The sequence below is a fragment of the Wyeomyia smithii genome, chromosome 2 (genome assembly GCF_029784165.1).
Source record: "Wyeomyia smithii strain HCP4-BCI-WySm-NY-G18 chromosome 2, ASM2978416v1, whole genome shotgun sequence".
NCBI classification, from domain to species: domain Eukaryota; kingdom Metazoa; phylum Arthropoda; class Insecta; order Diptera; family Culicidae; genus Wyeomyia; species Wyeomyia smithii.
In genome coordinates, this window is record NC_073695.1 from 170,374,500 (window position 1) to 170,518,678 (window position 144,179).

Consider the following 144,179-nt stretch of genomic DNA (forward strand, 5'->3'; position numbering starts at 1 on the left):
AAAACGGTACTGTCCCGTTCAAAACGGTACATCTGGTCAGCCTATACTTAGAGCGTATGAAATTTATTAATACACGTAAAAACAAACCAAAATGATTTGTAAAACGACAATGAATACAAAAACTATTTGCGATGAATATTTTTTCGAGCAACCTTTCGATACCTTTCAGTTATAACAATACTCATCGCAAAAAACTGCTTTTTTCCTTGGTTCATATTGACAGTCAATGACAGCTCATTCTGATTCATTTTGAAACTCCCAGGTGAAAACCATAGCTATATCCGACACTTTTCCCAGGCCATCTTCGTATGATTTATTTGCTGTTCACAGGAATCCTACAAAATTACGATTAAAAATTCGACATAACGTACACTTGATATAACGTGCATTTCAACCCGATGAACATATTTTAAATAGGCTACCAATCTCTTCGCAACAGAATTTAAAGGTCCCTTGGGCGGCATTTCGAATATCTCTTAAGCAAGACAAGTTTATATTACTCACATTGTTGTCTTGAAATGGTTTCCTGAGTTCCAGTCAAGCTATAGAGAGCCGAGTATATTTTGTCAATCTGATTATTATCTACTAAAATGTGTTATGATGTCTATAGTCAAATTTACCATTACACTTGCAGGGAATACATGTCTTTATTGTTGATTTTTTTTACTTGGAATTTCTGCCAGAAAAGTTTTCACACAGTTTTTAGTTGATTTTAGTTTTAGATGCTGAAAAAATGTAACTGATTATTATAAACCCAATTTTCAACTGTTTGAAATGAATGATCTTTTGCATTCATTTAAGGTTATGTTTGTATACGAGACAGGAAATAACGATAAAAAAAAACAAAATGGCGGATATAGTAATAGGCATATTATAGTACACCGGATTCTCTTTTTGCACGATCTTTTTTACCCGGATGGTTTTTACATGCCTTTTTTGCACGGTTTCTCGAAATAACACGTTTTTTTGCACGTTTTTTTTTTTAACACGCGACACATTCCCCGTGCAGAAAAAGAATCGGATGTAATTAAGAGGTTGTTGAAAAAAACGGTCAAGTAACAATTTCTTCAAATGATTTTTGATTTTCATAAAACCATATAGTAGACCAGAATCTGTTTTCTGTTGTGGAAAGTTTGAGAAATTTATGAAAGCCTAAAAAATGTCTTATTTTGATACCATACATCAATAAACATAACCGTGCGTAGGGTTTTGGATGGCTCACGAGACTGGCAGTTCAAAATATTGTGAAAAAGACCCCACATACTCTGAGTGGTACTGGAAGTGGTCTGGCATTTGGAAAATTATGCAATTATTTTTAACATAGATCTAATTTAAGCTGCAGAAACTTGTCGTCTCGTGAACAGAGCCATGCGGTACTATAACTGAATTTGTTAAATTCGCTTTAGGGATTTGTGATACCGTTCGTAGAGTTCTCGTCCGAGATGGTGAGAGAATAAATTAGTTGTTTTTATTTTGTGGAATGTCATTGTTTAGATCCAAAAATGCTTAACCGTTAACAACTTAGCTCAGTAAAATCACGCACTCTCAAAATGAAGGTAATCAGAAACGGAAATTATTTACAAACAATAAGGAAAATAAAAACTTCAACAACTGTCTCGCATTGTCTTTAATCGCTGTCCTATGCTATGGCCTAGCCCCTAGAGTACAGTGCAGTGGCGCGGAAAGCGGCTTCCTGCGAAGCAAGGAGACTTTCGAAATGATCCCAGCAGCGAGTAGTTCAGTTGGTGGCGATTGCTTTTTTTGCTGATGCTACTCTATTTTGCTTCCAATCGCCAGCCACGATGTCACGCTGCGTTGATGTGCATCCTATCTCAGCTGTCGGATTCATCCTCAGTGGGTTGGGGAGCCGTCTTCTTGCACTGTAAGCAGCCCCGGACACACTTCTTCAGTGACCGAATCTTGTATATAACTTGTTCCTGAAAATGGCGAGAAATGGATTGAGAAAAAAAAAACGAATGAAAATGGTCAACACGAGGCAAGTGGAAATAAAATTAGGTTGCACCTTCTATAATGGTGCCGTCTGGTGGGAAGAAATGAACCCGCAAGCCGGTGGAGTCTTGACTAACGATGCCAGATACACATTTACTGTGCATGAAAAAACGTGTTGTTTTATTCAATTAGTTATGACCGGTTTTACAATAAAACTAATGAAATTTATCCTGAACCCCTGTAACTCAAATAGCAAGTTACTAAATTACTAATAAAAACTGCATGAAATTTTCAACGGGCACCAAAATTAGGCTTGCACAGTTATCTTGCTCCGGATAGAAGCATCGTCAAGCATCGTCAAACGTCAAGCAGTCATACTTAACACTCGTATCGTATGCTAGCAAATCGTGTGTGATTTTGTCAGTTTGGTGTTTTTGCACATAATGCAATTCAATGCGGGAGATTTTCGTTACAAAAATTTGATGAAAATATATCTTTCACTTTGGTTTGATGTAAAAGGGTTACTAATATACAGGAAGCTTTTTTTCTGAAAATGTGATCGAAACTGAGGTTTTTGCGAGTCAGCTCAAAATTTCACGTTAACGCTAACAAATTAGCATCGCATATTAGCGGAATTGCACTCTCCGTTGATTTCCGCTATTACCGACAGCTTTGCTGATTCCATTGAGTAGTTCATTATTACAACGTTTGAAGCCACTTGAAAAATCATTAATTTTATTTGTTCCGCGCCTGCTTGACAAGCATTTAGTACGGTTCTGCTTAACATTATGACCCTGGCATGCCACAACACTTTGAAACATTTGCATAGTTTGCGGTTTAATAATATGCAATGTGATGTTTTATTGATTGCTTCAATTCAGGTTTCCTGAGGAAAAAAATGAATAATCATTCACCATTCTACTGGTGTCCCTAAACAAGCAAGCTAACTTCTGGAGCCGGCAGAATAGAAATCATGCATCATCAAATTGTGTCTTAGTCACGTTTCAACGATTGAATGTGATGGAACAACGAAACAAAAACGCTGGAATTTTATTCAGCATAAACGAGCATGCCGGCGATTGGTGCTGGTTTTTGACCGTAGAATCTTTCGTATTTTTTTATATCGTTCGGTATTATGGGTTTTGTTCACGATAGAAAGAGTTATTCTAATGATTGTTTTCCTCTAGAGCATAGTAGATTCTTGGACTTAAGATAAGTTCTTTTTTAAATATTTGCCTTATTTTAGAGACGATAGCTTTTGTGTGTCGACTAAGTGCTTTTTTAGAGTTTGAAATTGCTTTTACTTTTAGTTCCAATTGGTGCCTAAAATGTTTCTGTGTGAGCATTTTATTAGCATATTTCTCGATTAGTTGCTATTGGTAGCACCTACCGAAACAGAGGAATCCTAGTTACAAAAGCTCGTCTCAAGTTCAATGACTAAACCTTTTATCACACTGTCAGCTTAGGGGTGAACTATTGCTGCTCTCCCACAAAAGATCGGATCGAATTCCAAACTCTGCTATTCCGGCTATACTCGATACTGAATTCGATAAATACACACACAGAGTAGTATTTCAGTTGCTCAAACAATGTTACTGTCACCGCTAAACCTCTATAGCGGTGACAGTAACACTGTTATCCTATCCTATGTCTATGAGGAATGGCACGATCTAATCTTGGCACTCGTTTCATATTCAGTGCTTTGAAGCGCTTCGCAAAAGTCGTCATTTCAGCAGATTTCATCATCTCAAGTTTCACTTCCGCATGGAGCTTTATTGTTCTATTGGCCGCTTTTTATACGAGTTTGCTTTTCGGCGGGCGTCAATGATACAAGGTGTCGCCTGAAGGTTCGGTAAAGAAAGGTTTACCGGGGAAACACGAATAGAAGTATGGTTGGTTTCGCCATGTTGAAACACACATAGGCAAATTTAGGGTGCGATACCTTTAGACGAAAAGATGAATTGATAGAAGAAGAATCTATCCAGCCCAGCATAACTGGTGGTGATTCCGAACGTTATATATGCTATGTTGATTGCAGGGTAAATATTTCCAGCGCGTGAGTAGTTTGCTTATGGGATATGGACAGGGCATATTCATCAGAACAGCGCCAATGGTCACCAGTGTCCTTGTATTTTATTTCATATTATGATGATGATAGCAATCACAGCGAGTATCCATGGTCATCAGATCAATTTGGCTCATTTTCCCCGTGGTTAGATAATGCAGCGTATATCATTTTTACGACTGCGGTGAGAGGTTTGGGATTGGGGATAATAACTTCAGCCAAGCCTGCATTGTAGTATGTTTCAATAAGCGAAATGAATTGAGCCATAATTGAATTATTTTGCAAGCAAAACCAAAATATCATGTTGCTACAGGTAGTACTAAGAGCTAGTTGCAAATTTAGTCTTATTATCAGACGGATATTGTTTTGACGTTTTTCTGTAGGTCGTGTGGTAAAATTTATTCTTGTGTGGCTGAATTTGAATATTCGGAATGATTTATTTTAAGTGGAGGTATTCTATTTTTATGGCCAAAAAGAGTACGCTTTCGTGACTATGCTCAATTTTTGTGTTGTATACCTTTCACTGTAAATTAATTAATTTCGATGTAATTAATGTTCTGAAAAAAATCACGTATTAAGTTTATGCTTGAGCAATTCTCGCTAAAATCAGGCCACAAGTCACACAAAGTCTTGAAAAATTTATTTTTTAGTGTTAGTTTAAACAATAAGAAAAATAATAGTTACACATAAATTAGTTCCAGTTGGTGAACCCTTCACTCTCCACAGGTCAACAAGGTTTTAGAAAAGTAAAAATTTAATATTTGTAACAAGCTATAGAGCAAGATCGCGTCAAATGACCTATGGTCGAATATCGACCATTTTTGATTCGAATGAAACTTTGCACACGTATTTGGCTTAGCAAACTGAGCATTTTTCACAGATGGAGAATTTTTTTACACCCATGAGTTACATTCTAAAAGGGCGTATGCCTTTTGGCATAGGTTTTATTCGAAGCATTGTAACCCAGAAACCGTTGGTTGAATGAAAAAACTGTCTGAGAATGAGTTGTAGGGAATTAAAAATGCACCATAAAAAAATACAATGTACATAAAAAAATTTTTTGACCAAAAAAAATTAAAAATAAACATTAAATTTCAATTAAGAAAAAAGATTCGATTTTTTTTTTAAGAAACTTGACGTTAATACCCAACTTTTAAAAAAAAGTCCAGGATGGAGAAATGAAAAATATTTTTTTATGGTAGATTATTTTTTTTATAAAAATTCTAATTTAAACATTTTTTAAAATATTTGTATTCTGATGATTTTAAAAAATGCAGAGAGTCATTTTGAATCAAAAAGCTCTTGCTTGTAAACATTCTAAAGGCATCGGTTTTCGAGTTATTTTTAATTTAAGCTCGAAAAATTATAATTATTTAGGAAAATACACGTTTTTCTTAATTTGTCCATGGTTCTCCAGCAAAATCCATACGTTCATTGGAATGCTTGATCGAAAATATACAATTCATTCTTTGACAACAAAACGATTGGATAAATAACTCAAGCGCTAAACCTTAGCCTACCTACACGTTCCCCCTTGCCGAATGTTTTATAAAAAATATGTTTGTCGTGCAACACTACCTACTTGTTTACTAATTATAACTGTTTGTAAAGTACGCAACCAATAACTACTGGGTTACCTATAATATCTGTTTTCGTATATAAATACGATTGCACTACTCCAGATGTGTTAGTAACAGTTTGCATTTTGTGAAATTGAATAAAGTGAAAATGGAATACACCAAGCCCAAATGCTGTAAACCCCTTCCTGATCATCGGTACTCATCAAGCTTACGCAAATTAAACCAAAACGTTATTGCAAAATTAAAAATATTGAACCCGCACGTGCAGATGGCTTGCCAAACCAGGAATTTCTTCGCAAATTTGGACATCTTCTGTGTGCGGACATGCTCCGGAACGCTGAACTTATCCTTGGCCGTGAAAAACAGGTTGCCGGGGATCTGTTTGAAGTCGGCTTTCACATATGTTTCGTCGTCCATGATGCAGCATTCAACTTTCATCAGCATGTTGAGGTACAACTTCCTGGCACGGGTTTTGGCGGACTTGTTCTGCTTCTCGTCGCGATTAGGGGCTTTTTGTGCCTTGAACGTTCGAAGCCCAGCCTTAGTTTTGGCCTTCTGGACAAAACGTCGGCTTAGGTGCAGCTTCTTAGCCACATCCCGAACGGAGGCGTTCGGGTTTCGGTTGAAGGCCCCAACTACGCGGTTGTGATTTTTGGTGTTGTACGGAATACTTTTTCCTTCACTTCTGGGCTTTCGATCGGTGGTCAATCGTTCCTCTAACCGCTTAATCACTCGCGACACCGTGGAAATCGCGATCCCCAACGTTTTAGCGATGGAACGATGCGAGAGATCCTTGTTCTTGTGATGAATGTGCAAGATTTTATCACGCACGAGTTGTTCTTTCGACTCCATTTCCGCGAGTTTTGATCACAGGACTTTAAAACTTGCAGGATGTAAATAATGCACTATGAACTAAATCCACCCAAATTTTCATCAAATTCTACCCAACGGTTAAAAAGTTAGAGCTATTTCATGGTGTGGCAATTTCATCGTGGACACCCTTTAATATCGGAAGTACTTCATCATGATACTGTTGCGGTTCAGGTGTTCATTGCCAAATTAATGAGTTTTTTGAAAACAACAATAGAGTTGAAAAAAGCGATATTATTGTTTGATGGAGCTGCCTCACAATATAAAAATAGACAAAACTTTGCAAGTCTTTGCAAGTTCTAAACAAAATATAACGTCGATGCAGAGTGGCATTTTTTTGCGACTTCTCATGTTAAAGGCCCTTGCGATGCAATTGGTGGCATATTAAAACGAATTACGAATTAATATTAAACGAATTACAAGAATTGTATGATTGGTCTACTCAGAAAAGTAATAAAAATTCATCAAAAATGTCATTTAGTTGGGTATCATATGAAGAATATTAACAAGGAGCAACAGAATGGAGCAATATTTTCAAAAAATCTATAATAATAGCTACCACACAAACACCACACTTTTGTTCCGATTCCAGAAAATAAGATACAAACGAAGCTGTTTTCAAAAGATGACGAATCATTTACTTATGATGTATATAAAATAAAAGGTGAAACTAGTTCTGTAAAGTATCTATGTCATAAAAAATATGTTCCTAAGATAATAAAACTCGAAAATAAATGTTTGATTCTTATATATATTTATATCACTTAGAACATTTAACTCTTTTCTTGAGAACCGTTCGCCCTATCGTTTTGTTGTCAAAGAATGAATTGTATATTTTTGATCAAGCATTCCAATGAACGTATGATTTTTGCTGGAGAACCATGGACAAATTAAGAAAAACGTGTATTTTCCTAAATAATTATAATTTTTCGAGCTTTAATTGGAGATAACTCGAAAACCAATGCCTTTAGAATGTTTACTAGCAAGAGCTTTTTGATTCAAAATGACTTTCTGCATCTTTTAAAATCATCAGAATACAAAAATTTTGGAAAATATTTGAATTAGAATTTTCATAAAAAAATTAATCTACCATAAAAAATTATTTTTCATTTCTCCATCCTGGACTTTTTTTTTTAAAGTTGCGTATTAACGTCAAGTTTCTTTAAAAAAATAAAAAAAAAAATTAAACTCTTTTTTTTTAAATTGAAATTTAATGTATATTTTTAATTTTTTTTGTAAAAAAAAATTTTTTTTGTACAGTGTATTTTTTTTATGATGCAATTTCGATTCGCTACAACTTATTCTCAGACAGTTTTTCTATACAACCAACGGTTTCTGGGCTACAATGCTTCAAATAAAACCTATGCCAAAAGGCATACGCCCTCCACAAACTGTACGTCATTATGCAGAAAACATCTTGGGCTTTCATATAAGTGTTCAAAATTTTGGCCGCCATCTTGAACTCAACCAGTAAAACGCGAGTTTGAACAAGTTGGCATCATTATCAATTTTCATTTTAAAACAGGTATTCAAAGGCTGAGAAAGCATCATACAAAATAGATTCATAAAATTAGGTTTATAGTGTAAGAAACACGCGAACCAAGAGAGTTTGTTCTAGGTTATCATTCTAAATCCTAAACATCAGTAAAATGACAAAAATGATTCCTTCACTTGGATTACAACCGTTTCCTTGGTCGCATTTGCTTAATTGGTTCTCGAGCTGTGCGAAATTTGTGTTTCATTTGTTTCCAGAAGAAGGAGGGGTGTCGAACTAATATGGACATATTTGTTACCGGTGAAAACATTCAAATGCCAAATTTGGTCCCATTTACTTGGTTAGTTTCCGAGATGTGCAGAAATTTGTGCTTCATTTGTATGAGACCCATCCCTTCCAGAAGAGAGAGGGGTCTCGAACTATCTTAGTTACCTTTTTAGGTCCCTAGAACCCTTATACACAAAATTTCACGCCGATCGGTTCAGTAGTTTTCAAGCCTATATGAATCAGACAGACAGACAGACAGAGCTGCATTTCTATATGTTAAGATTCCTCCTTAGTTTTCAGACAAAATTGTTGAAATAGATCTTACGCTTCAGGTTTACCCAGAAATCCTCGATAAGGCGCAACTTGGGGACGTTGGGCGTGTTCGCCAACTTGGGTACAACATCGATATTCAACCGCTCCATTTCCTCCAACGATCGCTTCGAAAAGTGGGCCGACACCAGATCTGGCCAGAACACCGCTTCTTCGCCCTAAAGGTATTCTTGATGAACGACGTAACTTCCGGCACTTTGTACTATAAATTTCCTTATTCACGGCCAGTCCGGAGCGAATCCCCTTCTCGCTGATTGTCAGCCACAACAGCTCCTTCTTGGGGAATTTGGTTTGTGAAATGAACTTCACCTCGGTGCTCACTTCCTTCGTGCGGGAAGCAAATTACGAAATACCCTGCCAGTCGTTGCTATCCAGGGTGCAATAGGTTTCATCACCATCACCATCGCCACGTCGTGGTTCGCCTGGAAAATCGACTTGACCATCTTAATCAGGCGCTGTCGCTGCGTCATTGCCTGCAGCCCTAAAACTACTGGACGGGACTGCTGCTGCCTGGCATGTATGCACATCTGTTCAACTGAAGAACCAAAAACGAGACAAAATCTCTTTATTTTAAGTATCGACATCTAGCGGTGGAGAGCATGCATTTTACACTCGAAATTTCATTACGCTTATATTCCATTCATTCAACAAAAGGACTGTATGAGCTCTCGCCGCTTTTTCATCGAGAGAATCCTTTGTTCTCCCCGGTACTGGTATGGCGAGGGTGCCTTTTCATGACAAACGTACAGTACCACCCGCATGCGTGCAACGGTTTTCATGTAGATATACTTTTAATGAATTTCATTGTTGCCCAAGTTGAAAACTGAATATCTTGACTAACGACAATCAATTTTTACATTGTACCTAATGAAGTAAGCAGTGTTTGTACAGCGCGTCTGATATGCATTTCTAGCAATGTTAGGTATAAAAAACGGTACGAGAAATACATATTGTCGTTGATCGAGAAATTCGGTTTCCAAGTCCAGAAGGAAAATATTCAACTAACAGGTTAAAATAGTTTTAGCAGTCGTGAGGTGTACGATCCAACAAAATTTGTTAGACAATGTTTGAATGGTTGAAAGATTTTTAGTGTAATTTGTTTCATTGTCGTTGATTGTGAATTGTTACTGAATTTCCACTTTAAAGATCTCTTGAATGCGATCCTGTCTTAGCTTGATTTTGATAGATTCAACTATTCAAGATCACCTTTTTGCCTGGACATTAAAGCAAAAAAAAAGTATTTTGGTACATGTTCAAACTATTAGAGCGAACTGTACGAACGATGCACTGTGAAATCAATGTAGGATGGAACAGCAAAAAATGAATGCGAAAGCTTGGGCACCGATTTGCTGCAGAGTTTTGTTCGAAGTTGCATATCTGTTCTGTGAAATAGTGGATGTGATGAAAAAGAATAAGAGTTATTAGAGAACTTTGAAGAGCTGCTAGAGGTCTTGCGGGACGAAGGGGTTTACAATAAACTTACGAAAGAGCCACTTTTTTTTAAAAAAATCTGTGCGTTTCCTGGGGCTCGAAGTTAGTGCTGAGGGGACGCGTCCGAGCGAGCTGAAAACGAAGGCCGTTGCAGAATTTCCGATCCTAACCTCGGTTTATTCTATGCATCAATTTCTGGGTTTATCTGGAATTTTCGGCGGTTTGTGCAGGGATACATCATAATCGCGCTACCAATGTTTCGTCTACCGAAAAAAGTTGTATGGCAAAACAAGCAAGAAGAAGCATTTCGAAGAATTGAAAGATTGTTAGTGAAGCGACCTTTGCTAGTGTCGTTTGACCCCAAGGCATTGAGCTACATACAGATGCGTCTAGTATTAGTCTGGCAGGAATACTTCTGCAGAAATTTGAAGATGTGTGGAAGCCTGTCGGGTACTTCAGTCGAAAGACATCTGATGCTGAGCCTGTCTACCACAGTTAAAAACTGGAATTGTTGGCGGTGGGGGCAAGCGTGGAGAGATTTAGGTAGTATTTGCTAGGACGGTGTTGTAGTGTCGTCATTACTTTTTGTAACTATCAGTTTATATAAATCTTGTCTTGCTCATCCCTAATTAGTTCTACATCTTGGACACCCCTTCTCGAACGAACAAGATTATTTGTTGCGCAAAAAAAGAGCAATAAAAGGCATTGTTAGTTCTGTTTTAAGCGAGATCAGTCGTTTGGGTACCCAAAATGCGGAAATATATGAGTGCCTACATTGGTCCGTGCCCAAAATATGCAACTCCAAAGTGAAGGGGAGACCGGAGGGTTTACCTAATCCAATTCCGAACATACCGATACCGTTTCATACTGTTTACATTGACCATTTCCTCGGTCTTCTAAAGCGAATGAATATATCCTGTCTATTATCTGCGGATTTTCAAAGTTCTTGTTGGTGAAGCATGTTAAATCCACGAATGCGCCGCTTGTGATTACTATGTTGAAGGATCTGTTCAGTGTTTTCGGTTTGCCATCCCATGTCATCACTGACTGCATTCAATTCGAGAGTGTTAAAGCAAGATGGCGACGATTATGGTATTGATTATGTGCTAGTGGAGGTAGGAACACCGCGTGGGAATGGACAGATTAAGAGAAGTAACCGTACCATTCCTACAAATCTTCGTACGATGTTGGACTAGGCGGATAAACGGTGGGACGAACAGTTGAAAATCGTACAGAATGCCATCAATGCAGCCCAAAATTTTACGACCAAAGTATCTTCCACTACACTAGTGTTGTCGTACAAACCAAAAGACGTCGTGCAGAACGAGAGCATCTCCGTCATGGCGACCGAGAACGCATTAGTGTCCGATTCGTTAGGAAAGCGTCGTGATCGAGTGATGAGAACCTCTTGAGATAACCAGTTGTAGTAGAAAAAATATTACGACGAGCGACGTCGACCAGTCACCAGCTACAAAGTAGTACCGGGTGTTAGTGGTCGTCCTTTTACGACTGTATACTCGGCGGACCACATGAAGAAATGGTGTGAGGCACAGGCAGTTGATTTGGAGGCAATAGGTTTTGAGGGCGATGATCGTGTGAGCAGCGGAGATGAACACTGAATAGCAGCATTTGTGTTGGAATGAATTTAAGCGATAGAAACAAACTTCGATGGGGACATCGTGAATATCTGGTTGTCCGATTGTAACAATATTGATACAATAAATGAATTCCATTACAATGTATTTATGTGTTTCATGAATGTATTTTGTTTTCTCAAATTCAAATGGCGGTCTCTGAGTTCCTGTTCACAACCGCGTATCATTGATTAAAATCAAGATGGCAGACTAAATGTATATGAAGCTTCAGATGTTTCCTGCATTATGATGTACTGTTTGTGGAGAGTTTTGGAGCAAAATTTGGAGATATTTCTCGATAAGCCGATGAGTTTTATGATTTGAAATTATAATTAAAGTCTTATTGCATCATTGTTATTTGATTATTTATTTAAAAGTTGAAGTTCAAAATAAAATCCTTGAAGCTTAACTGTCAAGTTAAAATTTGTTTTATATTTCTCCATCTTTAATTTTTAACCTTAAGTTTTGGAATAATGTCAAGTTTCAATGAAAAATAAATTTCAAAAGAAATCAATTTTTTTTGTATTGATGGCAAAAAAAAACCGTTGACTTTTCATTTTTTCAAACCTAAATTCGAAATAACTTAAAAATAAATAGATGCATTTTAGAAGTTAATTATTATAGGTTTTTCGATTGGAAATGTCTATCCAAATTATTAAAAATCATTAGAACACGAACATTTTGAAAAATGTTGAAACTGATCTTTTTTCCAAAACTATACCCTTAATAATGAAAAATATATATCGTTTCTCCATTCTTTTTACAAAAAGTTTGGTTATAATTTCAGGTTTCTTTGAAAAAAAAAATTAGAAAAAAATCAGCTTTTCTTTTTGTAAATTATGTATTTTTTTATATATTTTGGCCAAAAAAGATTTATGCAGAATATTTTTGTAAAGCATTATTAGTTCATTACAATTCATAATCAGACTGTTTTTCGGTACAACCAAAAATTTCTGAGTTACAAGGCTATGTGTGAAACCTATGCCAGAATGCGTACGCTTTTTTAAAACTTTACTCTTGGATCTGAAAAATTTGTGAATTAGTTTGTTAGGTCGAATACGTGTGCAAGTTTTCAATAAAATCAAAAATGGTCGATTATTTTAGGATTACAAAACGTTAGCTCTCAAACGAAATCACAAGCAACCATAGTTTTATTCAACCCAAATTAGACTGTAAAATATGCAGCAGACTAATTGTTGTTATAAAATTCACAATTAGCGCAACATAAAGAGAAAAATGGAACGGATAAATCAGCGGGACAGTGTTGATAACGGCGTTAAACGGCGTCAACTGACGTCAAAGTGTTGCATAGTAATTGATCGCTGCACAGTGGGGAATCGCTGGCCATCAGCCAAAAAAATTTTTTTTCGTTAGCTGTTTCATAATATTTTTCCTTTATTGCTATAACATTCAAGTGTCTAAATCCAAAATTTGGGCGCAATATCATAAAATCTGAATTTTTTATGACTTTTTAAAGCTTGGCGAACTGACGGTTTTTCGACTTCAAAGGGAAAGTTGTTGTAAATATTGTGCAAAACAAACCCTTTTCATTAGATATTGTAAAAGTTGATCATAGTAGGCCTGACACTAGAAAAAATAAAAAAAAACGTGATTTTTTGGAGAAAAGTAGCTTAAAAGTTTAGTTGCCGCAGTTTGCCACGGTTGTGACTACATTCAAAATTTAGGTAAAAACGTAAGCTTTCAAATGCATACTGTCCGCTGCTGCGCAAAACTGCGCAAATTGTCACTTTAGTGAAAAAAGCGATAGCGGATATTTTTAGTTATTATTTTTGAAGTTGAAATTTCATCCAGGATTAATTTTAATCATAACCATGATACCCCATTAATGAAAATTTGTAATATCGTACTCAATCCGTAAGGATAAAATATAAATTTGGGCAAAAATCACAAAATTTATCAATGAAAAGTTATAAAATAAGTGTTAAACAAGAAAACAGTAAACAAATCTGAAATTTTAATTATCTCAATCTTTATCACTTTCTGCAAGTTTAAAACAATACTAAAAACATTCAGCCCTTTTCAATTTATGATCATGAAATTCGTTAAACTGATTGGAGTGTCAAATATTAGCAGCAAATTCATACCATCAAACTCCGGCCAACAATAGCCCGTTTGAAGATTGCTTTTGCTTCGCACTCGTTTCCATACAAAAGTAAAACACACATTTTGCTTACGAGAAAAAAACAAAGAACAGTCGTCGCCCTCCGCATCTTTTCGTATTCATTTAGAACGTTGTGTCATTCCAGTGTCTTAGTTTTCAAATTCATAAATTCGTTGAATTTTATTATGAAGCCTTCAACTTTAGCGGCACCACCTAATTCAATGTCTAGTAAGCTGTCAGTTCATGGTGTTATACATGTATTTAAATGTCCTCTTTCAACCATAAAAACCGGATTAGGAAGATAACATATATATGAAACAATGAAACATCGAAAATTACAAAAAGAAATGAAAATTGCAGCGAAAGACATTTTTCCTGCTGATAAGTATAATGAACTTCAATTTTTCTGGAAACAATTCAACACGAAATTTAAGCGATCACAACGGAAGATGATAATGCTGATGATGATTTTTTCAATTTGTAATTAGTTTGTATTAGTTATATTGTTTTAGTTTATTAAAAAATATATATATTTAGGCAAAATTTGTTTCCATTTTTCCAGTTCGAGCTTTAGGGCCACACCAGTGTTGACCAGTGTAATGCTTGTGTTTCCCACGGATCATAAAGTAAGTTCAATATTTTTGAACGCGAGAATAGAACATTATTGAATAGAAGCCGTTCTTACAACATGGCACAACCGATTTGCAAGCATGACATTATAGGTAGTGTGCGGCAACCGACTGCAGCTCGAGGCATTGGCGCTTCTTTCAATAAAATTGTGGATGATAGAAAAATGTGTGAGAGAGAGCAACATAATGCTACCTAGGGAAAAAAGTTTAGCGAAAGAGGCACTCTTTTCGTTTGCTTTGAGTGAACTTTTTAAAACAGATTCACTATCTAGCCATGCCTTTTAACCAACTTGTTCATTGATCGCACTGCATATTTTTTCGTCGTCATAATAGATATTCCAGTATAACGTTTTGTGCATGCTTCACTCGACATAACGAAGATTTTATACTACAAAGTCCGAAGACTAAATTCATAATTGAATAGCTCTAACTATATAGATCTGGCATCTATTTTCTGATGCACAATCTTAATCAGCCAGTTGGTATCTAAAATAGTGCATAAATAGCACGGTCGAATCCGAGAAGAGTTATCGGAGTGGATTATACTGAAAAGTTAATGACAGTTTGCGTCTTGCTCATGGAAGGAATCAAATTTAAAGTAGCGGAGTACATAGCTACTAGCTTTTATGCTGCAACTATGTATATGCAACAATTTTTGTATGAAGTAATGTTTTTACTTATGCCCAAAATATTCAGTAAAACAAATAGGTACCTACTTGTAATTTAGAAATCCAAAACAACAAAACTTCCAAATATTTTATTTTTTGAATTGATTAAGTTTGTGGATGTATTTTAGACAAGCTGAAAAAAAGTCTTGATAAGACTATTTATTTTGTATATGAATCAGTTAGACAATACATTGAAGGGGGCCATAAAATAAGCTGTAGATTAACATCAAGATTTATTGATGATAGATAAAATCTGAAATTTATCTCACTTTTGTTGACTTAAAATCCCTATAGATATTATTTCGCTACATCTACTTTGTTGAAACACTTTAATGTTAGATTATATGCGGTTTTGAAAATGTGATTTTGAGTGGGAAAAATATCGAAATTTCCACTCAATTCTTGAAAAGAATTTGATATCTAATACTATATAACACCTGAAAAACAAGTATGATTATTTTGCTCAAATGACATTTTGCCGATACGAATTGACCTTTTACAACAATCAGTACCAACTGCGAGAAGTATAATCTGCGGAATTACAGAGATAAATCCGTGTTTTTGACATAGCTGAAGTGTTCCCCCGCGTATCAAGGAAGCAAAAGGTGAAAGGGATGGACAAACCTAGCAAACAGGATCATATATTTTGCCAGATTGGTACGGAAAGTCAATTCCCCGCCACCTACTACTGGGTCGGTAGGGCTGGTATGATGAAAAGAACGATTGAACTCACCTGCATCAGATTAAAGCACATGGCTATCAATGCCATACCTAGCAGTAGATAGATGGCGCATAGAATGAAGCTGATTTCCATCTTTGTGTCACCTTTCGTTTGCAGCTGCAGAGTCGGATGATCGGGCAACCGTGAGCGTGGGTGTAATAAAACGGTGCGGAAATGAAAAAAGTGAGAAAAGAAAAGAGTTAGTGACGAAATAAAAGCGGGAAATTCATGGATTGCTCTGCGAATGACGTGGAACACTGTCAAGAGCGCATGGAATGGTAAATTCATTTTGCATTTTAAACTTGTTTGATCTGTTCAAATATTTAACAATGTGGCGCTCAATGTTTTTCGAATGCGACTGATATCAAATGGAAACTTTGATTAGAAAACGTAATTACAGTGGCTCTTTTTCAATACATTATATGATTATCTATTTAAAACTATGAAAATATTATTTTGTAATAACGCAATCCTACATAAATAGTGAAGGTAACAGTGTTTGAATAAAAGGAACTCATTAATTCAATTCACTGCGAGAAACTTACTTAGAAATATCCATAAAATATGCAAGTACCGTCTGCCGGGGTGAGATTGTGCCAAAAAAAGATGCGTTTTTGTTCCTCAGCTTGTAATGCACGAATTTAGGCAATGAGTTTAATCCAAATCACCTCAACGCACACTTAAATGTTCAGTTAACGACTGCCGCAAATATGGTTAAGTTACAATAAACTATAATTTTGCTAAAATTAAATGAACTTTGGCCTAATCTCACCCCTTCTATGGGGTGACATTGTGCCAAAAACAAAAAGTTGAGTTTAATACCTGAAAAAGGACCGTAGTGTATCTACGAATAATTCACATGAATAACATTATATAACAATAAGTATAAGGAAGATCATAAACAACGTGGGTTGTAGGGGTTGACCAGAAACTACGCTTCATACGAATCATAAAAAAATGTATAACTGGATCAAATCGATATCTGGAATAACAAGTTATGAGAACGTGGTTTATAGACAGTTTATACACATAGTAGCGTCTCCAGGTAGCTTAGAAAGGGAAAACGTTAGGACATAAAGTCTCAGTAGACTTTTCGTTCCAATTTTTATTTGTCATTGGCCACTGCATATTTCATTGGAAATCTCAAAGCCGCTGGACATGTATCCACAACCCTCCTTCTTTACTTTAAAAGTCATCAGCTTATATAGAATATGTGTACAAAGTTTTGTTACATTCCATAAGTAATATCAGTCATTGTAATTTTACATCAAACAGTTGCTAGCCTGTTGTTCTCAAGCTATTAGTCTTTATTTCAAATAATACCATAGCTGGAAAACATACCCTATGTAAACAATGTAAATATTTTGGTGTATACTGATATAATTTTGTCGTGAATGTGAATTCCGCACACTGCACCGTTCATTATAGCATGGCACAATCTCACCCCAAAATAGCTCGAAAAGTGTACAGTTTGGAAAAACATTATTTTCCGAGCCAACACTTTATTGCATAATATTTCCTCAACACGACAAACGACATCCTAGCGTACCAACTGAGCAGTAAGTTGATGTGATTTCTTGATCGGGTTGGTTTGCATGGGACATTTTTTAGTAACGTTATTTGCGCGTGTTTTTCACCCTGTACTTCGAAACATTTTTTGAGTAGAACAGTTTATCAATATTATCTGTATTCCATTTGAATTTGGAAATAAATATGTTTTGTTTCATATAGTATTGAACCTGTGGCATTAGGTTCTAGAAATCTCAAGTAATTTCACATACCAACATTTCCCATTTTGACTCAATCTCACTCCCGTGACCTAATTTCACCCCGGCAGACGGTAGTGTTTCCTTCTAAATACCTGAATGAGTTTCATTATCTGAATTCCAATTCAATTCTGAGCTCACGCATTTTAACAATGCAAATCCTTGGGATAATTTTTGAAAGCGAGGCTTCGTTTCAGTACCGACTGCACTACTTTATTATGTAAGAACAAAGAGAAATTCTATCACAAATGCCAGGGCTTGATACCATGATTATGTATCTACTCATCATACTTGTTACCATTGTCAAATGCCATTCATGGCTTACCATAATGACATAACCCCATTCATGAACAAGTTTGCCGAAAAATGTAAATTTAGTTTTTAAATACAAAAATAATCTATCTAGCAACACTTCCGGTCAAAAATTATATTTTTTCTGGATTCCTTAGTTCATTTTCTTTAAAAATCATCTATCAGTATTTTGCGGACATCTTACGTATAAGATTTGTAAGAAACAGAATATAGAGATTTTGAACAAAAAATGCCAGACTTTGCAACACGGAGCGGGGGTATCCCAATCGATACCAAAATTAGGATTTTTCAAAAGTGAACCTAGATGAATAATTCCCCCAACTTTGAACCAAATCCGTGATGGTCGTGTCCAAGTGGTATGAACACTTCGTATGGAACAACCCATATGCTATCGACTAAGGAATTGTATTCTTGGGTGTTTTACAAATGCATTTTCACAATATGAACATTTCTGGATAGCTAGCACACACCAGGGGTGGTGTGAAACCATTAATAACCATTGAATATCTTATAAGAATAGTATCATAATAGGTTTGAACTTACACATGTACCTAGACGTGCAGAAGCACAAAATTAATATTCATTTAAGCCATTTTGATATTTAAGATGGCGTAAGAAGATTGTCGCAGGCATTTTAGAAAATGGTGGATGTCGGTTGAGCATAATTCATTAAAATCTCATGTGGGTAATTCCATCTCAAATGTGCAGAAAAAGTATAAACTTGTCAACGACCTATTAAAATTTGACTCAAAGATTAGGGAATTGTTCATCTGAGGTCAATATGAAAAAGTCGCAGCTTTGGTGTCGATTGAACCACTCCTCGTTTCGTCGATAGTCCGCATTTTTGATAAAAGTGCCAATTTTGCTTTGAAACCCTTACATTCTTTTAATGATGGCTACAAATACATAATGTCTGATAAATGATGAATGAATTTTGAAGAAAATCAGCGAAGGAATCAAAAAACAATATCAATTTTTGAGGACAGTGTTGCTAGATATGTAATTTCTACATTCAAAATTTGTGTTTTTGGCAAATAAGTATACCTAGATTTCAATAAAACAATTTTGGGATGTTTCTGAGAAAATTTTACATGAAAAACATTCATCACTCAGAAGTATTATGAACAGAACTTAAGTTACAGCTTTTTAAAGAAATAAATTCAAAATTACTCTGATTTGGTCACAATTTCTCTTTTATTTTGCTAATATTTCTGAAAGTCTTTTGGTTGTGGGCATTGTGGATGATGCTATTTACACAAATAGTCCGATAATCTAGAACACATCCTTGAATATACATAAAAACTGTTTTTTCAATTTAGAATTTTACACCTCTTACTCAAACAACTCAAACAAAAGTTTTTTTTATTGATGAAACTCTCTCTAGGAATAGATTTTCAAACCTCCTTGTTATTAATTCCCCAATAGGGGTGGGTTCTCACCTCTTAATTAGTTTTTCACTTGATGCAGCATTGTCAGCAAACAATTCAAAGTTTCTTAGTTTTAATGAAATTCATCGTTTCCAAATATAAGGAAGAACAACATAAATTAAGATATATTTCCTAAAATTATATCACTTATTTTCCAAAACAGTGTCGTTGTTTTATGCTTGATGAATAATAATTTTCTATACAATATTTTATTCTCTCAGATGGTCTCGAGGTACGATGCTGGTCTAACAAACCAGTCGTCGTAGGTTCGAGTCTCGGCTTGGGAAATACTGTTAGTGTCAGTAAAAACGTAGCGCTAGCCCCGCAATTGTCCTGTACACTAAACAGTTTGCTTTTTACAATATTTTATTACAATTCATGGTAGAATAAAGAAAAACATTCATTTTATCGTAGAGAATTTGTTCCTAAAAAAAATTCATCAATCAAAAAACGTTTCCCAAAAATACCAAATTATTAAAAAAATACTGTTTTTCCATGGCTACTCAAGCAACTGGTAACGTTTTCTGTCAAAATGAATGTTTTCTGAATCCTTTGGCTAACGCTGAAAAACATAACAACGAAAGTGTCGAAATATCATGTTCTTCTTCTTGTGTAAATTCTAACAAATTGGTATGGACCGTGGACATTGCACATACCCCCCCCCCCCCCCCCCCTTCCAAAGCTGTGGCCCCTTATGACCACTGCTACCATTAACTATATATATCGTGGTGCAAAATATTTTTTTGTTACAAAATACTAAAAAATCATATCCGGCAAAACTGCCGCTCGAAATTAATTTTTTAATTCCTTGACTAATTTTCTTCAAAATGCTACTTTTAGAAAGTCCATTGATATACTATCCGAAGATATGAATAACTTAGAAATGGAGATTTTGGTCATCGCATCCGCTTACTTTCCTGGTGACCTGGACGATATTGCGCCTTCTGAGGTCTGCGCACTCATGCGATACTGCAAAGCAGTCAATAAGCTAACAGGGGTGGGTACCTTTTTGAATATCTTACTTCCAACGAGGTCAATATATGCAACATAGGGAACAGCCCCACTTTTACTAACACCATAAGAAACGAATTCCTCGATCTCACTCGTTTTAGCGTAAACATTGCCTTGAAAGCAGGATCACTGATGCCTACATGGTCAGTCGTTGCCCGTTTTCCATGAAACCGGCTTTTATAACTTTCCACAAATCTGCTGGCTAATATTGACAGGCGTTGGAAGATGATCTGGGAAAACACCTTGTAGTTGGCATTCAGGACTGTGATCGCTCGATAATTTTCGCAGTCTAGTTTGTCGCCCTTCTTGTAGATGGGGCAGTAACCCCTTCTTTCCACTTTTCCGATAGCTGTTCTATCTCGCAGATCTCGACGATCAGCCGATGCAGCGAGCTGGTCAATTTGTCGGGGATCATTTATACAACCTCCGCTCCGATGCCGTTCTCTCCGGCAAATTTGTTGTTCTTGAGCTACCGGATCATATCCTTAAAATCGCTTATTGCTGGGGATGGCACATCTTCGTCGTTTGTTATACCGACCACGTCTCTTCCGCTCCTGTTACAGTTTTTTGTTTTCACGCCGTTCAGGTGTTAATCGTAGTGCTACTTCGTAGTGATCATCTCACGATCATCCTTAAAATGGCTCTATCCTTATCCCTACACACTTTGACTCGTAGCCTCTGCGGGATGCGTCGTGTTTTTGGTAGATTTTCGTATTTCATGTGTGCGGTGCAGCTGCTCGAGTTCTTTGCATTTCTCCTCTTCCTGGTGGTGCATTTTTGAAGAGTTGGACTTGCTGCCTCTGTATCACTCCACATTCTGAGGAGTGGCTCTAGGCAGCATTGTTGCTCGCACTGTGTTCTTCTCTAGTCTAGTCTAATCTAGTCTACACTAACGCAGCCAGTACTTGAAAGGATCCTGGAAAATGATATCCACCATTTAAAAAAAAAAAGATTTCCATACATTTTTCTTGTCAACGGCTAGGCCTACTGTGTAGCGCAATATAATACAATATAATCTAAGAACGGGGACAATCCGTACCAACCGATCCGTATGTAAGAAGTAATATAATTCGTTGGGAGTAACATAGCTAAGAAAGTACACTCCTTTGTTGACTAATCTCCTGGGATGGAACATAGGTATTTCCTCCTTATGTTCGGGTTTTGAAATCGAGGATGCAGCGCCTTTACTCGCTTCAACTGTGACGGTTGGATCTTGAGTACTAACTCTAGTCTTAGCATTTTTTAGCTTGTAACAGGGGGTCACCCTGTACACTCTTAAATTTGCCTGGCGAAAACCTTACAGGGCGGGCAGATACCTCTAACGGACTTTTGCTAGAACACAGAAGAAAAAAAAAAACAAAATAAAAACTCATCCGTTTATTTCGGTTCCTCTAGCTGACAGTAGCGGTAAAGGTCGCCGATGGTGGCCGTCCGAGGCTGCTTTCTGCTGGTCCTGCAGCTCGAAGTATCCTCTGATCGCTTCTGCTGCAATGGTCCTCGGCGGAGCGGTGTTTTTTTCTGCTCCTTGGCACCTAGCCGGGGGTAGCCAATAGCGCAACTTACCCTATCCGGCGAGCAAAACACGAGGAAACTAGTTTTGACCATTACAGACGAAATTATAGACAAAAAACTGATTTTAAGGAGGGGTGTTTCATAAAAAACTCTATTTTGTCGTGTCCGACGTACAGATAAGACATCGCAGTACTCAGCAATTGTTTTTCTTTTATACTTTTCCACAACTTTGCTGAAGGAAGCAATCTGGTATATTGAAGATTAGAAAAAATAATATTTTTATCTAACTGTTAGGTGGATTGATAGAAAAACCGAAACCGCCGAATGTAAGGCCTTGCTCCATGAAACAATTTTGCTGAAGACATTGAGTACATAAAATCAATTTTTCACAGTCAAATCTAAAGCGATCAAGATTTTTCGAATTTAGACCACTGTGCACTGTGGGATTTTCAAATAAATCTTTTCACCAATTGTAAATGTTTTAAAATATAATACTTGGAATGTGTAGAAACTATTTTGGAAGTTATTTCATTAAATAATGGTTTAAAAACGTGCTTTACAACACATATTTCATCGTTTTATATCACTTTTTTATACTTCACTACCTTCAAAAGGGCATTACTCAAAAACGTACCGTACGATGATTTTGAAATTTTGACCAGAGATTCTGGACGTCATAAAGAATCGAATGGTGTATTCAGATTCTATGGTGCTTTTTTTATAACAACGGTCTATGGGAGCACCGTGGATAGTTTGTTTCTTTTCACGTAGAACTACGGCTCTCAGGAAATTCGGCTACATAAAGATGTAAAATGAAAATCTAAAAATGGAAAAAGTTAAAAATATGTCCAATTTCAAATGTTCATAAATCGGTTAGTTTTCGATGGATTTCCTTCGTTCTTGCAGCAATCGTTTGGAAAATCTTCTATATATGCATCCTCTCAAATGCAGAAAATTGTTATTTGATTATTCGAACTACTGTACTATTGAAAATTGTCAAGCCTTGTTAAAACGTAAAATTAGATCTGTGATTGGTCGTTGTATGATTGCTTTCCCAAGCACGATCGAACAGTTATTCGGAATGTACTATTTGGCCTATATAAGAGCCTGTTTCAGTCGAAACTGCTTATAATAGGACTCGACAGCGACTACAACAATCATTACTTAGCAGCAGCAGTGGCAGCGGATGGCAGCAGCAGCGTATAGCAACAGCTGACGCAGCGGCACTTCCTCTAGTTAATTGCTGCCTTTGTGCAGTAGCGAGCAGCAACAGTAGTAGGTACATAAGCCGGCACTTTTTCTAATGAAAAGATGCCGTATTTGACAACACACAAACGTTTTGAGATGCTGGCACTCAAAATATATGGGTAGTAGAGATGGTCGGGTTTCGGGTTTTCAAACCCGAAACCCAAGCACGACCCGTACCCGTCGGGTTCGGGTTTGAAAACGTCGAGTTTAGGTCTGAAAACCCGAAACCCGATTATATAAAACAAGTATTTTTATTAGATTATGTTGTCTATTTCATGCAACAGTAAAAAATCACTAACATCCCAATACCATTCAATGCTTAAAGCTTCAGGGCAGCCTCAAATTTGTACAAAAAATCAACCCCCCAAAAAAATCTCGGGTTCGGGTTTCAGCGTTTCGGTTTCTGGTTCCACACAAATAAAATTTTTGGGTTCGGGTCGGGTTCGGGTTTGGTCGAAGAAAAAAGTTTCGAGTTCAGGTCGGGCTCGGGTTTCAACCAAAAAAAAATTCGGGTACGGGTCGGGTACGGGTTCGAAAAAGCCAAACCCAACCATCTCTAATGGGTGGTCAAATTTCCAGTGTGAAAACAGTTCTCAACTGTGTTATTAGATGCTCAATCAGCTATCGAAATGCCATAATCCCTTCTATCGGGGTTGCACACAGATGCGATCAAATAGTATCTGATTTGGAATTGAACAACAATTGTCCTTATAAGGACAACAAACAAATTATTGAAGATTTAATATTTTCTCGATTTGCGCTAGTAAAAAAAGTAAGTAGTAAGTAGTAAGTAAAATGTAGTAAGTAAAATGTTATAAAAGTAAGACGTTATTTTAACCTGCATAAACTCTGGCTGTTGAAATTTGTTTGCGTTGTATAGTGTATGTTCTATTTCTGTTCAGTGATGTATGTGCAAACTGAAATTTGTTAGCACTTCAACTCCACTTTTGCACAAAATTCTAACATATTCACTACAAGTAATGTAACAAACAACCTTGTGTGGTTCTACGTCAACCTTGCGGTCGTGGCTTTGAATACAACTCTTGTGGTTTTTTCATTAGACGAGATAAGAGGTTGCTCTGGTTTGTTTTGAGGACGATGATGGCCCTACCATGCGATAGACGACTTATCTATAAGATAATTATTATAAACTTATTCAATGTAACAAACTTTGATTCTAAGTTTATTGACACTCCTGATTTTTGACAATCACCAAATCATATATCGAACATGAACAAATAAAACATTTTTATACCACATCAAAATAAACAAAGTGTTATACTATACTTTAAACCAACATTTCCTGAGGTTTTTTCAACAAGGTTTGAAACTATGCAATTATCAGACGAACATGTGTCATTGCATCCAAATTCGTTTAACTATTACCCGATTTTTGTTTCGTAAAAAACAGCTGCAAATATCAAATTCCACCATCGATAGCGCACTTACACATGATGATAATTGCATGATTGCAATGGCTATCCCATTCTCGGTGTCCGGTTCGAATGAACTCTCGGCAGGTGATTGATTGAAAAACAAGTAAAAGCTTTTAACCATATCCCCGTGCAATCGATGTAAATTTGCTTCGAAAAACCACTTACCCTTTCGCGTGCGCATTGATGGTACTAAATAATTTAAAGCATGGGATGTTATTATTTTTAATACATTTTCATACGTTTACTTTTAAGTATCATTCACACGGAGTTCTCGAAATATCAACCTGTTATCGCCAGTAGATCTAATGGAAACCAAGCGCTTGATCTTACGTCACCATGATAATAAAAATAATTGTATGCCTTACGTATGTACTGAAATGAGGTTGCAACTAAGTTTGACATCGTTTATATGAATTGACCTTTATGTACAAGGTAGCTATTTATTTGCGATAATAAAAAAAACGATTTCATTTTTGCATGTTTCGGAGATCCTTCTTTGTTGATGGTACGTGTCGATGTGCGGAGTTACAACCGTTTTTGGAGTACGGATACCGTTTTATCGTATGATAGGTTCGCCCAACACCACTGTGCAATGTGCCCGCTGATCTTCGCACAGTTTATGTTTATGTAAAATGGTGACCATCACTTTGCTTAAGTGCGCGCTCTCGGTAACTGTGATTGCTTTTCCGTCTGCACCGGTTGTCGTGGTTTGTTGAAGAAGCACCGATGCTCCAGTTTGCTAGGAAGCAAGTACACTTCTAAAAGTGAATTACTTTGTTTGACGTGCTCTTTTATCATTTTGTGCGGTGGCACTTAGCAGAGAACCTTTCCGCGCTCGACAGTATTTTATTTCACTGTCCTCCTCATTGCCAGCCGAGCGCAGACTTGACAAGATCATTAAAAAGCGTTCATAAAGTACGCGAAGCTTAAAAACGTCTTTATCTGTTGTGTTTTTGCGGTGCTTGTGTTTTATGGTGATTTTCCTGCTTGGACGCTGCATGTGCGCTAGCTTCGGTCTTGCACGATCCGCCGCGATGAAACGGTACGAGCGGAGGAAAAACAACAACCAAGTCAACAATTTTTGTGATTGTTGCCAGTTTAGATCAATTTGGTTAGAGGTAATTTTTATGTATGCTAATTTAATTATAGATTCAAGCAGGCGACAGGCATCGCGTTGAAAACCACTGTCAGCTATGTAAAATAAGATTCGAGATTGCGTGGTAAAGTTGGATTGTTTGCTTTTCTCTGGCTGCCAGCATCTTGCTTGGCATTTCGTTCCATATAATTTACTTTATTTTCAAGCATAACCGTTTGCAGTGACTTCAGCATTATTTGAATTATATTATATTCTTCAGCAGGAAAGTGCAAAGAGGCTTTCATTGCAGGGAGGATCGAATTATAGTGAAATTAAATTTTTCCATAGGTGTTAACTTCAACCCTTAATATCAATTACTAAAAATACTTGTTTCGTAGAAATGAACTAGCACTCTAGTCAGAAGAATTCAATAGCAATGATAAAAAGAAAGGATGGAATTTTAATTAACAGAGAGCTAAACAACAGTGAAATGAGTATTATTACCGGAGAGAATCGGTATCGGTACTGGTTAGAACAGACACACAGAATACAACATGGTATTAACGCGAATGGGAATTTATACGGGTTAACCAGTTGTAGATTATGCGACTATTATGAGACAATTATCGAACCCGACCATTATGAGACAACTCGGGCATCTTTTTAATTTTCTACTGTTGTTAAGTGATCTCCATTGTTTGGTTTACGTTGTTAAGGAATTAAAAAGCTTTCAATAAACAAATAGAGTTGGTATTTTTTCAATCCTTTTTACTCTGAGCGAAATTTTATTTCGTATTGCCAATTTAACACCGTGAAAAGATTCAAAATCACAACTGGAGTCGGGAATAGCGGAAAAATTTCTCCACCTAAAATTGGAAATGCCGCCGCTGCACCAACTGCTGCTACCCGCTGCTGCTACCCACTGCCGCTCTAGCTGTTGTTATGTACTTGTTGCTGCTGAATTATGACGGTTGAACTATTCAAAAATAAAATGATTTGTTTGAGCGGAAGCAGGCTCTTATATAGCTCATGTTTATGTCGTACGAGGCCACGCCTGTGTTGTAACTAGCTCTTCCATTTTATTAGGATTTGTCTTCTTCCGTTTTCGGTCAACTAAAAGTACAATGAATCTCATTTAATGTTGGTTCCGAAGCGCGTAGGCTATAGAGTATAGGCGCTATTGAACGCGTTTTTCACGTCTAGCGTGACAATTGCGCAATAGCGAATGCCCCTTCGATGAACATCACGTCGACGATCGATTCCGCAACGTTTCTGCTGTAGGTACTTTTAGTACCGACATCCGCCAGATCCAAGTTGAGCTTCGCCGAAGCTTCTTACAAAATCTGGCCCATCTGGTTAGTACAGCGACTCCCTCATTCAACAGCCCAAGTGTTGAAGTCACCCGCCACCACCAACTGCTTTAAACCCGTTAGTTCCACGGTTACACGATTGAGCGAACCTCTCTGTAGAACAACGCAGTGGAGCATTGCAACTGCAGTAGAATACTCTGTCCACCATGACAACCACATAACCTACATCCGAGTTCGACACAATCTACTGAACCGGGAACCCGCCTGTCGTCCATACGGCCGCCACCGGACTTATCCGCTACCCAGTTACCGTTTCCGGTAGGGGTCCGATACGATGACTATGTCCGACAATGACTCAGTGGCTGCTCACTCTTGCGGTTTAGTAGCCGGCTTGCTAGTCGGGCACTTGGGGCCTCCCGTGACGTGCTTATAGTCCTGCTAATCGGTGCATACCAAGCACTTGGGTGGCGCCCCACAGTCGCGCGCCGACATAAACTTGACCTTGTGGCCCTTTACAAGACCACGACTTATGTCCCCGCTCGAAGCACCTGAAGCAAACCTCGGGCTCCTGGAGGATGCCCAGTGGCCATAGCAACCAACCGTCCTTAAGATTGGTTTCTTCAGGCTTTACGGTGGCAACTATTACGATTTGAGCACAGAAAGTTGCTATAAGCCACGGGTTACAAATAATACACATTGGGTCGTCGAAACAACCCTGCCAACCTTGCGACATGAGGCAATACTAGAACACTTTCTCTTTTACGCTCTCTGAGAAGAGCGATTGAACATCCGTCATCACGGCGATCTAGCAAGAAAGCTCCATAAGAACCGCATTCTTTTCCGAATTTGCCGCCGTTGAAGGTGGACGCTGATTACTGTCACGTAAAGGCCGGTTAAAATCATAGCTCTTATCAGTGAGCATCTTAAACTCAAACCGTCCCGCGGCGGATTCATCAACGTGAAATTCCCACAAAGCCACGCGGTATTGCAATCAGGTATCCGTCAACGTGATCGCACACAGAAGTACACCAGAATTCGAGTGGGAAAAGGATCTCCACCAAACGACAGGATTAAACCATCTCGCATACTAAACACCCAAGGCCGGCACAAAGCAGCAGCCGATCGACGATCGCACCCCCACTAAAAGGCTCTCTACGGAGGGCCTTTTTATTACGTCATCTGTATCTATTAATAAGCATTAAGCAGCTGATCATACGGGTAGGTAAAAGGCCATCGGCGACAAGGTCAAATGAGAAATGATTGTGACGCAGTCAAAAGTAGGGGAGAAAGAGGCATGAGAATCAACTCCCAAGTGATCGGAGCCTCGATCAATATTACGATGAATGCGAGCCAGGTTAAGTTAAGATAATTTATAGGGTTGTTTCGAGAATGATTTTTATATACAAAATTTCAAATGCATGAGTCAGTGTTATTCGAGCAATTAAGACTCCGCATCGCAGTTCCTTAACGATAAGCACATAGTTGAAGCGAGTGAAGAGGCTAGATCAATTTTGAACTTTTTCCTTATACGAGGTGAGCACCACTTTGAGCAAGAAATACTAATGCAGTCCCATTGAGTTAGAGTTAATGGCTACACAACCTGGGTCCCAGAAGGACCCTTTCGGAGGCGAATTGCCTCTATGGCCTAGCTCCTCTTCCCCTGCGTCGCTGCGTAGTTCTAGGATCATTTCGTCGGCACGAGATTGACAAATTGTCCGATCATCCTCACCCAATTCCTTTAACTGAGAGTCGCCTAGCATAGCCAGAAGAGACCTCCGAGTACTTAGACCCGTGAGCGCAACGTAGTCAACCCTCGCGCTGTTGATGCAGATGCGTAGCAGTAGAAGACTCTGTTTCAAGTGCGTCGAGATATTACTACGGCAACGAGCAGTGCTGACAACGCCACCACTCTAAGTAGCGTTTTCATCTCCGCTCGAACTGCCGCTACCAGCAGATCGCCGAAACCACGTTCGTTGTTGGGGGTAGCTCTAGGCGTACCTGCCTTACATCCCCTCTTACATACCCCCTTCGACAGCCTCCGATGGCCTTGGAGGAGACTGCTGGATCCCCCCTGTGACTTTCTGCCACCCTTAACCGCATCCGTTGGTCCCGGCGGAGACCGCTGGATTTGGTGGTCCATCCGCTCCCGCATTCACATGCATAAACTTATCAATATTTATTTAATTGTGTCCCCCTCCCAGTCGCTATCCTTGTTCATGTGGAGTAGTTGCCTATTTGGTCCCATGGTGAGCTATGCCGAGGCAGTGAGGGCATTGCTAGGGTAGGTCGCCCATTGCGCCTTATGAGCAACTATGTCGCCCCGACCGACTCAAGTCAAAAAAGGGAATCTGGACCTCAGACCAATTCCCACCATCTAATCCTCCTCCTGCTCGATTCCCATCAGGCAATGAGCGCGGAACGTACTGGGAGAGCTGCCAGGTTTCACGGGACGGAGACCCCTTCTGCCGCTTGCTACCTCGACGTTTCAAGCCGTTGTTAAACTACTTTACTTAGAGGGCTCGGTGCAGGTGCCAGCCCTAAACGCAGTGGGGCGACTTCATACAAAGGTTGGCCAAGTAAACAAAGTGTCGATGACTGCGACAAAAATATGATATTTAGATAATTTTTAAGTGCTGAACACGAATCTGGCATCCATTTTTTATTCGGATTTGTCCATGAAGCACGTGATATAATTTTTGATGAGTATTTGACGCTTTCTACGTTTTTTTAATAAAATTAGATGATATTTGACCACAATTGACGACACTGGGCTTCGTCCCAATTGAAAAAGATTGCGTAGATTATAGACGACCCCTCAAATCAAACAAACTTTAATGAAGTATGAACGATTTTTTCAATAAAACTAAACTACATAAATAATAGAAACTAATCACAAATCAAAGCAATCATCACCATCATCTTCTTCATCATCATAATCTGCTTCTTCTTCTTCATAACTGTGATCAGATTCATCATCATCTCTCCCTGATTCAATAATTGTTTTCTTTAAAAGAAATATTGCTTCACTGCCTATAATCGCATATGAAACAGCTGACAAACAAAAATTTTAGGCTGATGGCCAGCGATTCCCCCTCGGTGCTACATCGTGGTATAGAACGTGTACTGACTCATATCCTCAAAACTGCGACCAGTTGCCAGAATTGGAGCCTCACTGGTTTCGGTCCCAATAGGCGGGTTAGTGCTTTTGGGTGATGAGAGCGCTCCGTCGAAGCTGCTTGCGGATATCGAGGCTTTTGCGGGGAGTCGACGGCTCAAAGCACGATACCACACCACACCCTAGGTACGCTCCCGCCTGTGTCCCACCATCTGTTTAATGAGTGTTATGATTTGTTTGAGACGAAAACAAACTCGGTAAGTCTGCTGCTATCAGCTGTTGCTAAGTTGAGACTGTCCTTCCCGCAAACCAACTAGTAAAATGATTGCTTTGAGCAGAAGCAAGCTCTTATATAGGCTCTTGAATAGCCGGCATAATACTCTGTCGCTCGTGTTAAGGAAAGCATGCAATAAGCGACTAATTAAAGGTCGAAATTTGAGCTTCAACAAGGCTTGACAATTTTCAATAGTACAAAAGTTCGAATAATCGAATTTCGATTTTCTGCATTTGGGTTTTCTAATCGATTGCTGCGAAGAAAATCCGTTGAAATCGAACTGACTCATAAGCATTTTAAATTAGACATATTTGTTCCTGTTTCGTTTTAGATTTTAACTCGACACCTCTGTGTTTTTACACGTGAGAGACGTAGTTCTACGCCAAAAGATTGATTGAGTATTCCTTCTTAATATTCATTTTTTGTTGTTAATTCAAATATTTAAAATTAACTTACTTTTTCCTGTCTTCTACGTACTTTTTCATATTGGTTTTTTACGCTAAGTTAAGGTTTTTGGATCAAAGTGTTACCGATCGATATATAAAAAGCTTCAAAAATTGACGTGAGCCCTAGAATTAAGATTATAATCATCTATACTAAGGTGAAAATGCTGTAGATCATCCCGAAGCAAGTGGTGATGTCACATCGATGCGTTTAATCGTTGGAATTTAAAAACTACACAGTAAAAAAAAATTATTTACATTTCTTTAAATGCACATAAATGGAGCATTGGAAACCATGTAATATTCCGTGTGGCATTATATTCCCACGCAATGTAATTGAATATATTGTTAATTTGCATGCATGTTTAAATTCAAAGCGTTGGGTTTATATCACTTAACGTACAAATTTACATGGTTCAAAACGATTCTGTATTGTGCATTATTAACGGTGTGAAATTATATATGTTTTTCACTCTATGTGCTAGAAACCGTTACGTGCCTTCATTTGTATTAGTTGTAAATTTCATTTTTAGGTACTGTGTAGATGTTCGATGTCTCAAATTAAAATGAGCTCGTTTTTAAATTATAATAGTATATTAGAAAAAACGAGCTTTTGAAATCTGTGTTACCGAAAACTGAAAATTTTAGAATGTACAAATTATTTTGTTCTAAATTATTTTTGTTGTTATATTCCAACTACTGTTGCAGAAAGTATAGTTTGAAAGTTATTTCATATAGAGTATCGCTACTAGTTCATGTACTAAACTAAACTGTACAGTAAAAAATGTCAAGAAATAGGATAAAATGCTGATTTATAATTCATATAACAATTTTAGGAAGAAGAGGATGAAAAGTTAATAACATAATTTTAACCATAAAAGATAGATATCGATTGGTAGTTACTCTAGTTAACCACATTTATTTAGTGCCACCGCAGTTTGCAAGATATCATCGTATAGATTGTAATGTATTGCAATTGTGTTGAAACCAACCGAATCGAAACGAAAATTGGTTGAAGCATGAGATAGATGTAAGCAGCACTGTTGTTGTAACACAATATACCGGAAATTCAGCGAAATAACGTGCTGGTCTAATGCACCAGTTTTGGTTTGTCTGCAGTCGAACCTGAAACGCTTCACAACGGATGTAAATCGGTCGAAACAAAAGCTCAAGCCCCATTGATTGTGGCACCAAGGTTTTCATTTTGCTCAAAACATAAACTGTGTGTTAGTATAGGTAACCTGTAAAATGTAAATGTTTTGTAAGCCATCGGTTTTTAGCGCTGGTCAAAAATCGGAATCAAACTTGTTTTTCTCAAGTCAGGTAATCTTTTGTTACTAATTCAACGATATATAGGTCATCTTACCGAAGCGCCTGGCACAATATCACCGAATCCGATACTGCTAAGTGAAATGAAGCAGAAATAGCTGCCATCTAGGATATCCCAGTTTTCCCAGTCTGCGAACAATCGAGCACCGAAAAATATGTACCTAAAAAGAAATCATGAAATCAAAATATTTGTACGAGAGCAACAAAAACAAGAAAATTTTAGCTAACTTACCCAATCATGATCATTATACAAATAGTAATTGGAACGGTCACAGTTTGCGGCTCGGCAGTGATTTCCTCGTCGATGTCGTCGTCTGGGTTGGAGGTGGTAATAGTAGCCGTGTCGAATCCATTTTCACCGAATTCCGACTGCAACATGGCGAATGGTCAGTCGGTGGTGAGAAGCCACACCAAGATATTGTGGGAGTAGGGCACGGCAGAGCAGAACATAAAATTAACAAGAGAGGAAATTTCGTGAATAATGGCTCAAGCGAAATAAATAAAAAATACCGTCGTGCGGTATGGGCCGTGTCGGTCGTTGCGGTGGTGTCCTAGTGGCAGACGCATTTCTCTTGCCATTGTTACTGTTCACAACATAAATTAAAATGTGAGACCGCTTTCATTCATCGCATGCAAACGAAGCAGGATGTTGGGATAAAGCGGAGCAACTGAGTTTTTCGGCCTCCGATGTAACCACCAAATCTGCGATAATTTAATGATAGGTGTATGTAACAGTTTCGCTACTTTTGACAGTGGTATATTTCACTCCAGCATACCACCTGAAGGAAATGAAGCAGCAGCGAACGTAAAGGAGCGTAGAAATTCCTGAGAACATCATGCTCCATCGCCGAATGGAGAGTGAATCAGCAAAATTGGCAGAGAAATGAATTGTAATTCTTCTGGACACCTTTGTTGGACATTTTATTTTGTAATTTAAATTCAACTCAGGATTCTGCAGTCCCTTTTGCCGTCGTTGTACCGGAAGTGTATGAATCCAAGAGACTAATGGGTACTGTGACACGACGATACTCTAGGGCCGGCAAGAGAATAGTTAGCTTCGTTCATACAAGCCGAGGTAGCTGAAGGGATTGAAAAGGTAACAATCGGTAGACCGGCAATGAGCCCTTACTTCGAAAGATGTAAATAAGAATGTTTGTAATTTACTGCCCTGATGTATTAATCCACAGTTAAGAAAATGCTCGTTGGTTGAATGCTGAAACAATTCAGCAAATATTACGAAATGTGACAATTCTATTGTATCGAATCTGAAGTAGTCTTTATATTAAAAGTTCATAATTGGCGATGAATAAAATATATCTTTTTTTAGACCAGAAGTAGTAGATAAATTCGTGCACCTTGGTATATATTGGTAGAACTTTAGTGTTTCACAGGGGCGTTCATACCTTTCTAGGAGAAAGGTAAAAATGTCATCAAATCGCAAAAATACAATAAATATAAAGTACTTGCTAAGGAATGCAAACCTGGAAATGTGTTTTGTAGGGTTTACAACTGCACGAAATGGTGTCATAGGACCAGGGTTGATATTTGTTGACACTCTTGAGTGAAAGTGAAAAAAGCATCCATAAACGTTATTTTTTTACAATCCTTTCAGAGTTCTCCCTCCCCGCTTTTTGCATGGAAGTGAACTGTCAAACACCTCACTATATTTCATGCGATGGAAGCAAGACAACAAAATCAGTTTATCAGTTAACGAAGATTGTCAAGGCATCGGTCAGTGTCAGTGAAAAAGTGTTTCGGTGAGGTTCATTTTGCTTGAGTGGATTGTTTGTTTTTCTTTTTCGCTTTGAAGTGAAGATCATTTGGTTGGATTTTTCGTCAAATTTTATTCCGTAACCGTGAACGATGCCCGCGATCTATTTCATCTGAGTATAACAGCACGTTACTAAGACGAAAATCTAGTGTATCTGAAAGAGTGCTGCGATCATTGGAAGTGAAAATTGAAAATGATTGGCTGTAATTTTCGAAGAATTTAGCTGGGGAAAATAAATTTTATCAGCACTGCATAGGACTAATTAGTAATCTATTGATTACCAATTTAAGCAATCTTTTGGCAAAAATTTATGATCTCTGTTAGCAATAGAGTAGTGAGGGGCAAAAATACGCATTGGCTTTTTCGAAACATGCGAGCAAAACAAACTGGCAACACTGTATGAACTTGCAGCATTATAACGTCAGTTTGTCTCGAGGTACGGTGCTGCCTTTCTTTTCTAAAAACCAATATATTTGAAGAATGACGAGGAATAGAGAATGGTTGTCAATGGATAACTTCTAGAAAATTATCTGAGCTTTCGTTTAAAAACATTACAAAAATTGAATGTAATTGCACAAAAATCTTCAGAACAAATCACAGTGGGTACTCTTATGGAAAAAAATCTAACAAAAACTTTTTTATGGACCATGTACCCAACACAAAAAAACTGTGAAAATATACTTAAATATTTCATATCGCGATGATTGTTTGACTGAATTTCGATCTTTGTGTACCAATACACTCGGAAAGAATTCTAGTTAATTAGAAACACATGAACTTAAAAAAAACAAGGTGTCAGAATAAGTTCTACGCATTGCAAAAATGTACATTATGACAAACTTCCAAAATCTGGAACATTTCCGGTGTAGGTTAGTCACGCAAAGTACTCAAGTAAGAAACTAGGATAGGTTTCCAGTAAAGTGAAACCTGTTTCATCAAAATTAATTCATTTTTCGTGAAGTTCTGGCCATTTGGAAAATTAGAAAAATTTTGCCTGTCTCAATAATTTTGTATACCTGTATATATTTATACCACATATATGTATATATGTATACCTGTATGTTAAATAAATGGTCGGTGGGGCACTTTTACAAAACGATATAAAATCTGCATTTTTTCAACGAATGAGTTAATTGATTCAAAAAGGCAGGTTGTTTGGAAATAAATTGATAAGGCTCTCCTGTGACCTGTCACCTCTAGCGAGGACGTCCCTATTTTAACCTCCTCCGGTTGCTAACAGAGATACGAGTATCCATAATGATGATCGGGTCCCAAAACCCGGTGAGAATCTTGTTCGTATGCTAACTGAGAAGAGTTTTCGTAATCGTTTCTTTTCGCATATTGGGCGGCGTATAGCTGCGTCTGATTCGGAGCGACTGTGCTGCTGAATGCGGTGTCTCGTTAGCTATCTATCCAATATGGCGGACCCTCCGCGAGACTAGGCATTGTGGCCCTAGTAAGGCAGTATGCCGAAAGCACCTTACTATGAACAACTCAGAAGTAAATACAAATTGAAACAATTGGTATCGACCCAGGCTAACAAAGAGCCGGCAAACGACAAACTCGCGAAAGAGAAGTTCAGAGAGCCTCTCAAAAACATGCGGATAGTGCTCAGAACCGATACGCACCGAACAGGCTCGGTCTTTCGGAGAAAGAAGCGCCGGCAGGAAGATCGTGATTGAGTGGCGATGGAGGAACTATACCGTGCATATGACACACTAAAGTTCTACGAGAAGCTACACATTTTTCGCAAAGGCTATGTACAACAACCCGACACGTGCAGGGACCTGAACGGCAGTCTTCTCACCAATAAGTGCGAGGTGATTGAAAGGAGGAAACAGTACTACGACGAGCATCTTAACGGTGGTGTAGGACGACGATGAAGTGATAATAGATCTTGGTTTACGTGAGGATGACGACCGAATTCCCGCCCCTCACCTACAAAAGATTGAAGAGGAGATCGATCGTCTTAAAAACATAAAGCTGTAGCTGACCAACTCTTCAGCAAGCTGTTCTAACAAGGTTGCAAAGCACTAGATAAGGCGCTACTGTGGGTTCTTGTCAAGATTTGCGAGGAGGAAGTAGTACTGGAGGATTGGATGAAAGAATACCGTGTGCCCCATCTGAACGCCACCCACAAGGTGTTCTCTTATGTTGTATGTTGTCGTCTATTTCTGTTTGCGAGGGAGTTGCCAAAAATACAACTTTCCCACACTCAATCTGCGTACAACACAATAGACCTAGACCAGCTAAGGCAAATTATGCACAATTACGGATTCTCGGATAAATTGACACGGTTGGTCAAGTTGACAATGGATCGGATGATGTGCATAGTTCGAGTTTCGGGGATACTTTCGAGTCCCAACGAGGGCTACGACAAGGTGATGGACTATCGTGCTTGCTATTCAACATTGCTTGTGGAAGTGTGACACGCAGGGGGGATATCGACAGGAGTGGCACGATATTAAGGAGCTCTGTTCAGCTCTTTGGCCTCGCCGATAACATTGATATCGTAGCACAAGCCCTTGAGAAGACGTATATCAGACTGAAAACTGAAGCCTGGCGGATTGGCCTGGCCAACAACTTGTCGAAGACTACTTACATGAGACGACAGAGTCAGTCTCTCACTACAAATTCAGATTAGCGGTGATGAAATCGAGGTAGTAGTTGAGTTCGTGGGCTCACTGGTGACTGCTGCAGGACCAAAGCACCGGGATCTTTGAACGGAAAGTGTTGCGTGTCGATAACAACTCGACTGGAACGAGGTGACGAGGTGTGCAGCGAGCAAGGTGGCTCGATCAAGTGGAACACGACCTGCGATGCTTCCACAGACGACATGGCAGGCGAGTTGCAGCCATGGACCGAATTGAATGGAGACGACTTCTTCGAACAGCATGGGACAGTTCGGCCCGAAGATGACTGGTACAGGTACGGTGTTCAAAATATTATGGAAAGATTTTAACTGGTGAGGGAAGGCAAACTCATAACATGGACAGGAATCATTCACATTGAAATTATTGGTAGAAACAGCCTCCATGGAATTAATGGTTATTATATGGCAATCTGAGTCTGTCATATTTTGCATATATTCTGGTTGAAGGTCGGTATTTATCAGATTTCATCGATGTGCGGCCCTTCCGAGGTCCAAATATCAAGTCAGGTCACCATCTCGTAGATAGATCGATTCGGGCCCAGCTGGCGATCGAATACAAGTAGAGCTCTTCGAGAAGGACACGACTGGACATTCAGCGGTTGTCAACTGACGAAGTTGCTGCTCAGAAGGGTGACGAATGGACTAGTGAACCGGTTGAAGACCTGACCGAGCAGTGGAGGCACGTCCGCAATACGGTCACCAATACAGCGCGGGATTCTATAATATTATATGTCAACGACAAACTCTGCTACTGGAATGAAGCAATTCAAACCAAAAACGTAGTTGTCCATATAACGAATAAAATTACTATTCTCTCGATTTTCTATATTGTATTGGTGAAACAAGTTTAAACTAATCAACGTAGACGAAAACGATGCATTGATAAACGTACAAGAGCATTATCCACATAAGTTGGTGTTAATTCGGAAACTCCTTCCTTCGCTGATGGTTGCTGTTATAAATAAATGATCAGGTGAGACTCAAGCCACGCAAGCTTGCGCGTACTTTCCCCCAAAGCAATGCGACATTGCGGCATCGAGTTGAGAGGACCGGAGCATTTGCTCCGTTACCTCCCTCCCTGACATACTGGCCTTACTGCAGATTGAAGTAAGCCTCAATTGCCCTGATAAGAGCACGGAGCATACTACCGGAATTTACCAAAAATAAATCAACACAACGTAGGGTCGGTATTTACGTCAAAAGTTGGTAATAATGAGTTGACCAATTCTAGAAATTTAATTTTAATAACGTTGTTTGTTTGAAAAATTCTTGGGGAGAAAATTGAGTGCAATTACCGATGATAGTACAGAAAAATAGTGGATGATAAAATATACAATTTATTTGGTTTCAAAAAAAATCTCACTAAAAATGTTCTAGACATTTTCAACAAAACGTAATATGTAGATTTCATTTCATTGTATAACATCGATAGTAAGCCAGTATTTTAAATCTTTCATATGGTAAAATAAACATGCTAGATTTCAGCAAAACCGATGTGCTCAAATATATAAAAGCTCTGCGATTTTATCAGTTTATGGACACTAGAATTTAGGGGGCTTCTCCACCCCACTAATGCCTTTTTCCAAAAACTTCAGATTATAAAAAATTATTACATTAATTGCTTAGATGAACATAACCTGGAAATTTCATCCCGATTGGAGAACAACGGTACAAAACGGAAAACATGTGCTGACTAGCTTAGACCAACATCATACTTTGAAGTCAACTACGAGGTCAAAATCAAGATTGTAGTTTATTTTTGAATTCTTCATGTAAAAGATGGAACTTCGAAGGACCAACATCAACATTGCACAGGATATCACTCTTTCTTACAGTTATGGTTGCGGTGCACAGCGTTACGCAAATGCAAAGAGAAAGAAAGATGGACTGTGCATTAGGATTGGTTTTCATGTCAAATCTATAAGAACAAGCTATTCGTTATATAAAACACAGCGGCGGTGGTTGAAAATTTCTGCATCTTCGTAATCAACAGCAGTGAACGCAATTTCCTGGGCCACAAACGAGCGAGCAATCTTTGCGGAAAAACACGTGCACAGTGAATGCTCCATCATTGTCAATGGAGACGGTACAAAACTTTTGCGCAAAAAATACTTCCGAACAGCAGTGTATCAGCTCGTAACAGCTCGTATCAGAGGTGGCACGGCGATTGCAATGTGTTCTCGCTATTGTTTCGTATCAAAATAATAATAAAAACAACAACACTTCAAATACATCCAGGAAGCACGGTCCGTTTCAGTTTTCCAAAAGCTGCCATGGCTCCGAGCATTGAGCCGTGTCTGCTGTAATGCTTAGTGTAAAACGAGACGAAGCAGCAAATATGCTAACCTAGCCGTCATACCATCAGACAGGGACAGGTGCATGCGGTTTAAGTGAAATTAATAAAATTGTTTATTTGGCATTACATTACACGACGGACTACTATTTGGTTTCGGTTCAGTGCAAGCTAGTTTCGTTGCATCGAATCCCCCCCTCCTTGTTCTGCACCACTCACCTGATAGTCCCGTTCCTCAGTCCTCGCTCTGCGTTTGGCACGGAGCGCGCGCCGTCGGGCCACGCCTGGACACACCTGGCAAAGGCAGAATTTGGCGTAGATCCATTTAAATGACTTGGCCAAAATATCACCTGGGATGGTTTTCGTTGTCACATTCAGCGGTCGTTTGGAAACAGGTACAACAAGAGGAGAAAAAAAACAAAACCAAAATTGAGCATTAGCATTCCGGTTGCTGGGAACAGTTGCACAAGTGTCACACCAATCTACATTTGAACGCTTGGAGAATTTTTTTTAAAGCTTGAATCCTGCATGTGTTGCATTCAGTCAATGTCGTTGAATCAGAATATTTTAGATCAAGAGAACTTTCTGTAATTTCTGACGAAGTGATTCCAAAGTGGCGTTATATATTTTTTCTTTAGAAAAAAGCTTAAGATGATACTCACCAATGTTGGAAAGGTAGAGAAGAAACAGTGGCATTCCTATGATCGCATAAAATATCGTTGCAATTTTCCCCCATTCCGTTCGGGGTACGATATTTCCGTAACCTGTTGGAACAGAAACAGAAACGTAAGCAAAGCTGAATTTCAAGTTTTTCTTAGCTTTCAATATAAAGAGGAGTATGAAAGATGGAGCATGGAGGTTGCCTAATGTATAAATTCAAAGCTCAAGGGCGAAACAGTAATATTGTGAAAGTTTATCTAGCAAAAACAAACTTGCAGTTTTCTGCAAAATATACCTGCTTTATGGTGCAAATTCAACAGCGTTGCAGTGGAGTAGAAGTTGTAAACTTACGTAAAGAATCTGGGCAAAATAGTAATCATGTTTCAGTCCAGCTTGCTTTAATCTTCGCCGGAAATTCAACGTGATGTTTTGCTCAGTACTGAGAAATGAAATGCAATAAACGGACGCAATTATCTTGAAAATTTCATCTTTGCCGGTATGCAGATGGGGTTTTCTCACCAATGTTTTGTGTGCGATATTCTGCATACTATTTACATGTATCAGTATATTTCAATTCTATGTGCTGCATGACACGAGTCAGTTCGTGTGGCTATCTTTTAAGTTCAGTCGATTATCAGCAATGGCTGATTCGACATGAGTTATAGTTTGTTATTGGTCGTAGACGGTTAAATATAGTTTGATTCCTTGAGTTTGATTTCAAACCAATTGATTTTATAGCTTACAAAAAAAAGTGAGGTTTTTGACGCAGTTATTTGACTGTAAACAATAAAACTCAAAATAATGAAATAAACGAAACCCTTTTTTCTAAACTTTCTTAACTAACCCATATTTGTGTCAAGGATTTCATAATGAACTTAAAGGTAAATTGTTTTCATAGAATTAAGAGACATAAAACTCTATTTGAGGATCAGACTCCAGTTCAGGGCTATAACTTAGAGAAGCTCAGGTACTCCACCTTTGATTGCTAGTTGTTTAACCAAAAAAAAAATGCAAACCCGAGATTCATTTTCCGATTATATAGCATACCAATCAATGTGATCCATCCCATCAAGAAGATTTGTCAAATTAATAATTAGCTACACAAATGCCGTTGTTAATGTTAATATCCCTGCTATCCATCGATCGAGGTAAAAATACATCTAGTAGAAGAGTTTATAAACATATGTAGTATAAACATATGTACTATGAATAATGATCAAGTTTCCTGTTTGATTTATAAATGCATGTCATGCTTTTTGTACAACCACAGTCTATCCAAAAATCGTCTACAAAACTATTTGTCGCCGGTTAAGATACACGGTAGAGTGGAAAGGCACGGAAAACCGATTCAAAATATATCGTATTTTGATATTATACTTTTTTTGGTTTTTTGCCAAACACAAACGGAAATAAATATTCAATGATGTTGAATAAAAATTAATCACATTTGTTAAATACCCAGTATTTAATGAATTTTTTTTTTCAATGGCAAATTAAAATAAATGAATGGCAAATTAAAATTATCCTCGCTGAGGTGGAGGTCTAGCGTGGTTGGTAACGTCTCCGCCAACCACGCTCGACGCCTGAGTTCAAATCCCAACACCGACAGAGGTGTCGATGGTTGTGGGGTGGCGTGATCCACTCACAACCAACCCAATTGGACTAGATTTAACCCTAGCCGACACCGGGAGATTTTCTGAGCCGAAAAATCTCTAGGATCACGCCTTCCATCGCATGAGGAAGTAAAGCCGTTGACGCCGGTCCGTTAATCAACGGGTCGTAAGTTAGGGTTCTGGGTGGAGTCCCCTCCTTGGGCGTCGGTGATTGGCACAACAACAGTGGCGAAGCTAGACCGACGGAAAATAAGTGTAACTTCAACATTTAATCAGTCATTAAACATACTTTTTTGTGAATCACGTCATCCCACATAGTAGAAGAATGTTTGAATTTTTGTAAAAAAAATTACACCGTTAAAATATAAAGGTGGTTCAAATGTTTTTTTTTTCCAGTATAATAATGAACGACTTGTTTAAAATTACCATCACACTTGCGGTTGTCATGTGTTGCAGCTGCAAATAATAGACGAAAGGGAAATGGCAAGGAACAAATTTCTGACGGAGCACATAATGTCAGCCCGGGAAAATACTTTCTGCTTCCGGTACACGAAGAGTCTTCACACAATGACACTTCTACAGGAGTTGCTGAAGACTGAATAAAACAATCTTCACATCTATGGTGTCGTCTGTTGCGGTTGCGGATTCACAAATGAGACGCAATGAGGCTCATTCCATGATACTTCACTAGCAGCGTCAAGCAAGCTTATAATATTCGATATTTTTGTCTTTCTATAACCACATTCCAAACCGTTTTTTATTCCTTTGACTCGCGAAAGCTGGATGATACGAAATCACATCAATATTGTGCGAAATCAGTGCAACTTATGATTAAATTTGAAAACGGGATATTGAATGTGTCTAAGTTATGAAGCATCACATATAAGAAAAAAAATACTGAGACAACAAAATGTTTATCGGTAATTGTGTCGTTTTTGTTCATATATTGGTGAAAGACTTAGGAAAACTGTCACATCTGCATCGGGATAGTTTATTGTATTCTACTTCTCGCATAATAGTTATGATCAACCCTTGTGCCAATTAGAAGAACATGTCGAGTAGAACTAACTGTTGATTAAATTTCTATGGGATGGGATTCTCCGATCGAAAACTGAGTGAATACACTGTTGCCACGTGTTGATGCGCTTCGGCAATAATGAATGAATACGAATGCAATAAAGTGATATTCAGCAGCTCTGTTTGTAACTATAATTAATGAGATGCTAACAGAAAATATATCTATTTCATTATTTTAAAGTTTAGTTTGTTTTACCATTCATGAAAAATTGTAGACTTCCAGGCTCTTTTTCGATAAATGGAAGAATCTCGATTAGCAGCGGTTGACCATCAACTATAATCGTAGATTTGCCATTACCATTAACGTTCACTAACAGGAGAGCTTGATAATTTATTACAAACGGCAATCTATTTTGGAAAAATGGCTACCCCAGAGACATATATCTAAAATGGAACAACTTTTCAGCAGATGTTGACATCGCTGAAAAACTCTTCAACTAAGCAGCAAAGACATGTTGCTCCTAGAAAGGTGGTAAAACTGTCAGAAAATCCCGTTGGGTGCCTTTATGAATAAATAGCATCTGGTAGTGAAGCGCCGCAGCGGTGTCAAACAGAACGCAACATTTGAGGAGCCTAATTTTTCCATAGATTCTTACATACCATACCATAGATTTCGACTTGAATATGCTGTGATATCTAAAGTTGTTTATGTGTATGCGACTTGAATATGCTGTGATGATTTGACATGTTATTAGTATACTAATCGTCTTCAATACATTAATGTATGTATTGCAAAATATTTAGGTATTTATTTTATATTTGAGTATATTTAAGATGTGACCATATCAGATACAATCGTTTATTTTTTTTTTCAATTCAACTCCTCAGTTGCTGTAACAAGAAAGCACTATATCTAATGCACCTGTGCATCCGGTGAACAGACTGGAATATGCGAAATCGCTGAGCAGAATACAATGTACACCATCATATTGAAAAAAACAAAACACTTGTATCCCGTGTTCGTTGAACGTTCCTCTGATGCATATGTTTATAGAGGAAAGGTTTGTGATGCGTATGTTTCACAACACGAGAAGTTGCGTAATGATGATCCAGGTTCTTTGCAATAGCACACACTGCACTGCACCGGGCGGTGGTTCGCAGGGGGTAAACATTTTTCATACTTTGCACCGGTGGAGAAAATGTTTACCCACCGGCTAATGCTAGTCATACATCAAGGCTAAGTAAGGATGTTTCTGGGAAAGGGATACATGTGCAGTAAGTACTTCAAAGTTATTCCCGCAGAAACATATAAACAGTCAATATGAATTTCTCGTAGTTTGCGTAATCATTAAAAAAGTAGATGTTTTGTGTATGATGAACATCTGATAAGTTGGATTTTTTTCGCGGGTCTACAAGGGAGAACAGGTCTGTTTGTAAGCATGTGTTCATTTTCACAAATATTCATGAAACTGCATCTATATTCGAATACTGAATTTTCTTTTAAATTAAAATTTTCGTTTCATTGAATAAAATTGATAAATGATGCTTTTATGCCGCACAGAAGTTTAGAACATTTCGGTAAAGTGGAAAGTTGCCTGAAACTAAGAAAAATATTGATTTGAGCTGATAACTCCGAAGTTTGTTGGTAAAACGTTGGTATCAACTTTAAAGAAAACATTTAATAACAGTTTTCGTTTTGACCGCTACTCAGTTTATTTTAAAAATACATTAGAAATATGCTTGTTGCGTTTTAGGACGGCAGGGTCTTCAAACATGGTTGTGTTGAAGAAATTCACATTCTAGTGAAGTCGAACACCGTGCAGGGAAATGTTTAAAGTTATCCAATCTGCACGTGACTTATAATGCAACACGGTTAGATGTGAGTTGAATATATACTATGTAGTGCGGCTGGTTAAGTATCGATATCAGCGTGACGGCATTTGGCTTTCGTTCCGTTCGTGTTGTTAGCGAATCTCCTATTTCGCATTTGGATTTCTGTCCAACACGAAAAATATACAAAACTTTTCTGCAAGGTTATTTCATTTAAAAATTTTTCTAACTGGCAGAAAAACGTGAATGTGTGTAGTATATCTATCTTTCGGGATAAAAAAATGCAGAATTTAGTCACAGACTTCTATCACGTCGCTTATATCTGGTTCACCCAGCAGATTATTTTACTCTATTATTAAATCTTAACCAACTGAAGTATTTATCCCTAGTTCGTGAAATAGTTGCACAGTACTTGATTAATTAGTAAGCAATTAATAATTCATCAATCAATCAAACCATGAAATAACTTCGCAACTCCATAGTCTGCATATTTGTTAGAATTTTACATTATTCGATAGACTGTTTGAAGTAAAGCTTCAAAGATATAAGTAGTAAAAGATTGCTGAGCAAAGAAAAACAAATTCCAAAAAGTATAAGAGTGGCAATCAATTTTTAATAACTTCGTGGAGCACTGCGTTTCACGTGAACAGCCCATCGTTAGTGTTGAATCATTTGGTGCAAAGCTGATTCTTGGGATGCACATAACTCCTCACAGAGGCTCAAATATAATCTCACACTTGATGTATGACGCAAGGAGAGTATTAACTACTATATCATCGCGTTCTCTTTTGTAGGGCGAGTGTTAAAACAAAACACATGCGGTGGAACTCCTACTTTGAATCGACTTTATGCTGTAATACGCTTTGGCAGCTTCCTCCCGTTCAGCATTTTCATTAGTATGATAACAACCGGTAGAGGAGAATCTTATCACAAATCATTTCTTTTTTTTCTTTTAAAGAAACAAAGCTTTAATTGTTACCAACATTTTAAATAGGTAACTTTCATTTGCTGTTAGCAGTAGACAGACAACTTAGCTGTTTGCCCATAAAAATTATAACGAATGTTATGGTGTGTCAATTTTCAACATTGTGTAGGGTGAATGAAACTGATAGCGTTAGTCTGTGGAACAATATCTCTGTAACACTTGAATTGTCGAAAAAAAAATTATAGCGTCTGTCAACTCTTTTTTCCAGTAGATATTTTGCATAAAATGAAAGCTTTGTAGGTATAGCTATCTAAAACATTAGAAACGTTCTATTGAATCGAACATATTTTCTTGAAAATCCTAAGCGCACGTGGGTTCTGCGACGCTCAGGTACTGGGTTTCAAAAGGTTTTCTATGAACCGGAACAAATTAAGGTCGATATAATAGAATAGTTTTGGGTGTGAGGATAAACTGTGGGTGCCAGTACGTGAGAAAAATAACTGATGCGTCACAAAGTCTCCTACCCTTAACCTACTGAATAACCCGTGCGTTTTACGCATCAAATAAAGAAACAAACAGTTTAATAAGTACGTTTTAGTGAGGTCAGAGTCAGAAACAAGAAATGATAAGGAAGATTACCATTAATTGCATTATTTATACACATTTTTCTGAAATTAACGCTGTTTACATGAAAACTCATCACGTTGTTGTTTCAAACAATCTTGGAAACGTCACGCATAAATACCTATTTTGAATTATATATGGTGTCTCCATTGACTCTCTGGAAAAGGAAACGCATGGTTATATTTAATTTTGTTCGAAATTTCAAAAATTATTACCAGGGAAAGATTAAACTTGTATAGAGTTTATAGTCAAGTGGCTTATGCATGCATTAAACTGCTTAGTCATCTAAATCTTAGATTGTGTTTAATTGGTCTTCTAACGTAAAATTAAAACAATAAATTATGCCATAAACAAAAGTGTAATTCCACAAATAACGGGCAACCAATTTAATCGACCATTTCTGATTTGGCTGAAATTTTGCATAAATGTTTCTAGATGCCATTTGGTGCTATTGGTTTAATTTTTTGAAACACGACTTATTTTTGAGAAGCTATTTAAAAATATTATTTTTGGAAGGTATTTATGATTACAAATATTTTTGGAGCCAAAACGGTTTGTTTGATCGGTGTGACGTCTTCGGAAAAATTGTAGATAATAATCTAGTCTTTCCAGAAAAAAATTCACTCTAAATTTTTTTTGAGCATAAGTTGACAGAAACAGTGAAAATTATTTTCTAAAAAAGTTCATTTTTTATGAAAACTATAATAGATTACCTTAACATTGAAAACTTGTTGGTCAAAAAGAAATTAAGAAAAAAGTTATAATTTAAAAAAAAAAAATTTTTTTTTACGTGGTACCCATTTATTTTGCAACTTTTCCATAAACGCTATGCCAATGAACCTAATCGTTTCAGCTGTGAAAATATTTTTATTCGCCAATAGAGCACTCTTTTGAAGATTAAAAATATTTTTACAGGTAAAACGGTATGTTTGATTGGAAAAGTGTGTTTCGCAAAGATGAAGATAATATTTTTATCCTTCCAAAAGAATTTTACTCGGTGAGCAAAATATAATAACTTTTTCAAAACTTTTCCTAAATCGAACAGTTTTTTTGAAATTTATTTTTAAATTTTTCTTTTACATAAAAAAAGTTTTCAGAGTGTATATATTTTTCGGAAAGACAAAATTATAATCTACAACTTAGCCGAAGACGTCACACTTGACCGTTTCGGCTCTGTAAATATTTGTAATCATCAATACCTTCCCAAAATAGCATTTTAAATAGCTTCTCAAAACACGTAGTGTTTCAAAAAAAAATTAAACCAATAGCACAAAACGACCTCTTTTGCTAATAGAAACATCTATGCAAAGTTTCAGCCAAATTAAAAATTACAAACATGAAAATATCAAAACCTGAACATATTTTATGGAACTTCTTTTCAGCAAGCTGCAAGTTTTCTTAGAAATAGGCCGTATCACCGAAGGAGCTCACTCTTCTTCTCCTATAGGATTTGCACAATATATGTAAAGCAAATACTTTTATTTTTGAGCAATTACTTCATTACAGTCTGTTGTACACAAGTTGTATACAAGTTGTTCACAAAAGCGAAAAGCGAACGCATTATATTGCAATGCTTAAAAATACGTTGCGACACCAACTTTGAGGGCCCAGAATAAAAATAACAATAACTCTTGCAATGCTCCAGAACGTCATTATTCAACATATTGTTTCATAAAATAACTAACATTTGAATTGAATATAACATCATGAAAATTTCACTCTTATCTCTTTTAGTTTGTTGAATAGAAAGAACATGAAAACTCAATCAATTATAGTAGAATGTAGAAAATCAAGTTGTTCAGCGAAAATCTTAAAGTTTTCTACTCTTACTTTACTGTTACATTTGTGTTGTAGCTATGATTATCAGCTCATCATGACAAAGTCATCAATTGAAATATAATTAAATATGAGTAGTATTGGCCGACCGTGCAACCCAACAAGTGACGCTGAATCGTAACACCCAATTACGCCGCATGGGCACTAGCTTGCGTAGAAAACCGACCAACAAATTAAATTGCCGATCGCCTTCCGCCGCGCGAGAACACGCACACGAATAAACAGCCAGCCAGACAGAATTAGCAGAAGAGCCTTACATTCAGCAAGTGAAGTTGCCATCAGACCATCCCAGGAGAAGGTGCGTTCTGCGTCAGTGGCAGACAGTGAAAAAAACTCGTGCGAAGCTTGGATCAACTCGGGAAAAAGAAGGCGATTAATCTGGTGATATTTTGGTGCAAACTTCGCGAAAACATCACTGTTCATACGAGCGGTAAGCAATTTTCTATGTGATTTGATCACCAGCGCAATCATCCAGCTATTCGATCGCGAACAGATAGCGAGGCCGCCATTGCGAACTGGTGGATCTCGTGGCAGGGAATTGCAACTAAAACCAATTTGGGAAGCGCACAGAGAACGCAATCAGCACCCCTTGGACTCGCGAAGCATCGGTGGTCCCAGGATTCGTTTGCGAAAAGCGTGCCTTGGTGACGGATAACACGCGCCATCATCAGCCTCGCACATGAACTTTGACGCACTGGAAACACCTTTAGACTGCACCGAAGGCAAGACGGAGTCTGCTTTCCAACTAGAGCGCAATCTTGTACATTTAATTCACAGTGCTAAACTCGTCGACACAGAACCGGTGCGGTTCTAGGAACCACCGCTTGGCAGAAGATCGCCTAGCGAGTCTGAGAGACACGCTGGTCTGAGTGAACGGGAACGGAAGCTACGGAGATCGCATCGGGTCGCGGATTCAGCGATCTTGAACACCGTTCTTCAATTAGGCCGTGAGCGGAAGGCTCAGTGGCAGATAGCACAACCGTGCGGAAGGATCGAGGGCGAAGAAGAACCTTGCAACGGTGTCCACTGCGGCACTTCGGGAATTACGTGCGCAGCTATGTTCGGGGTCTAGTAGCCACGGTACCGTGAGTAATATGAATAAGTAGGTTAGGGAAGCAACTGTAGGAGCTAGAATACACCGCATGTAACGAATATTTATGTAAGGCAACATGAAAGGTTAATACTACACTCATTGTCGTACTTCATTCATTTTTGGGCATTTCGATCTGCTAGTCGGACGCGTGTAGGGTCTTCGCTTGCACACCCACACTCGAAACCGAAACATTACTTTACTTTTAAAGTGACAGGTCGTTAATGACCCATTGCCTAATCTAGACTACTTCTCTTCGTCACTCGATCTTGGGCAAATCTTCTTTAATTGGTCTAACACCTGCTTATCGCGCGTTCTCATCGACATCACACATCCAATGAGTACGAAGTCTACCACGGAGTTGCCGCATTCTGTTGAGCTCTTGTAAATACTATCTTTGCTGGTCGCTCCTTCGTAAACCTCATGAGCCTGCACCACACTCCATTTTCCAGTTTTCCGCAAAGTATTGAACGTAGGATCCTACCCTCGAAGGCTTTAAAAACTCGCCGGTCAGCCTATTTCATCGACCAACAATCATGGCTGTAGAGTACAACCCGGAGAATCAGCGTAGAGTGCAAATTTCGTGCGGACCAGCAGGCTGCGAGATCTAAGGGTGAACAGGTATAATACTATATCCGCCGAGTTGTACACCTGGTACACTTCATGGTTCATGCGTCTGCGCCAAACACCATGTTCTAGTTTGCGCCAAGGATTGAACGCAAAACCCTACGCTCAAAAACACCAAGAGCTCGCCGATCGGCCTCTTTTGACGTCCATGCTTCATGGCCGTAGAGGGCCACGAGAAGAATTAGTGTTTTGTAGAGTGCAAGTTTCGTACGGGTTTGTAGACTACGGGTTACGCGATCCGTAGAAGGCCCTGTTTGCAGGTGCTATCCGCCCTTTTATCTCACGGCTAACCTCGTTGTCACATGTCACTCGTGTACCCAGGTAAATAAATTCGTCGACTACTTCAAAAGTTTCCCCATCTAACACCACCTCAACACCAACATCCATCGCACTACCACGCTCTCTACCAGTCTCCATGTATTTCGTTTTGGCAGAGTTAATGATGAGCCCTACTTTCGCAGGTTAAACATTTGGTCCGTAGTGGAGCGTCCCCCTCGAAAACCACATTGGTAATCGCTAACAAAGGTCTCCGACAACAGCCTCAGTCTATGGAACAGAATACGGGAGAGAATTTTGTAAATGGTGTTGAGAAGGGTTATGCCCCGATAATTACTACAGTCCAGGCGGTGGGCTTTCTTGTAGATTGGACATATGAAACCCTCCATCCAGTCCGGAGGCAATTCTTCATCGTACCACACTCTCAGCATGATACTTCGGTGTAAAGCCCGATACAGCTCCCGACTTTAAAACGTTCGGCTGGAATGCCGTCCTTACCAGTTGCCTTGCAGTTCCTCAACTCTTTCACCGCTTTCTTAATCTCGTACATGGTGGGTCCACAGCTCTGCCATCATCCTCAATCACCATCCTGCTCCTTTCGACAACGCTGTTCTCTTCACCATTCAACAGCACACTAAAGTGTTCCTTCCAACGCCTGGCCACTTCCATTTTATCGGTAATCTGGTTCCCCGCCCTATCGATGCACATGACAGGGGCTGACACATTCCGGTTCCTGATTCCAATTATCTTCTTGTAGAAGCTTCTCGCATCGTGCTAGAGAAGCAACCTCCTGCCTCCGCAAGATTCCACCCCCCAATGCTGTCGTTTCTTCCGGCGATGGAGTCTTTTTTCAATAGCTCTAGCTTCCAGGTATCTTCCTAGCTCTGACGAGTCACAGCCGTGGCTAACATGTGAACTCTGGCGCCGGTGCTTATAGGTTCATTTGAGATAGCATTCCGCAGCGACTGGTCCACTCCAGTTCGTCTTACCGGAATAGCTGGAAGTAACCCAAAGTATTCTTTATGTAAACGCGTTGGCTGTCGTTTTATACATGTTTACCCTAGCTGGCTACGTAAACCGTAAAAGGTCTAATTTGTCAACTACTTCATATAAGCCCTAATCTATCACAATCTCAGAACTAAGGCTCCACACTTTCTACCAGCCACCATGTAGTTTGTTTTGGTAGAGTTGATATTAAGTCCAATTTTCGCTGCTTTTCTCTTAAAAGGCACGAATGCCTGTTCTACTACTTTGTGATTAACCCCGATTTTCAAGGCAATGTTAAACAACAGTCTCGAGAGCTCGTGGCCTTGCTTCAGATCGTCCGATGTTACGAAATGGTCCGAAATTACGTTTGCTATTCTGATGCATGATGAAAACCCGTCAAGAGTGGCACGAATCAGTTTAATAAGTTCTGTTGGACAAACCGTGCTCAAGCATAATCTCAGCTTGACTGCGTGATATACCAACTTAAAGTTCATAAACAGATGTTGAGTCTGCAAGTTTACTTCTCTGAATTTTCATAGGATTCAACGCAAGGTGAACATTTGGTCTGTTGTAAATCGCCCTTACCGGAAGCCGTCCTCAAACAAATGCTTCCTGCAACGGGCTCAGTATATCAAACAGGATTCGGTAGAGAATCTTATAAGCAGAATTGAGAGTGTTATACCTCAATAATTCTGTCGATAGCCCCTTTAATACCTTATTTTACCAAACAGTCCCAAGCTGTGGTATGGCCCTTGCTGTTTGTAAGAGTCGTCTCCATTTCACTCGGTCCATGGCTGCAGTTCGCCAGCTCTGCAGTCTGCGTAGAATCCGTAGGTCGTCTTCCATCTGATAAATCCACCTTGCCCGCTGTGCACCTCTCCGTCACGTCCCTGACGGATTGGTTTCAAGAACCATCTTTACCGGGCTGGCGACCGACATCCTTACGGCATGCCCAGTCCACCGCAACCTGCTAATCTTAGCGGTGTGGATGATAGATGGCTCCCCATGCAGCTCCTGCAGCTCGTGGTACATTCACCTTCTCCACGTTCCGTTGTCCATCTGCAGTCCACTGAAGATGGTACGCAACACCTTCCGCTCGAAGACCGCTAGGGCGCGTTGGCTCTCCACAAGCATAGTCCATGTCTCATGCCCGTAGAGGACTACTGGTCTGATCAGCGTCTTGAAGATGGTTAACTTGCTGCGGATCAGTCGCTGTTTGAGTCGCCCTTATCGTGGGGAACAGACGCTCAGACAGGCTGCCCTTCAAGGAGAGTAGCTCCCTCTTCCCTGTCAACATCCGACCAAGTTCCCACCGATTCACCAATCTTTCCTTGGCTGCTTGTATCCCAGTTGGTGCCACGTGGAGGTAGGCCCTAGTAACAATGTTGGTTTTATCATAGTTTTAAAGTGCTTATTACAGCCAAAGCAACGCTATAAAACTTTGATAAAACCAGTTTTGTTACCTGGGAGGGATAACAGTAACAAAAGTAAAGTAAAGAGTAACAAAAGTTATTCAGCTTGCATCAAAAATAAATACCGTACTGCATCAAATTTCGAACACTTGAGCTATGATTGAACTTCTTCCACTAAATAAGCAACGAAAAATTGAATTTTCTCATCGATCTTAAAGGTTTAACATGTTGGTTATTTTATAGTGATATTTATATAGATTCAAACATGTTTTGTTTATGAAATTAACGAGAATCCAGAACTCGGCTTTGATTCAAATTCCGAACACTTCAATGTAATCGCTAATGTCGTTTTCGTTATGGCGGTGTAGCGGACTACACTTTGTCCCATAACTGTTTTTTTTTCATTTTTCGGACTATCCCGGACTACCCTTTTTCTGTCCCGGACAGTCCGCGAAAGAAACAAAGAGCAGTTTTGAAGACACCAACATATTCGCGCGTAAAATGAAAAAAAAAATGTGTCAAAATCGGTTTGCTTTTTTATTATTGCTTTTTAGACCGTACCATCATCGTTCACTACCAATGCATATTCTTGCAAATTAATATTAAGTTCCGTCATTTTTCAGTAAAATGGCAAATTTTTCGTACGGCAGCATAAACGCGACAAAAAGACAATGGCGAGAATGACCAAAACAAAACAAAATGACAGCTACCTCTGGTATTACGCACACCATTGCAACTGCTCGGAAAGTATTTTTTTTTCAGCTGCAAAGTGTAGTCCAGGGCGGTATAATCCTGCCGTAAAAACGAATTCGACATAAGAGATAGGCAGGCAAACCGTCTCAACACTGACTGTCACTTTTTTCAACGCCTACTGGTTCACTGGAAGTGGTCCTACAGTAAAGAGCTATACATCACTGGGAACATTCCAAGGAACGAAATGGTATAGAGTAATCATACTTTTGATTGCTCTAGCCATAATAATGTGATTTTTATTCTCAAGTGTTCGAAGTTTTAATCAAAACGGTACTTTTGGGAATGTTTTCATAAAAAAACAATTATTATCTGAATCGAAAAAGTAAACCAAAGTTGTCATAATTTCAAGCGCATTGCAACTTAAAAAGGTTTTGGTGTGCCAAGAATTCAATCTAGACCTTGAGCTTGTTCTTCAAAATGCTCCTGTGGCTTGTACGATAACTGGAACTCCATTCTAGGGTAAAAAGACTGACTTGCACTTGTGCCGTAACGAGAGGAACTCTAGACAGTTAAGACAATTGAACGTTGTTTGAATGAAACATACGTTCCTAAAAACTCGAAAGAAACTTTTATGTTAATAAACACTTCAGTGAAGTTATATTCAAATGCGATATAGTCGCGTTCAATCTATATGTGAACATTGAACATCATACATTCCTTTCATGACCAATTATATGATTAGCCGTTTTGTCGAAGCAATCAATTGTGCATCCCCATATTTTCACGTTCATAGAACCATTTGCCAGTTTTGTACATAACATTACCGCAGCAGCAATTTGTTTTCGATAAACCAAAATAATATTGCTCTGAGTCCATCAATACATTTGATGCTGTTAATTCTACCCACGTTGCCAAAAATAACGTCTAGAGCTCCATCATACCCACTGTTGAGTATGTCAACAACCGATCTGAAGTCCGTCCAGTTTGCCCTTTTTGTTGTCGATTTGTATCATTTCTCGTCACGGTTGGACGGACAGAAGATGCAGATAGAATTTCAATTATCTACAACTTATATGGCCACGAAAAAAGGCTCTATTACAATTGACTTTGTCCAGCGGGCCATTGTGCCGAACTGAACCGTGGCCCATTCCGGGAATAATCTATTCGCTGATTGGAATTCGAAAACTGACGTTTATACATATTTTATTGGCCGTGATACGTTCGGTTGCGAACCAGATTTACTATGATGGAGGCTCCCCAACCGCTGTTAGCACGTGGAATGTAAAGGGATTAGATGGGAGCAGAGAAAAGCAAAAGCACTTACCGATCGTGGTGATGACTGTTAGAGAGTACAGGAAACCCCCGGAGAAGGACCACTGCGTTTCGCTTTCCAGTGTGATGTCGCTTCCTTGCCAGCCGCGGCGTGCCCACAGCACAATCTTATTCTGATAGTCACGTATTTCTTCTCCTACTCTAGAAGGAAAGAAGACAGCCGGCGAGAAAACAAAATGTACGGAAATAAATTTCTTAAGAAAAGAATTCGATAATTGAAATGAGGTTTGTCGCTTTATTGGAGCTGCTGGGAAAGTTGCTGGTGAACAATGTGAAAGATACAGATGAAAGTTGAACTTGGCAAGGCGGATGCCAATCGACGAAATGATGGAGGCGAAATAGATGAGGTTGAGTTTTTTATTTAAAACAGAAGTGAAATCGATTTTCAATGTCAAACGCCAAAGTTTATACTGCCGCCAGAAGCGGATTAGGTTTTATAATCCTGATTGCCATTGGCCGCATTGCAATCAGAGCCGGGCAGCGTTCGTACATTGTTCATTGTTGCGGTGGAACGATCGTTGCAGGGGTTGTTCTCGTGCTCTTCGTTGATAGTAGAAACGTCATGAGAATTGTTTGGTGAGTATTTCTTCATTCCGTGGGATTATGGCTATGCTATTAGTATGAGGTTTGTATTGTGCTGAATGTAATGGCTCTTTTAAATGCTTATCAGCTAAAGGAGTATATGAAAAAAAGCCTTATGTGCAAGTGGTGTTGGAAATCATTTTTTGTACATTTTTCGGGTTGTGCTAACTGTTTCCAAGGCTGCATAAAATATTTTGATTCGAAAAAAATGATTTTTGAGCCGTAGCCGTAGTCGTCATCAATTCACCTAAAAGTGAGAAATGAACTAAACTTTCCTTATTTTTGCATATAAAAATCAACTTTGTTCGGCAAAGTTGTGACATATTTTTCCAATTTAGATTTTTGTAGTGATCTCATAAAAAATTCTATTAATTTTATGATTTTATAAAAAATACTATAAAAAAATAAAATTTTACCAAAGAAAGTTTATTTATTACTATTAGCAATGTTCTTGAATGCAAGGGACAGCGAGCGACAAATACCTATTTCTGAATTGAATGATGTCATACTTATACTTTAATATAGGAATGGTTTTTCGGTGGATATTAGCGGTTTTTGTAGTTTTCTGTTGGTTACCTAGTGAGTTAATTTATTAAAAATATTCAAATATTCAAGAAATAAAAGAGATAGAAATAATTGATTTCCTCGGTGAAATTAGGTGTTTCATTATATCAAACAACATTGTAGAACATTGAAAAACTATAGGAAATCATCATAAAATTTTCTTCGAAAGTATTTATTTAAAAAGGCAGATAAGAAAACACCAATAAAGTCCCTTGAAATTGGCTGATGAAAGTATGGTGTCTTTGGCAATATTTATGAATATTGCCACAATTTGGAATATGCAAATATGAGAAAAATAAAATTAATTTCTCACTTTTAGGTGAATAAATCACAAAATTGCAACTTCGATGAATTGGAGAATTATTTGAGGACCCTTTGGCTTTAAAATCATTTTATTTTTGGTTAAAATAATGCGTGGCTAATCCAAGAACGCGTGCTTCTGGTTGGTGGATGACAGAGAGAGAGAGAGAGAGAGAGAGAGAGAGAGAGATCAGGAGAACAAAATTATTTTACATTTCTATTTTCCAGTTCTGACCTTGGTTTTTAGCATAAACCTGCAGGTTTTGAACAATTCTTCACAAATGCAGACTAGACCATAAATTCTTTTTTCATATTAACAGGCGACTTGCGTTGCAGCGCCTCCTTGACGACAACGACCGCGTGTCGTTGAAATTTTATGTTATTTCTTGTCATTATAAATTACGACTATAAGTTCAAAAAGAATAGGCAAGTCCACATTCTTACGAAGCTTGGACAGTTCAAAACAAAAAAATGCCGTTTTCCATTCGAATATTTATGATGGAAAATATGTCGATAAGTTGAGTATCACTTGAGTTTTCTTTTTTTTCATAATATTCTAGAAAAGCGTGATTATAAATGAGATTTTTCAGAATTTTGTCGCCAACATGCACCTTTTTTCAAAAAAAAAAAAAAAAAGATAGCTCGAATTATGCTCTAGTAGAGTAAATTAACCTATAGTGGACCACTCATCTGAATAACTCAATTTTTCATAATAAAAATTGCAAATGTTTCTGGTGATTCTGATTGGCTGGATAAGATCTCAAGTTTTCGCAGAAATTGAATTAAACTGACGAGTTGTCCTTTATAGGAAAGGGGTCCACTATAGGTTAATTTACCCTAAATTCTGATTTACGTTAAAAGAAATTTCAGTCAGCAATAGGAAAGCAGAAATTGAGTGGTCCACAATAGGAAAAGGATTCTTGCCTTACCTTACCTAGCAGGCTAGAGCCGGGGTGGCTCGTACTGTATCAAGAAGTCGTCTGATTCCACTTGGTTCTGGGCTATATGGCGCTATGCTCCCAGGCGTAGGTCATTTTTAATCTGATCAAGCCATCGTGTACGCTGTGCTCCTCTGTTTCTGGTGCCAGAGGGGTTACTGGAAAGAATCGTTTCGACGTGTCCGGCCTATCGCAATCTGTTAACTTTAACTAGCTGTGCTCTCTACTAGCAACGCGAGCAGCTCATCTCCATCTCCGCCATTCTCCTTCTTTAGTCTGTACTCCACTGTAGATAGTTCGCAGCACTTATTTTTTGAAAACTCCAAGGGCGCTGAAGGTCTCTGAGCGCAGTGTCGTCGTATCTAGCCCATAGAGGACCACCGGTGTAATTTGTGTTTTGTACAGTTTCAGCTTCGTACGGCGCACTCGATTGGATCTCAGTGTCTTACGAAGAACAAAGTGGGCACGATTTCCCGCTTGAATGTGTCTCCGGATCTCTTTGCTGTGCTTTGCTTTGGTGTTGTTATCAGCAGTCACCAGCGATCCTAAATACACGAGCTCGTTTACCACCTCGAGCTAATCGCCGTCTACGATGATCCGGTGTGGGGAGCTAACATTGTTCTTCTTGGAGCCTCTTCTCTTCATATACTTTTTTTGGCGCATTGATCAGCAGTCCAATACGCTTAGCTTCCGTTTTAAGCCTGGCGTAGGTTTCCTCCATCGTCGCAAAGTTTCGTGCTATGATGTCTAAGTCATTTTTAACAATATCGCATGCTTAGCCTTGGGGCTAATAGCGGTCTCGATCAACTAGATAAGTTGAAAGAATTCGTTATCGATATTGTTTTTGGCACATTTTGCATGTGTAGGATAAGTACAACGATACACTGTACCCCAGTGCTGAGTCGAGAAAATTTACAGCTCGAAAAGATCCTCGACTCGATCGGGAATCGAACCCGATATCACAACCATGTGGGAGAGCTAGCCGACCGACATCGCTAACCACAGAACCACGGGGACCACGACGTCTAAGTCATTTGCAAAACCTTTAAGCTGAATCCGCTTCGTGAAATCGTACCACTCGTATCGATGCCGGCTCTTCGTATAACACCTTCGATGGCGATGGTAAAAAGCAAACAGGAAAGTTCATCACCTTGTTTCAATCCTCGGCATGACTCGAGAGTATCCGCGAAGCTCAGTCTATCCGGGAAAATTACCTCGTTTTCGTGCATGATCTGCCATAGCTGTTCTCGATCAACTGTATCATAGGCTGCCTTGGAGTCGATTAAAATGTGATGCGTGGACACGTTGTACTAACGTGATTCTTGTAAAATCTGTCGGATTTTAAAATATCTGGTCCGTGGTTGCGCAGGATCCTATGAAACCCGCCTGGTACAGTTCCACGAACCTCCTGGTTAAAGGTGTTAGACGTTGGAATAGAACTTAGGAGAGTATTATATAAGCAGCGTTGATAAGCGTAATGCCACGATATTTGCAGCACTCCAGCTTGTCGCCCTTCTTATAGATGGTAATTTTTTTCTCTTCCCAGATCTTGGAAATGACCCAATGCAGTGCAAGTGTATCTTCATCATGATTGTAGAGTTCATCCGGCAGGCCGTCTTTGTCGGTCGCTTTGTTGTTCTTCAGCCTCCCAATCTCCCGTTGAATTTCGTGGAGGTCGGGGACTGATACCCGGATATCTACTGCTAGCACTCCAAGGTCCGTTCCAGTTTCGCTTCTGTTTGTTGCATCGCCACTCAGATGTTCATCGAAGTGCTGCTTTCACTTGCCGACCACCTCGCTATTGTTCGTGATGAGATCACCTTCCACATCCTTGCAAAATTTGGCTCGCGACAAATAGCCTCTACAGGTTGGCTTTCGTAGAACTTTTGCGTATCATTAGCAGTGAATAGCTCTTCCAGCTCTACATAATCACGATCCTCCTGCTGGTGATTTTTATGCATCGTTCGTACTTGACCAGGTTCTCGCTCATCCTTACCTTCAGGTAATTCACCCAGAACCGGCTTTTCTCTGTCATCGCTGCCTTGCATTCCCCATCATACCAGTGGTTTCTGCCACTCGGCACCTCTGTTCCTGTTGTCGTCATCGTGCATTTTTTGATGGTCGTGCAGATCATGATCCAGCTATCCTCGAGAGAAGTTGCGCCGAACTCCTCCACCGTGGGTAGGGTCGCTTCAAGCTGTTGCGCGTAGACTTCGGTTCCGTAGCTGCTTGATGTTGAACCGTGGGGATCGGCTCTGTCGTGACTGATAGACAGTCGATTATTTTGAGCGCATACAAACCGCCACTAAGTAGTGTTCCGAGTCAAAGTCCGTACCTCGGTACGTGCGTATGTTGGTGATGTTCAAGAAAGACTGTCCTTCGATGAGCACATAGATTTGGTTTGTCCAACTAACCAACTAACTAACCAGGTCAGGTGATTTTCAAGTGGCTTTGTGGATGTTAGGGTGCCAATCACTTATGTGTGAAAAAAGTAACCAGAAAATTTAAAGAAAAAACCCTACACAAAATGTTCATCCACCCGAAAAAACACTCTATGCAAAATTTTAGCTAGATCGGACTACAAACGGGGTGGCGCAAAGCGATCGAAGTTTGACCTTGAAAAATTTGAAAAATCACTAAATCACCACCACCCAGATCTGGTCGTTTCATGCATTTTGGAGTCATCTGGGATCAATTTTGCACGGGGTGTTTTTTCGGGTAGATGAAAATTTCGTTTAGGGTTTCTCAAAATGACCATTTCCATTGGCACCCTAGTGGAAGTACTTGCGAGGGAAGAATGTACTTCGGAATGGTGTGCAGACTTCCGATTTGAGCGTTCACATCCCCGATAACGATTTTGATGTCCCGCTTGCATCGAGCAGTTGACGTAGACGTTCTCTAGATATACGTAGAAGACTTCCTTTTAAACATCGGGTTTTCCTTCATGCAGGCAATGCACATTGATGATGGAGTAATCGTAGAGTAATTGTAGAACCGGCCTTTAATTCTCATTCTCCCTCTCTGATCGCCTACCACTTGATCACACGACTTTGCATCCTGTCCAACACAATAAAGCCGATACCCCGCTCATTTGTTGTGCCACCGCTCTGGTAATACTGGGTACATTTTCTCGTTGCCGAAGTGATGGAGTTCCAGCTGGCCCTGTTGCCACCCAGGATAGGTCGTTGTCGATTGTTCCGATCCGTTTCTTCTTCTTGAATATTCGTAGTAATGTGACTTTTTTGCCATGTCACGATGTGTAGTCTTGTGACGAAGCTGCCGTTTTGGCTGTAGCTGATGAGACCTCGCATTTCTTGCTTCAGCCGCTCCTCTGGAGTACAGATGCTGTTTGGGCCGCTTCTCCTGGAGAGCAGGGGCACCAAGTTTTTGGGCAAAGACGATTATGGCGGTGTCGACTCGCCTTTTAGGAGTCCTCGCATCTCCCGACCCTAACTAACTCCTGCTACTGGACAGGGGCCCATTGTAAGTTAATTTACCCTAGCTGGTGAAATGCTGGCCAGTTTATATTCAGAATTCTCTCTTCATTTATGCGAAAACTAGAGGGATTTTCACAAAAACTTTCATCGGGAAACATCTTATCCAGCTAATCTGTAACAGAACCACAGGGAAAAGTGGACTCCTTTCCTATAATGGACCACTCGTCAGATTAATTGAATTTTCTTTAATATAAATTGGATTATATTAATTTTTTTCGTGATTTTGATGCAGATTGGCTGAATACGATGTTTCGCGAAGGAAGTTTTTTGCAAATGCCTCATGTTTTTGCATAAACCGAATTAATTTGGCGAGTGGTCCACTATGGGCAGGGGGTCCACTATAGGTCAATTTACCCGATATACAAATTATTCAAATTCCATTCACATTTTACATTTTTATGTAAATTGGAATTATTAATTTAGTTTGAATATAGAGTAGAACTACTTTGGATGGACCACTCCCTTAAGGGGTTATATACCTTTTTAGTTTTCGAAAAACCGGCAAATTTTTTATTACATTATCTTCAAATACAACATCTTGAGAACATTTCCACAAACTTTCATAAAGATCTGAACAATAGGAAGAAAGTTAGAGAGATTTGCAACGCGCCTCGCCACGGCCGCATAAGCTGAACTTAAAACTTTACACGCGATTATCTCGGAATAGTTTTTTCCGGAAAATGACTTTGCCGTGATCCTGATTGCGCGAAAACTACTGAACCGATTTCCTTCATCTTTTTTTTTAAATTTTCGTTATAAAATTCGCCGGTCCTTGAACGATCGCTTTTTGAAACATACAGTTACATTTTGCCGTAAAAAAAATTTTAATGCAATTTTTTGCGCTCAAAACGTGCATTTTTTGGACGAAACGTTCCCGTTTGCACTGAAAACAAAATACTCATAAAAGCGATCGTTCAAGGACCCGGCACACTTCTAAACTAATGAAATAATATGAGTTTTTTGATTTCGGTCGATCCGCTGAGTCTCTATCAGGATCACCGCAAGCCTCTGCAAAAAAAAGCGTTTCGGGGAAACGGCCATTACTCCAGTAATAATTGGTATATCTCAAAATCAAATATATTTTCTTGTTGTTGATAAACTGTACTTTCAGGAAAATACCACTTTGATGCAATGAAAATGGTGCTATGCCCTTAAAAATAAATTCAAACTTCCCTCATTTTTCTCGACCAAAAAGGTATATAACCCCTTAAATGGGCCACCTTGACGAAAAACTGTTTATTCTTTTGATACAAATTGGATTTTTGAGTAAAACTATTATGGATGAACCACGTCTTATAGTGTACCACTCGCCATATTAATTCAATTTGTACGAAAATTAGAGTGATTTTTCGAAACTTCCATCGGGAAACATCTTATCCAGCAAATCTGCATCAAAATCACAAGAAACATTCGTAAATTCCTATTTAATGTAAGTTAGCCACTATAGAAAAAGGGTAAAAAAAGCAAAGCCTTGGTACTACATTCCGATTCGGAACTCGACCTTCTGTTTATTATACACTGACTTCGCAGCCAACTGTTAAGTGTACAGGACAATTGCGGGGCTAGAGCTACGATCCTACTAACACTAACAGTCTCTCCCGAGTCGAGACTCGAACCTACGACGGCTGGTTTGTTGGGCCGTACCTCGTACCCCGAAAATCGCAAAGTGTTCTCCAAAAAATTTTTATTTTTCATGTAAATCTATTTGTCCCTTTTGTCATCTTGCCCTTGAATTCGTATTTAACTAGTGTAATAATCTAAATTTCAGCAAATCTATCAATTCTAACCCGAGCTCTTGCAGTTTTGGTGATTTTGACGGCATTTTTCGAAAAAAAAATTCTTCAAGGAACGTTTTACTCTAAATGGCGTATCTTCTGGTAAAGTTTGTAGCTTTGGTAAGGTAGAGTGGTTATCCATTCATTTCTTCAATCTATTGAGTCTAGCAGGAAATATAATGATTTTAGTGATTTTGACAGTTTTCTGAAAAACACCTCCCAGGGCCGTTTTACCCCATTTGGCACACTTAGCTTATACATGATATTAAAGCTCTGGAGGTGCTCTACAAAACGCTATAAACAGATATTTTTTCTAGCGATGTTGAGAAGAGTGAGATGGCCCTGGAAATTGACAATTTTTAAAAGAAAAATGCATTTTTTTCGTTACGTTACCTCTTTGCCATATATTGTGACAGTGCGTTTTGAAGTACTCTTAGTGTAGAATAATACCACATTTTTTTTTTTTTTTTTGGACATATCAATTTCAAAGGCCGTTTTACCCCACTTAACCTCAATTAAAAAAATTGGAATTTTGCAAAACTTCCCATCTTGAATAGACAAACAAACGCTGAAAATTTCAGCTCAATTGGAGAACATCAGAACAACATGCAGTTGCGCCTCTCGCGAACTGGCTCTTAAATCATCAATGTTATTTTTGCACAAGCCGTTTTTGGAAATAAGTCGTGATTAGGAAAATACTTATGACATGATCGATCCAAATCTTTTATTATTAGACGTTAGTTTAATATATAATACAAAGTTATAAATTAAAAAAAAAACATTCCTAAATATGACCATTTAAAAGGGTCTTTACATTATTACAACCCTAATGTTAAACATTGAAAGTTAATTCATTCTCGCGCAGATAATTCAAAAAACATATAATTAAAAAGCTATTGTAATTGCATCCGACCGCTATTTTTGCTGTTTGTTTGTTTCCTCTTTGTCAATAAAAGGTAGATATATGAAATACATTTCATTCCAAATCAACTTTTGCCACAAACGAATCGATTAGTTGAATTTAATGAATTTATTCATTTACAATGTCAGACAAAAATTTACATATGTAATTGCATTCTTTAGTAATAAATTGAAACAAAGTTGTTGATGCCTCACTGAAAAGCCGTGTTTCACCAATCAAAAATAGTTTTATAAACTTCAAAATGGCTCGCCCTTATTGAATCGTTTATCCGCTCGATCTGCACGATAAACCAGTCCCATTGCAATCCCAAAATTCTACCATTTGAGTTTGACGCTTTTAAAATTCATCATACGAAACCCGTAACGAATTTCCGCTCGAAAGGATTGCAGAATCCTGTTGCAGTGAACTATATATGAAACCGACGTCCGCTAAAATCATGTCACGGTTGAATGGCGGATTTTACGACGATCGTATATTTTTCATAGGCGATTCCGCCCAATTATTACCTCTCATCCCTCTCGGTCTGTCAGCGGAAGAGGAAGAAAAAGAGGCATCCGATAACTGAACGAACATTAATTAATCCGAAAACCCCATCAGACCGCGCTGAACTGAAGTGAAAAATCGAGGGCAAACTAGGTCAGTTGAACGGATCCGAGTAAATGGCTTTCGATTGGTCGAAGTATGGCTTTCGCAGAAGTGTTAGTTAAGCTGAAAGCAGTCCTTAGTGGGTTCTACAAAACGAATCTCGTCGGTCTCGTCGTGGAAACGTTGTGAAAATTGCGTCATTTAGAAAGACACAGTATGATGAATCAGAGGATATCGCGAAATGGTATTGCACTGTGGAACGGGAGGAAGCGTACTTTAGACAATTAATGGCAAAACCAGACAATGAAGGAGAATTACTCACCTCTCCTCGAACACGGTTTTGTTGAACACATTCACCTCGCAGCAGGATATCTGCCACAGCCGCATGGCAGTCTCGTTTCTCTTGGACGGTATTTGAGCAAACCTCTCTAAAGCTTCATTACCTTCGATCGCGATGAACATGAACGCACCTGTAATTGAAGTATACATAATAGATGACAGTCAGTCGTGGGAAGGCTCAGAGGTTTATTTAGAGCAACACTGAAAAGGAAAAACAGTAAAGTTGTGGCTATTCTATTGCCATAGAAGAGTTAGCGGCAGGCAGATGAAAAGAATCAGATGCAGATGGGAAATGGTCAGATGCCAGCGTAGTAAAATGAAAGCTTGCGCCTTAGATTGAGCTCTTTCCGGGGTGAGTAGAGGTGATTGCTCTTATAATTGCTTTTTTCCTACCGGTTTTGTCAGCCGGTAATGGCAGTTTGTTGCTGACACAGAAGCAACCCGTGCCCTAAATTTATTTTTTTATTGACGTTTTACATGTCAAGCAGTTTTGGGGACACATAGCTTAAATTTTTTTGGTTAGTGCACAAGCAAATAAATTGAGTTAGATTTAAATATGTATGAACATGGCAAAATTTATTATTATATCTCAATTTTAAACAAAATTATACTTTCAAACTCAAACTACATGTCTTAAATTTGATGCATTGCATGACTGGAAACTCGATTTTTATTCAATACTAGCTGACCCGGCAAACGTCGTCCCGCCCATTTTTGTATTTTATTAAATAATTATAAACATTCATTGATTCCTTGCGATGTTTTTATAGTCTGCAAATGGTCATAGAATATGGTCAAAGTCAAAAAACAAATCCTTTGAAATGATTGGTTTTATCGGAATGACGACATCATAGACTTTTGGCTTCATCACCTTTATTCTAAATATATTCATATTGGGTCGTATTCGGTCATTTTCAGCTGTTTTTCCTGCATCATCTCGATTACGGAAATATCCATATTGAGTATTATTCGGTCATATTCGGCTGTTTCCCAGAAGTTTCCATCTTAAAATTTGGAAATGGTGCCTGAGGTCAATTTTAAACTCATCGCATCATTCTGGTTCCGGAGATACTCATATTGGGTGGTATTTGGTCGTTTCAGGCTATTTTACAGAAACCGGAAATCGCTTTTTTGGATTTCAAAATGGCATTTGAAGACGATTTCTGGCCTGTGAGCGTCATTCTGGTTGAAGAAACACCCATATTGGGTGTTATTCGGTCATTTTCGGCAGTTTTCCAGACACCGGAAGTGACCATCTTAAAGTTCACAATGGTGTCTGTGGTCGATTTTAGCTCTTGTGTATCATTTTTGATTCGGATTTAATCATATTGGGTGGAAATCGACCATTATTGGCTGTTTTTTGGAAACCGGAAGTTGAGAGGGGTGTCGAACCACCATAATAATATTTTTTGCTCCCAAAAAAACTTTACATGCCAAATTTGGTTCAATTTGGTGATTAGTTCTTGAGTTGTGAAGAAATTTGAGTTTCATTTGTATGAACCCGCTCCTTTAGAAGAGGGAGGGGTTTCGGACCATCGTGAAAGTTTTTCTTGCGCTCAAAAACCTCATATTCATTTACTTGAATATTTCTCGAGATGTGCAGAAATTTGTGTTTCATCTGTAGGAAACCCCTCCCTTTCAGAAGAGGGAGGGGTGTCAAACTATTATGGACTTATTTGTTACCCATAAAAACATTCACATGTCGAATTTGGTTTTATTTGCTTGATTGTTCATTTTCATTTGTCTTGGACCCTTCCCTTACCGAAAAGGGAGGGGTGTCAAACCATTATGGACATATTTGTTACCATAAAAACATTCACCCGCCAAATTTGGTTCCATTTACTTGGATAGTTCTCGCGATGTGCAGAAATTTGTGTTTCATTTGTATGGGACTCCTCTCTTCCAAAAGAGGGAGGGGCCTCGAACTATCTTAGTCACCTTTCTTGGTCCCTTAAACCCTTATTAACAGAATCGGTTCAGTAGTTTCCAAGCCTATATGGATCATACAAACAGACAGATAGAAAGACAGAGCTGTATTTTTATATGTTTAGAAGATGGCAGTGCTGTGTTTTCACTATCGTACTAAATATATACTAAAATCGTACATTGGATCTCAGATTTTCCTCTTGTTTGACGTGAAACTACGCAGCTCATAAATGCATAGAAGTCCCGAGTGATATTTCATTACTTTTGAAATGAACCTGAGAGATTTCTCATTTCGTACGTGTACCCTCAATGCATCACAGAGGGTAATCACTTCTATATTCATCTCAGTGCCTATATTCATCTCATCATGCCTTTTTGATCAATTTATCGTCAAATTTTACCATATTTTCAACGTAAAACTTTCAACCAGTTGACAAAATTGAGAAGCAAGTAGATTTACTTTCAAAATTTGTAGAAATTTGATGGTAAATTGGAGAAATGAGAGAAATAAGATGATTATAGGTGCACCTAGCTGTTAAGATGAATAATGGAGCGGTTACCCTAGTTGCTATTTAAAAATAATGGCCCACATTATTAGTATAGCTACTGGTGAAACTGTGTTACACTATTGTGCTGCAGAAAATAGTGACTGATTGCCTGCAAACTTACTGAAACAAATTAATGGGATGGATTTTAAATTGAATTTATCATATTTTTTGTGAATAACACTGGTCGAAAAAATAAAGTTGGCCAAAAGCTAAAACTGGAAAAATTGAAAGATTATAGTTTTAAAAAACCTAAATGGTCTCGAGGTACGATGCTGGCCTAACAAGCCAGTCGCCGTACGTTCGAGCTCCGGCTCAGGACAGACTGTTGGTGTCAGTAAGATCGTAGCGCTAGCCCCGCAGTTATTCTGTACACTAACAGTTAGCTGCGAAGTCTGTGTATGATAAACAGAAGGTCGAGTTCTGATACGGAATGTAGCACCAAAGCTTTGCTTCATTACCTTTAAAATAATCATATGAATTTTGGTGCCCTTAGTTGATGTAGAAGTGCGACAATAGGCCGCACATTAATTGCTCGCCGGGTTTGTCGCTTCTTCGTTTTCTTACGGAAAAACTCCTTCAAGTCTCTGAAAAAGTTATCTATGCTATGGGCACCAAGATTCACAGGAGTGATTGAAAATCTACAATATTTCATTTTTTTCCAGTTTGAGCTCTAGAGTAAAACCTGTGTGTACCATGTGTATTCATGACAACAAAAAATATATGTTATTGCTGCCAATAATTATTGCTTTTTCATAAAGATTTGCATTTCAATTATTGCACAATTTTTGTTTTTGCATTTGGTATCAAAAATTTAGATTAAAGAAGGTTTTAAATACAACGGTTTTGTATTTTTGAAAAAAGCAGACATATTTTTCTATAACGTAGCAAGTGGAAAGTGTTAAACTTGCGGGCAGGATGATTATTTGTTGAAAACGCAGTTGATGCAAAGCTGATAAAGTAATTAAAAAAAATGAACCGCTAATTGATACTTACCCGCAATCATGTAGAGGACGACTAAAAAAATAATCCCAACGTTGCTGAACATAAATGCAGTGAAATTGCGACAGTGGTCCTTGAAACGCTCGGCAAACGGTGGTTTTTGCCGGCGCCGCACCGAACGTTTGCGCTCCATGTCAGCTGCTCCGGTGTCTGTGTCTAGCCGACCGACTGTCTCTGCCGGTGCGTAGGCCGGTAACGGACTGCCGAGAGTCTACCACGGGAGCAGTCGAATGCTAGGGAGCTCCGTTTCGGACCGGTCCTGGGAACAGCCTGTGGCCGGAAGTTGTTTTCCACTTCGGCGAATAATTTCCGCTTGCTGCTGCTCAATTTTTTCTTGCTCCTTATGATTTTTTTGAGACGCTGCGGGACACTTTGACACTTTTTGGGGCTGCAGCTGGTGCACCACCCGGTCACTATCGCGCACTTGATTGTGTAGCAGAAACAACTCATTAAAAACTATTTTATTAGAAGAGAGATAATTTTATTACGCCTGTTGCTGCTGCTACTTTTTCCGCCACTGTTTTCATTCATTTTTCTTTCCGTTTCATTTTTATACCGCTTGGTCAAGGGGAACTTTTTCCACCTTCAATTAAATGTCGACGTTGTGCTAAAATATTCTATCACGATGACCGTGTTCTTCATTTCCATTTGTGATTTTTTCTCTCGCAGCTACTCATTCATAGTCGGCTTCTTCTTAATCAACATCACACTGGGGGGAAATGCGGGCAGTTCACGAAACACAATTAGTTATTTATTTCCGTTGATGGTCATTTTTATACGCTCTCAATGAATTAGATCAAGTTATTCTCGGACACTCGGACGGTAGAAAGTTGAAACAAATATTATCGAATCGAGTTTTGAGGTTAATACAGAGTGCTTTGAATTTTCATATGGTTCATATGGGAAACAAATTAATCAACCTTTTGTAAAAAAACGAAATCATCTGAACAGTTTATAATGATATTATAACAAAAATTCATAAGCATAAGCGGTGGTGAACTTTGAACACCGATTACTCGGATAAACGTTTTTGGTGCTTGATACGGTTTAGGTGTATGCCGATCATTCAAGACTATCGAAAGAGAACTGAATAAACTTCAATTAATTCAGATTTCAATTACGATTCGTTGGCTAATATATGATGCCCTATGGAAAATCTCATTCGAGCAGAAACGACCCGGTTCTCCTTTTTGCATTTTTATTTTATTGTGGATCATTCATAAGGAAGACAAAATTTGTGTTAAGCATAAATGCATCCTCTGATATCAACTTTTAATCAGTGGCAGCAACGTATCAGGTTTTGTTTGCATCGTTTCGCATGCCACTTCTGCACGATCCGTTCTAATTTCTAAATGTGGCAGTATTGTGACCACTAGCTGAGATGGTGTTTGCTGTCTATTAGGGAAAATTGGAAATCATCCTATACCAAATATGAGTTCTCGGCAAGATCGCCATGGCTTATAACCCTAGCTTACGAGCGTGAGAGAGACAGACGATGTCTAAATACATTCATGACATGCTAGTTTGCATTTTCTCATCAATACTGAAACCACCATCCTCGTCAAATGCTATACAGTGTACAGGCTTGCTTCTCATCTAGCCACTTGCAACCGTTTGAAAAAGGCTCTGCGGTCAGTCATGTCATCGCATATCAGCATCGTCATGTCGGAACTAACTACCAGAATTTCAGAGCACTTTCGCCCAAGAGGAATATTCTTGGCGCGGTAATAGAATGCACGTACAGCAAGTGCATTCTAAGCATTCGTAGCCAACGACAACAACGTTTTGGATAGCACTTGTTAGATGATGTCCGATGTGACTTCGATATTGATGCTAGTGTTGGTAAAGGCAGATGCAGGGGTGTAGCTGTACGGTACCGATGAGCAACACTTTATAATCATAAAAATTAACGAGCTGATAGATAGTTAATACAATACTAAATTTATTATGGACCGAATTGGTGGAGGAAGAAGCAACCGTTTTCTTTTTTAACACTGGTTTTCAAATCCGTCGCAATGCGGAACATCAATTTGGTAGTCTCATTTATTGATAATTGAATATGACACGCAAACCTCGCCCGGCTCGTGGATTAGTGATATGTTATCAAATGTTTGGTTAACGTTTTGGTTACTTATTTTTTACCATCGATATTTGATTGAAGAAAAATATTTCTGATTGATTGCTCAGCATCACATTCGAGTGTTTCGGTTGAAATCAAGATCCAAATAATGCATTTTTGCATAAAACTATCAACTGATGCTTTGATTTAAAAGGAACTGTATTGAAATATAAAAGAAAATCAAATCAATGCTAGTTTATTGATTTGCTTTGAAATATTTTAAGCTATTCAAAAAACATGCGATTCAAAAAAAAAACACGGCACAAGCTTTCACAGTAAAGGTAAATAAAAAAACACACCCTTGTTGTCATGAAAACCTGAAATGCTTATCAAATTGTTTTATTATAATTTTGTCTGAATTATTGTGTTCACAGTGTACGAAGTAGTAGTCCTTCCTGTAGTTTTCGTGCACTTGTAGCAAAATTCTAACTTTTCCTTGTTGAAGGAATGAAATTAATCATGTACATGTATCATGTTATGGCTTATTGCATTTTCATGTCCATCTTGTCTGCATATACTTATGGCTTATTGCATCTTATATCAATGAGCATAAAAAAATTAAATGTTTATTACGATTTAACTTTAGCCTCTGCCTAAAAATTTAAGTGAGTCAAATCTTTCATGAGGCAATCCACGGATGACGTTTCTTCGCTTGTACGTTTGTTATTGTTGCTGTTATTCAAGCTGCAACACCAAAACACGACCAGAACCAAAACCTTTTAATGTCGGCAATAATATCAAAAGTGATTTTTTATTGTTGTATATAGGATTGGCACTCGCGATACTAGAGCTACCGATCGGATAACATTTGTTTCTCACGCTTCTGGATCCGGATTGCATCCAAGTTGCGACCGATCGAACATACATAAAGCTGTCAAAAGTTGAAAACAGACTGAAATCAGCTGATCGCAACTGTCTCGTGGATTGCCTTATTGCATGTCATAAACATTGTGCTCGAAAATGCGACACTTTCGTTTATCTGTAACTTTTTATTGCGTGGGTAAACATTTATGAAATTTTAGTTAAAACTAGTTTACAGTGTAATGCTTCAATTTTTTCTTACAATCTGTCAAGTGTTTATCGAGATTGCTTCAAAGCAAGAAGTACTTCGACAAAAAATATGAGCGCGGTCGTGGAAAACATTTGTTTCCATTGATGCGCCATTCGACGTTTCTGCAATGCCTAATTTCGTTTTGAATGACGTTTTTTTGTTTCAGTGTATAAGTTTTAAGCTGTCAACTCGATGTGCCCAGCCTCGCATAATAACTAAAAAATAACATGACCTCAAAAAGATCAGTCCTTTTTCTCTTTCGTTGGTATTCGCTTTTCAATTCGCAAATTGATTGAGAAACGTTCCGCTATTTGGGAATTTCATCTAGCAAATAACGAGGATTAAAATGCAACGAATGCGGAGATGATCAATCACCTAAAATTGTAATCAAAATTGTGCGAAGTCTACCGTGCCAAGGAATGTGAATGGAAGTCATCAAATGCATTCAAACGAGCTCACGGAGTGTTTGATCGCAGCAGAAAGGGACCCAATATCTATCAACACTAATAAAATAACAGATGCTATTGCTGAAATGATGATTCTGGATTCATAGCCATTCTTGATGGTAGAGAATGAAGGTTTTCGTCGTCAAACGGCTAAAATGCAACCCAAACATTAGGTGACCTCGTTGAAGCTTCACCATTTTTTTCTGCTCTGTAGATCCGAAACACAACTGCATCAACTGATTAGCAGTATTATTTTATGACCCGTATTTGATTTGATGCTAGTCCAATATCCTCTCACAACAATGGCATTGGTTAATACTGCACCCGATCTTAGTTAGGTTCGACTCGTTTAATAAAGAGTGTCTAATACTTCAATCGGATCACTCTGTCAAATTTCAAAGGGCTTTAGTAACCCCTTTCCAAATCAAATAATAAAATTTTCAGTTTCAAACTGGCAAAAACGGCCTTTTGTTTAATGAGTTTTTCCCATTCTATGTAGGTGATACCTACTCGGGTAACTAACTGTCAAGACACGACTGAGCTGCCACATGCTGGTTGTTTTGTTCATATTCTGCAGCTGGTAATACTCGATGCTCCCGACTCACAAAAGCAGTAAGGGACTTGATAGCCGGATCTCGTAACATCGTTATCCAGTTCTGTGGTAAGCTGCTTGAAGTTCAGAAGACGTACGAGCTAACGAAACATAAACTCGTGCAAGACGTACGAACCAGGTGGAATTCTAGTAGAGTTTTACATGCTCCAGCGGCTGAAGGAACAACGGCCAGCAGTTACCTACTATACCAGTTAGCTCAACAGCATCAAAAATTTGACTGAATGTGAGTGGAGTTTGATAAGCTATGAATTGGTAAACTCTTGGAAGTTATCACTAATATAGTTACCCTTTTTTCATACCTGGAGAAGCTAAATAAAAACCATATACCTGTGGAAGCAACTAACGAAATGAAATCACGATTCAAGTTCATAATGCAGAAATGTGTTATTTCATAAGAGGAACGTGCTCCCTTGAGAGATCAAAAAACTCCCGAAATTGATGAACGTTCACAGGACTCGCCCCTTACATCCGCTGCTCGGGCATTTTCGACGACAACACACATCCAGCGCGTGCGAGGTCTGTCTCGAAGTCGTCGGCTTCTATCCGGTTCTCTGCTAAATATTATCTTTGCCGGTCGCTCATCCGCCATCCGTGTTGCGTGGTTAGCCCGCTGTAACCTGTCGTGTTTCATCAGCTTGACAAGCGTGTTTGTATATTGCGTCTAGTTCAAGATTCATGCGCCTGCGCTACACCCCATTTTCTAGCTTGCCACCTAGTATCGATCGCAGGATTCCACGCTAGAAGACCCCGAGCGCTCGTCGATCAGTTTCCTTCCATGATTCATGTCCGTAGAGCGCCACCGGGAGAATCAACATCCTGTAGAGTGCACATTTCGTACGGATCTGTGAGCTACGAGACCTAAGCTGACGACGCAATCCGTAATGAACCCTATGCGCTGCCGCAATCCATATTTTTACCTCGTGGCTCTACTCGTTGTCACATGTCCCGAGAGTACCAAGACAAACAAACTCGTCGACTACTTCGAAAGTATCCCCATTCATTTCCACCGCAGCACCAACACTCGCAGAACTACCAAGCTCTCTGCCAGCCACCACGTACATCGTTTTGACAGTGTTTATGGTGAGTCTAATTCGCGCAGCTTCCCTTCTGAGAATCATAAAGGCCTTCTCAACAGCTATACGGTTAACACGCGAAGCCCAGAAGCATGTGAGACTTCGTGATGATAGGGCCACTTCTGCCCTTCGTATTGCACCTTCTAACGCTATGTTGAGCAGTAAGTTCGAGAGCCCGTCATCTTGCTTCAGACCGTCACAAACGTGTCTGAAACTTCGCTCGCTGCGATTTATCGGTAAGTGAAGCAATTTTCCGCCTCCCCAAGGACGCAATCTAGTGCTCACAAATCTAACGGCGCTGAAGCATCTTTTCGGCAGCTCTTGCCTTCCGGTATTTCCCCCGCATCTGACGCCTCACACGATTACTAATGGTACTGACGTGTTGGCGTAGGCTCGATTCTTCTCTTCCGTCACCACTAGACACTCAGCATCGATCCACCCGCTACGCGTGGTTCTCGTTGTCATGCCTATCACTTCTCGCACTGTTTCGCTGACTGTATCATAAATGTGCTTCCACTGCTCGTTCAGGTGTATTCCAGCTGGTTCATCGATCTATCTATCAACTTTCTGCAGCAACTCTTTCCGCTGATAACCTCAGGATGACCAGACGTACCTTCCGATCTCGTTTTTAATACGTTATACAGCCTACCGCGAATCTTGCCTATCACGAGATAGTGATCCGAGTCGATGTTTGGCCCTCGAATGACGTTTGAAAAGTGCCGGCCGTCGATCAGCATGTGGTCGATCTCGGAGCAGGCCTCTCCATTGGGGTGTCTCCAGGTGAATGTTCAGACGTGCAAAATGGGCACTACAGATGGCCTTTCTCGTGGCTGCGACGAAGTTCATTAACCTCAAGCCGTTGTCGTTGGTAGTAGAGTGAAGGCTTTCTCTACCAATAACAAGACGAAAGAATTCCTCTCATCCGACTTGTGCGTTCATATCTCCGATAACGATCTTTACGTCGTGATGTGGGTACTCTCCATATGTTTTCTTGAGGAGCTCATAGAACTTCAGATCAGTCGCTGTTTGAGCCGCCCTAACCTGGGGAACAGACGCTCAGGCAAAATGCTCTCCAAGAAGAACAACTTCTCCTTCCCTGTCAACATACGATCCAGTTACCAGCGGCTCATCGATTCTCCCTTGGTTGATCGTATCCCAGTCGGTTTCACGAGGAGATAGGCATAAGACAACACTGGGGTTTATTTTATGCCAACTAGTATGGATTGCACTGCTGGTGTGCAATGCCTATCCGTTTACCATCACGAAGTTTCTAATTCGACAAGCAATCAGACGAAGGACTAGTTTGAGCAAAACATCTCCGAGAAGTTATTGGAAGCTATTCCATACGTCTGGTGTAATCAATATTTATTGTTCATAAGTCTTCGAAAAAAATCGTACAGACATTTCTAATAACTACTTATTCTAAGTCTAAACATTGATTTGGTCATATTAAAATCGTACACGTCAGAAACAATATTAAACTTACGACAACACACTTCGAATGGATTGTTTTGAGCAAAGTTAGTGCGGTATCTGGAAATCCGGAAAAAATCGCTTCGTCGAGTAAGCCTTTGTGGTGCGTTGAACTGAAATTTACTGAGCAGTTCTGGGCTGTCTAAGTTGTTTTCTAACAGGTCGAAAACTAAGAGACGTTGAAGCATGGTCTTCCTACTTGTTAGAGTTTGTAGTTGTATAAGAGAGCAACGATGTTCATAGCGTGTCAGTCGTACTGGATCATTCCACGGCCGCATACGTAAAGCGAATCGAAGAAACTGACGCTGAATACGTTCAATTCGGTTGATATGTACAGCATGATAAGGTGCCCACACAATCGCCCCATACTCCAGAATGCTGCGCACAAGAGCACTGAACAGTGATTTCAGACAGTACATATCGTTGAATTGTTGCGTGTTTCTCTTGATGAACCCAAGTACAGCATAGGCCTTTGCGGTTGTAGCTGAAATATGCTGAGCAAAACTTAACTTGGCATCAAGAAGAATGCCTAAATCCTTCACAGTATTGACTCGGTTGATACTGGCTTGTGACATCCTGTAGTCGTACATCATGACATGCCTTTTTCTGCAGAACGAAACCACATTACACTTTCGCACGTTTACTTCCATTCCATTAAGAGTGCACCAGCTTAACAAGGTGTCGATATCAGCTTGAATAGCACAGCAGTCAAGAGCAGATGTTACTACTCGAAAAAATTTGAGATCATCGGCAAACATGTATTTGGGAGATTGTATGGTTGAACATAAGTCGTTCACAAAAAGAATGAACAACAGAGGTCCAAAAAATAAAATTTCTGTCGTGTTTAAGTAAGTATAGAAGTGCTTGTCAGAACCTGCGCTTGTTCTTGTACTGTGGTTTTTGAGCAACATCGAATAAGCTTTCTTCAGGAAAAGATGGAGAAGATCTGCTTGTACTGAAACTTTCAGTTTTTTAAGATTGATGTGCTGATTTCCAAAACATTACCTTAGGTTATTTGTAACTTATTTAACGACAATACACCAGTGAAATTATCGATATTCGGTACACCTCTTTAGAGGACCGAGGGACTACTTCATGCGGAATTCAAATTATTCGAACAAGGACGTAACCAAGAAGATCAATCCTTTCGCCTGAATCGTACAGCAGACGGTGAAGCGGGCCGGACCTCAAGTCTTCAAGGCAAGTAAGGCGCCTTACCGAACCGATAAACAGAATACGGTGGTGGAGTCCCACGCCAGGAAGCTATACCGCGAGTGGTTGGTGCAGCCGAAATGCATCGTAATGAAAAACGAGACGCACATTAGTGCGGATGCCCAGCCTGTAGTTTTTCTCCGACAAGTTAAACAAATACAGAAGTACTTGTCGTAACACACATCTGTATGTTCCGGAGATCTTTTAGAATAGAAGGTCGACGAATTTGTTTAAAAGTATTTTAGGTGACTATCCTTCGGTCCCACGAAGATAACACTCTGTTTTGGCAGGATCTGGCATCGTGCCACTGCTCGAAACCGGTGGGATGTAGTGGTACAAAGCTAACGATGTTGTTTTAGTCCGCCAAACTTGCCACAACTTCGCTCAATATAAAAATTCTGGTTGATCTGGGTGAATGAACCGACGTTAATCGCAAAGATTATTTACCCTGATTTTGATCCGGACGATGCCGATACTTGGTGGTTCATTTACCGAAAAGCTGCGCTTATTGTGAACCAGGTCAAACACGACAAGCAAAAGTTTTACGCAGTGATAGTGGCACTTGGACCACGTGCGTAATTTTTCCATTACGCCATCGCAAAATGTAACGATTCCGAAAGCTGCTCTCGTTGCACATTTTCGGTCATCTGAAAAACAACATGTAACAGTATGCTCGGTTGGCAAATGGCTGGACACGTGTAACTTGAGACCCTAATGTGGCCATTCACCTCTGTCCAGCAACTCCTATCCCAACCTCCACTTGGTGCCGACCGGAATATGAGTAACCTTAGCGGAGATCGGGTAACCAACCCCGGTGGAAACTATGGTCGTATGCTGACTGGGAAGGGGGTCGTACGCGGCTGTATCCCCATAGGGGCGGCGTACAACAGCGTCTGACCCGGAGCGGGCGGCTGAATTGTGTAATGCTGTATCCCGCCAGCTACACCTAAGATGGCAGCCCCATCAGCAGGATGTAGGTATCGCGACCCTGGTAAGGTAGCATACCGAAACCTTTCATCAACCACGAACAACGAATTTAGAAATACGGAACGGATCAATCGGCAAAGACCTAGGCTACGAACACGGAAAAAGATTAAGGTAAACGATTGGAAATTGGGTACTTGGAACGTCCGATCACTCAATGAACCGGCGCGGGCTGGCTTGCTTGCTCGAGAACTATAGCGGCAGGGAGTCGAAATCGCAGCGATTCAGGAGGTTCGGGGCCAAATTCCGGAGAAAGGGAATTCCGTGCAGTAGACCCTATTGCACGCACTTCTTTGAAGTACCACATCTACTACAGTGGCGGCAAAGCAGCGGAACGGGGCGTCGGTTTCGTAGTGCTGGGAAATCAGAAAACAAGAGTCATCCGGTGGAGGCCCGTAGATGACCGTACATGCGTGTTGAGGATTAAGGGCAAATTCTTCAACTACAGTTTAATCAACACCTACGCACCGACAAACGACAAATCCGATGAAGTCAAAGATGAGTTCTATGACAAGCTTGAGCGAATCTATGACGAGTGCCCAAAACACGACGTAAAAGTCGTCATCGGAGACGCAAACGCACAGGTTAGGAGGTAGGAATTCTTCCGTCCGGTCATTGGAAGGCATAGCCTCCACTCGTCAACCAATGAAAACGACCTGAGGCTGATAAACTTTGCCGCGGCCAGAGGAATGGCCATATGTAGCTCCTGTCTTCCACGTTTTAATATTCGGAAACACACCTGGAGGCATCCAAATGGAGAAGCCTGCTCCCAGATCGATCACGTGCTGATTGACGGTTGGCACTTTTCGGATGTTACTGATGTTAGGTCTTTTCGGGGACCAAACATTGACTCTGACCATTATCTCCTCGTTTGTAAGATCCACGCACGGTTGTCGAACGTGCTGAAATCTCGCACAGAGAGGACGACGCGTTTCAACATTCAGCGATGGAAAGCTGATGGCGTGGCAGCAGAATACGCCGGAGAGCTGGATCAACGGATCGCAGAACAGCAGGAGGAAGGAGTGGAAGACATAAATGAGCTGTGGAGCAGTATTCACGGCGCCATCGAAACGACTGCGAGAGAGGTGGTAGGTACGACGCGTGGAAGACAGCCTAACGGCTGGTTCGATGCTGAGTGACAGAGAGCGACAGATGAGGAGAACCGTGCCAGGAGCCGCATGCTCACTGCGGCTACGCGTCAGAACAGAGAGAGGTACAGGGTGGCAAGAGCTGCCGAAAATAGAACTCACCGTCGGAAGAAGCGCGAGTACGAGGACCAGGTGCTCGCCAGCGCAGAGGACAGCTATGCTGAAAACGACGTGCGGAGCTTCTATAGAACTGTCAACAGAGTCAGAAGCAGGAATTTTCCTGTGCCGGTCATGTGTAATGACAAGGACGGCAACCTGCTTACTGATAAACCGACGGTTGCAGCCAGGTGGAAGGAGCATTTTCAGGCGCTATTGAACGGTGAGGAGCCGGATGAGCAGAGCAGGAACAGGATGACGATTATGAGTGACGAACAAGCTGTGGAGCAACCAACACAGGAGGAGGTGAAAAAGGCGATTAGTGAGCTGAAAAACGGCAAGGCCGCTGGGAAGGACGGTATCCCAGCCGAACTTCTAAAAGCGGGAAGCGAGCGGCTGTACTATGCGATCCACCAGATAATACTAAGAATCTGGGCGGACGAACAAATGCCGAACGACTGGTTGGAAGGCCTCATATGCCCTATCTATAAGAAGGGCCATCGATTGGATTGTGGCAACTATCGAGGGATAACGTTGCTCAACTCCGCATATAAAGTGCTCTCCCGTATCCTGTACTTCAGATTGAGATCGCTAACGGAATCCTTTGTTGGCGAATACCAGGCTGGTTTTCGACAAGGGCGTTCCACGACGGATCAAATTATCACCCTGCGACAGATCCTCGATAAGTTCCGGGAGTATAACTTATCGACTCACCATCTGTTTGTGAACTTCAGGGCGGCATACGACTCAGTGAAAAGAAACGAGCTGTGGCAGATCATGCTGGAACACGGTTCTCCTACGACCCTAATAAAGCTGAGTCGTATGACACTGGAGGGATCAAAATCGTGCGTGCGGATAGCTGACGAGACATCAGCCGCGTTCGTAACGTTGGATGGACTGAAGCAGGGGGATGCGCTCTCCAACCTACTGTTTAACATCGCTCTTGAGGGTGCAGTACGAAGAGCAAACGTCGAAAGAAACGGTACGGTCATCACGAAATCTCACATGCTTCTTGGTTTTGCGGGCGACGTCGATATCGTCGGTATTAACCGTAAGGCCGTGGAGGAGGCTTTCGTACCTTTTAAGAGAGAAGCAGCGAGATTGTGACTTGTCATTAACTCTGCCAAAACGAAGTACATGGTAGCTGGCAGAGAGCGTGGGAGTCCCCGTGGTGTTGGTGCTGAGGTGGAGATAGATGGGGAACGATTTGAAATGGTTGACGAATTCGTTTATCTTGGTACGCTTGTGACATGTGACAACGATATGAGCCGTAAAGTGAAACGACGAGTTGCAGCTGCGAACAGGGCTTTCTACGGACTGCGTAACCAGCTAAGGTCCCGTAGTTTGCAAACTCGCACAAAACTAGCGCTGTATAGGACGCTGACACTCCCGGTGGCCATTTACGGACATGAAGCATGAACGCTGAAGGAAGCTGATCGACGAGTGCTCGGAGTTTTTGAGCGTAAAGTTCTGCGATCGATACTTGGCGGTAAATTGGAAGGTGGAGTGTGGCGCAGACGCATGAATCACGAGTTGTACCAGGTATACAAACATGCTGATATAGTGAAGGTAATACAGCGGGGCAGGCTTCAGTGGGCTGGACACGTAGCCAGGATGCCTGACGAGAGAGCCGCCAAAACTATTTTCAGTAGAGAACCAGGAAGAGGCCGTCGACTCCGTGGTAGGCCTCGCACGCGGTGGATGTGCGCGGTGGAAGAAGATGCACGATCTGCTGGTGTACGGGGAGACTGGAGAACGACTGCCCAAGACAGAAGAAGCTGGACATCACTAATTCGTTCGGCCCTAGACCGGTGAACGGTCCGTTAGCCAAAAAAGTAACGTAAAGTAAGCAACAGTCTGCTCTCTGGGATAACGCTTGGTGACCAGAAGCCAACTGTTCTCTTGTCTGAAATGAAACGTTTAGGTGGTGACGGTTATAGGGACACAGTGCTTACGAATTTTTGGCTACGCGCGTTGCCCAGTACCGTCCGATTGACCATCGTTTCGATGCCAACCGCCGAACTAAAATAACAAGCGGAAATTACCGATAAAATAATGGAGGCACCACGCCATGGAATTACGGCGGTTCAGTTCCCTAAAAATCGTCGATTTAAAGCTTGGAGCAACGTATTGAAGCCCTGACTCGCCGTTCCGACGAAGTTCTTTCGCAAAATTCCCCGACGAAGAGGCATTTTGCAAGACGTCAAAAATCACGTCCGCCTAGACTCGCCGTTGGGTTTGCTGGTTCTACTGTCGCCATGGGGTCCAGACCCGTAAGTGTGAAAAGCAAAAAGGTGAAAACCCTCACGTTCCATGTATTTTTTACAACGGAAAGATTCTCGTCTACTCTCGTCCAGAAAAGAACTGAATGCCGGGTTTTGCCCGCGCCCAAAATGATTCAACATGATATACAGTACGCCGACTCAAACCCAACCGTAAATATCAGAAGAATCCACGTCCATGACCAACAAACATCACAGCAGTTTCTCATCGACATTGGTGACGATATTTCTGTTGCTCCCCCTTCTCCGCCCTGCAAAATCCCCGTAACTCTTCGTTGCCAATTGAAGCCCAATCCAGGCGTACGGGACGAAACGCATCTCTATCGACATAGGACTTCGTCGTTCTTTTGTTTCACCGTCGCCGATGTCAAATCACCTATCATCGGTGCGGATTTCTTGAAGCACTACGATCTGTTGGTGGACCTGAAGCGCAATAAATTGGTTGACAATCAAATCGGCCTGGAAATCAGTATCATCAATGCCGTCTCCGAACCCATCATAACCACTTTCAACGTGAACTTGCCGTTTGCCGTCATCCTCAAAGCGTACCAAGATATCACTATTCTAAACATGAACCACCGTCCCACGAAAGCGAAAACCGTCAATCAAATCATCACCACTGGTCAGTCTGCATTCTCTCGTCAACGAAGTTTGCCGATCGACAAGCTGAATGATGCGAGAGCGGAGTTCAGGTTTTTGATGGAGCAAGGTATTTGTCAACCTTTCAAAAGCTCTTGGGCCAGCCTTCTACAAATGGTCAAGAAATTTAACGGAAAATGGCGGCCTCAATGCAATCACGGCGATCTTGATTGGTAACCCTTCCACATTCAAGATTGTTCCAATATCTTCCACAACAAAACGGTTTTTTCGTATTCCGTGGCACCAGAAGATATCCCGAAAACTGCCATTACCGCGCCATTTGGAATGTTTAAATTCAAGTTCAAGACATTTGGACTCTGGAATGTAGGGCAAACGCTGCAGAGACATCTCTACGACATTTTAGGCGAGTTTGACTTTGTCTGATGTTGATGACCTTTGTATGATCGATGATCCAAGGCAACGTTCGAAACGACAAAACTGCTTTAAAATGGGACGCTATTACAATAATTTTCAAGCAAAGCAAACAGGACCTGGCAAACGTAACTCTTCTCGCTCATCCATGTGTTGATGCCAAGTTAGCTCTGGCAGTCGACGCATTCGGCACCGCAATTGGAGCAGTGCACCAAATAACTAAGAAAGGCTGCTAACCTCTCGCGCAAAAAGCCAGCACCTACGATCGAGACTTGTTTGCGACACACGAGGCCGTGAAATAACTCGAGAACTCACTCATTGCTCGCGAGTTCTGCATGTACACGGACCACTACCACCATTGGACGGGAACGCGTATTGTCTAACGATGATCGACAAGTCTACGCGTGATCCCGATTCCCAACATGACCTCAGTCACAGTCGCGCCAGCTTTCTTCAACGGATCTGAGCTTTTCTAAGAACTAATCAATCTCCTCGGTGTTAGCCACTTGTGAAAGTCTTACCACTGCACAAGCAAACGGACGAATGGAACGGTGTCACCGACGACTTAAGGCCGCAAACATGGGCCATCGAAACCCGAAGTGGACAGAAGCGTTCTCTATCGTACTCCTCGGAGTGAGAACCGCCCTCAAGAAAGACTTTGAAGCGTCCGTGGCAGAAGCAACTATAGTACCAGAATTCGTCATTAAACTATAAGAGCAGATGGCGAATCTCCGCCCAACCCAAACAAACAACAACACAAAGCCTCCGGTATTCTTACAAAAAGAAATAAGCACCTGAAGCCATATTTTTGTGAAGATCGGTGCCGTGAAACCACCACTTACGCAACCATACCACCCGCCGTTCTGAGTACTTCGTCGAAAGAAGAAAGTTTTCATCGTAGATATTAATGGCAAACCATCACCAGTCTCCGTCGATCATCTGAAAGCAGCCTTCATCGAACCCGACGAACAACCACCGAAACAAACGGATATCACCGAACCTCCAGCGTACCGAACCCGGTTTGGCCGCCATGTGCGAATCCCTCGAAGATATTGTAAAAGTTGAGGGGGAAGTATTGTGGGCGATCTTGATTGGTAACCCTTCCAATTGGCCTCGTTATCACCGGCCAGGTGAAACTCATTTTCGATATCACAATGTAACTCATTCGTCACATTAAAAAAGCCCGGCCACGTTCTTTCGATTTTTTGATCTTCCATCGATCGACAGATATACGTACACTCAAACCATCTCATGTACATATTATGTGAAATATATTTAGTATTAGACTACCTACCAACGAGATCACACGCTCTATTCCAATTATATGCAGGAACCGATTGATACCCAAAAATGTAACAATATTAATAAATAAATTTTCAATAAAAAGAACGATTGGATTACAATCGTAAGTCCAACTTGTTGACGCCGCAGATTTTATTTCAACTAACTAACTAGGTCCGCGGGTTTTTTACTTTTCATGCCTGCTTACTTTTAATGTGTCAACCGAATAATTTTCAATAAAAATAGTTATGGAAAACGTTGCTCCGAAAATCCCGATAAGATTTTTTGCAATTCTACTAAATTGATAATCCTTGAATGAAGTTATTTCATAAAAACTTTTACATTGATTGGAACAAATGAAAGAAAAATTAAAAATTTACCGTCAGAAGTGAGGAATGTTGCGGATGACATCACATTCTGAACCATTTTCTCAGTTAATCATATCGCTTTTTCAACGATTCAACATGTAAACGACATGCCATAAATTCATTCCTAGTATTTAAACCATGATCAGCAACAGTCACATTTGTCAGCAATTTGGCAGTTATGCGCTACTATTTGATACAGAGCCAATATCTTACTATAACCATCCCTGGCACAGGAGTCGTAGTACCTATAGGTACACATATATTTGCTAGCAAGTGTACAACAGGACGGCTTCGCCAGCTGCACGACCGGCACGAGCTGCTAATGCTGGAAAACACTTTGATAATTAATTTCGAAGCGGCATTTTCCTGTGTTTCTATTCGTCGAAGATGAAAAAAAACGTGTATTTCCGATGCGATACTCGTTCGAATGTATGTTCTTAGCATCCTCAACACGGCCAGCGAAATGAGCATCCGTAAGGAATTGCGGAGTTGTACCGTCAAATAGATTCTAAATAAAATATTGATGAATTTATCTTTGAGATGTGTTTCATTAGAATACCGAATTTGGAATAATAATGTAAATCCACGCCATCATCAATAATTATCACGACACCTTAATCACCTACGAATAATAATACATACGCGTGCTCACAGCCTAATCGACAGGCAGAACACGTTTCCGCTACTTGTACTGATTCTATTGCAGAATAAATTTTAACGAAATCATTTCCTAACTTCGTACGGCAGGACAGCTCTAACCTGTGTGTCGTGTAGCATTTTGCGTCTGTTAGCACATATCTGTGCGCTTGGCTATTGTCGTCTGGTAAAGCAGCTTTGATAAACAGTGCAAACATTTACTTTTAATCAACCGAGCCTGGTGTTTCGACTCAAACGGCAGTTGCACTTAATCATTCTGGCTGCACGCCCGGCCTTTCCATACGCTTTTCATCTCGATGGTATGGTAACGCGCTTACGGACGATTAATTTTGTATGTTCGCTGACAATAAAAACTGCGTTACAGCACATGAACTACTATCCATGAATGCTACGATAGACCTTGTTGTGGTTTTAAAATTACAATTTCATAACTAAGCTTATTGTATAAATAATAAACCGACTTTATTTAAATACGCCGATTGCAGTATTATTAGATTAGTTCACTTCAGTAATATAGTATGATATAATGTACACTAAAGTCGCGCATATATATACGGGGACAGGTGGTGCGTAAAATTAAAACGTGAAGGTTTTCCGTTGAAAAATCTATTGTTAATTTATATCTATAAACTGATCCTCATTTATTTGTTTAAGTGCGTTTTAGCCTCTTTTCTCTCAAGTATTCATCATTTTAGAAACTTTCAATGTGGAATTTTATTCAGTGACGTAAATATAAATCAATAAACAACGTAAGAAGAGTGACTTTTTTTTAAGGGGGGGGATTTGTTAGTAGCTTAAGTATTTATGATAAATATTAGTAAATAATGAGTATGTGTGTCCAATCACAAATGGTGACTTCTCAACACTGTTAGAAATTTGTAATTTTAATTGTTAGGATTTGTTTGCTTTCGCAATTAGGACTTATCATTCGTAGGGATTAAAACCTACTTGTCAGAAAAGGGGAAGTAAACTTACAACTAACTTAATTGCTAACTCATTGGCTATAAAGAGAGCTTATCGTAGCAATTGAGGATTGCAACGATTTTTGTCGAAAATTGTTAATAATTTTATTTGACATAGCTTCTAATGGTTCAACACTAGTAAGTCTATGTAATTCGAGTGTACCAAACCAAGGAGGACGCTTCAAAATCATTTTCAGAATTTTATTCTGAATCCTTTGGAGCGTTTTCTTCCTTGTTGAACAGCAACTTGACCAGATCGGTACAGCATAAAGCATTGCTGGTCTAAAAATTTGTTTGTAAATCAAAAGTTTGTTCTTTAAAGAGTGTCTTTTAAGTGCTTGTAAAGAACCTCGAAAAACAGACCGTATTGTTCGATCTACTTTTTTCGAGCAGCAACGTCAAGCTGTGAATTTGCTGTCTTAAGCTGACGAATCTTTGTTGTTATCGCTTTCTCCAACTCTGAAAAAATATGTTTCAAGAAGAAATTTATTCTTGTGATTTTTTTTATTGGCTTAAATCATGCTAAAACTAACCTAGAATCAAAATATACATCACCCATGTACTGATCTAAACTCAAAATTCGTTTGAATCCATTTTTACCGAACAACTTTTATGCACCAAAATATACATTTTTCGTTTATTTTGGCGATGCTCGTTTTTTATTATATCGAGACTTTATAAACTAGTAGAAATTACTTATGATCGATATCACTACATCAAGTTTCGATCGTTACAGCGTCTCTACAGCACGCGTTTACTCACAATTTCCCCTTGTTTAGTCAATCAGCCGTTCTCGTTGTGTGCGTTCTTTGTTTGAGTTTTTCTATACTTTTTAACTTTGAGTTATATTCAAAAGTACTTAAATATGAGTGACAAGTTTGAGTTTTGCGTGGGATCGGACGCCAACCGCATCAAAGTCGCTGAACATCGCATGTCTTATATCGCGAAATAGGCTAGGCGCTCAGAAAAAATAAAAAGAAGAGGGAAATAAAGCCTAAGAAGGACAACTTTACGGCGCAGGGATAGCTGACTGAAGTTAAAAAAATATTAGGGGCTTTATTATTGCGATTCTTAAGATGTATAGCATTTTGAAACTTTAAACGCGTTTTTCTCAAAACCCTGTTTTCAAAATCGGCGAGCAGTAGAACTGAAAAAGTTTAGATCCGATTGACTTGAAATTTTAATTGCAGCTCCTTCATTAGAATATCTAGTGAAGTACACACGCTTTTAGCGATCGATTAACAAAAACAAATCTCCCAGCTGGTCTCGAGGTACGATGCTGGCCTAACAAGCCAGTCGTTGTATATTCGAGTCCTGGCTCGGGAGAGACTGTTAGTGTCAGTAAGATCGTAGCGCTAGCCCCGCAATTGTCCTGTACACTCAACAGTCGGCTGCGAAGTCTGTGTATAGTAAAACAGAAGGTCGAATTCCGTTACGGAATGTAGCACTAAGGCTTTGTTTTGACAAAAACAAAAGTTATAAACAATTAAAGTCGATTTTTTTTTGTCGAAAAAGATTTTTTTCTCAAACCGTTGCCATTTTGCGAAGAAAATCTCAAAAAATATAATCATGTGCACTTCACTAGTGCCACTTATGTAGATAATGAAAAAAAAAAAAAAAAATGTTTTGGTTATAGGTGAAGTTGGGCACGACTTCTACTGCTCGCCGCGGAAGAACATAAAAAAGCGGTTCACGGCAATCGCTGCACAGCCGCCATTTTGTAAAAAAATAGCAATATTTTTTTTTTCTATTCTCCAAGAGCTGCCTAATTCATAGATATTATTCATATACCTTACATCTCAAATGTCTTTTGAAATAAATCATGAGAAAAGACTTGTTTTTTGAGCATTTAGTGGATATTACCCCTTAACACGCTAACACGTAGTTTTTACGCCACAACTTTCTTAGTTTTGACGACACAATTTTCGTGAACGTCAATTCATTCGACATTGTAATTTTGGTTTTTCCAAAAATTGATAGTAAATCTTATACTGGTTCATGGCCACAACTGAACTCGCTAACTAACACGATTACTGAACAACGTGGCGCAACAAAACAACTACACACGAAACCAACTGACCAATTCTCCGTCACTACGCTATCGTTGGCTTGCAGTAGATCAACATAGAGCTTTCAAGCGACCTCGAGAATCAGATGCAGCCCCACGATCTTCAGACAACTCCTCTGTCGGTAGTAAGCGGACTCTGGATAACTACCTCGTAGCACCCGCTACCAATCAGATCGAAGGAAAATTCTGGCTGTGTATATCTAGGGTACGGCCAGATTTCGGCTTTGCCATCATCCTCAATCATCATCCAGCTCCTTTCGACTACGCTGTTTTCTTCACCATTCAACAGCACACTTCCTCTCAACGCTTGGCCACCTCCGTTCTATCGGTAATCAGGTTCCCGGGATCTTCCTACGCTCTGACGAGTCACAGCCGTGGCTAACATGTGAACTCTGGCGTGGTTCTTTTCATCCGTCGCCCACTGACACTCAGCGTCAAACCACTCATTGGACGTGGCCGTCGCAGATGTACCCAACACTTCTCCCGGTGTGGTGCTGATTGCACTGTGGATATGCCTTCACTGTTCATTCAGGCTACCTCCAATTTGATCCTCGATCCGTTCATCAACCTTCCGCAGGAACTCTGTAGCCACTCCTCCAGTTGATAGCCGCTGGATGTTCAACTGTATCCTCCTTGTCGTTCTTTAACACGTTGGACAACCGGGCGCGTATCTTAGATACCACGAGATAATGATCCAAGATAACGTTTGGTCCTCTTAACGACCTCACGTCTGGAACGTCTGAAAAAATCGAAAAAAAAATATTTCGCTAATGATCTTTGAATTCGAAGTACTTTAAAAAAAAAACTGATGCCGGTTGGTAGAGCTGCGCATCAAGTACTTCAAAATAGTTGTTTGTTTGCAATTCCATCTCTCTATTCGAGTGGAATGGCTTTTTACAGAGCCACAATTTTGACCGCAAAAACAAGAAATGATCACTCGGAGTTAAGTCTGGCGAATGCGGAGGGTGGTAACCAGTTCGTGGCGCAAGTTCTGAATATGTCGAACGCATCGCGAGTATACTGAGCAGGCGCGTTGTTTTGGTGAAAGAGCACTTTTTGTCATGTTCGTCTTGATTAGAATGTCCAACTGATCCAAGAATGTACATGAGTATTTTTGCCTTTCTCCTAGAAAGGTATAGCAATCACTTGCAAAACCGAAAGTAAAAAAGTGCTCCAAAGGGCAGAATGGCATATATCACTCGACTCAGCTCGACGAGCTGAGCATTTTCTGTATGTGTGTGTGTGTGTGTGTGTGTGTATGTGCAGATTTTTATTCTCACTCACTTTTCTCAGAGATGGCTGGACCGATTTTCATGAAATTAATTGCAAATGAAAGGTCTTGTTGTCCCATAAGACCCTATTAAATTTCATTGTAATCGGATTTTTAGCTTAGAGGTTATGTAGCAAAATGTAAAAATCATGAAACATCATTATCTCGAAAACTATGCAACCGATTTGAACAAAATTATTACTTTGCCTGTTATGTTTCAAAATGTGAAATCCAGCTATGAAAAGAAACATATTCCGAAGACTACTTGGACTCACTCACTTTTCTCAGAGATGGCTGAACCGATTTTCACTAAATTAAAGTCAAATGAGAGGTCTAGCTGCCTCATAACACCCTATTGAGTTTAACTATAATCGGACTGTAATTTTGTCTGTAATGTGTCGAAATGTGAAAATCACGAAACTTCATTATCTCAGAAACTACACAACCGATTTGATCAATATTATCAACATTATTATCAGATGAGCAGGCTAAGGGTTAACTGATGAATTATGATTGAACATGTGGTTCCAAAGTTTGGCTGCCGTCTACGTTCCCATTTTATTTTTTATAATAATAATCGAACTTAAGCAACCGTTATGTATTAAATTGTTAATAAAACAACTAAAGTCTATTATCTCAAAGACTACATGACTTGTTTGAACATAACTAACGAACGAGTCATCTCTCGAACTTACAAATAACAAGCTTCATAACAATTTGATATGTGGCTCAAAAGTCATGGAAAGAAAAGAAATTCAAAGACTATTTGAAACTATACCTGCTTTGATCGATATATGTGGCCTCAACATAATTTAAATGTGGTATCGTACTATTTGAACGTTCTAAATTTATTGATTCCTTGCGATGTGTTAAAAGTCTTCAAATGCACGACGAATCGGCCATAGGATATAATCAAAGTCAAATAACAAATCGTTTGAAATGATTGGGTTTATCGAAATGACAATATCCTCGACTTTTGGCTTCTGTACATCGCCTTAACTTGAATATATTCATATTGGGTGGTATTCGGTCATTTTCAGTAGATTTTCTAGCATCAATCTGACACCGGAAATACCCATATTGGGAGGTGTTTAGTTATTTAGGTTGTTTTCCAAAAACTAAAAGTGGTCGTCTTCAAATTAAAGATGGTGTCCAGGGTCAATGTTTGGTTTCTATGCATCATCTCGACTACAGAAATATTCATATTGAGTATTATTCGGTCATTTTCGACTGTTCCCTAAAAGTTGCCATTTAGCAATTCAAAATGGTGCCTGAGGTTAATTGTTAGCTCATTGCATCATTCTAGTTCCAGAGATACTCATATTGGATGGTATTTGGTTATTTTAGGCTGTTTTTCACAAACCGGAAGTCGCCATCTTGGATTTCAAAATGGTATTCAAGATAATTTCTAGCCTCTGAGTGTCATTCTGGTTGAAGAAACACCCACATTGGGTGTTATTCGATCATTTTCGGCTGTTTCCCAGGAACCGGAAGTCGCCAACCTAGAATCCAAAGTGGGATGTGTGGTCGATTTCAGCTGCTGTGTATCATTCTAGATCCGGAGATACTCATGTCAGACGGAAATCTGCCATTTTTGGCTGTTTTCCAGAAACCAGAAGTTGCCATCCTACAATTCATAGTGGTGTTCTTGCAACATTCTGGCTCCGGAGATACTCATATTGGGTGGTATTTGATCACTTTGAGCTGTTTTTCAGAAACCGAAAGTCGTCATTTGAACTTTAACCCTCTAGTGCCCAAGTTAATTTCTAGACGGGTTTCGGTAAAATCAATATGAATTATTATAAACAGTTTTTAAGTATTTATTGAAGCTTTTTAGAGGTTTGACTGAAGCCCGCCAAATGGCGGTCTTGGGCACTAGAGGGTTAAAATTGCCTGTGAAATCAATTTCTGTCATCTGGGCGTAATTCTGGTTCCGAAAAAATTCATATTGAATGTTATTTGGTCAGTTGAGGAAAATATTTACAAATAGCTGTTTTGTTTGCAATGCTATGTTTTTAGCAGCTGGACAAATATTAAGTTGAACACTCGTTATATGTTTTAAACTTGTTTCTGAATAAATTTTTTCGTTCGTGATCAGAAATCGGAAGAAGTTGCTGAACATAATCGACCCAAAATGGTAAAAAGTGATAAAAGTCGCAGCAACGAGATGCGATGATTTACAGTTTGGAGAAAACAAAAGCAACCTTACACGGGTTTACAAGTTTACTAGTGTGCGTGGGTGAAAAGTCAGTTATCTCTATAGACGAAAATTATGATGCGTTTAGGCCGGGTGTTGAAGAGAACTCTCTGTAATATGAGGATCGACACGATTTTTTCCCACAACAATCCCAGGCGTCATTTTGCAAAAGTTGTGCTAACTTATTTAGAAATGAGAAGCAAGATCAGCACTTCGCCAACTTCGAAAATATCAAAAATTAGATGGATTTATTTATCAAATCTCAAGACGAAGAGTTCTTTACATATAATATCCGTCTTTTGCCAGGAAGAGGACGAAAGGTAATGAGTAATTCCAGTGTAATAACTTTTTAGTATTGGGATCAGGAAGCCTTGAAGTAACGCCAAGTTACTTAAAATAGTGATGATAAATCCGTAACCCAGCGTGTTGCCGAGAGATTGTAGTATCACTTAAATAAAAAATGACATGGGGAAGAGCACCACTCCCGTATCAAATTGAACCATTAAACTTCTCCTGCAAGATTTGCGCAGAATAATGCAGTCTTTTGCCTCGAATATATAATTCACAGTCTGCATCACTAATAAAATTTCCGAATAATCAAATCTTTTTCCGCCTGTATCGGGATAAAATTCACTCCTACTAGCGCCGGGCCTGGAGGTTCGAGAGAGTAATAAAGCAGCTATCGCGTGTGACACTTTTATGAGCCCGCACACTTTCTTTCGGATGTTTCCTGCCTGCGATGTCGTCGGGTCGGTGTGTTGTAGCAAAATGGAAGCTTGGCATCCATAAAATCTTTAACACAAAACTGCTACGCGTATTCGTTTTGGCCGTTCGGGAAAGTGCCACTCAAATAATGTTAAAAATGAAATATTATCGCCATCATTCAAAATCCCATCGGTGCCGTGAAAAACAACGACAAACCAGTAAGCTATCAAAAGGTTAAGTAGACATCTGAAACACTCAGTTGTTGTGTAAATGGGGTCCTGAACAGACATCAAACCATTGTCCCATGTCGTGAGGTGATGATTTCAAGAGATAACATGCATTTGCCAGGCAAATCACCCATGTGCTTGTGAGTGACGCCAAGCACTGTGTGTTTATAATTAAAGGTTGATGTCTATCTGATCGTCAACGCGAGAGAGTCGAAACGAGGAATACTTTTGCCATTTGCAACCAGCGTTGCCAGGTATCCAGATTTAGCTGGATTATCCAGATTTTTGAACATGTATCCAGGTAGACAGCTTTGATGTCCAATTATCCAGATTTTTCATGGATGATCCAGATTTTATCCAGATTTTATTTTCTCTGTTCCGCAAAAAGGTCATCACTTCAATTTTGGTGCGAAATTTTGCAATTTTGTCACCTCTAATTTTGCGTACCCCAAGACTTTTTTTCTCGAAAAATTAACCTCTCACCCCTCGAAATGACTGCTAGATTTTTTCCAGATTTTTATTTTGCCTTTTCCAGATTTTTGAAAAATGTTTGCAACGCTGTTTGCAACATCTTTCCTCAAACCGTCTTAACAAAAGCATCGTGCTGCGTATCTGTATCTTATTTTCTCGGTCGTGCCAGGCTTTTACCGAACCGTGCTCAACGATGCCAAGATTGACAAAATAAACAGCTGAGAATTTTCTTCATATGCTGTGATTTCGACAAAATGATGATTTTTTTTTATGCTTCTGATTGATTGGCATGATCTGCGCTAGTTTTATTACCATTTCATGCGGTAAACTCGTTCAGTTCGAGCTTCCGGCTCGAGGCGGATACATATGAGACTATTTTTTGATTGCCCAGGTGCGACACTAGGTGAACTTGTTTGCTGAAGGCAGTTGCTCAGTAAAAGCATCGGAGTTGTATAAAAATCCATACACCAGTGTTTCTACCGATCTTATAGTAACCTAAAGCAGCAGAACATTGATAGTGTAGCAACGAACAAGAAACAGTTTTAATCTTAGCATATTTGGAATCAGAGTAGGCAGTGTTACTTTGCGCTCGCAATCGAATGAGTTTAAAAACTTGCTTGCGCATATAAGTATTTTCAGTTAGAATCCTGCATAAAAATCGAATTGAGATAAAATTCGCGACGTGTCTGCTGCAACACATTGTCCTTTGAAAACAAATATATCCGGACTACTTCGTGATTAGGGCGAAACTAGATAGGAAAACAAGCAAGGATTCGCCCTTATCACGAAGTAGTCCGGATATGTACGGGTTAAATCGATACGTATACATGTATGTCAAGATAGACGAATCGGCAACGTGTTCTACCAGGAACCTCATGAGATTCGAGAATTTTTTTTGGAATTGGAATTGGAGAATTGGATACCAAAAAGGTAATTTTCACTAACAATAATATAAAAATAAGCGATTAAAAATACACACAGAAGTGCAAAAAATCGAAAGATTTAGATGTGTTCGAATCGCCTAAACAATAAAATAAATTGTCTAATTTAGACGAATATATATTTTGAATTATGTTTATCGTAGCAGTGAAAGCAATATTTCAGAAAGACAGAATGTACAATTTTAGCCATGCAATTGTCATAAAGGCGCAAATTTAGACTATAAGCCAGCTACTGTTGGCTGTAAAAGAGTTTTTTACAAGCTGTATAAAGAATGAATAATCGCTTCTACAGAATCAATCAGCATGTATAAACGTTGCTCGAATGGCTGAGTTATTTCTTATTAAGCCTTTGTTCGGCTATTTAGGAAGCCAAATGTAACAAATAGCTGATTTAGTTCTCCAAAACCGACTGATTAAAAGCTGATTAAACACTTAGAAATACATTATTCGACCTATGATCAGCCGTCAGCTGAATAAGATTAGTTTTAAAAGCGCTGATTCAGCCAAAAAATGTTTCTTGGGAAGTATCAAGAAGCGTTTATTCAATTAGTTCGTTCAGTGTTTAATTGATGTTGTCTAATAACTATTTTTTAAATTGAAATAGCACTTAACCTGCCAACAATTAAATAATGGCGTGGAGTATTTCACAAATTTTCTTAAACCTGTATTTATTGCTTGTTCAGCTGACCTGTAGACTTTATTCAGCTATTTTAAAATTATTAGCTGTTTTATTCAGCCCAATTGTTTGTTAAGAATGAAAACTCAAACTATTGTGAGAAAGCAGATTCAGCTTGAATTCAAAGCTGGAAAAAGGTTACTCAGTTCAACCTCGCATGAGTTTATGCCATCACTGTTTGGAATATCCTTGAGCACTATAGGTACCTACATGTTCATTGGATATACTTCATCCGAAAATAAGAGGTAATAATGATTAAAATGCGATTTTCGACAATATCAACCATAAAATACTCGACTGAAAATAATTGTATAAGTCATATACTTCGCACACAAAAGTTCGTGACTTGAACAATTACGCTGGTCAACACAGGTGCACTCCAAAAGCTCAACCCGGAAAAAATGAAAGATTTTACCTATTCAACCATTCCTGTGAAAATTGGTGTCCGTAGTTTTTAACATAAATTTGTGTTTTGCGTGTCCCAACGATTCCTCTGAACAACATATTCTTGTTGAATGCAACTAACAAAAGTTAAGTACAAAAAATTCATAGTAACTTTCATATAATATACTTTATAACTTTGTACCATTAGAAGAATTCATTAGAAGATAGAAATTTTGTTTGTTTAGCAAAGTTTTATACTTTTAAATCTTCTTAAATTTTTCTGAAAAAATTATTTATCCATCTCTATTAAGCTAAGGTAAAAGTGAAAGGCGCTATGGAATTAAGTTCCAGTATTTGCCTTATTGTACCACTAGGCGCCGTTAATCAACGGGTCGTAAGTTAGGGAACTAGACCGACGGAAAATAAACAAGAATAATAAAAATGAAAACAAAAATCCGACTATTTCAAACTTATTCGTTATAAATTTTCGAGAGGATCGTCAACTATTAATGACCACAGTATCCCCTGTACTTCTCCTTGCGGGCACCCACTTATTGCTTTTACACTTATGTAAGAGCTTGCTGATATTTCTCTTTTCGATAACATCTAGTTGATCTAATGAAAAATGTTTTTGCAATAACCACTTTTCTTCATTGCAGCAATCTTTTACCGTTTACTATGAAAAAATGGACAAATATTGCCAATTTTCATGGGTTTACTTTTAATCGCACTGACGAAACTACTCATGCATCATCAATCATAGTAACCCGTGAGTCAGCAAAACAATTTACAGCTCTATCAGTCAAACTCTAACTGTGATGGCGAAAAAAGTGAAGCTACTCCGTTCAGAAGTGTGCGCATTCAAAGAACGGTACCCCGCCGCGTCAAAAACGGACATCGTGCCACACTTTGTGGACGCCGGGTATGCCCATTCTCATTCGTTGCGTGCACTTGGCCGGGAGGTTGGTGCATGCGGTAAAACAGTGAAAAAGTATCTGGAGAACATGGACAAACATGTCAGGAAGCGGCAGTCCCGTCCACTGGTCTCGGAGCTGCAGGCAATGACGCAGCGACAGCGGTTGAATAAGATGGTCAAGTCGATTTTCCCGGTGAATCGCGACGTGGCAGTGGTGATGGACGACTAGACCTAGCTCACCCTGGATGGCAACGATGAGGAGGGCACTTCGTATTTTACCTCCCCCACAAAGGAAGTGAGCACCGAGGTGAAGTTTATTTCACAGACCAAGTTAAAGGCGAAGACACGGTGTTCTGACCGGATTTGGCGTCGGCCACCTACTCGAAGCGATCGTTGAAGGAGATGGAGCGGCAAGTGAAATTTATTTTCTGCAAAAGAGGTCTATAATTTTGTACCTATAGTATGGAGGGCTGCTACAGATAATCACTTTTTTGTTATGCAAATATTGGATGACATGAAGGACTGAGGACAAACTGATTGGCCTGAAGCATTTCAGTAGAGTCTTGTTTTTTTTATAGGCCTAGGGGGGATAAAAATAACCTGAACTTGGCGCCACGTTGCCTGAATATAACCTAGATTGAGGTTGCGGCACGTATTAGTACTCATTTTAAGTAAATAATGAAAAATAATAAATGATGAAAATTATTTAAAGAATATTGTAAAGGTGATCAGTTTATAGCTACCAAGACTCAACATTTTCGAAACATAACAATGAAACTGAAATATTTTGCGTAGACATTTCGATTCGAACAGTTACATCAGTCATTTTCAGTTGATTCCTTTCGGCCACTGTCATCGCTGTCCAACAGATTTGATCACGGGTTTTTTTCCCGTCTGTTGTTCATCGTATCATTTCAAATGAAACTGATGTCTGTTTCATTTGACGGAGAGTGTCACGGAGAGAGAGATTCTTTCCTTTCTTTCAGCGTGTCAATTGGAATTAGCACTGTATCGTCGTTGATGATAGCTCTTTCACACAGCAAGACGCATTCAATAAATACGTCACGTAAGTGCCGATCAATATTTCGGAAATTTTTTACTGTTGGTCACTACCGCCCCGTAGCCACTTCGGGTTGTGAAACTGGTGTTGGCGTTCTCTGTTTCATATTGTCACGATTTTCTTTTCTCTCTCTTTCCTATATATGCGTGAAGTACTATATGGAAGCCCCCTGTCTCCGTCATCATTGCTTTCCTTTTCAAGCTCTTCAGCTGTCAAATCAAAGAAAGAGCTTTCATATGAGTCACATAGTGCTCGAAAATGATACAAATGCTTTTCAACTCTGGAATACTTTGTCTAAACGTAAGCAAAACGAGTGAGAACTTGCGGAGATGAATGACTGATATGTTAAAACTTCAATAAAATAAGAGAACATATTAACTAAGTAAAAATAAATTTGGCATGTGGTGGCTTTTGAAAGCAAGAAATATTTTCATGGTGGTTCGACATTCCTCTTTCTTCTGAAGGAAAAAGGGCTTGTATACAAATCAAACACAAAATTCTGCATTACTCGGAAATCAATCAAGCAAATAGAACCAAATTTGTGTAGGATTTCGAAAGTAAGAAATGTGTAGGATTTCGAAAGTAAGAAATGTTTCTATGATGATCACATACAAATTGAAATATCTGTATTTCAACCTATTTTTCCATATTCCAATTTACGATCGGAATGCTGCACAGTTGCCAAAAATCGACCCCAGATACGATTTTGAATCCAGAGAGGGTGACTTCTGGTGTCTAAAAAACAGCCGAAAAAGCATGCACACCATCTTGAAAACGTGCCCTTTTCGATAGAACCAATCTTTTCAAACGATTTGCATTTTGAGTTTGATCGTATCCAATATCCGATTCGTAATGCATTTGCAGGCTACAAACAAATTGCAAGGAACCTATCAATTGGGATTATTAAAAATTATTTAAATTAAAAAAAAAACAATGTGCGGGACAAAGTTTGTCGGGTCAGCCAGTCGCATATAAATAATCCCCTCATGGTTACTGTTTACCTCATGTGTACCGAATATAAGTGTGTTCACTCATAGCTAGAAAGGCTATCAATGAAAAACTTGTTGAATATTTTTGAAGCTAATGATAGGAATTGACTTGAATTGACGACAAAAAGAACAAACAGTAATTCTAATGGTATCTTAGGTGTAAAAAACACATTCAAGATGAAACAATTTGTAAAATATCCATCATATGCTTAACTATACATTTTCAAATGACATAACAAAATGAGCTTGCCCGATCAACGGGAATATAATTTTATAATTTTATCATACTCATTACCCTCATGTCAGCATTGCAACCAACCATTGCCGATGAGGCGAAAAACGTTGCCTCTTTGGCGTCTCGCAGCCGGCTACTCATAGCAGAGTTGAAAATTATTCCTCCAAATGGACAACCTGTCGCTGCATAATTAAGCTAACGCTTCTGCAGATCTCTCAGATACAAGTATAATAAACGAGTCCAAACGATGGTTTTCCGGAAGTTAATTTTAAATGTAAAACTGGATGCTGGACGGTAATTTCTTGATTTTCATCTTTATTGCTTATCTCTCCCTGCAATACACTATTACCGCTCATTATATGTATGTTCGGGGAGCCAAATTCGTTAAGTTTTAAATTGGGAAAAAGCAATTCACATTGCTTCGGGTACATTCCCTCGTTTGCAATGCGTAGTCCGCCCCCAACGCTTACGCATGAAATATTCCACATCTCAGCAATTTTGGATAATTGCGCACTTGTCAGGTCATAAATCGATAAGGATTGGTTTAATTTCAAAGTAAATAGGACTCGTGCATTGCACCTGGTGGAACGCTCAGCGCAAGTGATGGCGATTTCAGATGTCTGACGAAGTGGGCGGACGGAAACCCAGTTGAGTGTGGCAAATAATTCTACCACCCGGTGCGCTATGCGAATTATCTGTGAAGTGTGTGAAGCTGACCGATAGTGCACCATTCGACAAACATTTGCCGCCGGATATGGTGAATGTGGGAATTGTTGGTGAAACATAACGACAACGATCATTGCGTGCATGTGTGCATTATTTCCCGAGAGTAACTGGAGCTGAAAGGGTGTGTAGGTTTAAGGGTGTAGGTAAATTGCAGCTTGTGTTGATTGACCGAACGCAAGGACCTTTTGTATCGAACAGGTTGGGATCCAGTAATCCCACACCGGTATTGAACAGTTCATTTTACTAAGATGACGTCTTTCATTAAACATAAACCTCATGTGCTGTGGATTACTGACGATTTTGTCGGTTTATGAAAGTATTACTCTGTGGCGATAACCTGAATGTTAAACTGACTTTGTGCTGAAAGTTTGGTTTGCAGGAATGAAAGCGAATGAATTTATGTTTATGCAAATTAGTTCGATTATGGTCAATAACAGAAACAGTCCGAAACAATGCTAATTGGCTGCTTGTGGCCATAAACGCAAAGTGCACTGAAGGATTCTCCTTCCTACCCGCCACCACCACCACCATCAGATGCAGTAAGAAGTATGCGTCATCGAAATAATAGCACATGATAATTTATGCCGACATACAATCAGCATTCTACGCTAATTTGTATTTGAACTCAACGTAGTTTCGCAGCGTTTAATTGAGCGAACAAATTTACAACTCTAATGAGCATTATGAGCCAGTTAAAAAATTTAAATTGTATAAGTCATGGCCAACGAATCGTGTAGCTCACTTGTTTTTTAGTTATCAAAGTACAAATTCGAATTAATTCACCTAGCGGTGAGACACAGCCTTTCTCATTCGAACATGCTGTTTATTTAAATAGATTTACACGAACACACCAATTTATAGAAAAAAATACACCTCAATTATTTCTGTTGGATTTATTTTTACTCTTAATAACGAAAGCACAACTATACAGGGAGAATGGCAGCACTGCCAATGTTAAGCACGCAGATCTTGAGTGCTCTATGTTTATATTAAAATTGTTGGTGTTTGTATAAATGTAAATAGTGCAGGTTCTTATTCGATGTAAGATTGTGCGTGTCGTGTACGAAAGTGATTAAAGCGATTGAGATAAAGTGCATCGTATAGTGCAAAATCACTAAAAACGCGCTGTTAAAAACACCCGTTCATATCTATGTTTCTAGAGTGTGAGCACAAGTTTGTTCATTGAAAAAGCGTGTGAAGAGGTGTATTTTTAATCGACACGGACGACACGGTCAAGCATCGAGCAAAGAAGAGGAGCAAAAGAGACAAATCCAGCTAAGTATCCCTGATTATTCTGTTGTATTATACACACTTAAAATTTTTTGCAGGGTCTCAGTAATTTTTGCCGAGAACGGCAGCACCATGGGCGCAACTAAGGAAAATTTCTAGGGGGGGCTAGTTTTCATGCATGCAATTTTATAAAAAAGAGGAAAAAAGAGTTTTAATATGCTTATTTAATAACGCCTAAAATAGTGTCGTAACAGCAGAAAAAATCACTTCAAGATAGAATATCTTGAACATAGCGTCAACGTCAACCTCTTTCAGCAACACTGATTTGATATTGAGGAGAGCCAGGTTTGGTAAATGGCTGGGCAGTGCTTTTTAACAGCACACCCCTCTAGTACGGAAATAAAATAGACCCCAGTGTGGTTCAAGGCATAATGCCCTATTCCTACCTCCACGTGTTACCGACTGTGATACGAGGAACCAAGGGAAAACCGGTGAACCGGTGGGAACTTGGTCGTATGCTGACAGGAAAGGGGTAGTTGTTCTCCTTAGAGGGCAGCTTGTCTGAACCCCACAGGCTACGGGCGGCTCAAACAGCGACTGATCCGGACCGAACGGCTGAACAATGAAATGCGGTGTCTCGCCAGCTACATCTATGGCGGCAGTCCCGTCGCGAGACTAGGTATCGCAGCCCTAGTAAGGTAGCATACTAAAATAAACATACTACGAAGAATCAAGAATTCAAAACGAACCGGAACAATAGGCAATGACCCAGCCGACGAAATAAGGACGACGATTAGAAGCTCGGTACATGTAACAGTAGATCGCTCAACGACCCTGATGTCGACTGGATTCTGCTGGATCAGCTAGAATCCCGCCACTTCGACATCGTTGCGCTCCAGAAGCTTTGCCTGAAAGAAGCGAAGGTACGGTGGATTTTTGACCGCAAAGCACAGTACCACCAAGCGGTGGCACAACCAATGAACTTGGTAGCGGTTTTATAGTGCTAGGCAGGATGCAGAGTCGTGTGATGAAGTGGCAGGCAATCAGCGACAGGTTGTGTTTGTTGAGAATAAAAGGCTGGTTCTACAACTACACTATTCCCAATGTGCACTGCCCTCACAAAGGAAGACCTGATGCAGAGAAAGAAACGTTCTAAGCACAGCTGGAGAAACTCTACGATAGCTGCTCGCGTAGAGACATCAAGATCGTCATTGGAGACATGAACGGAAGGAAAGACTTATATGAGCCGGTGATCGGCCCGCACAGCCTACACACCGTGACGAACGACAACGACCTGCTATGCACCAACTTCGCAGCTTCCTGCGGGCTGGCAGTCCAAAGTCCCTTCTTTCCTTGACCTACGTACAGCAAAACAATTGACCACGTTCTCATCGACGGCCCGTTCTTCTCAGACATTACATACGTAATCACGGTGCTGATCGGAAATGACCACTTCGATACAAAAAACTACAAAACCCTGATATAACCGGTAGTCCTCTACGGAAGTCCTCTTGGTGTTTTCGAACGAAAGGTGCTGTGGACTATCTACGGTGGAGTGCAAACGGACGACGGATAACGGCGCGGCAGCGCATGAACCATTAGCTAAAAGCGCTGTTTGGAGAGAACCCCATTGCGCACCTGGCGAAAGACAATAGGTTGCGATGAACCGGTCACGTCGTAAGGATGCCGGACGACAACCCTGTGAAATCACTTCTCTTCAGCAAACCCTACCGGCACCAGAAAGTAAGGGGCGCAGCGTGCATGATGGCTCGACCAGATCGAAAGAGACTTGCGAGTGGTAAGACGTCTGGGGAACTGGTGAAACACAGCCCAGAACCGAGTAAAATGGCGACAACTTCTTGGTACAGCACGAGTTACTACACTGCCGCTATTCGCATAACAGTCCTATGTAAAAGTCCTATGTTTTCTTGTTTTTTTATGGAAATGGGTCCATTTTGGCATGCTCTACAAGAGTAGCCATTAAAATCGAGGTCGTGGGAATCAAACCTCACTTTTTGATGGCTATTCTTGAAAAACATGCCAAAATGGACCCATTTTCGCAAAATTTACACAGGACTCGCAACTTTTACATAGGACTATTATGCTAATAGCGGCAGTACAGCTCTTGTCTGACTGGTAAGATGTGTAAGAGAGCTAGGTTTGAGAATCGATCCTGGGTGCAGAACTAGTTCTTAGCCAATGAATGACGACATCTCAATTTGTGTTGATTTTGATGCTCTGATAAGTAGTATGGAATGTATTTATATTGAATACAATCATTCTCTGGGAAATTCTAGGGGGAGCTAAATACTTTCTAGAGGGGGCTGAAGCCCCCTCCCCCGTAGTTGCGCCCATGGGCAGCACTGAGTGCTTGGTAAAAAAATAATGACATCTCGCTTTGACGGCTCAAATTCTAATAGAAATTTGTAAAGCTTGTTGCCGCGGTGCTAGATAATGAAAACTACGCACATAATTGATTATGTATAGTGGTCCTAGTGGTGCTTTTGTTTGCTGCAATTCAATATTGCGCGCGTAACAGCTCGGCATGAAGTTTTGTTAATCGAGGCTGTTTACCTCCATAGGGAATTGGTGTGATAAGAAAACTTTGAGTATAAACTTCGCTGCTGATCGGAATTTGCTTGAATTTTTCGATTTTTCTAGCTTTTGGTCAAATATAAACCAAACAAAATTTTTTATTGATTATAATCGAATCGACACGACAGTTGTATCCTGGTTATGACTAGTCTAGCGCTTTGTTAATAAATCTTAGGCAATATTTTGGTACATATTTATACCTGCTTTTTCAAAATTATTATGGGTTCGAAGGCATGAGACTTCGCCTATTTCTCGAGAGGTTCTGATAGCGCGGTTGGCGTTGTGCGCGTGTGAATTATCTTGTTGGTGAGGGTTTGCATTTTTAGTTATTTTTAACAGAGGGGATTCACTGCTGTCAAATTTCATACATGTGTGCGTTATCGCAGAACGACTCTGGTCCATGACGTTTGTTGGTATAAGACGTTTGTTATATAAACAATAATGGGAAAATCACTACACAACGCATTATTCATAAAAGTTTTCCGCGATTTCTCGAGTTTTGATGAAAAAAGTTCAAATTCCATAATATTTCTCATCGATCAATTTCATGGCCAAAAAGAACAAGAACCAACACAAACAAACGCCATGTTGCCAAATATGTTGGTTACACGATTTTTGACAGACAGACCCCCTTGATTTTTTACCAGTTTTTGTTTTTTGCTGAAACTGGTGTGCAGAAAATCTGTGGTGTGTTGTTGTTCGGGCGCATTCCCGGTGGAAGGTGTTCGACGCCCTATTTTGCGCCGCACGGTGTAGGAGTAGATTTTGCATATGTGAATTGCATTATCGAGATTTTTTTCTACTCTTGTTTTTTAATTAGTAAAAAAAGAAATGGCTATAATCATGCCCAGTTGGGAGAATTTATGCTCGTAGCCTCAGGGGTTTCTATTTATTCTTGTATTTAATTTATTGTTTTTACTATTTCAGTTTGAAACAATAAACAACCAGGTACCACATAGTTGCTAGTTTAAAAACGATATTGAATTCTGCTTGTGGTTAGGGGTTATCTGGAGATTTAAATCGCGGAGTTTTAGTTGAGTCAGAGTTGGTTATTGGAGGGTGTGTTCGGGTAGGTGAATAGTGTTATCTTCCTTAACATGCGGGATACTATCACCGAACATGCCTGCACTAACAGCACGGATAATTGGTTCACCAAATTGGCTAATGAATGTTACGGACATTTAAACACGGACATTTAAATTTATTTAAGCACGTAACAAACCGGAGTAGGTTTCGCTCAGTCGATGGATATCTTGATAATTCTAAAGACTACGCGATGTATAGTTTTCAAAGAACCGCGCTTGCTTACTTGAAGATATGAGGGATTGATAATGAAAATTTATATACATACTTAGATGCTTCGAGTTGGAGATGATTTTCGCGAGCCTCAAGACAAGAAAGATACACATCGCTCGTTTGTTTTAGTAGTGAGCGAGCACAACATCTTCGATTCAGTCAATTCCCACGGAGACTTGATAACACAAGCCTTCCTTTCCGCCGCAGTCGTAGAAATTAAGAAATGAACTCGGACTCAGTTTAACCGGAGATTGCTTACCCGTTACGTGTCGCATTTCGGATGGCTTTCGCGCGCGCTTCTTATATAGATCCGCGATGTTTGAAAAGAAAGATACTGGTTACTTGCCTCCGTAATGACATCGTTTGATTCCGTCACTTACCACGGTGACCAAACCCTACTTTTCCGTCACATTCGTGGTGATGCAGAGGTAAACTCGGTCTCCGACAACAACGACTGTGACACCTCCTACCTTACAATCTCCTTCTTCACTTTAACGATCGTAATGACGTGGCCGGCGCCGTTATGGATCTATACAAAGCGGCGCCGTTATGGATCTATACAAAGCGGTAGCTGTACATTGAAGATGGTAAACTAATCCCAAGTTGCTATACACGTGGTTCCCTGTGTAATTTCATAAGCTCAGATCCATCACGGAGGAGCAACTACGAAATGTGCGGTCGTTAAGCTCAAGCCCAAGCTAAATAACGAAAGCATAACTATACCGAACACTTTAAACATTATATTCACACACATATGAACATTCATTAACACATACACATGCAAATATCATGAAATAAATATATTTTAAATATATGACGCGATTTTTTTTTATCGTGAAATGATCGAAGCGTCACTGTACGAAACGTCTAGGTCGGACTCGATTATATATCATTTTAGAATCCACTTTCTATAGAAAGAAGTTTTTTTTCTATTTCAACTATACACGCAAAAGTTGGATGGTGCGAAACCAGTACAAAATTGTGCGTTTTTAGCGCAATTGTTGATGTAATTCGGAACCAGTACAATGATTGCGTGTTGGGCATAACGCAATTATTGCTCTAGCGTTTCTCCAATGTATTTGGCAGCTCCAAACTACTACACCTAAACAGTTTCAACTGGTATTAAACAGCGTTGCAAAGCGAGCGAGAAGCAAAACCATTCTCCTCCTTTCTGCTTGGGGACGAGACATGTGCTACGCTTTTCAAGTCTTTTGCACACACGCTTTCGAGATACTTTTTCTTCTTCATGCATTCCTCTGAATAGCAGCAAGCACACACCGACAGTATGAGTGAGACTAACAACACTGGTATCAAGTATGTACAGCACGGGTGTCTCGCTCATTTCGTGAAGCAACGAGATATCGCCTTGCGCGTCGCATCGCATCCGAACCGAAAGAGCAACCTGCAAATTGTATGTGACGTGTCTGGTCTTGTCGCACATCTATGGAAATTCTACGAGCGAGAGATAAATTCCTCGCCGCTTGAGAAAAAAGCGCGTGCACAGAATGACAAATAATAATCATTCACAATTTACAAGTGTTGCCATAAAAATCAACAACGCTTTTGTGGCTTTGTGGAATGGAGGGTTTTGCTAGTTTTGCGGTGAAGCTAGCGTTGATTACAAAATGTGGTGAACAGAATTTTGTTCCGTTTTTTTCGCAAATCATTCAATGGTACTTTTCAATGACCAAATCCATCGAGATAAATCGATCGAGTATTATAGCTATTTAAATCTAGTGAATTCACAAGTTGTTGTTTGCTGCTTACACTGCTCCATGAGTAGCAGTCACTAATACACTCGATGTGAGAAATAAAGTGTCGGTGTATGATACATATTCTGATTTCATTCTATGTCAATGTATTCGCAGTACAACTGTTGCGTTATGCGTTTCACACATTTATTGTGCGATTTCTGTGCAACATTTGTGCGAATCGGGAAGACACAATGATTGTATAAGACTTCAACTTTTGCGTGTAGCTTATTTCTTCTACGGCAAAAAGAAATAAAAAACAGATAAAACTACATAAAAAAATTAAAATATGTAAAAAAAAATCCTGTCCACGTCTAGGTTTAAAAGTAAATAAATAAACACTAATACACTAATACGCTTGACTGCATTTACATAAAAAATAACTACACGACATAAATAATATTTTTATAAGAAATATGTTTTCTGACTTCCAGATGACTATACTTTTGGTTGCCTGAATACATTCTAAAATCAGGGCTGTCATTCGCACACTCATTGCGCTCAGTGTGTTGATTTTACGTCAAGGCACAACGAGAACGGTACCTACACATTTTAACAACCAACAGGCACAAAGAGAAAGAACGAAAACGAAATGACTATGAAAGATATCACCAAGTGAGAAATATTTCAAGAGAGGGAGAACGAAGCAACACTTTGTGCTGCTTTTTGTGACACATTGCGTGAGAACAAAGAGCTTCAGTTTGAGCAGTTTGCGTTGCGTTGCGGGTAGAAAAAGTAGCAGAGAAAAGGAACCTAGGAAGGGCCATATTCATTTTTGAGAATTCATTTAAACAGGCTTCTCGATGGCGTGGACGTGTTTCTTAGGACATATTTCGCACGTCCTGACATGTTTATGTCCCGGTATTCATATACAATCGCTACAAGCATTCACTACTGCTACCGTTCATTAGGGTGGTAATGACTTGTATGGAAAAAAATGTCTTTCGTCGCATTTAGAAGTTCGTTCAGTCGAAAAGTGAAACTTTAACCGATCGATTTTTTCATTTTTTTGTTTTTGGATAACACCAGATCTCGATGTTTCATGCATTTTTAAAACATTTGGCATCAGAATTTTTTGATATTCAGAAATTTATGAACTACCTGTGCATTTTTTTCATTGGTCACAAAATAATGCTTTCGTATTCCCGAAGTCAGATTAAGCTGATGTTTAGTATGGGAACTTTTTTCGAAGAAACTATTGAGCCCTACTTCTGAAAGAATTTCGAAAACTCGATTTCTATTGCCACCCTACTGTTCATGTACGAGACATTTTGGGGCTGTCTCCGGGAAGAAACCATTTTTAGTTTTGAGTTTTGAATTCCAGCCCTGATTACCGGTAAACAAAAAGCAAAATATTAAAGACAACTCATGAAATATTAGTATAGACTTACTGCTTCCACTCACAGAAAACAGATAAGCAATTTGTATTAATAGTCACGTCACGCTGTATTTTTACTATGCACTTATTATATTTTAAACCTTTTTTAAACCTGAAAAAAATCCAACTGGAGCATCAAGTTATGTGCCAATTAGTTTACTCTCTTCTATAAACAAACTTTTTGAAAGAATAATTCTTGATAGAATGATAGCACCTAATAATGAGAATTCAATTTTCGCAAACGAGCAGTTTGGTTTTCGTCATGGGCATTTGGCTACTCATCAGTTACTCAGAGTACCTAATATGGTTCGAACTGATAAATCTGATGGCTATATCACTGGAGCTGCTCTTCTAGACATAGACAAGGCATTCGACAGTGTTTGGTATTAAGGTTTAATAGCTAAATTGTCAACTTTCTGTTTTCCTCTTTACATCACAAAAATGATACAAAGCTACTTGACTGACCGCACTGTTTAGATTCACTTTTGAAATGGTTAATTTGATAGATTGTCTGTTAGAGCTGGTGTACCTCAAGGAAGTATCTTGGGCCGAATCTCATATAGTATTTTTGATTCTGATCTTCCTGATTTACGACCAGGTTGTGAGAAATCTCTGTATTTTCATCAGCCTAGCTGAGCTGGAAAAATTCTCCTAATTGTTGGAAAGAACGGTACAATCTGAAATTGGTATGATCAGGTGTAATATTTAAGGCTAAATAATGACAAGAATTTTACTATCAAGGAACACATTGAGAATATCCAATTAATGCGTATATTTATTAAAAATGGAGTGTCAAAGCTGCGCATAAATTTTCATGGTTTATTCTATTATAATGGAATATAACTATATATTCGAAGGTGTATATTTTCAGTTTATTGATTGGTTAGCAGATATTGTAGCTATCATTGGAAATTAGGTTTTTAAATATCTTTAGCCTGAGGCTGATCTTATTTTTTAACTGTTTATTCACGTAACAGTGAGGATAAGAAGGAATGGGATCGTCAATCTAACCTGGGTAATCAAAGAAAATCCCAAGAATTCGAACATAAAACCAAGCATTAAATTCATTCAGATGAATCTTCACCATGCGAGAGGAGCTACTGGGATCCTCTGCCAAAGATTCACCAAAGAAAATATAAACGTTGCTCTTATACAAGAGCCATGGACCAGTAAAAATAAAATACTTGGGATCCCCAGTAATACCGGTAAGCTGATCTTTGGCGATGCGCAGCCTCTTCCTAGAGCAGCCATTCTGGTAAGTGCTTTGACTCCAATTACAGAATTTATCAGCAGAGACTTAGCAACCATACAAATAGAAATTCCTACGGCTAGAGGAAGAGCGAAGCTCATCATCGCCTCGCCGTACTTTCCTGAAGAACAAGAAGAAGCCCCTCCAACGGAAGTAAAGGAACTTATCAACTACTGCAAACAGAACAATAAACAGTTCGTAATAGGATGTGATGCGAACTCTCATCACACAGTTTGGGGTAGTACAAATATAAACAAAAGAGGTGAGTGCCTTTTAGAATATATACTAACATATACATAGATATATGCAACCGAGGTAATAACCCCACCTTTATAAATGCTATACGTGAGGAAGTCCTGGATATAACTTTGTCCAGCAACAAACTTTCAGACAATATAAAGAATTGGCATGTGTCTGATGAAATTTCACTATCAGATCACAGACAAATTCTTTTCGATTACTTTGCAGGAGAAATTTTGCAAGAAACCTATAGAGACCCAAGGAAAACCAACTGGGATCTCTACAACAGTAAACTGTTGATCATGTTTGTTTGAAAGTGAAATTAAAACCAAAGATGAACTGGAAACCTGCTCTAATTTAATCACAAGTAAGATAATTAGTGCATACTACGAAAGTTGTCCTACCAAGACGCGAGTGTCAAATGAAGACTCCCCTTGGTGGAATAAGACCCTAGAAGGACTTAGAAAGTCCTCTAGGAAACTGTTCAATAAAGCGAAACTAACAGGTAATTGGGAACTGTATAGAACATCACTAACAAAATACAACAAGGAAATAAGAAAATCCAGAAATTAATGTGAACATATTGAAAACACATCCACTGCAGCCAGGTTGCAAAAAGCCCTGTCTAAAAAACATTGCAACGGTTTAGGCAGATTGAGAAAAACTAACGGTGCTTACACCACAGATTCTTAAGAAACACCGGAAATTATGATAAAAAATCACTTCCCAGGATCATATTCGGATACTGATGAAATGCAGGATCGAACTGGAGAGCAGCAAAGCTTACATGCGGCTTGGAAGAAATCCCAGGAGCTTACTGTTCTATATTCAGTTAATCCGAAGGTTGAATGGGGAATAGACTCTTTCCAACCATACAAGTCTCCGGGAATGGATGGAATACAGCCAGTTATGTTCCAAAAAAGCAAGCAACTGTTTATTCCAATTATTACGGAGATGTGTGAAGTGAGCCTAATACTAAATGACATTCCATCTAGTTGGAGACAAACTAGAGTTGTTTTCATACCAAAAGCCGGAAAACGAGATAGGACAATCCCAAAAGCGTTTAGGCCAATTAGTTTAACTTCCATCTTTTTGAAAACTATGGAAAAATTAATCAACTACCATATTAAAACGGTATATATGAAATCCAATCCACTAAGCAAATTTCAATTTGCTTACATAAACAACGTATCAACCACTGACGCGCTACATATATTGGTGGGAAAAATCGAAAAATCCATCCATGCCAAAAAAATTTCCCTGGCAGCCTTTCTCGATATTGAGAGAGCATTTGATAATGCGTCTCACAACTCAATGAAAATAGCCATGGAAAGGCATGGCATAGACAGGAACACAATAAAGTGGATTCATGCCATGCTAATTAGTCGCGAAATAACAGCTAAACTCGGTGGGACGTCCCTAACAAGAAAAACTACGAAAGAGTGCCCTCAAGTAGGGATATTATCTCCCCTGTTATGGTCATTAATCTTCTCCGGAGCCGGAAAACGGCTTCAAAGTGATAGGATTTGCAGAAGACGTAGTGATTTTAGTTAGGGGGTAGCACGACTGCGTTATTTCTGATAGAATGCAAACTGCACTTAATCTCACAGCTCAATGGTGTAGGCGAGAGGGGTTGATTGTAAATCCATCCAAAACAACTATTGTTCCTTTCACTCGAAAAAGGAAATACATTATTCCTAAATTGCGATTGGAAGGCACCGATATAAAGCTTTCCACTGAAGTCAAATATTTGGGAATCATACTTGACCAGAAACTAAGTTGGAACACTCAAATAGAACAAACAATTACCAAGGCCACAAACGCCCTATGGGTATGCAGCAGAGCCATTGGAAAAAGCTGGGGTCCCCAGCATGATACATTGGATATATAAAACAATAATCATACCCAGAATAACCTACGCCTCGTATATTTGGTGGCCCAACACCACTGAAACATCCACTCAAGCTAAGCAAGGTAAAATCCAAAGATTGGCCTGTGCATCGATTTGTGGAGCTATTAGAAGCACTACATCAAAAGTCCTAGATGCAATGTTTTACCTTCTTCCACTTCATCAGGTGGTTCAACTAGAAGCGGGAAAAAGTGCTCTAAGACTAAATCGACGGTGCAGCCTTAAAGAAGAAGATCTAACAGGACACATGAGAATACTAAAAGAATTACAAATAAATAATCTAATAAAAAGTAAGGAGGATTGGCTGGAGAGGTAACCAAATTTCGAAATTCCTTACAGAACAGTAGAGATAAAACGAGAGAGTTGGCAACAAGGTGGAGCCACAATTCGGGATGGTTCACTTTGCTTCTAAACAGGCGGTTCCAAAATGAATGGTTCCGCGGGTGCGGGATTCACAGGACCAGAAATTAATTTTTTTTCCCATGGGACACTGGCCAACAGTATTCCAGGCGGAAATATACGCGATAATAGAAGGCACGAATACGTGTCTGGAAGGAAATTATCGACACGCAAATATTTGCATTTTCTGTGATAGTCAGGCAGCACTTAACCCTTTAACGAGCCGAGTTTTGAAAAATGTCATTGAATTTTATTGTTTATTTTTGATCACTAATCATAGCTCGTAATTATTAAGCAGAAAAAAATTAAAGTTGTCGGTGGCAATATAGTTGCCACTGCCTTATAAAGGGTTAAAGCCCTGAATTCTCCTTTCTGCCACTCTAAACTAGTGTGGGAATGCATCCTGTCGCTCCGAAAGTTAGCTATGAAAAACCAGGTTAACTTATACTGGGTTCCTGGTCATTGTGGAATCGAAGGAAATGAAAAGGCCGACTTACTAGCCAGACAAGGGTCATCTACTAACTTTGATGGCCCAGAACCTTTCTGTGGAGTCTCCCGGAGCACTCTAAAAGCTGATCTCGGTGAATGGGAGAAAGCGACCTGGGATGTCATATACGGATTACGACAATAGAAAAGATTCATAGAGCCAAATCGCGAGAAGAACCTCGTGCTGCTCAGGTTAAATAAGAAAGACTTGAGGACATTCACAAACTTGATGATGATAAATGTCGCCTGTGTGGCATCGAAAGCGAAACTTGAGGTAATAAACTTCATACGAGGTGCGTTGCCCAACTGGGATAAATGTGCAATGTATCAAGGACATCAACTCGCCAAATAGTGATGTATCTGCTCGTACGCACTTAGAATAAGGTGAAGCATACCACAATAGATCAAACAATGGTCGTAGTGGTTTAGTTTTCTACAAGGGGGAAAACTGTTTATTCGATTCATAGTACATATACGGTGTAAACATCTGTTTATAGTATACATCAATTTACAATTGGTTGTTGCAGAATGAAACCAAAACAATGGCAATTTGTTAACAATACGACATTTAACAGACACCAAAGCAGATTATTAAAAATCTGCAAATGTTTCGGCGATCCCTTAAAAAAATCCAACCTTGAGATCATACATATTCTGTTGACTTACAAATACCGTAACCGTTATCATGTGTCATACTTCCATTTAGCCTTCGTATAGCATATCATTTCCGTAAGTAATGCCTTTTAACCAACGTGTTATCATTCGAACCTCATCCACCTTCAACAACAGATTGTAAATTATGTCGTAGCCACTCGAATTCGTGCTAATAATTGCGGCCGAAATATTCAGGAGTTTGATCGAAATATGTTCGTAGTGTGACACTAGCTGAATGAATAACGACGTTAGAAGAAAACAAAAATCTGAATATTATTATTCGGGCAGGAACGCGTGAATGAATTCTTTCGCACATTTTTCCTATCCATCCTTGGCTGCTGAGTGGCAACATTTGCTAATTTGAATTCCGCCCCCGTATCACTTGATGATTTTAGAACTGAAGCCACATTTATATTAATTTCAAGAATGTCTTCTGCCAGTCACGCTTTTCCACCGCACCGATTTGGAAATGCAGCCCACGATACACGTTTGCACACATCAACACACTCCGAACGAGCAAGCAGGTGAGTTTCATAACACGTATGGCACTAAATTGTTGGATCTAGATATGCTCTGCTCGCAACATTTCACCGTATTTCTTCGCCAGGTGAATGTGAGCAGCTAATTTCACAGACGCTGGCTGCGGGAGCCTTTCGGTCTGATTTTGGTATCGTTTTCACGTACAATATATTACATTTTTGTATAAAATTACACTCATTCGCCGTTTTCCTCCGTGCTGAGGCACAATAAAAACCGCGTGCCTTGCAGAAATGAAAGACGTGAGAATTTGGCCACCTCACGGTAGACCCGAGATAAATATATCCACGGAATCTAACAGCACAAAAAACACTATTCACACGTTCGAAATATTTCTACTTTCTCACGCGAAAACGCGCACGCATCACTCCTTGCTCGACGGATTTTATGACAAAACTGCATGGCCAAATCAATCCGAGCTACCGGGCACTGTAAGCTGGCGGTCGGAGTTCTCTCTTTTACTTTCCATTGCCACATTGGAGAAACAGGGACTCTCGTTTGACTCAAGGGGCACGTTACGACAATAACAGTCTCTCGTTAGGTTCAAAAAATCTACGTAAGGAAGATTGGGTGCAATTTTGTACCTTAAGCTACAAACAAAAAAAATTCTGACGAAATCTGCTTTGACGCTCGAGGTCCCCTACAAACAGAACCTCGCAACACGTTTTTCCGATGCGATAGACCTGCACACATACCCGGCTCTCAAATGTTTCTCATTCTCTGATCAACCAGTAACAAACACAACGCAGCTGACAAGATCGCGTACCACCGGCCATAAGCCAGCTTTGCAAGCGTGGAAAACTCGCGATCTAGCCGAGCCGGTAAGACGGATGCGGACATCCGCGGGTGCCGAGAAAGTGTTGATTGGACTCGGTCGTCGGTAGTGACGTGCATGAGAATCGACTGCAATGACTAGAGTTGTTTGCGCTCACTGGATTCGTTCTTCGCGGAGCGGGTGAAAGCGGATTGAGTGCGCGCATAATTTAGATCATCATCTCACACGTGTTCGAAATGACGCCATCAGCCGACGGGCTGCCTGGCGGCGTGGTTTGACTAAGGGCAATATATTCATGAACGATGAGCTCTAAAGCAAACCGAGTGTAGCGAACTCGAGTGTGGTCGTTTCGCTAGAGCCAGACTGCGAATATTGGGGAAGAACAACAACTTATTTTATTTGGCTACGGACAATTTGGTTTATTTTTATTGTTTGCATGAGGGAAACAATATCCGCCAAATTTATTAACACCGTTCGTCGACCTTGATGGCAATCCTTGAACCACATTTCTTTCCTTAATTATCGACTTAACTCAAAACACGGTTGAGCCAGAGTGATGGGAGTCATCGGACTGCGGACAGGATGAGAATTTATGTTTCAAGTTTATTGCTCGGTGTCCGAAGGGGAATCAAGTCACCGCACGGGCAAAATAAAAGTTCAGATTGTATTTTCGCTTCAATTATTTTTGTGGGATGAGGCATGAAAGTAACTTGGTCCGGTTGATAGTGAACTGCTTAAAGCACAACTACGATCGAAAATCAAATATTACATGTTAATGCTACTATATTTTGAATGTCTTTGTTCATGGAGGAAGTATAGAAACATAACTTTTTCGAATTGTTTAAGGTTTACAGTATTCAGTTATTTATTAATAGTCATAAGACTAATTATTGCTAAGAGAATACTTCGAGTTCTTCATTAAGTTAAGCTCAAGATAGTTGCAGATTTCGTTTTATGTCTCAGTAGAAAATAAACCATAACAATTCTTGTAATAAAATAAAAAAATCTGATGATTATTTTTTTTTTGCTGCGTATTGCCTGTGCAATTCCATGAAACAAAGGGCAACCATTTCAATCGACCATTCTTTATCTGACTGTAACTTTGCACAAATATTCTTATGGGCTAAAGATTTAAGTAATTTTGTACTATCAGTATTTTTCTTGAATCAAGACTAATTTAGAAGGGCAGACAGGTTTGTTTGATCGGTGTGACGATTTGCCGAAGACGTTGTAGACAGTAATCTTGTCTTTCCAGGAAAAAATATATACAGAAAAAAACAAAATTGAAGAAAAACACATAAATATTATTTCAAATTAAATTAAATTCAATAGATACCTTTCAAAAGAAGCCATTTTTTTGTTCGAAAACTACGCAATATTAGCTAAATACTGATAGCTGCTTCAGCTTATAAAAAAAATAAAAAGTTGAAACTTCCAAAAACAAAAAATATTTGCAGTCTATTTTTGTTTTGGGAAGGATAAAATTTATATCAACAACTTTACCGAAGACACGGACCCATAAATCGCCCACTTTATTCCAGACTAATCAGTTATTCGTGATACATTTTGATGTGTTACTTTGACGATGTTCAATATTTACTGTATAATGCAAAGTAAACATTGTGTTGCACATTCGGGTTGCATTACAGCCAAAAAAAACCTTTGGTAAATAGAAATTTCCAGATGGGTGTCCAAGCCCTAAATTCGACCAAGAAAATCCTAATTTCTCCTCCCATTTCTGAAAAATGGTGGAAACAGCTGTTAAAAAAAAAAAAACAAATCAACATATGAAATTATTATCAGCTTAACCCGTAAAGACCCGGGACGGAACTTGTTTTTTGAAAATGCTCGTTCTCAGCACTGGAACGGCCGATTTGGGAAAAGTTTAACTTTTATTCAAGGGGAATAGTTGCTCTAAGTTTTGGTAAAGATGCCATCTCTCTGGACCCCTCCACGTTTTCGTGAGACGCAAATATGTTTGTGTTTTTTTGAAATTTTTCGAACAAATTGAGCAAACACTGGGAATTTTCATACGTATCAATTGCTCCATGTATCAAATCAAGTCAGGTGGATGAAACATGTTATGTAAATCACAAAACTACGTATTTTCATAAAAATTCAAATAAGAAAATCGTTCTTCAAATTTTAAGCTCTACATTTTTTGAGTAAGGTCTCCTGAATCAATATGCGATGAAATATTTATTTTAGCATGCAAATATTTTGAGAAAAACGAGTTTAAATTCACTAAAGTACGTATTTTTACGGAAAGCTGATTTTCTCAGTTTCCGACAGTAGGTTTCAACTTGGCTCTTCAATTTTCAAGTTCTATATTACTAGAGTAACGTCTTTTGAATCCAAAGATGCTGAAAGATTTATTCTAACATGCACAGATTTAGAGAAAAACGAGTTTGAGTTTGAAAACTTGGTTTTCTCCAAATCTGTGCATGCTAGAAAAATCGTTCACCATCTTTGGATTCAGGAGACGTCACTCTGAAATATAGAGCTTGAAAATTGAAGAGCTAAGTTGAAACCTACCGTGGGAGACTGGGAAAATCAGGTTTCCATGAAAATACGTACTTTGGTGAATTTAAACTGTTTTTTCTCAAAATGTTTGCATGCTAAAATAAACTTTTCATCGCGTATGGATTCAGGAGATCTTACCGCAGAAATTTAGAGTTTAAAATTTGAAGAACGGTTTTGTTGTTTGATTTTTTATAAAAATACATAGTTTTGTGAATTTGTATTGAAATAATTTGGAAACTCCAAAATTCACCCTTACATAACATATTTCATCCACCTGACATGATTTGATACATGGAGCAATTGATACGTATGAAAGTTCCCAGTGTTTGCTCAATCTGTTTGAAAAATTTGAAAAAAAACACAGACATATTTGCGTCTCACGAAAACGGCTGTTCTGGTGATATTCTTATAATAGCCCAATAGTCAGCGATTGAAATAACGGTAATTTACAATTCATGTTGTATGAAAAATACCGGAAAACTCTTCGTAAACTATAATTTGCCGTGTCGGGCTTCAAAATAGCGTCGGCACCGATTTTATGTCTCTGAACATAACCTCGGTTCTAGAAATATCAATATACGAAAGTGTTTGAAAACTTTTTAGTTTGACACCGCCCGCTGAAGCAGGAAGTCGCGAATTGGATTTCAAAATGGCGTTACACATCAATTTACTGTTTCTTGGTATCAATTCCAAAAGTGTAAATATGGGGGAGTACATAATCATTTTGATCAATTTTACCCAGCTTTCCAAAAACCGAAATCTTGAAAAATCTTGACTTTTTTATCAGTTGAGTCTCCCTTCTTCTTCACTGTTTATCTCTTCCTTTGTACAACAATTCTATGACCCTCACCTTCGTACAAAGTACATGTTTACACGTTTACCAAGTTTGGTGAAAATCAATTCAAGCTTTTAAAGGTTATGTTGAAATATAGATGAAGTAAAAGTCTTGAATTTTTTCAAAAAAGACCATTTTTATGTTAAAATAAAAACACGGTATTTTTACTGTAAGCTTGTAAACGATTGTTGTCATTACCATGTTTTAACAACGTTTTTTGTTGTTGAATCTACCACCGACAATATATTTACCATGAAAAACATTGTCAGTGACTTCTCAATGTATGGGAAAAATGCCTGAAAAAATGCTGTTAAGATGCATAACGACCATGGTAAATTTTCATGGTAAAAATGACAAAAACGATGTTTTTTATTGTTCTGGACAATTATATTCAATGTAAAATTGATGTATCTACAATGAAAAACATAGTTAAATTATGGTATAGCTATGTACAATTACAGCAATTTTCAAGGTTTTTTAATTGTTTTTGTAATGATTTTTTTATTCGGGCTGTACCCCAATTAGGTACAACATAGTTGATGAAACTAATTACCTGTTTGGGATTAGAGCTCCACACTTGGTATGGAGTTAAAAGGTAGCTTCCTAAGAAGTTGTACCTAGAGGAAGGAAGTCGTTCAACACTACACCGATTTTCTTTAAATGATAAAAAGCGGGACAGTGTCCGGTGAGGAGTCCCGTGATTATCCGTAGGTCACTACGATTTAGACTAAGTAGCTTTCTGGTGGTTCCAGGGTTCGGATAGATAAACTGTTTAGCTTGTCTACAACCCTGTGCCTGTTGCCATTGGGATACTATTTCTAGCCTTTCCCAAGTTAGTAGTTCGCTTTTGATAGCGGAAATGGACGGATCCAGAAACGGCTCGGGGCCAATAAACCGCTGAGCTGATCCCTGTCTTGTGTTCATTACCCTCGACTACCCTCGACTGAATTCTGTCGGGAAAGTTCCCGTAGAGTTTCAATGCATTCCAAAACAAGTTTGGAAGCGCATTTGACGGACTTAAGTGCTGCTTGACTGTCCGAGAATATAACGATTTTCGCATGTCTGTAGTTGCGTTGCAGACATATTTTTGCGCAGATATATATGGCATATACCTCTGCTTGTAAAACGGTGGGCCATTTTCCCAGGGAAAACGTTTCCTTGATACCGGGTCCGTATATACCAGATCCCGTTAGAAATCCCATTTTCGAATTATCCGTATAAAAACTGACGATGCCAGGTGGAAGATTAGGCCCTCCATTGTTCCACATAGAGCGGTTTGTTTCAATCACTCTATATGGATTATCCATGTTGGTCCTAACGTCCATCCAGTCGGAGACTGTGGTTAATAGTGGAGTTAGTTTGAACTCCCTAAGTATGCGAAGGTGGCCGATTTGGTCCCCTTCAAGTATAGTTTTTTTTTTCCTTTGCAACCTTAGAGCGCCAAGCTCTGCTTCCTTTTTCACATGAAGATGTAGAGGTAGTAGGCAAAGCATAGCTTCCATGGCTGCAGTTGGAGTTGTTCGCATAGCGCTGGTAACCGAAAGACATGCAAGTCTTTGAACTTTTTTGAATTTGGCTTGCGCAGTCACTTCGTTCACCTTAGGCCACCACACTAGGGCAGCATAGGTGATTCTTGGTTGGGCAATGGTCTTGTAAGACCAGAGTGCCAAGTCTGGTTTCAGTCCCAAGGTCTTACCGAACAGAGTTCTGCAGGCCCATATCGCTGAGATCGCTTTCTTAGTGGCATTATCCAGTTGTGCAGACCAGTCTGTTTTTAAGGGATTTATGTTCAGACCCTCCTGTAAACACCATGACATGGTGGTATTCAGAGCCGTTTGCATTCGGCTCGACAGAGTTGCGTCATCTTTACCTCTGACGATGAGGACGATGTCATCGGCGTATACAATGACCTCGTAACCAAGCTGTGAAAGCTTGTTGAGAAGTGCGTCGACAACTAGTGACCATAACAAGGGCGAGAGAACCCCTCCTTGCGGGCATCCCTTGATCGCCGACATTGTAACAGACGAATCTCCCAAGGTTGCTGTGATCACTCTGCTAGAGAGCAATGCGTGTATCCAGCTCCTTGAAGTGTGGTCGATTCCCTTATGAGAGAGAGCCGTATCAATTGATGCACAGGACGTGTTATCGAAGGCCCCTTCAATATCAAGAAAGGCACAAAGCGCCGTCCCCTGATAACTCAGGGACTTTTCAATCAACGTCACTAAGCTGTGAAGAGCAGTTTCTGTTGATTTGCCGCTTTGATAGGCATGTTGGTTCCTATTCAGCGGGGAGTCTTTAAGAAACTTATCACGGATATATTTATCCATTATTTTCTCCATCAACTTGAGAAGTGATGAAGTCAGACTTATGGGTCTGAAAGTTTTAGGTAGGGTATTGTCCTTTCTTTGAGGATAAACACTACCTTCACCTTCAGCCAGTTGTCCGGAATATGGCCCAGGATAAAGCTGGCTCTGAAGAGGTTTATGAGCTCGGACATGATAACTGCGGCCGATTTTTGTAGAATGATGGGTAGTATGCCGTCTGGACCTGGAGGCTTCATAGGGTCGAATGAGCTTAGAGCCCAACCTATTGAAGCTTTCGTGAACTGTCGACGGGCCAGCAGGATGGACTTCCGAGACGCCATATGTCTCGAATTGTCCGGCCGCGACCCATCACTATTCAGTTCTTCGGTCTCTGTCGATGGGTGTTTATAAGAACCTCCAGCGTTTCCTTGATAGTGACAGTGAGGCATCCATCCTCTTTTCTCACTTGTCCTAACCCGTTAGTATGGTCTTTGGACATCGCCTTTTGGAGCCGCGTAGCTTCCGGCAGAGTTTGGATTCTTTCACAGAAACTAACTCTGGATTTCCGTTTAGCCGCGCGTAGCTCGGCGTTGTACTTAGTGAGGGATCAGAAACGGCTTGTTGATGGCCTTGCAGTACCGCACGAGCGCAGCAACTTCGGGTGGCGGTATATCACCTTGGTCGCCCGGGAGGTAGGCCGACGCGACAACAGCAGGAGATTTTCCTCTGGTCGTCGGTACTTCAACCGTGACGGCAACGACGTCGCGTTGGATGAATTCTGTAATAGGTAAAAATTTCAGTTCTTTATTAAGCAGAATTGCAGTCTTTGGTTTGGACTGCATGTCAAAGTAGATTAACCTACCGTTAGGAACGTTAAGTCCGAGAACTTTGGATTCGTTGATCCACGGCTCCTGGATGAATGCAGCCGCTAGCTGATCTTTGGCGAATCTCCTGCAAAGAACACCCGAGGCGCCTTTTGCGTGATGGAGATTCGCTTGCACGCAGCGAAGGCTGCTCACTTTGCAGTGAAGTTGCCGTCTTTGTCCGGATCGGAAGATGATCCTGGTATTGGCTGATGGCTGCCAACAGTTTGGTTTGGCTGGTTGATGGAAGTTGCTCTTCCTCACTGTTCGCCTTCGGTTGCAGCAGTCGATTGGCAACAGAAGGTCGTCACGCACACTGTGGCGATTTTTGACTCCGGGGGGTGCGACTGTTCGGTGGTTAATGCTTCACACTCTTGCGAGTCTTCGGCGGAACCGTCCAAGCAGCCGCGGGGTTGCGTTGTTTGGGTGGTGACAGGGGGAGCATCCTGCGCGTACCTTCCAAACCACAGGGTTGCGTTTGGGCGGTTGTGTGGCACTCCCGGAGGAGTTTCCCACGCGAACCTTTAGCCCATTCGCAGGATTGCTTTGCCTGGGTGGTGGCAGAGTACTCCCGGAGGAGTTACCCGCACGTACCTTCCCTGACATTGCGACGGAGTCTTCCTGTCTGTGACGTTTGGCCTTCCACTTACCTTCGGATGCGTGCTTTGCCGAAACCGTAGTGCAGTTCATTATTTCTACTCTCAACGAGTTTGGCCGATTCTTCGTCAATATCCAGAACTAGTTCGACCAAGGTCTTTACCAATTTGCGGTTACAGACTCGCCACATTTTGGTAGAGAGATGGTCGTTCTGATTCTGGAGTAAACGAAGAATCTTCTCGACCGGAGAGCTCGCACTGTCCGCGAAGTAACCGGCATACCGTCTGGCCTTCGGCAGATCCTTCATGTGGTATACACGAAGCTGTGCTCCCTCCCACGGTACGAGAGAAAGTACCTCCCTCTACAACCACTGCACTGTGTCGGTGTCGGCACAGGTAAGTTGCAGGAAGCCATTTTTTAGATGGCAACCGTTAAACTTGGGCTTGGTGGTTGGATTTTCCTGGTCCGCAATGTGATCAAGGATGGAGGTCCAGACAGCCTGAAGCTGGTCCATTGTGAGTAGGGAGCTGGGGTGGGTAGCAGAAGTATCCGCAAGGCTTATAGCTCCCACCATGTCCCTGTATGTGGCCGTCGGGAGCGGCTTCGAACCCGATGACCCCAAACCAGTGCCGTTCTGCAGTTTTTTAGGCTGTGGACACTTAGTACTGGTGTTTGGGGACACCAAGTCATCCGACCGCCTTCGCTTGACGGCGACTTGGTTCGATTGAGCAAGCTGCACTGTCGGAAGGAGGGCCAGCTTCCTGGCTTCTTCGTAGGAGAGAGCTGAGCGAAGATTTTTGCTCAGTCGCCGCCTTTGTGCGTTAGAAAGTCGCTGGACAAGGGGTGCCGATGATTCGGGTTTCCCTTCGTCATCGGGCCTTGTCTCTGGACCGGGAAGTGAGTCCATTTGACTCTCGTCATTCCCTCGTGGAGAACGTAGGATTAGGGATGAAGCAGAGGGTCCTCCGTCCAGCGATTCGCTGTCGAAGTTGAAGTCGTCGTCTCATGCTCCATCTCCTCCGTTCCGCCCGGTGCGTTTGTTGTTATAGGACTGCGCTCCGATTAGTCCATGGGTACCGGCAAAGAAAGGCTGCCGGTGGACGAATTTTCTGAATTGAAGTCGTTCATAAATTTCCCACGAGTCGCTGGGTAAAGAAGAGTCCGCTGCATCAGTGACCCGCGTGATGCAGTAAGGGCTAATTACTGTGAAGGGTGCCCTGGTACTCCACAGGCTCCATTAGAGGCCAAGTAATTTGTTAAACGTTGGACCCTCTGCTCCAGTTCTCAATAATTCAAGTCTATTCGTAAAGGCTAGACTGAACCAAGGAGAACCGTAACAGGTTGAGTTAAAACCTTTGTGGAGATGCAGAGGTAAACACGGTCTCCGAATAGCAAGGGTCACACCAACATCCCTCCTCTCTTCCACCTGATTGCAAGGCCGTGGCCGGCGTCGTTATTAACCCTTCAAAGTATTGAGTCACTAAAACTTGTACAATGAGAATGGTCGGTCACTCACCAGCCCCATACAGTTGATTCACTGTGCCATTTTACTGATTCGGATCAATCATGGAGTGCAACCATTGTGCAGTCAGTCAAGCTAAGCTAAGCTAATTAAATTGATGCGCAGAATTAATAATCCGGGTCAATAACACTCCGTAAAATAGGCTACTTGCAACCTACGTAGGTTTCACGAGGCATCATATAATCTGTGTCATCAAATTGAAAATTTGAAATGAAGATATTTTGCCACATCATTTTTCTGGTAAACTCTTCGATTTGTTTCGCTATCTATTTTGCGAAAACAAATTATACGAGCGCATTACTTCATCTACTCACTAACAGTAATGGAGACACTTTAGGCTATGTGAATGTGAACATTAAGTTGTGTGTGTGATATGTATACGAACTAAATTTTTACCTAGCAGCAAACCCTCGACGAATTGCGAGAATTAAACTTGCCATCACCATCTCAAGACTAATTAGTGCCACTCTTGATGATTCCACATCATGCTTAGGCGTAACCGTTGAGTTATCGGTCGCTTTCGTGACGTTAGATGCAGAAAAGTTGCACCATCGTTACGAAATATCACATGCCCTTGGGTTTTGGGGTTGACATCATTGGTATTAACGCTAGAGCGATGAAAGAGGCCTTTGAACCTCTCAACAGGAAAGTTACAAGAATATGGCTTGTCATAAAGGTTGCCCGTCGGATGTTGGTGATGTTGGTTTGATAAATTTCCCATTGTTCGGATCGAACAATGAAACCTCTTTGACAATCGACATCGAACCAGCCTTAGTTTACTATGCTACCTTAACGTTCCTTCCTGTAAACTCGATCCATGTGGCATCGCTTGGGAGCAAGTTGGCAGTGTTACCAACACCCATGAAAGTTAATTATAATATATGCTTATTTGCAATAAATCTACGCTTTTGCGAGCGGGCTTCCGGTAGTTAACCGAAAAATTCGCCTTGGCAGACGAAAACATGCATGTAGGCATGTTTTGAGTCTTTTCTTCGTTTTATTAATCAATTCCTTTTTAGTATCCGCGACAAAATTGGGGAGTAGATCTTACGCTCCAGGTTTGCCCAGAAATTCGACGCAGCGTGAGTACGTTTGGCGGGTTCGCCGACACATCGATATTCAGCCTAGCAATGGGTGATATTGCATCGGTATCAAAAACATCGATACTTGAGACGATATTTCAATGTTTTAAATCGATACACAGGAGCTCGTTGCTCCACCATATCGATACTGAAAACCGCGATATTTTTATCGATATTCTGTTATGCATACGAGCCTACGAGCTGGAACCACTGAAAAGCTGCTGCTGCCAGTATAAATATCACATAGGGGGCCATCCATATTCCACATGGACAGATTTTTAACGATTTAGAACCCCCCCCCCCTCCGCATCCGTGGACAACCGTTCATATAAAATCTAAAATTTTTGTATGGGCTGTGGAAAATACGCATACCCCCCCAAAGCTGTCCACGTGGAATGTGCATGGCCCACAAGTCTATTTGCACTAGCAAAACTCAGATGGAGAAAGACACCATTTTACGAGACGTTTTGGAACTTAATTCATGAATGAAATTTTGACAGAGAGCACGGAACCACTAACATAACGCACTTAAAAGCATTATCAACATCAGCAGGATCCGTGACACCTGTCAGTTCGTAAAATGGTCTATAGACAAAGAGAATGTTGTGAGCCAAACGAACTTTTAAAATATGAGCCAAACGAACAAGAAAGGTGGTTCCAAGCGAACATTGAGAGGTATGCAATCAGATACAATAGAGAACATAGTCATACTTCTTTTGTGTTGTTGCTAAGCAATTAATTAAGATTGTTCCAGAACTGCTTTATCACAGTGATTTTTAGTCGGAGGTTCACAAACCTTTTGTATGGGTAATAAAATAAAGATCTATTGTGGTGAAAGTGTATAAAATTTAACACCTTCAACGGTTTTTGTGATGCACTTTATTACTCCTCAATACTCTCATCGTCACCACCGATTATACCAGTCAGATGAAAAGTCAGTCAACATTGCGCTTTGAGAAGAGATCTGGCACCTATGACTTGTGGAACCCAGTTGACTAATTGGCGGTTTTTTTCATCGCCTATCACTTCCTGTCTCTCTGAGTGTTTCGATAAGACGTATGCTTCGGGAAACTCGTCGGCGATTTAAAATACAAGAAAATAACAAGGGTCCTTGTTGACACAGGTTGGAGCACAGATGAAAAATAAAATTGCAATATAAGGAAGAAACATTCAGCGGTATTTTCGCTGACATATCTAACTTTTTATGTAATCAACTTCCCCATCAATTGATACGAAAGTGTGTCAATGATTTATACAAATAACACGGAAGCTTCACAGCCCGTTGGCCCAGTAAATACAAATCTTAAAGACATACACGCTCTAGAATGAGTAACATTTGACGCATTTTCGTAAAAAATGGAACAACTCTAAAACTAAGTAACTCCACAAATACTCAAAATTTAGTAACACTAGGCGTTTTTCAAAAAGGAGTGATTATTACTCAAAATCTGCCTATGATATTACTCATTTTTAAGTTCAGTTCAGTTTCAGTACTGGATATAATCTGCCATGACCAATGAACGACACTAAATAATCATCAATAATTATACCTAGTGATAAAAATTGACAACTAAGACCTAATCACAGTTGCTACGTTGCACATAGGAGTAAATCAAGTAAAAACCTGATCAAAAGTCAAAAAAGCAAAAGTTTATTAACAATGTTCAGCATAGTCTCATTTTAAAGGGTGATGCCTACTGAATCTTTTGACAGCTCATGAGCATCCAGAAATATTGTAGACCTTTGTTACAGCTGGTTGAAATCGATAAAACTTTAGCTTTCTGTTGTGGCATTCGATGCTTCCGTACCGTTCACTTATTTTCAAAACAATCAAGTGCAACGTAGTGATTTATCATCAAACCAACTTTGGACATTGTCGAAGAAGGTTAGATAAGCCAATCTGTAAACTTAAAAGACTTATAAATAGTCTCAATATTGCCAGGGTACATTCTAATAAACACAAAAATTCTCTAAGTGAAATTTTTTATATGTCATATTATATGAAGTAAGTTAAGTATCAATGAGTTTCAATGTAAACAGTCAATTGCAAATCAAAGCCTGTATGTTTCTGGTCAAATTGGTGGTTTTAGATCATCCGAACCAATCCGAACTCATGAGTTACATCATTGTGAAAATCATCGAAAAATTTCTACTTTTCAGCTTCCGGCCTTAGTTTCAAGAACATACCTTTGTCATGTAACTGGCGAATGTTCTGAGACAATCTCAACAGGTTACTATTGAATTCGGATCCTTTGATTACGAGCTCTAGACCAAACTCTAAGAAAAACGGCCAAGTTTTTTCGTTCGAAACAATGCAAATGTTGCAAGTAAAATCTTCGTACACGGACAATGATAATAATACTAATGACTCTTCAGATTCGCCTGAGTGTTCAGATTGATTATTAAACAAAACAGTGTTCACCCTGAACCTCACTGATCTAAAAAAAATAGTTATATTTCATTCATAAAGGCTCAGTCATTTATTGTAGAAAAGAAACTACCATTGAATCCGAATTACATCATCAGAAAAGTAACAAACCACTCAAAGGTGAGTTATTCCATGAAACTTTTAGTCACAACTATTTATTATATTATATTTTCGATCCATGATACGTTTCCAGTCCAAAAATACTTTAAAATAATTTTGATCAGGTTTGATGTTCTAAGTGCTCCACTGTGCGTTGTGGCTGCGTTTGCGGTAGTTTGACAGTTGGTCCATACATTTCCTGTCAAATTAGCGTCCACGCGAAGCGAACGTATTCATTGTATTTGGGCCTTTTTAATGCCTTCCGTGGTGTCAGAGACGCTCAGTTGTTTAGTTCATTTGTTTGTCAAAGCTCAAGGGCGTAGCCAGAGGGGGGCAGGGGGGCCATTGCCCCCCGCCCTAATTGTTGAAATTGGTGCAGACTTTTGTTTCCAATAATTCTAATAACGTTTGCGCAAAAAAAAAAATGGAAAAAAATTGCACATTTTACATGGGTTTTCCTTTACACGCACTGACGAAACTACGCATGCAGCAACAATCATATTAACCCATGAATCATCAGAAAAAAATTGATTTGCGCGTTTAAACGGACAAAAAATTGATTTGCGCGTCGAAAACGGACATCGTGCCGCATTACGTGGACACCGGATACGCCCGTTCTGACATCTACAATATCTTGGCACTATTGGACACCAATCAGAGCATTGAAAGAAAGCCCGGTTTCGGACGGCCGACGACTCTGAGCGACAAGAAGTTCCAAAGGATACTGAAGAGGAAGACCGAGGGAAAACGTGGCTATATCGCTGCTTGCGCTTGGCCTGGAGGTCTGTGCAACCGATCAAACAGTGCTTGGCGAACATGTCAGGCGAACATGGACGGCCAATAGTCGTTCACTAGTCTCGGAGCTGCAGGCAATGAAGCAGCGGCAGTGCCTGAATAGGATGGTTAAATCGATTTTCCCGGCAATTCATGACGTGACGGTGGTGATGGACGACGAGACCTGTCTCACCCTGGATGGCAACGACTGGTAGGGCACTTTGTATTTTACTGTCACCACGAAAGAAGTAAGCACTAAGGTGAAATTTCTTCTACACAGCAAGTTCCCCAAGACAGTGCTGCTGTTGCTGACAATCAGCGAGAAGGGGTTGTCGAAGCTGCTCTTCTTTCGCTCCGGACTGGCCGTGAACGGGGGAATTTATAGTACAAAGTAACTGCCGGAAGTTGCGTCGTTCACCAAGAAATACTATAGGGCCGAAGACACGGTGTTTTGGCCGGACCTGGAGTCAGCTCACTATTCGAGGCGATCGTTTGAGAAGCTGGAACGGCTAAATGTCGATGTGGTACCCAAGTTGGCGAACCCGCCCAACGTTCCCAAGTTGCGTCTCATCGAGGATTTCTGGCAAGCTTGAAGCGTAAGCTCCAGTTTTCGTCCGCCATGGCGAATGTTCCGGTTAACTGCCGGAAGGCCGCACGCAAGATCGTAATTTTTTTTTGCAAGTAAGCTGACATAATTACCTTCCATAGGAAATTTATGAAACCCAATTATCCTTCTTAGTTATTTTTTTACCACCATCCGAAAAAAGTTCATTTTTTAACGCATACGTTAGCACACAACGATATTTTTAGCCAATTGAAACATCTGTGTAAACAATCAGCCAGATCAAAAATAATTGATTGAAATGCTTGGCCTACGTTGCATGAAATTGCACAGGTTTTTCAGTTGATCCACTAAGGACATTGCAGCGGCAAAAGTACCGGGCAAATCCGTGTTATACACTAACCACTAGTATTTATTTCTATTTTTCAAAGTACCATTTTTTTTACTTCTAAAATTTTGAAGAACTTTCCCCCCCTGATCGAAATTCTGGCTACGCCCATGTCAAAGCTCGAATTTTTCATTTCGTTTGTGAAGTCATTTGATTTAAGCTGCTCTAGAGAATGCGGATAGATACTAGAAAAACAACGATTATGTCATCGACTATTTATTTACCTTGTGTTTACCAATGTTCAAATAATGTTCACGACAATTGTATCGATACCTCTGGTATCGATACTATTTATCCAATATTTTAAGCATACTTTTGCAATACCTTTGCTTCTTAGGGTATCGATACTCAAGGATCGATACATTTAACAATATCGCCTTTGCCGCTTCATCTCCAACGATCGTTTCGAGTAGTGAGCCGATCCGGACAGGACACCGCTCCTTCGTCCTTATGGTATTTCTTGATGAACAGCGCAATTCCCGGCAGGTACTTCGTACTATAAATTTCTCTGTTTACGACCGCGGGGCGCTTCCTTCGCCCGTGATTTTGACATCCCCTTCTCACTGATTGTCAGCCACGGCAGCATCTTTTTGGGGAACTTTGAGTGTGAAATGAACCTCGGAGCTCACTTCCTTCATGAGGGATGTAAAATACGAAGTGACCTACCAGTCGTTGCCATCCATGGTGAGATAGGGTTCGTCGTCCATCACCACTGCCACAACACGATTCGCCGGGAAAATCGACTTGACCATCTTATACAGCCGCTGCCGCTGTGTCATTGCCTGCAGCTCCGAGACCAGTGGACGGGACTGCCGGTTTCTGATATGTATGTCCATGTTCGCCAGGTTCATTTTCACTGTCTGGCCGGTTGAACCAATCTCCCGGCCAAGCACACGCAGCAATGTAGTCGCTTTTCCCTCGGTCTTCCTCTTCAGCACCCTTTGGAGTTCCTTTTCGCTCAGGGTCGTTGGCCGTCCGGAACCGGGCTTTCTTTCGATGTTGTTGTCCAATAGTGCCAAGATGTGGTAGATGCTCAAACGGGCGTATCCGGCGTCCACAAAGTGCTGCAGGAAGTTCGTCATCGACGCACCGGGGTGCCGTTTTTTGAACGCATGCACATTTGAACGTAGGAGCTTTACTGTTTTTGCCATCGTGGCTTATCAACTTATTCTGTTGGCTTATGATTTACCAATTATTTTTCACACGAACCCCGTTTAAAAATTAGTCGATATTTAGAAAAATAAAAGCACACAACAATTATTTTCAGCCCATCTTCATAGATGAACGCTTTAAAAAATTTAAAGTTACAATACAAAAATATTGAAATTGGCTCATTTTCCAAGGAATTGCTCACGTAGCATTTTCGAATTAGTTATTTCATAGCTGTCTGTGAGAATCGGAAACAATATTGAAATAACGGGAAAGTAATAATTAAGTTTTTTCAGTCGCTTTGCTCATTTCAGTTTTTCGTTATAATAAAGCAATAGTTCACTCCGGATTTTCATCACAAGATAAAATTCTATAACAAGACATCGCACTTTTGATTCAATATTTCCTGGTTACGTACAGTAGCTCATGCGCTTTATGCGTCGCAAATTAGTTACCCCTGAATGGCCCCTATGCTGAAGCACGATAGAAAAGATTGCAATTGAAAAGATCTCGTTCGCATGAATTGGCTTTCAGTTTATGTATCATGCAATCGCCTTTTCACTGGTCACCATTACAAATAGCTATGCTATTCAAGAAACTGTACTTGGTCATACTTTGCTTTCGGATTACTCTAAGGATCGACGCCATTTTGGACAAATTCAATGTTTTTGATAGTAGCAGAATGCCGATCCCAATTATTTCTTTGCATTTTATTTTGACCCAGCGGCATCACTGAATAACTCAAATGTTTTAATTGTATCGAAATTTTGGAGGACTTGAAATGGCCAAATAAAGGATTAGTTTTGTTTTTGAAATACGGTTTGTATGACTGCGAGTTTTCATGTAATTTTGTGAAGTATAAATGATTTCAAACTCAGTTTTCTTGCAATACGTTCCACAAACTTGCATTAAAATTCAGAATGAGAGTCTTCTTGAACATTTTGTATTTCCATGCAAAATATATAGATTGGATACTCTTTAAGCTTTAAACTAATGAAAATATATTTGATTTGTTATTACCAAGAAAATTACCTTTTCTATTAAAATTAAAAAGAATAAATACAAATCATTTGTGCTAATCGATGTTGACATTCACACATACCCAATCAAAGAAGCTTTCGCCTGCCTACGTAACCTCCACACCGATAATGAAGCAATCGATATTGCAGTAAAAGTTTTGGGAAACAATTTCTATTTTAAAATGCTTTATCTTAAAACTGCTAAAATATTTTTGATGCAGTTGCTCTATTATGTATTGTAAGAATGTCTCTAAAAGAAAATTTATACAGTCCAATAGAATGTAATTTTCAATGCTCATTGCATCGATTCAGTCTGCATGTTTCATCGGTTAATAGTGTGGCTAGAATCAGTGTGCCTGTCATATCGACATCTTCTAATTCAATTAGAAGTCCTGAATAGCCGAAAGGTAATGAAGTGCGTTATTTCACCCCAGTCCACATAAACGAAGGAGTGATGGCCGATAAGACACCTATAGGTCGCAACACAGGGTGTTGAATATAGCTAGGCAATAGTATAGCAAATAGGTTAAGTGGTGTTTATAATCTGGTTTGAGTATCATTCTACACTGCTAATCGAATGGAGTGACAGGGTTGTCAGTTTTCATGATATTAATTTAGAATTATGAATACGGCATCATTCGAATGGTGAAAGAGAAGATATTATGCATTTTTATTATACAATTTATAACAACAACCGTGATTATTAGTGTATGCTACAGTTACACGTTATTATTTCTATGAAATTTAAGTTAATAATTTACATGCAGCACCTAGAATTAAAACAGATCATTGAGAGCAAATAAGCAAATGGGTTTCTAGTGACCGACTAAACTATTATGAATCATACATTTTCATTTCGTTAAAATCTGAAAATCTTTTTTCGTCAATAGAGTGCCCTAACGAATCGCATAGGGCCCTGTTTTAAAATTAGTATGTCGAATTTTCAAACGTAGTTCTCTCTCATCAGCTTACACATAAATATTCGTAACAACAGTAGATAAACAGTTGCCAACAATTTTAACAAGCATATAAAACGTCTAGATAATGTATGATATAGTACACAGTTTACTTTTACAACCTACCAATTAAAACGTCAACTAATGAAGCAAATTTCGCTGCTGCGTCAGATTGGTTAATGTTGTCCTTTCACTGTGAGGCACACCGAAAAAAAAACTCTAGACATACCTTAAAATATTCAATTATAAAGAATTCAATATTCCGCGAGGCAAGAGAATAGCTTTCCACCGCTTCCCTGCTCTTGCTCGTGGCAGAATTATAAAAAAATACGACCCATTCAACTGTACAGCGCATCGTTTCAGAGACATTTTTCATGTCCCAATAAAGTAAGTTGGACGCGGCTCGCCCCGGAGAGTGCTTTGCGAAAGCAAATACATAGAGAACCGCCATCGTCACGGTCACAGCTGAGCGAACCTAACAGAAAAAAAAGAATAAACGTACTAGGAGGAAGAAAATCTAAAATATCTCGTCTAATTATCTAGAAAACGACATGGCAAGCAGCGAGATATAAAACGTGTAAGCAGGCGAAGCATCTAGCAAATTTCCACCGTCAATTTTCAAACAACAGCAGAATTCCCGCATGATACTACCAAGGTTTTCTGGTGTACACTATCAAATGTTATGGTTGTTGCGGTTGTTTCAGGGATGTACTAAAAACGAAACGGAGTCCGGAGATCAAAAAATCTTTTTGAGATTGTTTGAATTGGTCATTGAATTGTTTCAATTAGGCTTTTTTATTGTTATGCTCAACTTAACTTAATTGATGGTGTTTCGTCACGATGTTGCTTGATGATGATAAGTACTATTGAGCCGTTCCTGCTGCAACAGTAAATCGGTTTGCTTTGAAAAATTTTGCTGATATTTTGGATACCCCTTAGGGTTGCATTCACCATTAAAATATATGTTTAAAGAACGTTTGCAAAAGCAGGTGTTGTGTATTAAATTTAACAAATTAACATATAGTTTTAAATATCAAGTGACTCGAGAACTACGAAATTCATGATGGAAAATTATGTAATGAAATTTAATAAAAACAACACTTAAACCTTGATGAAATTTTGTATGAACAACTTTGTACAATTTCAAATAGAAAATAGAAACGGTATTACTCACCATAAATTTGTTATTTAACATTAGAATTGTAATTTAACCTTGTTTCTTTAAAAAAAGACAAAGAATATTGAAGAGGACGTGTGTTATGATTTTCTTAATTTTTTTCTTCTAGTTAATAATATTAAATTTTATTTGAAAGATGTGTAAATTTTCATTATGTTCAACAATGAAAAAGTATGAATGAATTGTTTGTTATTTTCCAATAAGGCACATCGTTGCTGGAGATTAAAACTAACTTTCGTAAAATACGCAAAATTCTATTCGATAAATACATATTCAGTTCGGAATGTTTTTAAATTCACATTTTCAAAGAAAACAGAAGGAATTCTTACAAGTATCAGCCATGGGCGCAACTACGGGGGGCTAGGGGGGGGTTGAAGCCCCCCCTAGAACGTGTTTAGCCCCCCCTAGAATTTCCTAGAGAATGATTGTATTCAATATATATATACATGCCATACTACTTATCAGAGCATCAAAATCAACACAAATTGAGATGTCGTCATTCATTGGCTAAGCACTAGTTCTGCACCCAGGATCGATTCTCAACCTTTGCTCTCTTACTCACTTTACCAGTCAGACGAGAGCTGTAGTAACTCGTGCTGTATCAAGAAGTCGCCAGTTTACTCGGTTTTGGGCTGTGTTTCACCAGTCCCCAGACGTCTCATCACTCGCAAGTCTCTTTCGATCTGGTCGAGCCATCATGCACGCTGCGCCCCTTTTCTTGTGCCGGTAGGGTTGCTGAAAAGAAGTGATTTCACATGGTTGTCGTCCGGCATTCTTAGGATGTGACCGGCCCACCGCAACCTATTGTCTTTCGCCAGGTGTGCAATGGGGTTCTCTCCAAGCAGCGATTGTAACTCATGGTTCATGCGCTGTAGCCATTATCCGTCGTCCGCTTGTGCTCCTCCGTAGATAGTCACCTTCTGTTCGCCGATAGGCACCTTCTGTTCGAAAATATCAAAAGGACTTCCATAGAGGACTACCGGTTATCAGGGTTTTGTAGTTTTTTGTATCGAAGTGGTCATGTCCGATCATCACCGTGATTGGTGCGTACGTTTGTAATGTCTGAGAAAAACGGGCCGTCGTTGAGAACGTGGTCAATTTGTTTTGCTGTACGTTGGTCGAGGAAAGAAGTGACTTTGGCTATGCGGGCCGATAACCGGCTTATATAAGGCTATCCTTCCGTTCATGTCCCCAACGACGATCTTGATATCTCTACGCGAGCAGCTATCGTAGAGTTTCTCCAGCTGTGCGTAGAACGCTTCTTTCCCTGCATCAGGTCTTCCTTCGTGAGGGCAGTGCACATCGGGAATAGTGTAGTTGTGGAACCGGCTCTTAATTCTCAACAAACACAACCTGTCGCTGATTGCCTGCCGCTTTGGTGGTACTGTGCCTTGCGGCGTCAAATCCACCGTACCTTCTCTCCTTTCAGGCAAAGCTCCTGGAGCGCGACGATGTCGAAGTGGCGGGGTTCTAGCTGATCCAGCAGAATTCGGTCGACATCCGGGTCGTTAAGCGATCTACTGTTACATGTACTGAGCTTCTAATCGTCGTCCTTATTTCGTCGACTGGGTCATTGCCGATTGTTCCGCTTCGTTTTGAATTCTTGATTCTCCGTAGTATGTTTATTTTAGTATGCTGCCTCACTAGGGCTGCGATACCTAGTCTCGCGACGGAGCTGCCGCCATGGATGTAGCTGGCGAGACACCGCATTTCATAGTTCAACCATCCGGTCCGGATCAGTCGCTGTTTGAGCCGCCTCTAGCCTGTGGGGTAGACGCGCAGACAAGCTGCTCCCCAAGTAGCAAAATTGGTTTCGATAATGAACTTTGTGCATCACAGCAACAAATTCTTATGCGAAATTAAGTTGCAGTTACATCTCGGTTTCATATACAATGACAAAAAAAGCGCAGGAGATGGAGCCAATTGCAACATTTTCGTTGTTTCAACACAAGTTTCAAGAATGAAACCCCAATGTGTATGAACTTATGCATGGAATTCGATAACAACATGGTAAATGCTGCATTGCAAGTTCATGGCTCAGTTTTAAATATTGCTTCCCTTATCATGCCAATGCAATGGTCATTAACAGTTTTTAATTTTGCTTCTTCAATTCATCAGTACCTTAGCGTGATAATGAAATTCAAAGCAATTTATCATATTTCGTTTAAAGACCCACACTTTTTGGACGACTTCTAGTCCAAGCACCCAAAAGTTACAACGCAGTAAATAAGCTCATCTCAAAAACAAATATAAGGCGAACGATCGAGCAAAAGTTGCTGTTACATGGCTTCTGAACATGACAGCAGCTTTTAGAAGTATTTTTGTGTGTTTGTTTTTTGTATCTCGCAAGCATCACGTTGGCAACCTATATGCTCCACCCACTAGATCTATTCAGTGAAGGTTAGGTTTTCAAATACCGTTTATACGTTTCAACAACAAATCTATTCTCGCGAATTACGTTGTTGGTGTGAAGATTTTTGAAGCAGCGATGCAACTTTAGTTGTTGCTTGTTTCTTTACAATTGCATCTTGTAACAAAAAATGTTTCTTAAAACCTCGGAATTTCATTAGTGCAACAAATGATCACAATTTATTTTTTTATTATGTTTCAATTGTTGCTTGGGTCTCTAGGAGAACAACTACCCCACCGGTTTACCGGTTTTTCCTTGGTTGCTCGTATCCCAGTTGGTACCACGTGGAGGTAGGAATAGGGCAATATGACTTGAGCCACACTGGGGTCTATTTTCTTCTAACTAGGGTGAACTGTTAAAAAGCACTGCCCAGCCGTTTACCAAATCTAGCTCTCCTCAATATCGAATCATTGTTGCTGAAAGAGCTTGGCGTTGACGATGTGTTCAAGATATTCAGTACATCTTCGGAGATTCTAACCCGAAGTGATTTTTTTCTGCTTTTACGATACTATTTTAAGCGTTATTAAATAAGCATATTCAAACTCTTTTTTCTCTTTTTTAGGTGACATACATGAAAACTAGCCCCCCCTAGAAATTTTTCTTAGTTGCGCCCATGGTATCAGCATAGTTTTGAGACATATTTAAGCTTTCTCTAATGAAAATCAGGCCAATTTACCCGCATTTAATCTTTTAAGGTTAGCTATTGTTAACTTGAGTTAAAGGTATTACTTCTAAGCAGCTTTCATTACACAAAAACGTCAATAGATTTCGTTTGACCTCTACGCAAAACAGAGTAACAACGACTCTGATATCGAAGAAGGAAAGGTTTGAATAAAAGTAAAATTTAAATTTGTAGGTATTATAATTTTGATGCATTTTATTTTTCGTTTATTTTTTTTTTTCTTGAAATACGATTTGCTTCCAACAACTTTTAATTTGCCGTAAAATATATTATTTCCTAATACGCCTTATAGAAAAGTGACGATATATCACGAAAATAAAAAGTTGCTTGCTTGGTACCCAACATCAGACAAATTTTACACCAATTGGAAATTGTCGACACCATGTTTTTGTGTTTTACGCTGGAAATGCTTAGCTACGTGACGGTGCAATTACTGTAAGATAAAAATCATTTTTCACCCGCATGAAAGATCGGATTTAACATATTAACACATTTAATCTCAATAGGTCATAGTATCTGTTATAGAATTTATGGGAATATTGAACTCTTTTCGCTCTTACGGAACGCAACTGACATGACACTGTTTTTCTAGCTAGAGAAAATTGTTTTGAATGGATGCACGAGAGGAGGTGTTGCATTTTCGTGTCTTCTGAAATATATATGAAATATGGGAGTGAGCTAGATTTGATGCATCTCAAGCAGGTGATTGAACTAGAAGAAGTAAGTGTTTCTAGGTGTTACGTGTCTAATCTATTAGCAAGTATTGATTTCTGATATATCAAACCCACGTATTGTAAGAAAAAATGGTGGTTCCGCTAGTTGGCAAACTGTATTTAATGGTCATTCTGGTAATTTTCATAGCTAACTTCACAAAGCTTGTTTACGAGTTGGTTTTTTTTTTTTTAATAGGGGGGGAATGTTTGTAATGATTTATTTATGTACTAATATCTATTCAGAACTAGTATAGTGTGTTCTGCCACAAATGGTGACATTTAAACACTATTATATATATATATATATATATATATATATATATATATATATATATATATATATATATATATATATATATATATATATATATATATATATATATATATATATATATATATATATATATATATATATATATATATATATATATATATATATATATATATATATATATATATACATATATATATATTTATATATATATATATATATATATATATATATATATATATATATATATATATATATACATATATATATATATATATATATATATATATATATATATATATATTTATATATATATATATATATATATATATATATATATATATATATATTTATTTTATATATATATATATATATATATATATATATATATATATATATATATATATATATATATATATATATATATATATATATATATATATATATATATATATATATATATATATATATATATATTTATATATATATATATATATATATATATATATATATATATATATATTATATATATATATATATATATTTGTACGCTTTTTTATATTATTGAATGTTATTAGCTTTCGCAGTTAAGTTAATGTAATTGTAGGAAAATAATTAAACCTACTTGTCAAGGAAAGTTTACGAGTTGGTTATTTTCTGAATAGGGTGAAGGTTACTATGGAAATCATGAGCAGCCTCGGTTACACGGAAATTGACCAGATAACCCGATTCAGATCAATTAAAAATTCACTTTTCAGCTCACGAAGGAAGACCCAGTGTAGTGAAAGAAGCACTCTACGCACAGCTAGAGAAACTCTATGATAGCTGCTCGTATAGAGACATCAAGATCCTCATCGGGGACATGAACGCTCAGATCGTTAGGGAAGACATGTGCAATCCGGTGATCGGCCCGCACAGCCTACACACCGTGACGAACGGCAAGGCCCGCGATTAGTAAACTTCGTAGCATCCCGAGGTTTGGCAGTCCGAAGTACCTTCTCTTCCCGAAAGGACATCCACAAAACCACCTAGAGATCACCTGACAAACGTACAGCAAACCAAATTGACCATGCGTAGCGGAGCGGATATTGGCTTGGACCACTACCTAGTTGCGGTAACTTACTTACTTTACTTCGTTGGCTAACGAACCGTTCCCCGGTGTAAGGCCGAACGAATTAGAGAAGTCCAGCTTCTTCTGTCTTGGGCAGCCGTTCTCCAGTCTCCTCGTACACCAACAGGTCGTTTATCTTCTTCCACCGCGCACATCCACCGCGTGCGAGGCCTACCACGGAGTCGACGACCTCTCCTGGTTCTCAACTGAAAATAGTTTTGACGGCTCTCTCGTCAGGCATTCTGGCTACATGTCCAGCTCACTGAAGCCTGCCCGCTGTAAAACCTTCACTATATCAGCATGTTTGTATATCTGGTGATTCATGCGTCTGCGCCACACTCCATCTTCCAATTTACCGCCGAGTATCGATCGCAGAACTTTACGCTCAAAAACATGACCGGCACAGGGGAATTCCTGCTTCTGACTCTGTTGACTGTTCTATACAAGCACCGCACGTCGTTTCTAGCATAGCTGTCCTCTGCGCTGGTGAGCACCTGCTCCTCGTACTCGCTCTTGCTTCCCTGTATCTCTCTCTGCTCTGGCGCGTTGCCGCAGTGAGCGGGCGGCTTCTGGCATGGTTCTTCTCATCTATCGCTCTATGGAACTCAACATCAAACCAGCCGTTACGCTGTCTTTCACGCGTCGTTCCTACCACCTTGCAGTCGTTTCGATGGCACCGTGGATACTGATGCTCAGCCCATTTATGTCTTCCGCTCGTTCATCCTGTTGTTCTGCGATCTGTTGATCCAGCTCTCTTGCGTATTTTGCTGCCATGCCATCAACCGCTGAATGTTGAAACGCGTCGTCCCTTCTGTGCGTGATTTCAACACGTTCGACAACCGTGCGCGGATCTTACAAGCAACGAGAAAATGGTCAGAGTCAATGTTTGGTCCCTGAAAAAACCTAACATCAGTAACATCCGAGAAGTGCCGAACTTCAATCAGTACGTGATCGATCTGGGAGCTGGCTTCTCCATTTGGATGCCTCAGATGTGTTTTCGAATTTTTGAAGGTGGAAAATAAAAGCTACATATGGCCATTCCTCTGGCCGCGGCAAATTTTATCAACCCCAGGTCGTTTTCATTGGTTGACGAGTAGAGGCTATATGTATGTTCCAATGACCGGACGCGAGAATTCCTCCCTCCCAACCTGTGCGTTTGCATCTCCGATGACGACTTTTACGTCGTGTTTCGAGTACTCGGTATAGGTTCATTCTAGCTTTTCGTAGAACTCATGTTTGACTTCATCGGATTTGACGTCTGTCGGTGCGTAGGTGTTGATTAAACTGTAGTTGAAATTTGCCCTTAATCCTCAACGCGCATATATGGTCATCTACGGGCCTCCACCGGATGACTCTTGTTTCTGATTTCCCAGCACTTCGAAACCGACGTTCCACTGCTTTGCCGCCACTGTAGTAGATGTGGTACTTAAAAGAAGTGTGTGCAATTGGGGTCTACTGCACGGAATCCCCTTTATCCGAAATTTGGCCTCCGATCCTCCCGAATCGCTGCGATTTCGACTCCCTGCCGCTGTAGTTCTCGAGTAGGTGTTCCAAGTACCCAATTTCCAATCGTTTACCTCAATCTTTTTCCGTGTTCGTAGCCTAGGTCTTTGCCAATTGATCCGTTCCGTATTTCTTATTTTGTTGTTCAGCTCGAAACGGTACTACCCACGCACAGTTGCACGTAACGGCGATACTAAGAGTGGAAGCACCGAGTGGCAAAAACAAATGACGGGGAGTGCGAGGCAGCGATGAATGAGGAGAACCGGACCTGGGCAATATACCTGAACAGGTTAACGAGAGAGAACAAGGCCAAACGGGCACGGAACCCACTGGCACAACCTTACCCCGGCTCGTGATGTTCAATGATGTTCCCGGTTTTTCCCGGTTCCAAACGATTCCAGATTTTTTCCTGGTTTCTTCCGGTCTTCCGGTTGGGTGGCCATCCTGCAGTTTGGCGCAGACGCATGAAGTGTGCCAGGTGTATAAATCGGCGGATAAAGTCAAGCGAATAAAACACGACAGGTTGCAGTGAGCTTGGCATGTAGCTAGAATGCCGGAAGAACTACCAGCGATGACTATATTTAGCAAAAATCCCGATAGTGGTCGTCAACTTCAAGGTAGGCCCCGCACTCGTTGGATGTGCGCTATCGACGAGGATGCCCGCGAAATAGGTGTTAGGGGTGATTGGAGGATAGCAGCCCAAGACCCAGTGACATGGCGGCTTATTCTGGATTCTGGCATTTAATCAATAATCGGCCTGTTGTCGTAAAAGTAAAGTAAGTAAGTATCCTACTTCCTAACTTATATCACGGTCTGTGAATGGTGTTAGAAAAAAAATGAACATTTGCTTTCTTGCAAGCGGATACAAGCAATGTTAAACACACACTCATCGCTTTATGGAAACAAAATTCACGCCAATATGGAAAACCCATATTTGCTTTATGGTGATCTTGCAATTATCTCTGGCAACTCTGATCTTTTCCAATCGGAAAAGAGTAAGGTGAGCTTAGGAACAAAATACTGGCGTTTAATTTTAGACATTTCAGGTTGGGAGGAGTAAGGAAGATTACATTGTACTTGAACGTTGTATAAAAAGAAATGCAGTGAGTTAAGTCCTTCTAACACATGCATTGCATGTTCCCCTGCAGGAAAGCATACACGCTTGTAGCTGTCATTTTTTTGTTACCTTTAGTTAATTACTTTTCTGTGCAATGCAAGACACAAAAACTAATAAAATGTCCCTCAAAAGTAACAATTTCTTTTTCGTTTGTTTTAAGTGTACCACTTATTTTATTTAGCGTTTGGATAAGAACGACAAAAAAAAAAGAGTGAATGTTCGCAACAAACCAAACAAACATATCTGCTTACCTACAAACCATCATGAAAATTAACAAACATAAAAAATATCCAGGACGAGTGCTGACTCCGCATAATCGACGGTGGCGGTGTACATAAAGGTATCCTTGGTGACGCATAAGATTAATAATGCCTCCTACGCGAGAAAAGGAATGTTACTTTGGATCACTAAGCATTAGTATTGTTATTTCGATTATTTTTTTCTTTTTCTTCAAAAAGCAATTTCCATTTTGTTTCTATAGTTTTGAAAAGCATGCATCCTCACTCCTCCTAACTAAAATTTTGGTTACGCCTGTGCATTGTACCAAAAGCAAAAGATTTCTAATGCAGCAACTAGTAGGATGTGTTATCAAGCGGAAAAAACTCTCATCATGAGCGCAATAACCTATGTTGAATTTGTTTCATTCCTTCTTCCAGGGCAAATCTGCCGCCTACATATAATTATGACACCAGAAAGAAAATCATTCATGAACAGGTACACAAACACTCTGAAACTTTCCCCGAATGTAATGTTAGGATTACATCCCTGCCTTGCTTGGACGTCGCTGTCCTGGACAGTCATAAGATTTGGCATATAGGGGAGAACCGTACAAGACGCACCAGTTGGGTAAGATGGCCCACGCTATTAATTCCCCAAAATACTTACACATGTGGCTTTTTATGACGAAATTCATCGCTTTTCTCATAAAAACCCAGCTTCTCTACAGTTCTTAATGAAAAAGTGTGCCATAATGACTAAAATACTCGAAAAACTGTGCAATTGGCTGTGGCTCTGTCCAACATGTAACTATTCATGAATTTTATTTAAGCTTTTATGATTAACTGACTAGTAAATAATACAAAAAACTATGGTTCCCCTAGCCTTTACACTTTTGGAGATTATGATGCTATGAGTATTTCAAATTATTTCACTAACTTTCATCAACTTTTACCTAAAAACAAACAAAATTAAAATTGGGGCAGAATGCACTATGAAGAGCTTGCAGGAGATTGCTTGACAACTGAGAGCATGTTCCATTATTTATGATTTTACTTTCGAGACTTCAAGTGCTTCTCGCTTCGCGTGCTGATATCTGCTAGTGGCATATTAGCCTACTGCTTTGGAGCATACTGACCTTTGTTGTGGTGCGTTTTGGTCACGGGCTTGTTTGGCGGCAGTGGTAATTTTTACCAAAAAAAAAGACAATGAAATCGAGTATTTTAAAGTAAACTTCGTCATGAACATGCAATAAATAGATCCTACAATCTTCCTACTCGTACAATGTCGCTTTGGAATGATTTGAAGCGCGGTAATTCGCGCAAATGCTTAACTGGTGCGTTTTGTACAATCCTCCCCTACTGTACACACCCAAGCCACTCTTTCCTCGCCGACAATATTTCGATACTGTTGGCTAGTCTCTAGACTGCGACCAGTTGTGAATAGTAGGGGAGGATTGTACAAAACGCACCAGTTAAGCATTTGCGCGAATTACCGCGCTTCAAATCATTCCAAAGCGACATTGTACGAGTAGGAAGATTGTAGGATCTATTTATTGCATGTTCATGACGAAGTTTACTTTAAAATACTCGATTTCATTGTCTTTTTTTTGGTAAAAATTACCACTGCCGCCAAACAAGCCCGTGACCAAAACGCACCACAACAAAGGTCAGTATGCTCCAAAGCAGTAGGCTAATATGCCACTAGCAGATATCAGCACGCGAAGCGAGAAGCACTTGAAGTCTCGAAAGTAAAATCATAAATAATGGAACATGCTCTCAGTTGTCAAGCAATCTCCTGCAAGCTCTTCATAGTGCATTCTGCCCCAATTTTAATTTTGTTTGTTTTTAGGTAAAAGTTGATGAAAGTTAGTGAAATAATTTGAAATACTCATAGCATCATAATCTCCAAAAGTGTAAAGGCTAGGGGAACCATAGTTTTTTGTATTATTTACTAGTCAGTTAATCATAAAAGCTTAAATAAAATTCATGAATAGTTACATGTTGGACAGAGCCACAGCCAATTGCACAGTTTTTCGAGTATTTTAGTCATTATGGCACACTTTTTCATTAAGAACTGTAGAGAAGCTGGGTTTTTATGAGAAAAGCGATGAATTTCGTCATAGAAAGCCACATGTGTAAGTATTTTGGGGAATTAATAGCGTGGGCCATCTTACCCAACTGGTGCGTCTTGTCTTGGTTCTCCCCTACTTTCTTAGTCCAAGCCTTATCTCTTTTGCGCTGGAGAATGCAAGATCATCATTCATTTTGCCGCTTACTTTTGTTGGAAGTTTTGCTTTTATGCTCCATATCCTATGTCACGTTCTCGCATGTTCCGCTGTTGCTTCATTGAATGCGAGTGGAAATGAAAGCATTTTTCATGGCATTTTCACAGGATTAGCAGCAGCGGAGATGCGTCCAACCAGACTCGTTTCCGCAGTGGCTTTTTATTACAGGTATGAACTCCAACACCTGCGACTTATTCTGATGTGAAAAACTTTCGTGCGAACTTTATTAAATTGCTATTTTTTGTGCATCCATCTCATGAATCAGAGCAAAACATCCTCGAATATTACCGTCCCTGGTGTAAGAATATTGCAAACAACTCGGACATTCTGTCTCATTCCGTAAATCAATAGGCTTACCCCAGAATATATTCCAGTCGTAACAAACGAGAGGCTTTCACGTGTAAATTGATTAAGCTATACTGTATGTGTTATTTTTTCAACATGTGACTGACCTGATGTCAGGATTTTACGAATCTGGTAACACCCATCGCAATTGGCAAGTTGCTGAGTCTTTATCCAGCAGTTTTGTCAAAATATTCGAACGTTCGCCCGATACATTTCGATGCACATTTTTTCCCACACCAATTAACTCGAATGAAATTGGTTTGCGTTCCAATACTTGTAAAGTAATAAAAAAAAAGTAAATACACATATTTTACGTGCAAAACGGATGCGCACTCGAGATAGGGTAAATATTTCAACAAAATCAATCTGTACTTCAAAGATGAATTTACTACCAAAAAACGCGGATATTCGAGTTGACTTTTGCCAGACAATTTCTATTATAAACAATAACTGGCCATCGGTTGATCGAAACCTAATTGGATAAACAAAAAATTTACATTTTACGCACATATCAGTGTGTCATCGCACGGTTCGTGTCTCTCGTGTCGGCGGAAATGGCTTCCAATCAACAGTCACCCATAACAAACGAGTGGCACCATCGCTAGAACTAACGAACAAATCACATAATCCTCTTCCGTGTGTGCTCTGACTTTCTCCTCTTGCCTATTTCTCACGTGTGTCCTTCCGATGATGAATCAAAACTATTGCTATCGAATTGGGGAGTGACTGCCGTCAGCTGCAGTACATAAGCAAGGATTATTCTTAGAAATGCTGACTGTCGAAAGGGGGTTCCAAATTTCGAAACTGAAAAGTGGAACAGTATGTCATTAAAAAGGAAACGCAAAGCCCGGCAGTTGCTTAACGCTACACGGATAGAATTACGTTTACGTTATTATGAAAAAAAAAGTTATCATCAAATTGTCTAATTTATCTTTATTAGTTGTTGTAATAGTTATCATTGAATATGAATCGTAGTTTATTACATGAATTTATACTATTTAAATTTATTAATGAAAGATAACTTCCCGGAAAAGTCAAACCAATACACAGAGAACTTGAAACGTCGTTATAACAAATAGAATAAATTTCAATTTCCGCATTTCGGTGGACACGTAGCTAATTTTCCAATCAATGAATGCAAGAACGAAGTCAATCTGCTGAAAACGAACCGAGCTATTAGCAATTGAAATTGGACAAATTTTATCACATCTTCTGATTTAAGATTTTCATGTTACACCCCTATTGACCTTTTATAAAGACGTAGTTCTACGTCAAACAAATAAAGAAAACTAAACAAGGAACTGCTTGCAATTGAATTGAAAATATCGATTTAATTGCCGTGACTTTATCTAATTAGTTTTATGAGATAAGTAGAAAGTAAATATATTACAAATTAATTTGGACGAAGTTTAACTGTATGTAAGTTTAATATTTCTTTTTAAATTGTTAGCTAAGATTATACGACGTACGATTCACGAGTAAATGTTTTTCTAAGGTAAATGTTATCCTAGTAAATCCGAAAATATTATTTACATTTCACCGAAAAAAATGTTCACCCTGATTTTTTTTTCATCAGTTACATAAAGACCCTACACATGTAAAAATGGTAGCATTTTAAATCCATCGTACCTTTTTATAAAATAATAAGAACTCTATTAAAATCCTCTAAATCATCAAAGTTGTACCAAATCATGAAAAATACAGTAACTGACAGTGGAACTTCTTATGAATAATGAAAAGAACCATATTCTTAACACAGTAGAGGTTTCGAAATTGTTGAAATTGCTGCTCATATATTTAACCATAATTATAAAAATTGTTCTTCAGCAATCGAATGATTTTTAAAGGCCAACAACTATTCACATCCATGCTATGTTGTTTCGTAACGAATATCTTCGAATATCATTTCATAATCTGACAGCAATTTTTATTGAATAATTAAAACGAAAGGTATTTTTACGACTAAAACGAAGCATTTTGAAATTCTATTTCAGTAACATTCACAAATGAAACAACTTTTAAACTTAGACAAGTTTTATATAAATCAACAGATATATACTGCAGAAATATGGCTCTGATGTTTAACGACTGATCCTATATGAGGTAATGGAGATCCGCATTAAAAAGAAATATATCGTATTGAAGTGCGTTTCTTCTTAGCAATTATCTCAATATTCAAATAGCGCTATTAGGATAAAAATAATAAAAATAAATAATATAATAAAAACTGGTCACAAGCGAGCTTCAAGTTAGCTTCCCAGAAAGGAATAATCCGAAAGCAAAACTGACACTACTCCAGGTTATTTTATGGTATTAGCAGCTAGTACCCAAAGGTGAAATCAATTTTGACAGCAAAGCGCACATTTTTTCAAACCACTGGACACCCCAACATCCTCCCAGTCGTTCAGGTTCAATATTTGGTGAATCGATTATTCAATTATTCATACCCCGATCAGATCCGGTAGCTTGGCATCTAATACTTAGCTTTTCCCAATCTAGTCGCAGACCGCAGCTCCACCCAGGAAGGTAGCACACTTGGCCACCAAAACAAACTAGAACGAGAAATCGAACTAGCAGCAGGTATTCTGATGCCACTGTCGACCTGCCAGAAGGTGCGCAATTCGGCAAAATATTACCGTTGACGAGATGAAATAATCAAATCATTTCTGTGAACCATTTTTGTTCTGTGCTTGGCTGTGGCAAAGAGAGGTCCACTTTCCCCCTTCGAGCAACTGTTAGCAGCGTCGTTGTTCTTCCTAGTATGCAACCAACTCCAACGCGTCGTCGGAATCTTGAAAAGCTAGTTGAAAAGGCACATTTCCCGCTAATACCCTTCCAAATCAGTTAGCAGTCATCACCGTAGGTATCATATTGCCGCGAGCTACTCGTGCGAAGAATGATAGATAGGCGGTAACGACGAGGTGTAAACGAAATCGAAAATGGAAACTCAGTGCGGGTAACAGATTTGTTTGGTTTTCCTTAATTTTGGAAGTGTTGCTGTTAACAGGATTTTCATGGGTTTCGTAGTTGCCGGAAATGTTTTATCATCAATTGTGGAAAATTATTACTTTGATCACCGCTATGTAAAATAAAAATGTGATAATCAATCAATTAGAGTTAATCGCACTTCGGTAAAAATGTACTAGTTTATTATAATTTTTCTTTTAATAAATAAAAGTAAATGAAAAAGTTTGTCGATGTTGACGGGGTATTATAACCTTCAACCTTCTTCCATTCTACACATTTGTACTACCTTCCATTCGTTACATAAACACTGCCACTTTCCTTCGGGATTGAAAAATTTATCCGGAGTTCTGCAATCCTTTCCTGGTAAATCTCTTTGAGATAGTGTAGCTAACAAGAATTTGGAGATAGGTATAAATAAATTATAAAAAATATTTTTAGAAAAATTCTCACGTGTTAGGTAACATAAAAAGATTAAAACAGAAATGAACAATAAATGCAAACTTTTCATAGTTGTAATTTTGATAAACTACACTGTGATTCGTTTGAATGCTTAAATATCTGTGAATAGGCGTTCAAATTTATGTTATATATACATGAGCAAAGCTGTGAATTGTTAGAACATTCAACCCATAACCAATCGCATCAGTAACGATAAATTGCGATTTTACACGCATTGCCAACTTCATTCTTCGAATGCGGACTTTAAGTAGTTGTAAGTTATTGATTACACTGATTAACACAGGTGCATTCCAAAAGCTCAAACCGAAAAAAATGAAAGATTATAGTTATTCAATTCCTGTGAATTTTGGTGAATTTTTTCAGAGACTTTAACAAGTTTTCTCGTAAAGATAACGTTAAAGCGACGAACCCGGCGAGCAATTACTGTGCGAACGTAAGTTGACGCGTTTTGGTAATGGCTAGGGGCAGGGCCGGATTTAGGTGCTGGAGGACCCGGGGCAGATTTTTTTGAGGGGCACATTTTTCTTAATAACTACGCTTCGCTGAAAGGTGACGAGCAAAAAAAAGGTCTCCACTCTGTGAAAACAGAGTTTCATGTCTGGCCCAGGACTAGGGGGCCCCTCGTGTCGAGAGGCCCGGGGCATTTGCCCACTTTTTCCCCCTGAATTCGAGCCTGATTTCATAAGAATGGTTGAATAGCTATAATGTGTTTTTTTTACAGTTTGAACTTTCGGAGTGCACTTTTTCTCTTCATTTTAAGACCAATGTTATTGTCGCAGCAGGAGAAGACGTCTATCGATGGCTATCCGATCATGAAAAAATTAAAAACAAAAATAATCTAAAATACTACAAGGCATACAGCCCTGAGTATGGTGACGTAGGACAAATATATCTATTGTTATTAATTCTTGTTTTACACATTTCACTACGGCTGTTATATACTGTGTATCACCAACAGTTATAAGGGCTCCAGTTGCTGTTTTGTTAAGCACAGGAAGGAAGTTGAATTTCCTACACGCTTTTGTATCGAGTTGGGCGTAGATTTTT

The 144,179-nt window shown here is 39.5% G+C and overlaps 1 protein-coding gene and 1 long non-coding RNA gene across 14 annotated transcripts; both read right to left on the minus strand.

The window, feature by feature from the left end:
- Positions 1-1,448: 1,448 nt before the first annotated feature.
- LOC129723977 (potassium channel subfamily K member 18) lies at positions 1,449-110,380 on the minus strand. Of its 13 annotated transcripts, none has more exons than XM_055678512.1 (11): positions 110,157-110,380; positions 67,123-67,343; positions 66,629-67,057; positions 63,145-63,292; positions 53,652-53,800; positions 39,400-39,501; positions 38,957-39,087; positions 32,253-32,389; positions 32,058-32,181; positions 15,775-15,879; positions 1,449-1,937 (listed from the first exon to the last, which is right to left on the minus strand). In XM_055678512.1, exons 3-11 carry the CDS (start codon positions 66,765-66,767, stop codon positions 1,833-1,835), a joined length of 1,140 nt encoding a protein of 379 aa, XP_055534487.1. In that variant the 5' UTR covers positions 66,768-67,057; positions 67,123-67,343; positions 110,157-110,380; the 3' UTR covers positions 1,449-1,832. The 13 variants fall into 13 exon arrangements, with proteins under 13 accessions (XP_055534487.1, XP_055534482.1, XP_055534492.1 ...); XM_055678507.1 differs by lacking the exon at positions 110,157-110,380 and adding exons at positions 109,475-109,693; positions 109,777-109,882 and having other exon boundaries at positions 66,629-67,343; XM_055678517.1 differs by lacking the exon at positions 67,123-67,343 and having other exon boundaries at positions 66,629-67,090; positions 110,175-110,380.
- Positions 110,381-142,817: 32,437 nt separating this feature from the next.
- LOC129724796 (uncharacterized) lies at positions 142,818-143,240 on the minus strand. The gene is made up of 2 exons (XR_008727966.1): positions 143,124-143,240; positions 142,818-143,060 (listed from the first exon to the last, which is right to left on the minus strand). It is a non-coding gene; the product is annotated as an uncharacterized LOC129724796 (long non-coding RNA).
- Positions 143,241-144,179: the final 939 nt, after the last annotated feature.

What these genes read in the sequence shown, in the direction of transcription:
- LOC129723977 (XM_055678517.1), bottom strand. Translation starts at nt 66,767, where the DNA reads ATGGAGCGCAAACGTTCGGTGCGGCGCCGGCAAAAACCACCGTTTGCC. An exon ending in AACAGTCATCACCACGATCG is followed by an intron (nt 39,502 to 53,651) that starts GTAAGTGCTTTT and finishes CTGTTCCAACAG; the next exon opens with GTTACGGAAATATCGTACCC. An exon ending in ATATTGTGCCAGGCGCTTCG is followed by an intron (nt 15,880 to 32,057) that starts GTAAGATGACCT and finishes CCGACTCTGCAG; the next exon opens with CTGCAAACGAAAGGTGACAC.